Below are 121,896 nucleotides of genomic sequence, written 5' to 3'. Positions count from 1 at the left end.
TCACCCCCTGCTACTAGTTCAGTAGCATTCCTGATGGATTATTCCTTGTCTCACGTATATTCAGCTATCTTTTTCTGGTGGGCATCTCCCTGGGGTTCAAAAACACACTGAAGTTTCTCTTGTTGGAAAGCCCAAATCAAAACCCGCCCTGAGCCTCACACACTTCCTCCAGGTACCAGCCTTCTTTTTTCATCCCTTTATAGGAAATTCAAGAAACGCCCGCACTCGCTGCTACTCCACCTCCTCCTCTCTCTCAGTGTGGCTCCCCTTGCACCTCCACTTCAGCAAAATGGCTCTAGCCTCGACCAATGTCCTCCCCGCTGCTAATCCTTAATTTTCATGCCTCATCTTGCATCACTTTCCTGCTGCATTCAGTGCCTTTGACCACCCCCTTGAACATCTCTCCTCCCTTGACCTTCCTGTCCTATCCGCTCCTGTCTTCCTCCTATCACTCTTCCTGTCTGCCCCACTCGCTAATCCTCTTCTGCCCAACGGTTATTAATGGAGATGTTAGAGTCTTGGGTCAAGGCCACCTCCTGTTCTCCCTCTATGCGTCCTGTTCTACCCCGTCCCGAAACAATCTCATCCACTCCCAGATTTTCACTAATCTCCTACCCCAGAGACTCACAAATCCATCTGTGGTCCCGAATATTCCTTTGAGTCCCCGAGCCAGCATACGCAGAACGGCCTGTTTGCTGTTTTGGCTTTGGTTGCCTCAAAACCCCCTGAACTCAGCACACTCATGACTGATCTCATGACCTTCCCCGTGAACCTGGTCCAATGCCATCCAGTGCCCTCATCTCATGAAAATGGCCTTTGCCATCCATACAAGTGGCAAAGCCAGCTTAGTGGATTCCTCCATCCCAACAGCAATCCATGTCCAGGTCCTGTATTACATCAGCATCCCTCCATCTCCTCTCCTCGGTCCTGCACACCACGCCCCAGCAGGACTGCATTCACCTACCTGGTCCTCCTACTGTTTTGTTTCTCTACAATCCGCCATTCTCCCTGCAGCCAGAGGCCTCTGTTCAAATTACTCTCAACCCACATCACACACAGCCCTACCTACTGGAAGCGCTTGAATCCACTGCTCTAAACATAAAAGCTGAAAGCTTTACCTTGGCTCACAGGGCCCTGCACTGCATGGTCCAGCCCCGTCCACCTCCCCAGCCTAACACTGCCCGCTGCGCCCTTTTGCCCTTTCTGCTCCCGCCTTACCGGCTTTCTGTTCTTGCAGCTCCCGGGGTACCCTATTCATCTCCCCTCAGCTCACCCACCGCACCTCAGGGACGCCTTCCCTACCGTGCACTCATGGTCCGGAGTTACCTCCTTTATAGCACTTACCGTGGCTGTAGTTAAATCATACCCTCCGTCTGGGAGTGCAGGAGGAGAAAAGGATAGTAAGCTTTATGAAGCCACTAACCCTTTATTATTCTGCTAATCATTATATCCCTAGCACCTGGGCACAGAACTTTCCACGCAATAAATATTAGTGAGTAGTAAACATTCAACAAAAAGAAGCTACGATTATACTCCACTCAGTATCAGGCAGACGGCAAACTCTGGACTGGCCCCAGAGGACCTTTTGGAGGCAAACTCCATCGACCCTCACTCCACCCCTTGCCCAGGTGTCTTATTCGACTTGATGGGCATCGCCTGGGCCAGTTCTTGAACAAAAACCCAAGTGTGGGCGGATGCCTGGTAGCACAGTGGGGTTCCATGCTTTGGCTACATGAGCAGCATTTTTCACTCAAGTGGTCTGACTGCAGGGCTCGGGCTGGCAGTATTTCTCTCAGGACTACCTGGAGGTCAGCCCAGCAAAGTGGAAGCCAAGGCTCTAAGAAGTCAAACTGTCCCAGACAAAGAGAGACAACCACCAAGGTTTGGTTCTTGAATATGTATTTTTTACTGAAAAAATCATTCATAAATTAACATACAAAAATGTACAAACACATGAGTAAATAATGTAATGACAAAGGACTATTTTCTGTGAAAAGTGTTTTTTAAAACATCTTTAGATTTCAGTGCAAAAATGTACCCCTGGCACCTCTTAAAACATAACAGCAAGCTCAAAAAACTCGTAGTGATGGAAGTAAGCGAGCTACGTTCAATGTAATGGTCATTGGTGAGTGGATACAATCAGTACGTGTGCTGTTGCTTAGCTCTTAATGTCTGTGGTAGAGAGGCTCTCATAAGAGGCCCTGTAATGTCAGAATGAATAGTTTTGCTGATAACCCCCCCCAAAACAAAACAGCGTGAAAGGAAAACTTCTTCCTATATGCAGCAATCAAAAGACAAGACTGATTTAAGGGGTCATTCATTGGTAGCCTTAAAGAATTTCAGCTGTCAAAATATATGCAAGGTCACGTTTGGTTCTTATTGTTCTTTTTTTCTTAACATGAGAATTTCACACTATTAACAGCACACAGGCTTGGCTGTATTTTTAACTTTTACCTTTCCCCACACGATACTCAGGTTGGTGGATAAATGACTTAACAGTGCACAGCAAGAGATTTCACACGAATAAAACAAACTCACACATGACTGCAAGATGATTTAAATGACCCTACTTCGAGCAGTGGAAAGAGACTTTTCCTTTTGTCCTCAAATCACCATTTTCTTTTTCAAATCAGGTGTTAGCCTTTTGCCAACATTTTGTTCTTGATGGTAAATGTGTTAATGAAAGGCTTCAAACAATATCATTTTACAATGCTGCCGAGTGTACACGAGCCATTCTTGACCAAAAATCAGTCTGTCCTGGCAAATTCTTCCAAATGACATCATAATTTTGTCACACTGAAAGCAGCTCACAGCCCTCAGAGAGAGAAGAGGCCAGGCCAGCCCAGAGGCCTGGGGGTGCTCAAAGGAAGGGGGGAAAGATATCTTTATTGCTATATGCACCATACATCAAAGGAAAGCCAAAAGAACTTCTGTGTGTCATGCTCCTCGTGAAGGTCTCTTAAAGCAAGAAATGCTCAAAAAAAAAACAAAAAAACCCTCTTTTAAAACATTATGATACAACTTACCAGCGTGTTCAAGGGCAGGAGTCTGCTCTCTCATATGAGCCGGTAAGAGCTTTGCAATGCAGTTTATTTTCTAAATAGCATTCTCCTCTTCGAAAGAACAAAAACACAACAAAAAAACAAGGCCTGGCCAATCACTCCCACAGCTTGTGGGGATCATACGTCCATGGAACCAACACATGCAATGGAAGAAACCCCAAACCATGTGTATATACACAAATACAGCCTCTACACACATCCATGTAAACCATGAAAATTAAGGAAGTTGAAGGCAAACAAGGCAATTAAAAAAAACATGAAGTACTCTTCAGAAAGTACTCCTAATAATGATATATAAATATGTTTTACGGAAAAGGAGGGGGGAAACCTGGCATTTTTCAGAATTCTGCAGAAGCCAAAGGGGACCATGAGGTGAGGGATTCGGCTCAGGCGAAAACAGAAAGGCACAAAGTCAAATGTGATTGAGAATCTGACTTCAGAAAGCACGTGGGGGCGTGAACGGAGCACCTGGGCTCCTGCGGCCGTCCGGCAGCTTTGTTAGTCTAATCCCAAAGCCTGGATTTGGTCTAACCTGGATCTCAGCTGACCCATAGCACACGAGTGTCACCTGCTCCCTGGCTCAATTCTTCATAATTCAGTTGCTCATTATTCTATGCCCTAGTTAATAGTGTTAACAACAAAGCTTTCCAGAAACCAAAATGGGAAACATTCAAAGGAATAATCGTTGAAGCTGGTTGGTAATTTAGGCACAGACTTCAGAAACTGTGGCCAAGTTCCGTAAGAGCAAGCGAAAGAAAAAGAGAGAGAAAGAGAGAGAGAGAGACGGAAGTAGGGAGAACCAACACCCACACTCTCTCTTTATGATGATGGAAGGACAAGACAGGAAGTCCAGAGATCCAGGGGTGTGTGCACAGTGGGCCCACCTGACGGGTTTGCTTCAAGCAGGAGAGCAGTGTTCTAACACAGCAGCTTCTTGTTCAGCACAAGACTGGGATGAGAGTGGACGTGCCCAGCAGGGAAGAGGATCCAGAGCCAAAGTCGGGAGCAAGACTTCTGGAAAAGGGGACGGGAGGGCGGCACAAGAAGTTAGCTACCGCTGATAAAGACTGGACTGTTTTGCTCTTCTGTGACGTGCCCTATAACCACTCCCTTCCAGAGTGACAGCAATTTGGGAGATGATGTTATTCCACTTTAGCTGAGTTCCTGCATCTGCCAAACAAATACGGGATCTAATGTATAAACCCTTGGTTTGAATTGGAGCCAGCTAGAAAATTAAATTTAAAAAAGGCATTTTACATGGCTTATTTACAATTATACTTCTTCAAGAAGTGATTGTTATATGTCTATTTATCTTCCCCAATCCCTCCCCCACTCCCCCCTCAATCCCCACCCAAAGCAGGTAATTTTTTTTTTTTTTTTGTAAATGAAACCAAAGAGAACACCAGAGATGTAGAAGAATGGTTGTGTGGAGTTTCCTTTGCTCTTCCTAAAACACAGCTGCCCTGTGGTGGGTCTGCCTCTTTGCTCTGAAGGCCAAGAAGCTCCCAAGGCCATTCGTGGCGGGATGGTGGCGGATCACAGTTCCGGTTCTGGAGATTGTGGAGGAGAAGGGACGTCAGGGCAGAAGATGGGGGAGAAGAGCAGCAGGACAGACGTCTGTCTTGTGAAAAGAGAAAGTCGGTTCCCGGCTGACTCCCTCAAGCCCAGTGGGTCCGAACGGTGAAGGCGTTATGTGCGTGTGCTCTGTTCACATTTTTTCCTTGAACCCTGTGATCCCTCACAGATCCACACTGGATTTCTGTTTTCTTCCTCTGTGGAGCCCCGAGACATGTCGTCAGGCTGCTTTCTTGGGGGCGGTGGGTGAAGCAAACATATATTCTCCCCTCGTCTCAGTACTCGGTCACCTGAGCCAGCTCGGGTGTCAAATTGACAGTAATGTTTTTATACAAGGCGTCATATGTGATGTTTGCAAAGTAGTTCAAGTTGTTGAGGCCGTCCAGCCCTTGCCGTTCTTTGGACTTCCTCAGCAACGCATACCTGTTAAGCAGAGAACAGAGGGGTGGCTCTGAGCGAGGGTCCAAGCTCCTCACGACACGGACGGGGCAGGGCAGACCACAGGAGGCGGCACAACCCAAAGCGATGTTCCTGCCCCACGTGGTGGGTGACTGGCCATTCAGCTCCTCCAGGCTACACGTCATCATTAGAATTAGAAGCACGTCCTATTTCATGCGAGGTGTTTTACTTACAGCATTATTTCATTTAATGTGTCTGCCCCTTTGCAGATGAGGAAACCAAGGCTCTCAATATTAACTGGCTTTCCCCAAACCACAGAGTGGGGAAGTGGGAGGTAAGTTATTAAACACACGGGATGAGAAAGTTGAGTCTGTGTTCAGTGCCTGCTTACTCCCATGAGAACAGAGTTCACGCAGCCAGATTGACTGTCTAGAGAACAGTGCGCCCCACTACTAACAAAAGGCACAAAGAACCACTCCTGAGGACGCAGAGACGTACTCCGCCCACATGCCCCGCTCAGTCCGATCTGGAATTTCTTTATTGAACGTATAGAGGGTAATAAAGCAGCTGCAACCACACAAACAGAAGCCGAGGGACACCCTTCCAGAACCAGAGCTTGCAGAGAGGGTGCCAAACTTTTTGTCATGTGACTGTCAGTTACACAGAAACCTTTACCTGAATGGATTCTTCCCCAACTCCCTGAAGGCTATAGAGGAGACGAACAAAGCTTAAGACACAGAATGAGTGATTTCCTTAAAAGACCTTACGGTCAAAAATTTTCACCAATGGTATGATTTTGCCCCCAAACACCTGCCTCACACTTAAATTAAAATATATATAGGAACTCTAAAAGAGCTGTCCGAACAAGACCTTGGAGAGGGGTGGGGAGCAAGACAAGGGGCTGTAATGCTCGGGGACACCTGGAAATGCGAAGTATACAGGATATTTGTACAAGGAATAAATAAACTGCACCAACCTTCCAAGAAACTGGACTTCTCCTCGGTGGTGATGAGGAATGGACTTGTACTTCCCTGTGTCACCTTCTGGCCGACTCACAGAATAGCCTGCATTCTGTACTCTGTCCAAGACAAAGAGGGCGGGTTTTTGGGTAAAACGATCAAGTCCCATAGGTGACCAAACCTATCCCGAGGCTGAAGAACCCCAAGTTGAACAACAGAACTTCTGCATCTAAATATTCATATTGCTTCCCCTCTGGATAAGTTCACAGTTTTAGAAAAGAAGTCTACAATACAAAAACGTTTTGAAGAAGGAAAGAAATTTGAAATTCAAAAAGAAATTCAAAATTCTTGAGGTTTGACACAGGGTCTCAGTGACAGGTACAACCACACTCCCCCTGGGCCGGCTTGTTTGGGTCCCATCAAAAACATGTTCTCCCCGGTGGGCACACCTGTCTTCCATGACCTACCACAGAGCAAGTCAGCAAAGTCAGAGTCACCGTGTGTTCCCCCGAGAGAGACCTTATGTCTCCGCCCACCTCCCCCATCACCAGGGAGATGAACTAATTTATATGATGTCCTCCGATATAGATGTAAAACTTCACAATTTATGAAAAGTCACCATGAGGGAAGAAGAATTTAGAGGAGGTGTTCAGGACATTTATTCTTAATATGATAAATATAAGATTTCCCAGGCTGGGTTTACTGGAAACTTGATAGGACTCCAAGAAATACTCAATACATGGGGCAGACTTTGGATATCTATGCGATATTTATGATCATTTTCATATTTCAACATCCTCCTCAACTCCAAATTGTATTCTCATTTTGATATATAGTCAGCCCTCAGTCTCTGGGTGGGGGACTGGTTCCAGCACTGGGCCCACAGATATTAAAATCTGTGGATGCTTGAGTCCCTTATGTAAAATGGCATAGTATTTGCATAAAATCCACTCACATCCTCCAGGATACCTTAAACCAAATCTAGCTTACTTATAACACCTAATACAATGCTATGTAAATAGGTGCCAGCATGTGGCAAATCCAAGTTTTGCATTTTGGAACTTCCTGGAATTTTTTTTTTTTTTAATATTTGCATTTTGTAGTTGGTTGAATCCTCAACTTCAGAACCCATGGGTACGGAGGGCCGACTGTGTGAAGATGTGTTCTCACTCTCATTTGATAAATATATATGAAATGCCTACTGTGTATTTGGAATTGTGCAGGGCGCTGGGGAAAACCAGCTGTAGGTTCCTGCACTGAGGGGCTCCTTGCTGAGCTGAGGAAAGAGCAAGATGAGAGTTATGACAGATATCCTGGGGCAGCTCAACTGGATTCAAAAACCAGTCAAACTGAGTTAAATGTCTGGAAAAGCTGTTCATCCTCACTAGGTTCCTAAGAAACCCAAGTTAAAAGGATGAGATGCCACTTCTACCTAACAGACTGAGAAAGAACTGTCTGGAGCTGCTGTGCCTAACAGCAGCCACAAGCCACATGGAGCTACTACAGAGCTGAAACACAGCACACATTTAAAAGGTTGTTTACATCCAATGTTGCTGGTGGTGTAAGAAAATTTGTACGCTAATGCGCTGTTGGTCAGAATATTTTTGCAATCTTTTCTGGAGGAAAATGTGACAATAACTATCAAAATTTAAAAGTGCATTTACTTCTTGGGACTTCCCTGGTGGCACAGTGGTTAAGAATCTGCCTGCCAATGCAGTGGACATGGGTTCGAGCTCTGGTCCGGGAAGATCCCCCATGCCGCGGAGCAACTAAGCCCGTGTGCCACAACTACTGAGCCTGCGCTCTATAGCCCACAAGCCACAAGTACTGAGCCCGCATGCCACAACTACTGAAGCCCGTGTGCCTAGAGCCCGTGCTCTGCAACAAGAGAAGCCACCGCAGTGAGAAGTCCTCGCACCGTGTCAAAGAGTAGTTCCTGCTAAGCCCACGTGCAGCAACAAAGACCCAACGCAGCCAAAAATAAATTAATAAATAAAAAAATTTTTAATAAAAAAAAAAGTGCGTTTACTTCTTGACTGCAGTTCTGCAACTAGGAATTTAATCTAAAGATATATTCGCACATGTGAACAAAACATGTTCAAAATTAAACAATGTTCATCAACAAGAGAGGATTAAAATAAATTGTTGTCTATCTACATAAAGAAATACCATGCAATTGTTAAAAATAATGAAGTGGCTCTCTAACATGGTTGGAAGGGGAGAAGGGGTGTGTCTGGGTTGTTTATGTATGAATAGAAAGAAGTCTATAGAAAGAAACAGCTTGTTCAAATGGCTACTTCCTGGGAAGTAGGAAACAGGGTAACAATGGGGATTAAGATTTATACTCCCTGGCTTAGACACACCTGTATCATCTGAATTTTTACCAGCAAATATTATTTTGTATTAACAACCAACACACCCTTTCTTTTTTGAAAGCTGAGACAGAAAGTGGATACAAGGTAGAAATTCTTTTGGTTATTTGTTCCTTATTAGGTTACTATTTACTTACTCTGTAGAAATACTACTTTACACTACTCACACACAGGATTGTTCATACAAACTTACATAATACAAGCCTTATCTGACGGCATGGATAAATCTGTGTACACATAACTAACATTTGACCTCTGGTTTGGGGAGGTTTCACTAAAATGTGCTATGAGTGTAAAGTACACACCAGATTTCTATGATTTAGTTAGAAAAAAATGAATGTAAAATATCTCATTAATAGTTTATATTGATTACATGTTGAAGTGGTATTATCTTGGATATACTGTGATAAATATAATTGTTAAAATATTTTTATTAATATAATAAATTAATTTCACCTTTTTCTTTTTTAACCTTTTTAAATGTAGCTACTAGGACACTGAAAATTACATACATGGCTTAATACATCATATTCCTATTAGACAGTGATGGTCTGGAGAGTGTACGGTAGCATTTCTAGAAGACATCAGAAGAAGGGTAGTACCTGTTCCACAGGTCGTCATCTTCTCCACCCCAACCCCAGAAAGCATTAGGAAAGCCATTGATTTTCCGAAACTGTTCCACTGTTAAGCCGCTCACTCCGCCAAAGAACTCAGTATAAGGAAGCCTAAAAGGAGATGTATGGTATCAATCATCTGTGCATTAAAGGGTGATTTTTTTTCCCCTCGAACAGGCCATCTCACTGGAGAACTAAGTCTTAAGTAAAACAATACTCTCTGTGCTACTGCCCTGAACCACCTGAAACTGTTTCCTCAGGACGAGACGCATCAATCTGAGTAGCTAATTGAACTTATTTCTAATTGATTTTTTAAATAACAGCTTTACTGACGCAGAATTGACATACCATATAATTCACCCGTTAAAAGTGTATAATTTTTAAAAAGGTGTATAATTCAATGGTTTTTAGTATATTCATGGAGTTGCGCAACCATGGCCACCATCAATTTTAATTAATTTCATCACCCTCCTGAAAGAAGGCTTGTACCCACCATCAACAGTCACTCATTTCCCCCTATTCCCCTCAACCCTATGCAACCACTATTCTCCTTTCTGTCTCTACAGATTTGCCTATTCTGGACATTTCATATAAATGGAATCATATAACATGCAGTCTTTTGTAGTTAGCTTCTTTCACTGAGCATAATGTCTTCTAGGTTCATCATGTCGTCACATGTATCAGTACTTCATTCCTTCTAATTGCCAAATAGCATTCCATTGTATGGATGGATATACTACATTCTGTTTATCCACTCATCAGTTGATTGCCATTCAGGTTGGAGCTAACTGGAGTTTGCCATCTTTGCATCTCTCACCATCCTTTTAGATTTAACCTTTTTAATTAAAAGGAAATGATACTCACAGATACATATACTTATCCAGTTTAGTTGCAAAGTGCCTTGGCATCTGTCCACATCCATAATAGTTACGATCGCTTTCTGGTATATGATCCACATCATGAAAAATAAGACAGTCCCAGTCCAAGTCCTTCATTGCTTCTTGAAAACCCACATTAAAAAGCATGGCTCGATTAAAGGGCTGGGTGCCAACCTAAAAGACACACACACATATACATACATACATACATACATACATACATACATATATATATATATATTTTTTTTTGGCGGTACGCAGGCCTCTCACTGCTGTGGCCTCTCCCGTTACGGAGCACAGGCTCCGGACGCGCAGGCTCAGCGGCCATGGCTTACGGGCCCAGCCGCTCCGTGGCATGTGGGATCTTCCCGGACTGGGGCCCGAACCCGTGTCCCCTGCATCGGCAGGCGGACTCTCAACCACTGCGCCACCAGGGAAGCCCCCCAGACCTTTATTTTTAAAAGGACTCTTGAAGCACAATCTTTGCTGCCTCAGCCCTGCCTAAGGGAGAGCTTATTGAGAGATCACTGGGCCAGAAAGGAGGTGGGTCCTGCCCAGCTCATCACTGACTCACAATCACTTGACCTCTGGCCTTGACTTCCTCAGAAATAAAAAGGGGTGATTAAGATAAACCCAAGCTCCTCTCTCCCAAGGCTGCTGTAAAGGCAGACAGTCAGCCATGTAACAGCATTTAGAAGGGTACCCAGCCCCGTACACGGAAGGAAGAACAACACTGCCATTTCGACCTGTGGCTCCTTATCTTAAGGGGCATTTCCTGGGTCTGGAGCCTAAAGACAACACTTAAAGCAGCTCTAGCAAAACCAGCCCACAAGAGGCCTTTGTTCAAGGGTAAACAAAGTTCCAGGCTGCACTCAAATCTGCTGACATCGAGCAACATCTCAAACCAGGAGCAGGATCCTTCCTGCCGCAGGGCGACTCAGCCGTGAGCTTTCGGTTTTACTGGATCTTTACACCAAGGACGCACTAGCTTGAAGCCCCCTACACTGCTGTCTCAGAAGAGGAAGAAGAGAGAAGAAAGGACCACTTACTTGCTCCACCACATAAAATGCAAACTGTAGGCGCTGGCGCTGGAGCATGGGAATCAGGTGTCGGAGCAGGACCGGGAGGTGCTCGTGGCGGTTCCGGAAGGGGATAAGGATTGCCACCTGCAATGGGTCACAGCAAAAGAGGCCGCCCTGTTAGTCCCCTCATCTGTTGCTTTGCAGCAGGGCACTTCTTCAGAATCGGGGACCGGCTCTTGGGGAGTTCTGGGAGCTGTCTTATCCTCAGCTTCTCTAAATGAAGACCTGTGGTGGCAAGTCGACCCTTGGAAGTAAGTGGATCTCGTTCTTACATGGGCCATACCATGTACATGGTGGGCCTGCAAATGAATTCGAGACCACAACCCAGAGAAAGACATACATTCATATTCACTGTGACCCAGTACACAAATATAGAAACATACAACTAAAACACGCTTCACAAAACAGTACTTCCCCTTAAAACATGCAATGCACTTATATATATATATATATATATATATTTTTTTTTTTAAATGCTGGTCATTAAATCGATTTTATAACCCAGTGATGGGCTGGAAACACTGATCTGTTCCAGACATGCTTTGATCACTGCTGCACCACAGCATCTCATAGGGCTGGCGCAGAATAGGCACTTTACTAAATACTTGTTGAAAGAATGGACTTGAGCCAGTGTCATAAGCTTGATCCACACTACCGATGTCTCCTGATTAGAGTCACGCAGAAAAAAACTAAACAATTCTGTGTCAGGCTAGATAACTCCACTTTTTATTCCACTAGACTCATGGCAACAATGCCAAATAAGGCATGAAGCACTGAATTTGTGAAGATGCTTCTGCAAATGTGTCACAAGAGACCTACCACCCCCCACCCCCTGCTAAGCCAATATTCCTGTAAGGAAGAAAAAGGGTCCTGGCTCAGTCATCAGAACAATGTGAATTTCTGTGGCTACAGAAGAGTCCTCAGGGAAATCCATTCCTCCAGTATGTTCTCATCAAATGCAAATATTTTGCATTAAGTAGTAAGTAGGGTGCAAATTACAAAAGGTCAGAGTGAAACCCATGGTGATTCAGATGATGGCAGGTAGGCTTCCCAGCACTTGGGGTCTGACCTCACCCCCTACCTTCCATCGAGGAATGCAATCCGATGGCTTCCAGTGACCTCCGAGCTTGATGGTTGGGTCTTTAGAGAAGAGTTCATGGATGGCATCCATTCCAATTTCACTCATGTTTATGGCTATGGGGCCCTCTGAACAGAGGAGGGAAAAAAAAAATTTAAGAGGCCAGAAAATGGTAGAGTTTTATTCCTATGTTCAGGGTTGTAATCTCTGGAGCAGTTCAGTGCTTTTTCAGTAGGTTGTGTTTTTAACAGGGATGGGGGTCCCTTCCTCTGCTTTCCAACTCATTGCATTTCAGCAAATCACTATTACTATTACTGGGTAAAGCAGCAAATCAAGAAATTGAGCCTTTGAGTTCTGCTTCTGCCAAGGGTGTACAGCAGCTGAATTTCTCAAAATGGAAGGAGAAAAGTAGCTGAGCTTGGCACCGACGCCGTGTGCTCCTGAGGCACGTATAGACACACTGTCCCAATTCATTGATCAGTGACCCCGACTGGTCACGTCCACACTCAGGACTCTCATCATCTCGGACTCAAGTCAAGAAGAGGACTGTCCAAGAAGCCCCAAAGTACAGAAAAGGTGTAACAGTACATTGTCACTGCTTCAGATTATACATGAGATTCTAAGAAGGAAAGGAAAGGAAAGGGGAAGAGGAAGGGGACGGCAAGAAGAAAAAGGAAGAGAAAGAAAAGATCCAAGAATTTTCTAAACTAGCACTTTGTTAAGAAAATAACTTCCCTCATAGCGAACAAGTCATATAATCAGTGTGAGATTTATGCTAAAAGACAACGCTGGTTGTCTACACTTTCTCTAGGACATCTCAACAGGCCCCGAGTTACAAAGGAGGGGGGGCATGTGTAAAGCAAAGAGTGAAAAATGTGGTAGAAAACGGCACCAGGAACACAGGCCACCCTACAGAAGTGCTGAAGAGAGCCAGGGCACCAGTAACTTTCATAATCCTTGTTTCCAGCGGCCGGGAGGCATTTACAATCTCTGTATAAGTAGACATATTGACAGCTCAAGAACACTCTCCCTTTTAGTTTACTCAAATAAGAAGGCATCAGTTTTAAAAGCAGAGGAAGATAAGCTAGAGCTCTACTCACTCATGGAAGGGAGCCTTTTGGGGCAGGTATGGTTTGCAAAGTAGGTGAAGTCTTCAGGAAGAAAAGTTGTGGTTTGTAGGAAGGTTTCGCTGTGGTTCAAGTCAAGAGGATAATCTAGAGAGGTAAGAAAAAAAGGCAACTCAGACCGGTACATGCCATCCCTCCTGCAACTCTTCGATGCCTACCAAAGGAGTATTTTTCTTAGATGGCACCTTTTGGGGAGGCAAGCCGCTGGCCTAGCTCTTCAGCTAAAATCTGAACCTGTCAATAAAAATGTTAACCAGATGATACTAGTTTACCAGTGTTTCTATTCTTACTGTTGTTATAGCTTTATATGCAGGCAGTTCACAGTCAAATAACCTTACAACGTAATTAAAAAAGAAAACACAGGGCCCCCTCCCATGTCTTTCTCTAAAGGAACCGCTCTCACTGCCTCACCTACTACTCAGTATTTATCTCCATCAGCCTGCACACCCAATCTCGATGCTTCGGTTTTAGGTCCATCTGTTGACTTCTCACTGCGGGAGCTGAAGACTGCGCACCCCCCGCCCCCGCCACACGCATACGCTCTCCATCCTCCAGTCTCCCTCCAGTCAAATATGATAATTGTGGTTAGGACAACCTTCAGTATTTCTATTACGACGATTCGATAAATACTCATTGTAGCTGAGAAATGTGGGAAGTTATGATTACTTTTCCTTTCCTGCATAATTTTTTTTTCCTGGAGCGACTGTCTTGTTTTCCTGTTTGCTTAGTTTTATGTGAAATGATGACAACTTGACGTCATGCCCTTTGCCACTTCATTTCCCCTGAAGACACAGGCATCAGGTTTTCCCTCAATTTCCTCTTCCTTAAGAAGGTCCAGCACCTCCCGATCCACTCCAGTTTGGACAGGCTTTCCTGTGAGCCTGATGTGCACATGCTACTCTGGGATCTCCCTTCCTCAGTGTCCTGGGGAGTCCCTTCATCTTCCTATAGTATCGAACCTCAGTTTTCCTAAGTTCAGCTTCTCCCTTGTTCTCACTTGGTAGAGCACATTCTTCCAGTGGCTTCCTAAGAAGGGGGAAAGGGCAGTGATTTTGAAACCCTGTATAGCTGCTTATTTTCATTCTTCCTCACTTGATACACGGTTGGTTCGTTTTATAGAATTCAAGGCTGGAAATAATTGTAAAGGTGCTTTCCCACTGCCTTCTAGATTCCCCTGTGCCTGTTAAGTCCGAAGCCATTCCCATTCCTTATCTCTGTAAAAGGTGAAGTAATTTCTTTCTGGGAAGTGTAAAGAACTTTCTCTTTGTTCAGGAAATTTCATATTGGTGTGCCTAGCCCACCGTGTTGACCTTTTGGTGGGCTTTTAAAGTTTGGAAATTCATTTTCTGTTCTAAAATTTTGGGGTGAGGAGGAGGTATTATTGTGATGATGATTTCCTCCCTTCTGTATTGTGCTATCTTTCTGGAGAACAGAAAATAGGACTCAGATGTTGGACTTCCTGGCCCTATAATTTTCTCATCTTTTCTAACTGACTTTCCATCTTGCTATTTTTCTGCTCTACCTTGAGAGATTTCCTCAATTTTACCCAGTCCTTCTTTTAATTATCATTTTCTGCTGTTATAGTTTTTATTTCAAAGTGTCCCTTTAGGGCTTCCCTGGTGGTGCAGTGGTTGAGAGTCCGCCTGCCGATGCAGGGGACACGGGTTCGTGCCCCGGTCCGGGAAGATCCCACATGCCGCGGAGCGGCTGGGCCCGTGAGCCATGACCGCTGAGCCTGCGCGTCCGGAGCCTGTGCTCCGCGATTGGAGAGGCCACAACAGTGAGAGGCCCGCGTACCACAAAAAGAAAATAAAAATTAAAAAAAAAAAAGTGTCCCTTTAATTTTCTGAATGTTCATTTTTTTTTCAATATCTTGTTCCATGTTTGCAATCCTTTCCCTCTGACCCTTGAGAACGTATGTGATAGTTAAGTTTTCTCCTCCCAGCATATTCTGTTTCTTCCAATTTGCTGCTTCTTATTTGTTTTGATCTCTAGCACAGTGATCCTTGGCCATCTGCTAATATTTAAGAGTGAGGAACGAAAGCTAACTGGAAGGGTATGGACTGAGGTTCTTCACTGGAGGGTGTTCTGGCCAAAAGTTTGGTTTGAAAACCTCCAATGTCAATATCTTTGGGTCTTTCCTCTTGATCCAGTCAGGTTCCCCAGAGAAGTCTATTCTAATCTCCTGCCAGAATCATATGGTCTTTGCTGCAAGCACCCTAAAACTGAGGAAGAGGAAATGGCTAGGGCACCCTAAACCAAGCCAGGTCCCCCCAGTTGAAGGACCCTCTATTTTACCATCTCTGGAGGTTATCAAGTCTCTAGTACTTTGCCAGGATGGGGGAAGGAATCTGGGTATCTGACTGCTTTTTAAACAGCTTTCAACCAACCTTTATCTTAGTTGCCACCTTTATTCTTATCTTCCAAAGTACTTGATGTTGCTGATTCTTGAGCTTCTGAGGGATTCTGGGGTATAAACTGCAGTGGTTGTTGGCTTTCCTTGCTGCCACATTAGCAGCAGTCAGTTTTCTTGGGTCCATTAAGTCCTTTATCACTGGTCCATCTGCTTTCCAACTTCCAAAATTTTTTGCTATGGTCTCCTTTCTTGTTCTCATTTTCAGGGGTTTACGCCATTAAACACACACACACACACACACACACACACACAATCTACTGTCATTTTAGTGACGTGTTGAAGAGTAAAGCAGAGGCCTTTTTCCTAGGGGGAGGTATGAAGGGGTTCCTCCAACCTCTTTATCTTTTGACAGATAAAGAAAGTGAGGCACCGTATACACAACTCGTACAAGGAGACCTGGCTAGTGCATAAGAGAGACCCGACTGAACTCCGGGTTAGTGATCTTTCCATTACTCTGCACTATTTTTTCAGAGTATGAAAATCTCTTTCACCAGTCCTTTTGGATTCATGCTGATTCTATGAAAATTAAAACTTCCTATTCACATTCACTTTGCACCCTGGAATTCTAGAATCTTCAACATGGATATTTTTAAAAAAGCACTATGAAAGGGCTTCCAAGAATCAAATGGCTAATACAGTGAGTCCTTTTATACAGACACATGGCTGCCTATTCTACAAGTACTCAGAGGACGAAACTCAATGAGAGGCAACTTGAAGAGAATCTGAGGTCTCTTTTTTTAATATTATGAGTATTTATTATAAATACGGCTGAATACAAGGATTCATATATATATAATAGGTTTCATATCATCTCATGAATACAATAATATTTAAGTCTCTTAACAGGGGAGGAAAGGAACAGAATGCTTTCTGTCCTTTTTAGTTGCAACTTTCCTGAAAAACAATAAGCTTACATTTATATAAAGACATAAAACAAGTCACCATGAACACTAAAGGTAAAATTACATTTACACAGAAATTAGCCCAAAGTCCTCAGTTCACACATGCAAATCCATCCTAAGTAAGTCCAGCCCTTTCTGAAGGTATTAACACTTCAAAAAACTACATCAAGAACCTCCAATGCTAATCATTACTCTGGGTGATTCTCATTTTGCTTAATCATATACATATATACACACACACACATTTTTTTGTACATAAAATGATTCTTTTTAAGAAAAAAAATTAGGGGCTTCCCTGGTGGCGCAGTGGTTGAGAGTCCGTCTGCCTATGCAGGGGACACAGGTTCGTGCCCCGGTCTGGGAAGATCCCATGTGCCGTGGAGCAGCTAGGCCCGTGAGCCATGGCCGCTGAGCCTGCACGTCCGGAGCCTGTGCTCCGCAACGGGAGAGGCCACAACAGTGAGGCCTGCGTACCACAAAAAAAAAAAAAAAAAAAAAAAATTAGCAGTTTTCATGTGTTCTAGAAAACGTGTATGTCTGTGATGTGTGCATGTGTGGAGGGAGAAGCTGGTTAGAAACGGCATCACAAAAATTATAATCGTCCTCATCAGTTCACTCAATCCCATGTAAAATATACAAATCAATTTTCACTGCAAAGTAAAGGAGCTGTTACAGTGGAGGATTATTGGACTGAATGTCAATATTATGACATAGTATGAGTGTGTTTCGTGTTTGGTAATTGCAATCATTGTTGCTTTTGTTGTGGTCATCCATTTACAATGCTTGGTGTCAGTTTATCTCTTGTAAAAATAAAATACAGTGCGTGTGTGTGTGCGTGTGCGTGCGTGTGTGAAATAAATAAATAAATAAATACTTTTTAAGGGAAAAAAAAAAAAGAAATGGCATCACAGTAATTAGGCAAAGAAATTCCCTGAAGTATTACAATTGGCATTTTCATAAGCAAATCAACAAAAACAGAATAATAATTCTGGGCAAAGACAGAACCAAGCCTTAGAGCTACAACCTAAGGAGGGAACAAGAAGTTAAAAAAACACGTGGGAGAGGAGGCAAGACACCGTCTAACCTTAATGATCCTACTTTGGGGGTCTGTTTGAGGACACAGATAAATTCCTTTCTACTTCCTTCCAACACTGATATATATATATAATAGGCCTGGTAGTGAAACTGTACAACCCAGATTGGGACTTGAACCCACTGTCCTTTTTCTTTTTTTTTTGGCCACGCCTGTAGCATGTGGGATCTTAGTTCCCTGACCAGGGATCGAACCCGCATCCCCTGCATTGGAGGTGCCGAGTCTTAACCACTGGACCACCAGGAAGTCCCATGAACCTACTGTCTTTTAACTGAGATCACACACCTGGTCTCAGGACTTGCTGAAGCTCAGGTTATGTCTCAGCACAGAAATTCAAATTCAGTGACAGACAAAGTGATAGGTAAGAAGTGGATTTGTTTAGAGATACACATTCCATAGGCAGGATGCAGTCCATCGCAAAAGGCGAGAATGGCCTTGGAAGAAACACACACCACAGACAGAGTGTGGACCATCTCAGCGAGTCCTCGAATATGGGGTTGTTAGTCTTTCTGAGCTGGGTAACTTCATAGGCTAACTAGTGGGAGGATAATTCCAACTTTTGGGGGGAAGGGGCAGAATTTCCAGGAATTGGGCCACCGCCTAATTTTCGACCTTTTATGGTCAGCCTCGGAACTGTCGTGCGTCTGTGGGTGTGTCATTTAGCTAATGTATTACAGAGAGTATATCATGAGGCTCAAGGTCTACTGGAAGTCGAATCTTCCGCCATCTTGGACCTAGTTGGTTCTAACCAGTTTATGTCGTATCGCAAGGGCTATGTCATTCTTTTAAAGGTTGTGCCCTGCCCCCTTCCCTCCTGTTTCATTAGCAGCTAGCATGAAACAAAACGCCACTTATTCTTTTCTTCTGGTTACTAAATTAATAATGTCATTTTTAAAAAAGAAAACCTGAAACACACAACTCCTAAGTGAAAGTCCTCCATAACCTTGCCCGACACCGTGGAGAACACCCACCCCCAAAAAACACTAATTTCCTCATTTCTAATTTTAAATTCTTTACATTAAAATTTAAACAAAATCTACCTTTCCACTAGTAGTAGAAGCCTTTTAAACTGGAAGAGGCAGAGGAAATTAATTGCTCACGACCTGGTAAAACTGTGCCTGGTTATTGCGGAGTCCTAGCTCTCCTCCAGCCGCCTAGAGATGGGAGGACTATACTGCATACTCTCTTCAGGGGTTCCAAACACCCATTTCTTAGTCTTCTAAAGGACGACCCTACTGAATGAGGGAACTGCTGAGAGAAAAAGCCAGCCTGCTGAATTTCTATGGTCACGGTTTTTACTTTTTAATTTAAATCTAATCCATTTCGAATCAGGACATGTTCTTCCAGCAAGGGAGGTAGACGGCAAAGAAGGCAGCTGCTTTTACATTTATAACATGGGACCACAACAGACATCCTTCCTACCTGCAGATTCAAATGGCCTGCTCGGTCAACTTTGCTTTACATCAGTGGTTCAGCAGCCTTGGCTGCATATTAGAATCATCTAGGAAGCTTTTTAAAAATCCTTATGCCCAGGCTATACCCCAGACTAATTAAATAAGACTCTCTGGGGGTCGGGGCGGGGGGGCAGGCATCAGCATCTTGTAAAGCTGCCCAGCGGAGTCCAGTGTGCCTCCAGGTTGACATGGCTACCCCAGTACACAGTGGTGGGAGAATGCTGCTTTCTCCCTCAAATTATCAAATCCAGCTGAGCGGGGACTGAAAAGTGCTGACTAACAGATGCCAGGAGGAATCACTACTTTCTCCTCCCATTTGAGAAAAGGCCAAACCCTTGCCTCTCTGACTGAAAAAAAGTGGAAATATATATATATTAGAAAGATGTCATCAGGACAAGCATTTGTAAAATATAAAGAATTTGCATTCTTCAAGAGTTAGCACGCTTAAGGCTGACTACCTGCTGGGAGAGGAGACGTAAAGACAACTATGGACTGAGCAGCCAAAAACCAGAGAGAAAGAGGTTAAGAACATTGACCTCACTGAATAAAGTACGAAACGTACTGGCAGTGACTCTGTTCATTTTACTTGTCTACGACAACAGACCTGTTTTGAAGGATGTGGGCAAGAGAATACTTTCCTGAGTATGTGACCAGAAGGGGACTGAGGCCATCAGCGTGGGGAGGTTTGTGTGCACGTGCACGTGGATACAGAGGGAAGAAATCTCCCTCTGGGTAAAAGTGACTGCGTAGAACGACACCTGGAAATTTGTACTTAAGAATGAGAAACGCCAGGCCACCCAACCACTCACCTCAAATATACAACTAAGTGGCTGGACTGGATGAGCCCAGGGATTCTCTTTGATAACAATATTCTCTTGAGCGTCTCCCCCCCAGTGCTCTGAGTTAGTTTTACAGGACTCACAATCTCACATACCAACGGCTTTCAGTGACAAGAAGTTTCTCCAGGTCATTATTTCAGGCTTAATTCCAGGTCACAGTCCTGATCCCTCAAAGTACTTCCTTTTTAGGCAGTAGCCATTTTAGCTTTCAAGGATAAAGAAAGCTAGCATTACTTAAATGACACACTAGCTTTTTAGCTACCCTTGGCCTCCTGAAGGCCTTTGAACATGGGTGTGTGCCACAGCACTCTTTTTTCCAGAGCGGGGCAACACAGTTCAGGAACTACCTCAGTCCAGGCTACTCTTACCAAACCCACGATGCTCCTGGCGGGAGTGGCCGGGTCAGCGGGGGTGGTCATTTGGCTATCTCAGCAGCTTTAGGCCCCAAATGCTCTTTCTGACTGTGCTAGGCAGAAAATTACTTTGAAATGAATAAAAATAGTTGGTTTTTACTGGATAACTTCCAATGAAATGATGTTTCCTCTGCAACACTTACTCACCAAGGATGTGCCAATAAAATAGAAGCCAATCAAGATGGTAATCTCAGAACTAGGTTACAACACTTAAAATGTGTTTTCTTGTTAAATCTATCCACTCACACACTCAGAAATCATTTACTCTATGCCTCCTATGTGCTAGGCAGTGTACCAGGTACCAGGGGTAGTACAAAGGCAACACAGGCAATGAGGGGCGCTGCTGGGGTTCAGAGGTCAGCAAATCCCAACCCCACTGCTGCAGAGAGTCCTATAACTCCGACCCCTTCATCCCTGAAAGGGGGACACAGTCGTTATCTTACTGAGTTCTTGGGAGGAGCCTATGAGATAATGCAAGCAAATCATCTACCCCAGGGCGTTTATGCCGATGGAGCGGAGCCAGCAGTGCCAGGATGGTAGAACTAATGGTAGAACTAATAAACCCATTCCAAGGAAGGGTTCTGTGGAGGGCTTTGAGCCCTCAGACGACAAGTGTCCGTTAAGAGCTACTGATGGGAAAAGGAAGACCAGCACTGTGGTGAGCTCCGAAGAAGTGATTAAGTTTCAGATGGCTTATTCAAACCTACCGAGAGCTAACACGGATGGGCTGGAGAAGGGGGACAAAAAGGGCAAGAGTAGGAAGAGCAGAGCAGCGCAGGGAAGGGCACCAGATCTCCCATTTTGACCAGCTAACCACTGAACTGCTATTCTTCCTTTGGTTTTAACTTTGGGCCACAAAGCTGGGTTTCTGATTCCCCTACAATAACTGTTTTCATGTGAGATTAGGGTCATCTTTGGATGGACGAAGGGCTGTAGTATTTACAGGGTAGTTACAAGAAGCCAGTTTATTTTAGATCTGGCTAAGTGGTCTGTGTTGTATGGTTTTAAGTTTCTGGATAATAGTTTACAGTCTCTGTAGCTGTCTGTGAAGAGCCCTGTATCATTAAACCTGTATTTATCAGCACTGACCATCTTTTATTCCTTTTCCCACCCCATAAAAAGTTTCTGGCAATAGCCCCTCATTCTGGAATGATGTGACTATGAATAGGCTTTAGGCCCTGTCTTATGGGTTACTGGAATTGAAACCTGACAATTTTATAAAAAGTTGTGTTATTTCATGGGTATTTTTCCCAACTTGCTGTATAATTTTATCATCATAGTTCCTTTAGCAAATGTGAAAGAGTTCTCATAGCCAAATTAGAGTTTGCTTAACCAAACTAAGGATAAGCCTATTATAAAATCATCAAGAATAAAGATTGCAAGTTAAAAAAAAAAAAAAATCATCTACCTCATCATAAGCAGGCCCCGACAGCAAAGACTTCCGATTTATGAGGAAAAGAGGCACATTAAACACAAAATGGATGATTAATTAGTCCAACCAGAGGGATGCTGGGAAGAATTATTTTAGTGTATGATAATTTGAGGATAAACACCTGCAAATTCAAGTAACAGTGGGTTTCTGGATAGGCCTTCCAAGGGTGCAACTCTCTCTGCTCAACTTCCAGGGACAATAAACCCTCAGGGAATTAGCACGACCTGTGTTGCAAGACCAGCAGTGGTGCAGGGATGGAGACCTGCTGCGCACCCTCTAACTTTGAGAGAAAACAGGCTACCTCGCCAATGGCCCAGAGAGAAGCCCCAGCATCCTCTAACCTTGGAGAGGCGTGAACACTTGGACTGAGTAAAGGTCATGACAGCACACATGCTCCTTTATCTGGAGTGATACAGGGGAAAGAGCTCTGAATGGCAGTCAAAGTATTCCCGAGTTTTATCACCAAAGTAGAAGCAGGTTCGGGCGGGGTTTAGGGAAAAATCACATGACCAAGCCACTCCAACAACACCCCCAAGATTACTTGTACATGTGAAAAATGGAAGTAACAAAATCCTGCCTATCCGATGGAGCCATATCCGAGTCAAGTGAGACAATGTGTGTGGGATCATCTGTTAAAACCGAACACCACACAGGATGAATTAGGAAACAAAAATGTGCTTGGCCTTCTCCCTTGACTTCAGGAGCTGCAGGGACTCCTCTTCCAGGTACGGTACAGAGCTCAGGCAGTTTGTCCCGTGAGGCCACAATTTGGCTGAAAAGCTCTGAAAAGTTGATCGTTCGCTCTTTGAGAACAAGAAGGAAGTAAGTAAGTACCAAAGCTTATGGGTTTGCTAACTGTAGTGCTTGGTTGCTGCTAAACTGGCCAGCAGGACAGACTGATAAATTAGGACGTGGTCAGTTCTTCTCAGGATTTAACTTCCCTTTCAGAGGCAATGCTTTCTCTTGATATCACAACACCCCAGAATAATTCTCACTTGCAACCGTTGCAAAGCAATTTCACATTCTACGGTGAGCTCTGGACAATCATAGAACTTACTAGAGAAGAAAAAAGGATTGATTTGGAGGAAAGAATATTTTTTAAAATATACATATTTTATAATACTAGGCTTGAGTGAAATCAGTAAGAAGCCACAGGGAAAGCACATTAGTCCTCAGTTAAAGAAATAAGTGGCAAATCATGAATGTGAAGCAAAATGAAATCTCAGAATCTATTTTCTAAATAAAAACCATCCCTGGCTGGAGACTGGAGAGGCCTCACGACAGACCCATTTAACCATCTGGAAATACTTCCTCTGTTCAATTTTTGGAAGAGTTAAAAAGAGAGACATAAAAAAGACAGCCTCCTCTCAAAGGTGAAGAACTTGCTAGGTACAGTCTTTTGTAAAAGTAGTTAAAGTCAAAACCACGATTCAGGAACAAGTTCTTAGAATATAATGTTAGGCAAGCCATCTAACCTCGGTGTTCTTTTCCCCTCTTTATATACTTAGTGCTTATAAGATAATAAAAGTTACAGGTAAAAGTTCCAAAGACTGAGGCAGAAATGTTCACTCCTGGGTCCATCACTACCGCTTAGCTGAACTCCCGGGAGGAGGCCCTCTGAGCAGACCACCTCTTTACTAAAAATATACCTGAGTCATTCACGCTGCTGTTCCTCTTGGCGTAAGCGCTCCGAACCACCTGCTCGTAAACCTGAGCGCCGATCGTTCTCATGTTGTCCCGGATGAGAATGCCTTGAGCCTGCATCATGAAGAGGTAGGTGTTCACTGCAGGAAACAGACGGGGAGGGAAAAGAGGTTAATTCAAAAGTAATCAGTAACATAAAACACACAGAAAACCCCACATAACTTTGGGTTTCTTTCTTTTTTTTTTTTTTTTTTCTTTTTGTGGTATGCGGGCCTCTCACTGCTGTGGCCTCTCCCGTTGCGGAGCACAGGCTCCGGACGCGCAGGCCCAGCGGCCATGGCTCACGGGCCCAGCCGCTCCGCGGCATATGGGATCCTCCCAGACCGGGGCACGAACCCGTATCCCCTGCATCGGCAGGCGGACTCTCAACCACTGCGCCACCAGGGAGGCCCCTCTTTCTTTTTTTTTATCCCCTTTTCTTTTTGAAACCTCTTTCAGCTCTAAAACCCTACAAATGCTGTAACTTCTATTTTCCATACTGGGTTCTACGTTTTCAGGACACCAATATTCCTTGGGTAGCTAGTAGAACTTAGGGGTATTTCTGTCCATATTCAGCAGTTTTAGAAAAACCACAAATGAAAAAAAAAATTATATTCTACCTGGTCTTCAAATACCCAAGCTGTATTCTAGCACTGTTATGATCAGAAAGACCTTTATGGATCAGTTAAAACATTCTGAAAAAGATCTCTGCTCTCTCTAAGTTCACATTCTCAATACTCAATCGCTATCCTCAGAGAAAGGAAACCACCAATTGCCCTGCCTTCTGGAAACACTTAGATGTAGGTCTGGTCCTGGCTGTCTTTCAAAAGTGGTGATGAAGGTTCTAGCTATTTTTCTTTGCGCTATTTGGAGAGAAGAAGAAAATAACGAAAGAATGTTAGCAGTCCTCACTACCCACCCACCTCAGCCCCAAAGTTCAAAGCAATGGGAAAGGAGCAGGGGGCTTGGTTCAGGTGTCAGTTAAAACATATTCCCTTCATGATACATACAAATATCCAATCATTATGTTGTGCACCTGAAACTAAAATGATGTTATATGCAAGTTATATCTCAATAAAAACAAAGCAAAACAAGAAAAACCATATTCTTAACATATTAACTGCCCAATCATCGTCATCTTTGGAAAGCGATCTCAGGGGTGGCACATTTATAAGTCTAAACTCTGGCGTGTGCTAGGGATCATCTGAACACTTTGACTGACCTCTAACCAGGCCCCAGGCAGGTATGCAACAGAGAGGCTGGGCCACTCCTCCAGACTCAATACACACAGCCTTGGGCGGTCCTGGTGCTTCAGCAAGACCTATTTTGCGGACATGTCTCATCATTATTATCACAGTGTCCTGCACATAATGGGCAGTAAATAACGACTAAATGGATGAAGCTTAGAAGTCTATTTACTTTATTTCAAGCTATTGTGTGTGGTGCTTGTGATGGGGTGGGGACAGGGACAAATCAAATGGCACAACTCTCAATGTGGAAAACATCAGGTGGCCCACATTAAACGGGGACATAAACTCTTTCCAAAGATTTCTAATCATCTCTAAGATAAATCCAGAGCCGTAAAATAATTAACAGAAGAAATCAATGTTCAGAATGCTTTTAGAAATGAGGGAGCAGTTTCAGATTAGGCCCGGCTGTGACTGGAAGACAACTGCATGCTTAACTCCTGGCACTGGCTGAGAATAGATCAGATACAGTGTTTACTCTGTGTAGCAAGAAAAAGTTACAGGAAAAAAAATTAGCTTCAAATCCTTAAAGAAAGCACCATGCTGTGAAGCCTCTGAAAACAACAGTAGCATCTCATTTTCTATTTACAGCAGAGAGCACTGTGCCGGGTCATAGTAGGTAGGTAGGTAGGTAGGTAGTTAAGCTTAAGATTTAAACTTCTTCCAATATCGTATTTCTAATGTGGTTCGGTACTATTTTTTTTAATCACGTAGACTTATGTATATTATACATATCATATTAAACCTTCCTTCTATCCTCAACATACTATTAAACCAGATGTCTTCAATAATATAGAAACAAATATTTATTGAACATTGTGTGTAAAGCTGTCAGCACTGCAAAAAATACACCACCTCTTTTCTCCCGAATTTCATCTTCTCTGAGCTTTTTATCTTCTACACTGTAAAGGGCACTGTTGTTAGCCCCTCTTTTAAAAATTCCCTCCCTTTCTTAGTTCTGTAGGATTCCTCTAGGGCAGTTCTCAAACCTTTCCCGGCCTACTGCCTGGAGAGCTTTCTGAAGCCTGCTTCTACGCCTCCCACCCCCAGAGGCCCTGATTCAGTAAGTCTGGGTGGGGCCCATGAATTTGCACTTGTAACAAGCTCACAGATGATACCAGTGTGGCTGGTCAGAGGACCACATTTCCAGAGCCAAGGCTCTAGGGAGACTTCAGCTACCTAATAAATAATAGTGAGTAACATTTATTGAGCACTTAATTACCTAATTCTTTATCTCATTTAATCCTCATAACCTAAGAGGCAAGTAATACTATCCAACTTAGAGTCAACTTCTAGGCTTCAGTTTCTCCACCTTGCTTCACCAAGGTCACTGAGGGATGGATTTGAACTAGGTGTACCTATACTCTAACCACTGAGCTTAAGAACTTGCTCATCCATATTCTAGCCACAACCTGTCCCTCAAAGATTTCACACACCCACATGACTTAAATGATTGCTCTTAAGGAGACAGCTCTCAAGTCTATCTCCTACACAAAGCTGCCAGGTGGATCTTTCTGAATTACAGATTTAGCCATACTGCTCCTTCTCAAAAGTCTTCTACGTCTTTTGCCTGCATGCCTGGGCTTCTGTTGACCTGCAATGCTTCTGCTCTCCTTTCTGCCGTCCAAATCTCATTAATCCTTCAAACCCCAGTCTATATAATTCTCCAGTCTTCCCCTTCTAGAATTTCTGTGGTACTGTTAAAGACTGTCAAAATTTTGCCTTTTGTTTACATTTTGTCTTAGTTTGCTAACAACTGTCTCGTGTGTCAGTCTTGTCATTCAATTAACAAATTGGCACAAACCACGTATTACCAATGCTTTTTCTAATTACCCACAGGAATTAGCACAAGGCTGAAGACGCAAATTTTGCCAAACAAAAGAAAATAATCACAAATTCACAGACTCAGGGTTGGACGGGATTTTAAAGGACACTTTTCAATACCTCCTCATACACCACCCAAAAACTATGCCTTCCAAGAACACAGAGTCAGTAAGTGAAATAAAGCCATCTTCAAAGAAAATTCTATTTTGGGTTGGGTCCAAAATGTTTTCCAGCCACTTTTACCCACTGGTTCTCATCCTGCCCCTTGACAGAACAGTGAAGTCCCTTTCCCACACTTCAGATATTGGAAGACAGGCATTTTCAACCTCCCCCCACCCTCACCTCCTGCAACCCCATGCTAGACAGCCCCACTTCCTCTGTGAGCCCCCCTGCCCTTACCATCACCACACCTCCCCTCTCCATCCTGGCTGCTCTCCTCTGAATACCCGCCCAGTGGTCTACACTTTGACAAAGAGCGCTGCCCATGCTGACAGTGGTCCAGGTGCAGTGTGATGGGCCCGGAAACAAGCAGAACTACCAGCCCCCACATAATATAACTAGTAGCATCAAGTGATCCTCTGCAGAACTCACTTTGGGGAATTCTGTTTTGGGTATTTTTGTTAACAGAATTTAAAACTTCCATTACATGGTAGATGACCAATCGATAATTGCTGAGTGTTGTTGGTAAAGAGCAGTCACACCGTATTACTGATTCACACTAAGCTTGCTAGAGGCAAAATACTCAATCTTTTTAGCTGCTAAGCTACACTTCCTCTGTTCTGTGCTCATGCAGCTGGTTACAGAGACCAAACTGTAGGACCTTACAAGTGTCCCTATTAAAAGTCTTGTTACTAAATCTAGCCCATGGTTCTGGCCTAAACTAGGAAGTGTATATGTGCGCTGCTTTCAATCTAGATGATCTCATTTAAAACTCACATCTTTGTGAAGTAGATATCATCTTGATTTCCTATTTAAGATAAAGATGTCAAGTCCTCCAGAAGTCATTTACCCAAGGTCACATAGTTAGTGAAGTCAAAAACAGAGAGGTGAGGTTAGGCGTTCCATACCACTTTGATGAACATTTCTTTGGAAAATGGTACTTTCCAATAATGTGTTCCTGATCAACCGTAGCTGAATCATAGATATAAAAAAAATTTAAGGGGCTTCCCTGGTGGCGCAGTGGTTGAGAGTCTGCCTGCCGATGCAGGGGACACGGGTTCGTGCCCCGGTCCGGGAAGATCCCACATGCCGCGGAGCGGCTGGGCCCGTGAGCCATGGCCGCTGAGCCTGCGCGTCCGGAGCCTGTGCTCCGCAACGGGAGGGGCCACAGCAGTGAGAGGCCCGCATACCGCAAAAAAAAAAAAAAAAAAAAAAATTTAAATTGGCACATGGTTGTTAAATCCTTAATTGTGTCAACAAGTACCTACTGAGCCCCTACTTTCCTGTGTGCTTTTTTTTTTTTTTTTTTTGCGGTACACGGGCCTCTCACTGTTGTGGCCTCTCCCGCTGCGGAGCACAGGCTCCGGACACACAGGCTCCGCGGCCATGGCTCACGGGCCCAGCCGCTCCGAGGCATGTGGGATCTTCCCAGACTGGGGCACGAACCCGTGTCCCCTGCATTGGCAGGCGGACTCTCAACCACTGCGCCACCAGGGAAGCCCTCCTGTGTGTGCTTTTTATTTTTTTACACACAGTACTAGGCCACTGTGGGCCAAGGATGAGCAGGACAACACAGAATAAGGTACACAATTAAATAAGAAGGTATAACGCAGTGTGATAAATGCTAAAATAACATTTACTACAAATTCAGGCTTACCAGTAGCTTTTTTACACTTTCACGAGAAATGGTAATTATTATCCAGCCCCTGTTTCTAGATTGAGGCATCTCTTAGGATCATAACTTAGCTGAGAAAAATAAGCCCCATTCAGGTTTACATAATTGGAAATTTCCATCCCGATGCCAATATAAGCAGCCTTGGGCCATGGCTTTAACTGGAGAGTTTCCGGGAGCAACGCACCGGGCCTCCTAACAGGAAGGCATCCTCTCCTCTCTCCATCAGAATTCCAGTCAGCCTCCATATCCCTATGAATCAAGTAACACGATTTTCACTTGAACACACACATTAATAAATGACTCTCACTCATAAAAAATTCCTCACTAGATAATGAAATCTGACATTCCCGATTAGGAGTAGAATCATTTGACACAACTGAACCCAGGAGGAAATGACAATTAGAAGATTCTATATACTTAAGAGTTCACGATTTGTTTTAACCTAAACATGTGTATCCTTAATGTTTGTTCCATCTGGCTTGGTAAGCTAAAACAGCATTAAGAAGTAGAAAAAGAAAGCCATTCCTTTCCTGACCACTGTCTAAAATCTGTCTTAACACCAACACCCAGACACTCCCGGCTTTATTTTCCTATTACACCTTTTCTTATTTGTCTTGTTATCACCCTCTAGAATGTGAGCTCTGTGAGGGCAAGGATCTATGCCCCTGGTGGCTAGAACACTGTGTCTGGAACACACAAGATGCACAATGAACACTTGAATAAATCAGTATCTAAGTCAGGACAATGAACAGTGGAGACCTCTAAACTCAGCTGTGCCCAAGAAGGCGTGGATATGAGATTTCAAGCCTTTCTCTCCCCTTTATGAGAGGAACTCAAAATGCTTTGAGTTAACCAGCTTCATTGCACGAACCTGCTCTTAAGAAAAGTTCAGCAATTCCTTTTCACCAACTGAGCAGAGCTGCCAAATAGATTAGCTTTTCCCTAAAAATGTTCTCTGGTACTCTCACTCCTCATGAAGTTGTTTGGTTTTTTAATGTTCCTTAATATAACGCACAAGTTTATTCAAAACCTTGTGCAATATTATTTGTAATAGGAAAACACTGGGGAAAAAACTAAATGTCACCCAAAGGAGACTGGTTGAATAAATTACTGTACATCCACATGGATGGAGTACCATGAGGCTACACAAAAGAATGAGGAACCATTCATAATAGCCCCAACCTGGAAAGAACCCAACTATAGTAGAACAGATTAAAAATGTGTAGCCTGTTTGAATCTTGGAAAACTATACAGCAACCAGAAGAGACAAAGAGCAACTATATGCAACCACATGGATGAGTCTCAGACATCACATGGAACAAAGACACCAAAGGGCACAGATGGTGTAATTCAATGTACACAGGGCCCCAGAAGAGGCACGACTAATCTGTAGTGTCAGAAGCCAGGGAAGAGTTATCTGTGGGGCAGGGGAGGAGGGTTGGAAAGGGGGTTTCTGGTCAACTTTTATTTCTTGACCTGGATACTGGTCTCATAGGTATATTCATTTTGGAAAAAGCCATCAAGCTGCTCACTTACTTGTGCACATTCTAATATGTACGCTATACTTCCATAACGTTTACCAAAAAAAAAAAAAAAAAAAAAGAATGAGGAAAATCTATTAACTAATTTCCAGGATATATCGTTAACTGGAAAAAAGCAAAGAGCAATAGTGTGTGTATGTGTGTGTGTGTGTGTGCGCACGCACGTGTGTGTGTTATGCTGGCTGTTCAAGACATAAGGTGAAATTTTATACACATATTTTTAGAGGAAGAAACAGGGGAAAGGCAAACCAGGTAAACATTCATTATACACCTACTGTGTGCCAGGAACTGCCCCTCACTCTGTGAATAAAATGATAATTATAAATAAGATACAGTCCTTGTCACTATCTTCAGTCAAAGAGCCAGACAAGGAAACTGTAGCCAGTGCTGTCTGTAAGGGGGCACAGGAGAGCGGCTGTAACTCATATAGTGACGCGGGGGATCAGAAAATACTCTCAAGAAGAGGTGACTCTAGGATATGGTCTTGAAAGAAGAGCGCTGAAATAGGAAAGGGAAGAGCAAATGAAGGGGCACAAAGGGAGAAAATACATGTGAGGAACTAAAAGCAGTCGGGTATGGCTGGAATGAAGGGTATGTATGGCCAAAATGCGAGGACGCGGTGGGGTGGGGATGGAGTTAGAAAAGCAGAGGGGAGCAGGAACACAAAGGGCTTTATGTGCTATACTTAGGGGCGTGACATGGAAGAAACAGTCCAGGACCAGATTTCAGGTGGGCCAACTAGTAGCAATCAATCAAAACAAGTGAATACACCCCTACTCAAATTCAGGGCTCCAGATAAAAGTCTGAGCTTTTTAGTATCCAGACCTAAGTTCCTTAAAGGGAGAAATTTCTTTGGATGAACTGAGTAAGGTGCTGTACGTAGAATCCCATTTGCTTACTACAAGCTGGGTGCCAAATCTTACCAAAGACTGTATTTTCGCTCTACATGAAGCAGCAGGAGGAATGCCCTGTCTGCCAAATCTTGGAGCAAGCAGATGGAGTGAAAGGCATCAAGATATAAAGCCGGTACTACTGATACACAGCCGGGGAGAGCTGGGGCAGGGGAGGGCAAAGGCAGGCCTGGCCTTCAGTGGGCCCATCAGACTAGGTGTTCTTTCCCGGGATTGACTCACATCTGGTATCTTTGTTCTGAACACCCCCTACAGGCCAAACAATGTATGATTTCTAACAGGGTCAAGTACATTCCAGGAAAACAATGGAACAAATCGATGGACCAAGGATTATACCCCATTCACGTTCATATGATTTCAAAATAAAATAAAGGATGGGGAAAGGGAGAGCATATAAAGGAAACAGAAGTAGAAAAGGAATAAATAGAAGAAAACAGGAAGGCTGCTCACTCTCTCTTCCTGCCCCCATATATAAAATACACCAATGAGATATAATAAAAATCAAGGGGAAACAAAGAACAGAATATGTCAAAGGAATGTTGAAGTTTGATTTCTGCCATGCTAGAATATCTGCAAAACCTGCACGGCTTTTTTGGACCAATATTTTCGGAGCAATACCAGAACCTGAAAAATAACTGATCTCTACTCCCCAGATCAGAGATGATCAGTGTTCACTGCTCCGCACAATAGGTGTTCTGTAAAGAATGAATCCACTTATTCTGCTTATAAAGAGACAGATTCCTGTAAAAAGCAATGCATTTCTTGAGTCCCCTACGTGCCAGTGCCTTTCTAAATACCTTCTGCGTTATCCCATTTCATCCTCACAATAAACCGAGAGGTAGGTTATTACTCTCATTTTGTAGATGAGGGGACTGAGGTTTGGATAAGTAACTTGACTATTTGGAGCCAAGATTTCCCAACAGGTCTTTGTCTCCAGAGTCCAGGTTTTTAATAAATATGTCCTATCATCTCCCAGGTTCTGGATGCCCAGGAGTCCTGTGAACCCACAGCTGTCATCACCACGGAAGATCCCACATGCCGCGGAGCGGCTGGGCCCGTGAGCCATGGCCGCGGAGCCTGCGCGTCCGGAGCCTGTGCTCCGCAACGGGAGAGGCCACAACAGTGGGAGGCCCGCGTACCGCAAAAAAAAATAATAAAATAAAAAATGTTATCAGTTTGAAGCTTTAGTATGAATCACGAATTTTTGCATTTCAGATCTACTTAAAACGTTGGATACTCATACTATACAGAGAGAGATGAAGATCCAAGGTGTGCGTACACGGTGACAAACACTGAAGAAAAAAAGAAAGCTGTTTGGGTTCTTTTTTAAGACGCAAGGGATTTTTTGACAATAAATTTACACCCTTCGGCACATCTATTTTAACGTTCTGGAGCAACTGTGTGACAATTTTCACACTCCTCTGTACGAATGCTCTCTGGTGACACCTGTTTATACTAAGCTTTAATGGCTCTTTTCATGGCTTTTCCTGATATCATCCCACCCCCAAGATTAGAACTGTCTTGACTCTTTCCCAGCTGATACATAAACTCTTACCATGACCCCTATAAATGTGAGCCTATCTCTTCCAGCAGGCTGTAAACTTCACGAGTACAGACTGTCTTACTCTTTTTTCTCATCTACAATATCTGATAAACAGTAGACACTTAGCTACTTATTAAATTACTGAATTACAGCTCAGCACACAGCATGCTGTTATGGCCATTTGGTGGAGGTGAGCCTTGTTTTCTCAAATGAGAAGTAGACTGGTTTTTCTGCAACCATACAAGAAAGATTCTATAAGCCAGAAGACAGCATAGTGAAACTGATACTTGACTAACTTTTCTGGTGGAAGCGTAAAGTATAACCTTTTGGGAAAACTATTTGCAAATTCAACAAAGAGCCATAAAAATACTCGTATCCTCTGATCTAACAATTTCAAGGAAATTATCCTAAATATGAGGACATTCTATGCATGAAGTTTTTAATTAAATTATTCCGAAAAACAAAAACTTGGAAAACAACTCAAAAGCAACAATTAAAGAACAGATAGGTTAACAGTAATACATATTCCTGGTAGAATCTTATACAACTTTAAAAGCAAAAGCCATGAAACCTTATAAACAGAATAAGTGTGGAACACCTAGCATAGACTATCATACTCTTAACAATATGAAAAAAAGTTCTGTTATATTATGGTAATTGTTGCTAAAGAATAAGCACATGCATAAGGCAAAAAATGACTAGAAGCAAATTTACTAATATGCTTAGATGGTAGGGGGTAACAGTGATATGAATTGACTTTTTTCCTTCTTCTGTTTTTCCAATTTTCCCTGTAACAGCTTTCTGTTGTTGTTGTTAATATACAGTAGGGAAAAATAAAGGATTCCTCCAGCCAGACTGAATTTATCTAACATGACATTTATAAACAAGATATTCACAATTCCGTTCTTTGCTTGTCAGGCTAATGGGAGAGGGGGTAGGTGGGTGTATAAAGTGTGCAGCTGCCACACTTGAACTATCTCCACAGCCACATTCTGTTCAAGAAAGGTTGCCAATAATGGCTGCCACATGCTCCTGAAGTCCTCCCTACCTTGAAGGCCAGGAGAGCTTCTTAGACCAGAACTGCCTACAGAAACCAAGAATTTACGCATGGACAAGGTATTCTCGTTTTCTCTCTTGCAAGTAGAGTATCTACACTGCACAAACAACAGACATGAGGGGAAGGAGAAGAAACCCCTCATATTCTAAGGGAAAAAGGTAGAGGGTAAATTCCTAGACACAGTAGGCCGACGGTATTGGTTCGAGTCCCGTCCCTGGCTGGCTCCGTGGTCCTCTCCAGACCTCAACCACCCCATCTGTACGATGGCATTGCTGAAATGGATACAGTTTCCTTATCCTTTTCTACCAAGCCTGACCCTCATCACTGATATACATAGGAGATCTTCTGCAAATAAAAATGTTTATATTTACACTGAATATCTTCAAGACATAAACTTATATAATACTGAATGTGCTTTTGCAAATCACACAAACCCCTGTAAATTCTGATTCTTCTCCCTTCCCTTTGGATCTTGAGAATCACTAGACCGCAAAGTCTCTTTCAGCTCAAAATCCCACAATTATAAACTCACTGTCTTCTCCTCTCTTCATTTGGGAAAAACTGACTCACAAACACCTCAGACTTACATTGGTCTACCTTCTCGCTCCTTCTTTTCCATAGGGAGTAGGGCTTGGCTGTCCTGACACTGTCAGCCTTCCTTTCCGGAACAACGGCGCTTTAGCCCTCTTCATGATAAAGCTGGGAGTGGAGCCTGAATGAGATGGGAAAGCACATTCCCAGAGCCACTGCCTTCTCCATACACACTGGAGTGATCTAGAGGGAACATGGGTCCACACAGGGCTTCTAATTCCCTGTATTTCCTCTCTTCCTCTCTGACCATGTTGAAAAATTGCATTTTCATGATGATTTAAAAGAAAACAATTCTATAGTAAAGATCTGAATTTCTTTAACTCTGAAATGCTATCTGCCTACAACTCAGTTCCTTCTATCCCTTTGCAAACATATAACATAAGATTTTAGGATCAGGCTAAAAGTTGCTTGTCTAAAGGATTCAAAAGACTGACAATAATGAAAGTTGGTGAGGATGTGGCGGAATAGGTGTCTCCTACCTTGTTGAAGGGAACATAAATTGATATAACCCATAGAGAGCAACCTGGTGATGTACTATGTCACAGTGAAATGTTCACACTCTTTAAACCCACTTTCAGGTATTCATCCTAAAGAAATAACTTGACAAATACAAAGTATGTCCAAGGATGTTTATCTCAGTATTATTTATAGAAGCAAAACACAAACCTACCTAAATGAGCAACAAAAGGACTAGAGGAAAAAACTGTGGCAGAGTCATACCATAGAAAACTAAGCAATCATTACTTCATGAAAAGAAATCATATTGTGTAACAATGTACACAGGACATCACATTTGTGTTAAAGTAAAAGACACAGAGGAAAATACATGTATAAAACAATTTTGGAAATTGTACATCAAGAAGTTCACAGTGTCATTTCTGCTCAGTAGAATTATGGGTCTTCTGTAGTTCCTTTGTTGTTACAAGGCAGCATTTCCCTGACAGTCAGAAAAACCCTTGTATGATAAAGAGAGTCTCTGTTCCAGCAGTGGAAATTCTTGCAGTAACCAAATCTGATTGAGTTGATCCAAAATTTCAAAGTTTCCAGCATTACTAAGAATGCCTTTTTCACAGCACCTATTTAATATCTAGGAACAAACTCTAGGAATGCTGCCTTAGGACATGGTCTTTTTCTTTTCATTTTTTAAAATAATGATGGTTTCATTTTTTTAAACAATGATCATACATTTTTATATGGGGGAGGGACACAAAAACACAACCAAGCTTTTGCCTTCTTAAGGATTCCCCCCTCTTTACTGCTCCAGACCCAAATAATTTCCCCAACCCCAAACCATTATTCTACTTTCGCCTACCCCCAAATGATTCATAATTATCCTAAAACTTCTGGTGCTTCTAGTTATAACTTCATCAAGCACGTTTTTTCCATCCATCCCACGATCCCAAAGTCTTTTTCCATAGACAGCTCTTTGGTCTCTCCCTCCTGATCCTCTTTTGGAAAGGAGATTATTCTCCATGTCCTATGGGGATAATATATGATAATCATATTATTTTTACCCTAGAAGATTGTAACAGACTAATAGGGTTATCTACTCTTTAGGAACTTAAGTGTTTCCAGAAGGCATCATTCTAGCTGAAATTAGCAACCCAATTGTCAAACACATGAAATCAGAGCCATGATTTCTGCAGAAAGACAAAAATTACTGAAGAAAGCACTTGAAAATGTCTTGACTCTGAGGCATAAACACTCAGCAAAACAAGGTCTTCCCTTAACACCCTGTGGGTATGAAACCCTCCCTCCAGACCAGATGGCTTGTCTTTAGCAAACATCAAACTGTAGTCCTAGAAAGGGGTCTTCTGAGCCACTCATTTGCTGTCATCTATGATATCGCTTTGTCTTTCACTTGACCCAGAATCATCAGACGATAACTCTTCTTTCTTCAGCTAAGTGATGCTCACATGTTACAGCAATGCAAGGCCCACCAAGTCCACAGAAACAGAAGGGCCAACCTACTCTACAAGGGAATGCTGTAAAGTGTAAATCGTGTTCAAAACTTATAAGACTACTCTGGAACATTAAAAACAAATTCTTCCCACAGATTACTTGATTGCAAAGGGCAAAGTACACATTTACAATGGGGAGATCAGACAGGCATCCTTGACCAAGGGATCAAACTGGGCATTGCTAACATTAAAACAAGGTAACATTACCTTCAAGAGAATTCCTGCCAAAAAACTTTTAACCTACATCTAATCAAGATTTTAGATCTCTGGTTTACAAAAAATACAGGGGATTAAGGAAGACATCAAACTCAAACCAGGCAATTCCAGATTGTAGGACAGTCTATGAAACAATTGGCCTGGACTCTTCAGAAAGTTACTGGGGGGTTGGAGGACCGGGCAGGCAGCTACAGACTGAGACCAAAAAGACTTAATCAAATATAATGATATAATAATGTGAGTTGGGGGGAGGAAAGCTATAAGTAACATTTTCAGCACCACTGGGGAAATTTGGATATGGACTGGAAATTAGAAGATATTATGAAAGTACTGTTAATTTTATTAGTTGCAATAATAGTATTGTGGTTATACAGGAGAATATCCTTATTTTTTAAAGAGATGCCTGCTGAGGTATTTAGAGTTAAATATCTTGATGCTGGGAATTCCCTGGCAGTCCAATGGTTAGCATGCCACACTTTCACTGCCAAGGGCGCAGGTTCCATCCAGGAACTAAGATCCCGCAAGCCGCACGGCATGGCAAAACAAACAAGCAAACAAAAACTTGATGTCTACTTACAATTTAATTGTACATGGCTCAGAGGAAAAAGAAAAAAGAAAGCCAGAGTTAAAATAAATAAAGCGAAGTGGTAATAACTGTTGACTCTAGATGGAGGGTAATATGTTCACTGTGCTATTCCGTTAACTTTTCTGTATGTCTGCATTTTTTCATAATAAAAATTTGGGGGCGAAGTCTGATTTTGGATGTATCTCAACAGCCAACTAAATCTAAATTAAAGTATACTAATGCTATACTAAGAATTCTGTAAGTGGGTCAAAAATTATAATACAGGGAGTAAATACCCTTAGTGATGGTCACATAAAAACTTAAAGCATTCAGTGGCTATTCTTTTTTGAATTTAATTAATTAATTTATTTTTGGCTGAGTTGGATCTTCGTTGCTGCGCACGGGCTTTCTCTTTCTCACCGCAACTCTAGTTGCGGTGAGCGGGCTTCTCATTGCAGTGGCTTCTCTTGTTGCGGAGCACGGGCTCTAGGCGTGCGGGCTTCAGTAGTTGTGGCACGTGGGCTTAGCTGCTCTGCAGCATGTGGGATCTTCCCGGACCAGGGATCAAACCCGTGTCCCCTGCATTGGCAGGAGGATTCTTAACCACAGTGTCACCAGGGAAGCCCCTCAGTGGCTATTCTATGCCCCCGTCCCTAATTCTTTACTTTCTTTTTGGAAACAAAAGTTGCATTTACTCTTTTCCTCAGGAAAGCTGAAGAGAAATTATAAATAAATCTTCTTGCTCCCTCACTTAATCTTTGAATGGCTTTCTACCACCTTCAAGGTCAAGTTCAAATTCCTCGTGCTTAGCATGACTTTTGAGTCCATAAAACCTGTCCCCAGTCTCTGCAATTTCAGATCTTGCCACTCCCCAATGCCAGCCCACAATGGACATCAGCAGTTCTCCAGGACCCCAGACAACTCCGTTCCTACTGCCTGGACCTTAAAGGCACAAAAACAAGGAAAGCTTCCCAGAAGAAATCAACTATCACAGAAGAAGCATGTGCTTGGGATGAAAAGGGAGGGGAGGAGAAAAGATTCCAGCGAAGACCAAACCCCGCTGTGCCTCCCTCTCCCTTCACATATTCCTTAGGTTGGCCTGTTTGCAGATCTCTTCAATTACAGTTGTAGGTTGGCCAAAAGAAAAATGGCTAATTCCTGGGGTTGGATTTATTATCAGACAAAAGACAATTCCTAGGCCTGCACACCCCACAATCAAAAACACTACAGTATGTCCAAAGACCTTAGGACACTGACCCTCTGCTGGCAACCATACAGCACTGAAATGTCAAAAAATTAAATTACGGTCCTTTGTAATAGATTTAGCACTTTATTTTTAAGTATTAACAAGACTGCCAGAGGAAGTAAGTTTATCAAGGGATAAGAATCGTAGCAGAGGCCAATTCACATTTCTCACCACGCCCAGCAACTCTGCCCTCCAGGCGTTCCAAGTTGCTTACGACCCTGTGGGTTTGTCAGCAGGTGCCTCTGACCAATAACCGATTGCGATGAATGTACTAGGGGCTCAGTGTACAGGGAGGAAAACCTGAACTATAAGAAATAACTACCTGAGCAAATTTAGTATTGCCCAGATTTTGTTTTTTGTCTTTTGCTGACAATCCACAATCTAACGCGGCCATTTGATTTTTAGTCTCTCTTCTCACCTTGGTTTTCCCTTCTCACAGTTATTTTTAAAATCAGCAAATGCCGGGACTTCCTGATGGTCCAGTGGTTAAGAATCCGCCTTCCAATGCAGGGGACACGGGTTCGATCCCTGGTCGGGGAACTAAGATCCCACAGGCTGTGAGGCAACTAAGCCTGTGCACCACAACTAGAGAGAAGCCCGTGCGCCACAACAGAAGATCCCACGTGCCTCAACTAAGAACTAATGCAGCCAAATAAATAAATATTCAAAAATAAAATAAAATAAAATCAGCAAACGCGTAACATTCATAAACTGTCAGTGGCCATCTGTGCTTTTCACAATCAGATCACTATTAAAGAGAAGCAAAATTTTCAGCTCTAGACTTTACTTCGACGATCGAGCAAATCATTAAAGGGGTGGGTGAGTGACTCATCTTTAGAGTAGGGTTGCTGTACTCTGAGGCCACCCTAAAACAAACCTAGTTCTTGAACTCAACTGTAGGCCCGGAGTCTTCTGGGTGGAGTTTTATTACTGCCTCTCCCCCCCACCCCAACTCTAGCTCCCCAAACAAAGCCTGGCACTTTCTGGATCCCTGCTCATAAAATGACTCAGTCTACTGATGGGGTCACTGGCTAATTTTTAAGGAACTGAAAGATTATCAGGTTAAAAAGTGAGTTAAAAAAAAAAAACTGTTCTAGGAGAGCTGTGAAGTACATAAGAATAATAGAAAAATTCACCTAAAAGACAAAAAAAAAGAAAGATCAGGCAGCACCAACTGTAACCTTCTACCCACATGACCCCTCTAAGTGGATCCACAGAAGCCTGTCTTGAAGTGTCTTTTGCTAATTTGTGGTTAGAGCACAACACAAGAAAATGATGCTCACAGCAGGACACTAATACTAAGTAATTTTAGGAGATTATGCCTGCGTTTGTGCTAAATAATTTATGCTGGGAGCAGTAATGAAAGCGGAGATGAAGTTAAACTATTAATTGAAGACTGTGCCAACCTCATTCTTCACCCCAACCAAAAAGAGAGAGAAAGGGAAAGAAGGCTGAATGAGTCCCTTCAAGACCCAGTGCAAATGTACCTGCCAGTCGACCTCTTCCTGCTTTAAAGAGCCCTGCTGCTCTTATGGGCACACTTTTTGCACTTGGCAGTTGTGCAGTGGCTGTGAAGTCTGTGAAGGCCTCCTGGTACTAGGACTAGAGCTGGCACACATAAAACTAGTAGGAAGCCAGCTGAAGGCAGGGGAGGCACAAGGCACAGAAGACGGTGAACGGCCTGTCCTGGCCCATCTCTACACAACAATAGTTTTCACTCTTTAAAAGAATAAGGTTCAATGACATTCGTTCTCTGTGTTTAAGAGGACTAGCTGCTGCTGCTTTCTGGTGAGTAAGGAAGGGGAGTCCACCTGAGAAACAAAGAGTTACTTCTGTGTTCCTCTACAACATGAAAGCCATCATCATCCTAATTATGGGACTCGGGTATCCTAAAACCAGCCTATGAGGTGTGTGTGCCTAGCTCTTAAAAGGTGCTACAGTGTTGATGACTTCTTTGTTCCTGGAGGCATTTCTGCAATCTTTTCTAGAAGAACCTTAAAAGTATTAGCCAGAAAGCGCTACCGCTTTCTGATGTCAGTCAGGGAGCGTGGGCTAGAAAGGGAAGCACAAGGCTTCAAGGATGACCACAGCCTCACCACCTATCATGCAAAGATGATCCACACTCAAGTACAAGTTCACCCAGAGTATGAGAAGTCTCAAAGTAATCTCCCTCCCCAAAGTCTGGCCCTAAGATCACACCTTAGACCCTGGATAGGGTAAAATGCTCACCATCTCCTTCTACCGACCTCCCCCCACCCCCTCAGCACCACACCTCCACTCCAGTTTCCCCAAAGCAGCATTTCCAGGACAGCACGATTCTTTAATCCACTGAAACTTCAACACTGGCTAAAGTGTACTATTATTTCTATTTTTTTAAAATTCCCTTTTACACCATTTAGACTGTAAACACACAAATCTCTAATCCCAAATGCTAGGTGCAAACCCTTGGTTGATTATGTTAAAGTCAGGCTTTTTAAATTCTATTTGATCTTTATCTGATTTCTGAAGTGGAATTCTCTGCAGAGGAAAAGTGTTGAAACTGCTTTTTTTATGATGCAGCTGAACAGATAAAACAAAAATTAAATATAACCAGAACACAATACAAGAGTCATACTCTCCAAAATTACATATAGATTTGGCTAATGTGGTAGGTGAAATATCTTTTAAATCAAATGTTAGCATATGCTCTAAAGACATTTTCCATCTTAGGACTCAGAGTAAACAAATTTTATTTCTTCAGAGCAGAGAATGGCAAGGTAGAGAATCAGATGACACTGGAAGAGAGCCTAGATCTCACCCCTCCTCAGATGCCAATCAGATACAGCCTAGGGCTCCTGGGCTAAATTAGAAGATGAAGGTCAACTTGGTTACTAATTTCCCAGAGACAGCCCAAGGGAAGCAAGACAGAAAAGCAGAACCAACCCTGGGACTCAAATAGGATTAAATGCATATCATAGCATTATTTATAGCCCAGGACAGGTGGGTAATAATTTGGCTGGACAAGAGTTTAGGCCCTTTCCTGAGTTATTCACCTACTGTTCAAAGAATGCAAATGCCTTCCTATTGTAGCTACAAGCTAGACACCAGCCAGGAGTCCTTAAGTGGATACACCCTCTGGTATAGGCGGGCACTACCTCTGAAGGGCAAGACTTATAATCAGCTGGCCACGAGGTCTTGAAAAATGCCTACCAATGTATACTTGATAAGATACATAATCGCTGAGCCCTGGAAGCCATCCAGGAGCTCACCAGGTCTTTGGAAGGGCAAAGTGAGACAGATATAACAGTGTAACAAGGACACACTCCTCTCAAACTTCGTCCTAGCACAAGCCTTGATAGAGAAGAAAATTAAGAGACAAGGGGTTTCATTTAATTTTGATGAAGTAAGTATTATTATTTCCATTTTATAGAAAAACAGGGCTTCGCTCCACAACTACTGAGCCTGTGCTCTAGAGCCCGCGAGCCACAACTACTGAGCCCGCATGCCGCAACTACTGAAGCCTGCATGCCTAGAGCCCGTGCTCCACAACAAGAGAAGTCACTGCAATGAGAAGCCCTCGCACTGCAACGAAGAGTAGCCCCTGCTGGCCACAACTAGAGAAAGCCCACGTGCAGCAATGAAGACCCAACGCAGCCAAAAGTAATAAATAAGTAAATTAAATAAATATTTATTTTAAAAAAAAGAGAAAGAAAAACAACCTGGGAGTTAATCATTGCTCTGACCTGGCTTAAAAGCTCCCACTAAGCTTGCTACTAAGACCTTGGAAACCCTTGGCCTCCAAAAATACTTCAACACAGACACTGTTACTGCTAACAGGGGCAAAAATGGAAAGTTCTCAGGGTTCCTGGAACCCAAAGCAGAGTCCCCTCCAACCTCCCAGACACACTAATTTCATCCCTTGCCCACTAGGTGATGACATAAAAAAAGAAAAAAGAAAAAATTTAAAACCTAGGGGACTTCCCTGGTGGCGCAGTGATTAAGAATCTGCCCTGGTCCGGGAAGATCCCACATACCATGGAGCAACTAAGCCCATGCGCCACAACTACTGAGCCTGCACTGTAGAGCCCGTGAGCCACAACTACTGAGCTCGCATGCCACAACTACTGAAGCCCGCGCGCCTAGAACCCGTGCTCCACAACAAGAGAAGCCACCGCAATGAGAAGCCCGTGCACTGCAACAAAGGGTAGCCCCCAGCTCGCCGCAACTAGAGAAAGCCCATGCACAGCAACGAAGACCCAACGCAGCCAAAAATAAATAAATAAATAAATAAATTTATTTTTTAAGAAATAAAACCTAGGGCCAAGACCCAAAGCCAACCACAATTCAAAAGGAGAGAACAATGGATACTTTGATCTTCCTTTTCAACTCTCATCACAGCTGACTGTTTTCAGCACTGCTGGGATGGCTCAGTGAACTATGGGAAATGACCTGAAAGGTCCACTGGTAATGACTAAACGGGGACTGCGTCTTGAAAAAGACTTCTTGCCTCCAATTTTGTTAATTTATTATTTTTTTTAACTAACAAAGGTTTTTCTGCAATTGCCAGTCCCGAAGTGAAGCTGAACATTAATTTTCTTTCTATCCTTAGTAATTCTCTCACTCCAGGCAGGAACATCACTGAGTCTTGCCTATGAGACCGAATGTTGATTAAACAAACATCACCTTGTTCACATGTCAGCTAAGCTTGCAGCAGACTCAATCCCCAAGTCCAAAGGAGAGCCAGATTTTTCCTCAATGCACTCACTGCCATAAACACTGCTGCTATCAAGCAGAGTGAAGATGTTATTTAGGAGATATGGCAAATAACACTGTAATTGCTTTGAAGGGAGAGGCAAACTTACAGGACTTGCCCCCAAGCTCAGCAATTTGTCAAATGAGCCAGCTTAAAATTACACTCCCCCAAACACCTCTCCGCCCATTACCAGAAGGAATCTATTCTGACTTGGTCGCTGCCTTTAAGCTGCCACTTTTTCAGGTTTTCTATCTATTCCAAATGAGACAAGCTTATCCTTTGATTAAACATGCCATATAATATCAGAAAATCCATCAAGTCATGTAGGCCAGAGTGTAAGTCATCCGGGTCCTCAATCCTATCATCGCCATTGTTTCACTAGCTGCACAAGTAAGAAAGAAGGCTGCATGGGCTGAAGAGGCACTTCACAAACTCTTAAAGCTTTCCAGACACACAGACCATGAGTATTTGGGGACACGAGGCTGGGTTATTGAGGTTGCTCTGTAGCAAAGAACTCCTCTTAGAAATAAGACTCAGTATAAGAGATATTAATTATTCAAAGAAGTTTTAAAAAGTAATAAAAGCACTGACATGCTGTAACATGGATGAATCTTGAAAACATGCTAAATCAGACACAAAAGCACAAATATTGTATGATTCCACTCACATGCGGTACCTAGAACAGGAAAATTCATAGAAACAGAAAGTAGAAATGTGATGACCAAAGGCCAGGAGAAAGGGGAACTGGGGAGTTGTTGTTTCAGGAGTGTAGTTTCTGTTTGGGATGATGAAAAGGTTCTGGATATGGACAGTGGTGATGGTTGCACAATATTGTGAAGGTACTTAATGCCACTAGATTGTATACTTAAAGTGGTTACAATGGGAAATTTTAAGTTTGCTTATGTTACCACCATTTTTAAAAAGCTGTATGTAAAAACTAGAATTATAACGATAAAATTACAGGTGATAAATAATAATAAACCTAACCAAAGGGGCATATAAGTTCTGTATTTAAAATCCATTTAAGATAACCAACAAGGACCTACTGTATACCACAGGGAACTATACTCAATATTATACAAGAAAAGAATTTCAAAAAGTATATACATACATGTATAAATGAATCACTGTGCTGTACACCTGATACCTACATGATATTTGTAAATCAACTACACCTCACCAAAAAAAATCTTTTTATTAAAATTAAAATAAATAAATAAAATCCACTTAAGAGTCAAAAGGATCAACACTCCCAAAGTGCCAAAACAGTGCAGACGAAGCTACCGCTGCTCTCCTGCTTCTCTCATCCAGTCTCGGGACTTTACGTACCACATCTATGCTGACGACGACCCCCAGGTTTGTAAGTCCAGCTTGGACCTCTCCCCAGACACCCTGTCTGTATACCAACTGCATCCTCCACATCTCCACTTGGATGTCCAACAGTCCTCCCAAACTTGACTGGTCAAAAGCCAAATCATGGTCCTTCCTGCCCACAAACCTGCTCCACCTGTAGTCGTCCTGTCCTGGTTAGTGGTAACTCCACTTTCACCCTCACTCCCTTCACGGTCATTCTCAACCAGGCAGCCAGCAGCATCCTTTTAAAACAGAAGTCAAATGGTCTCACTCCTCCCTCTTCAAAACCCTCCAACGAATTCTCATCTCTCTCAGAGTAAACTCTGGACAACGGCTTACAAGGCTCTAAATCAGGAGTCAGCAAACGTTGGAGGCCAGATCCTGTCCACTGCCTGTTTTTGTAAACAAAGTATTACTGGAACACTGCCGCTCCCACGGGTTTATGTATTGTCTATGGCTGCTTCAGCGCTACAAGCTACAGGGCGGGCGGAGCTGAGTGGTTGCTATAGAGACTGTGAGGCCTAAAACATTTACAGCGTCAGTCTGTCCTCCCCTGCTCGCAATGATTTGCACCTCTCCTCGCCCCTTTGCCGGCATCTCCTTCCACTGTCTGCCTCACTCACTCTGCGCTGGCCACCGCAGCTTCCTTGCTGTTCCGCGGGTCCCCCAGGCAAGCTAGCACCTCAAGGCCACCGCCCACGCAGCTCGGCGGGGCTGCTCTTCCGCAGACAACCGCAGGGCTTTGCTTGTGCAACTAGAGCAAGACCTTCCCTAACTCAACTATATTTCAAACTGCAGCCCTTGCCCCACCCTCCAAAAAACCCACGTAGCCACACCTTTCCCCCTCTCAGTTTATCTTCCTCCATAGCACCAATCACCTATTATGGTACGTAATTTTCTTTTTTGTCTGACTTGACCTCAATACATTAGAATATTAGCTCCATGAGGGCAGAGATTTCTGTATGTTTTGTTCATGTATCCCAGTGCCTAGAACAGTGCCTGGCATACTGTAACAGCCCAATAAATATTTGTTTAATATAGTTCAAAGAGTATGCATGGTATAGTTTGTGAGCCTAAGGCTAAATTCAAGATTTCTATTCTAATCGTAGGGGGTAAAAATCAAATGATTAACAAAAGAGATGGGAAAAACTAGGATCCGTACTTTAAATAAAAGAATCTGAAAACACAATTTTGGCTTCTAACACATCCAAATACAGACAAATACTTCCAAAGTTAAATTTCTCAATTAAAAAATCAAACACCAGTCTAGAGTTGCAATTAAGTAATAAATATGTGCTCACAATGCGAAACCTGTTTTAAGCTGTAATCTCCAATTCATTCATATCCTTCTGAACTTTATTTTTAATCTTCAAAAATCGACATTTTAATTAATATTCGATACATTTCCTATTATTCTATTCCAATATCCCATTAATACTGCTTTTCATATTACCCTCTTAGCTAAAAAGACCAGAACTAGTAAAAAAAACTCCTGCTTTGATGAAGTAGGTTAAAGAAATGATATGTCTGCAAAATAAAACCAACCATGTGCTAACAAAATTGGCAACTCTAGTTTTTATAAGCAATATTTTAAAGAAGAAAAATGTATCATGCAAGTAAAGTCAAGGATGTTAGAATGATAGTAAATTGTTTGCCCCACTTCAAGAATACCAAGGAAACCTGAAAGGAAGTCTGTAAGAACTCCAGGTTTTGAATTTACCAAGTAACAAACCAGCCCTATGGCAGAGGGTTTAACAAATACAATTTTGACATTTAACAACACTAGTATACCTGAAATGACTCAGAAACTAGTAACACATTAGTTTTTGTTTAGAAAAAAGCTTAGAAGAACATGCAGCAGGCTGTTTAAATAGTGGTTACCTGGAACAACAGGTGGGATTACACAGAATTTTTGACTTTTTAAGATTATATATTTCTATAATGTTTGCATTTTATGTAACCTTATGTTCCTTTGTAAGAGTAAAATACAGATATAGAGAAATGATATAGAAATAAGTTTGTATACAGCAGATAAAAACTCTCAACTGAAAATGATTAATGAAGCAGTTATCTTAGAAATAAATTGTTTTCATCTCACAAATAGCTAACGTTCAGATGAGAAGGTGCAAACCACATACAAATGTGTTTTGTTTGGCCTATCAGGTGTCTTCCGGTTTTCCTTTCACTTTCAAACTGTGAATTAACTGCCAGAGAGTTTAGGGGTTAAAACCATCAATTTTGCAGCAGAACTACCTAGAGATAAATCCTAGTCAGCTGAATGACCTTGGGCACATTACTTAACCATTCTGTGCCTCAGTTTCTTCATCCATAAAATGGGGATATCAATATCCCTACCTCATTTAGGATTAAATGAGTTAATATTTGTCACATACTAAGAATAAAGCCTAGAACATAATAAGCACTATGTTTACTTAAATATTTGCCATTATTATTCACATAAAAGTCCAGATTTCTAGATTTTCTTGAAATATTGGAAGATCTAGCAAAAATGGGCATGCAATTCCCAACTTAATGCAATCATCAGGTGCTGAGTAGCCTAGTGGCTCTCTCCTTTTAACAGAATACACCTTTTTAGTTGACTCTAATCCTCACCAGGGCCTGTCTAGTGCTTACCAACACCAGCATTTGAGTTTATACCCTCTGATCTAAACTGAAAAAGGAAAATACTTTATAAAATCAGAATTTCATTGTTTCTACCCTCCAAGGAGTTGTTGGGTTTTTTTTGGCGGTATGCGGGCTTCTCACTGTTGTGGCCTCTCCTGTTGCGGGCTCCGGACGCGCAGGCTCAGCGGCCATGGCTCACAGGCCCAGCCGCTCCGCGGCACGTGGGATCTTCCCAGACCGGGGCACGAACCCGTGTCCCCTGCATTGGCAGGCGGACTCTCAACCACTGCGCCACCAGGGAAGCCCAGGAGTTGCTTTTATATTCATTAATTTATTAATCTAACCACCCGTCGACATTTAAGTGTCTACTACAAAGCAATGGGGATCCAAAGACATTAAAATGGGACTACAGCTTAGTGTTTGAGAGCCTGGCCTCCAGAATAAGACTACCTGGGCTTGAGTGCTGGCTTCATCACATGGTAACTGAAGAACCTTGGTCAGGTTACTTAGACTCTCTGTACCTCAATTTCCTCACCTATAAAATGAGGGAAATAACAACACCTACCTCATCGGGTAAGGAAAATGAGTAACAAATGCAAAGCTCTAAGACCAGGACCTTGTGTATGGCTAGCACTCACATGTTAGCTTAGAATTAATTTTAATTAGAAAAGAAAAAAAGAAAAAGTTGGTTCCTGAACTGATGGAGGCCACATACCAAGAACATGAGCATGCAAATCAATTATGTGCCACGCAATATTAATGGCACTATAACAAAAAGAAATCAAGGCTTATGTGTAGACTTAAATGACGCACTGAAGAGCCACTTGTTCAAATAATTCTATCCTCATTCCCTGGTAAACAGAGAGGAAGTGAAATGGGATAGGATCAGTCTTTCATTCATATAAGACCAAGGTCTGAGTCCGGACCCCGTGTAGCAGTGTGGTCTTAAGATCAAGACTGAACTTCTCACAGTCTTGTGAAGGTTGGATATAACAAATGTCAGACCCAAAAGTTAGTGATTAGAACAGAGTGGCCCTTTGCTGAGTCACAGTTATTATTATTTTCACGAGCCTTTTATTTTAGAGTAATTTTACAGAAAAATTGTGATGATATTACAAAGAGTTCCCATACAATTATTCTTTTTTACCCATATTGTTATTCTGATCGTGAAGAGAGGTAAATAACTTCTAGGCTACCTTTAAAACCCATGGCAAAGGGCTTCCCTGGTGGCGCAGTGGTTGAGAGTCCGCCTGCTGATGCAGGGGACACGGGTTCGTGCCCAGGTCTGGGAAGATCCCACGTGCCGCGGAGCGGCTGGGCCCGTGAGCCATGGCCGCTGAGCCTGCGTGTCCGGAGCCTGTGCTCCGCAACGGGAGAGGCCACAACAGTGAGAGGCCCGCATACAGCAAAAAACAACAACAACAACATCAACAACAAAACCCATGGCAACAATGAGGACTAGCACTCTGGGAAAATCCCAATTTAAGCACTCAAAGCACCACAGCACATCAATAAACTGATTTAACAAGTTTGTTAAGATGTGTCATGGTTTAAAGGCTGACCTGAGTAAGAGGCTATGATGCTCACCACAGACCTTGCTACAATACACCTTCTCCACGTGACCACCTCCAACAGGAGCTTCAGCAGGTGTGCGGGGTATCCCCTCAACCCATACCACAAACCCAATGGCTTCAAAAACTCCTTTTTTCTCCAGGGCCCATCCTAACATAGTTACTTCCTAACCAACCAGAAATAAAACTCTGTGGCCCAAACAGACCTGCATTTGAAAACAGCAGGGACAGCAGCGGCTGGGCTCTTGAAGGTCAGACTCTGAGTGGCCATCCAGAAGGCTGTGGGCTGGCAAAGGCAGCGGAGAAAAATGTTGGCTCCAAGCCTGGACCCTAGTCCTCATGGAGCAATTAATTACTTGTTCTATTCTCTTATATCTGACTCCTAGCAGCTGCCTATCATAAAGGTAATGCGAAAAGTATCATTTTAAATTTTACAAAATAGAAATTAGGGAACTCAGAAGAGACATATCCAGACAATAGCTAGAAAAGTGGAAAAACAACAGCTATTGTCCCAGAAATTGAATGCAGTTCACACTAACATTCAGACCAATTTTTTTTTTCTTTTTTCAGACCCACTTTTAAGAGCTCTCAAAAACCTTATGTCATAGACGTTTCTGGATAGTTTTTAAAGCCTTTAAGAGTAAGAAAAAAGCATCCTCTAAATTGAAGCTTTAGAGTAATTAAGGTGGAAAAGCTGCTGCTACAAGATATGCGCGCATGAAAGATGGCAGCATTTGAGCCCTGCAGCGGGGTTTCTCCTCTTCACCGGTGCTGAGCTGCTGCTGTAACAATCTTCTCTGACTCAGCACCTAAGAGGCAAGATGGGAGTACCATAAAAAAGCCATGCATTATTAATAAGAGCCTTGGCATCAAAGCAGAATGATTTGGAAAACAGGGAAATGTCTGCAGAGAAAGAGTAGCAAACAGCTTAAATCATTTTTGCCAGTGTCAGAAATGTCCACTCCAACTCTCTTTTCTTCTAAGCTGTCTTTTCCACTTTTTTTTTTTTTTTTTGCAGTACGCGGGCCTCTCACTGTTGTGGCCTCTCCTGTTGCGGAGCACAGGCTCTGGACACGCAGGCTCAGCGGCCATGGCTCACGGGCCTAGCCGCTCCGTGGCATGTGGGATCTTCCCGGACCGGGGCATGAACCCGTGTCCCCTGCATCGGCAGGTGGACTCTCAACCACTGCGCCACCAGGGAAGCCCTGTCTTTTCCACTTTTAACCCTTAGTTTTAGCCCTAATTCTGATCTCTTTATGCCCTGTGTCCCTTAAATTCCCAATGGTTATTTACATTCTGAGTGGACTTCTCTGTGTTAATTTGCTCCTGTCAAGAATAGACTGTACATGTGTTAGATCACCGTGAAACCAGAGGGCAACAGTACTGCTCTGTAGAAGCCCAAGGAGACACCACACACGGGCTGGACAGTTACCATCACCTGAAAACCAAGTCTGTCTTCTCACGTGACCTAAGCTCCAAATTCACAGCAGGCAAGCTAACGGTGACAAAATCTATTTACTCTTATAACGGTTTTAGGGCCCCAGTGTCTACCATCAAATGAGCAGGCAAGAATGAAGCTGGAAATTAGTCCAGTGGTGAAAGACAATAACGGGTAACTCAAAATTCAATTCCACTTCTCTGGTAATATATCAAATTAGGAAAACTAATCCCTCCTCTTTGACCAGTGGCTCTCAACCAGGGGTGATTCTGCTCCCCAGGGGACAGCTGGCAGTATCTGGAGACATTTTTGGTTGTCACAGCTGAGGGAGGGGGGTGCTACAGGATCTCGTGGGTAAAAGGCCAGAGATACTGCTAAACACTCCACACTGCACAGGACAGCCCCCAGCGACAAAGAATTACCCAACCCAATATGTCACTAGTGCTGGTATTGAGAAACTCTGCCTTAGACAAATCATTTAACTTGTTTGTGCCTAACACTTACTTTTAAATTAACCATTAATATTTTTAGACAAAAAGCATAGTAGTAATGTACAAGTAAGGTTATTAATGTCTGGTTCGCTCTTAGATTTTTTTAATTAATTAATTTATTTATTTTATATTTGTTTGGCTGCGTTGGGTCTTCATTGCTGTGCACGGGCTTTCTCTAGTTGTGGTGAGCGGGGGCTACTCTTCGTTGCGGTGCACAGGCTTCTCATTGCGGTGGCTTCTCTTGTTGCGGAGCACGGGCTGTAGGCACGCAGGCTTCAGTAGTTGTGGCTCATGGGCTCTAGAGCGCAGGCTCAGTAGTTGTGGCGCACGGGCTTAGTTGCTCCGCGGCACGTGGGATCTTCCAGCACCAGAGCTCAAACCCGTATCCCCTGCACTGGCAGGCGGATTCTTAACCACTGCGCCACCAGGGAAGCCCCCACTTTTAGATTAATAAGCAGATATTTCTTTTCAATTCCCTTTGAACTGAACATGTCTTCCTTTATAAATGAAGCAAAGACTAATACCATCTTTTCTACAACATAAGGAAAAAACGCATGAGCAAGATTTTTATAAAGTAGTGTCTGCTTCTGACTATTACTGAGTAGCTTGCTGTAGACCAGGGATTCCTCAGAGAACAACTAGAAAAGCCAAATAAAATACAAAAAAAAAAAAAAGTTTGAAGACTTTGGAGAGTTGCTGAGGCAACCAGGACTTGAGGAGACAAAATCCTGGAGAAGGGAGAATCCCTTGGCAGTGAGCCACACACTGCAGTTGGTTTGTTCCTCCAGGTATTTGCCAATTCTGGGTACCAAGAACAAGGCTGAAGAAGCAGGCAAACAGTCTGGGCACAGGACTGAAGCCACTACTAAGAGGCAGAGAAACCAGGAGAGCTTTTGGCAGTTATCTCAGGTCTAAGAAACAAAAATAGAGACTTAAGGGGCCAGTATCCTAATGAAAAGAACTGAGCCAGTTTTCCCTTTATGAGATTTTGTAGAATCCCAACGCTGCATAGGTCAGGGGGCTAAGAAACCAAGCCGAAAGCCTCTGAAGAGCACAGCTGGGTTTTTTATCCATCCCATGTGCTGAGGAGACAAAGATTAAAGTTCAGGACACACCATGGAGGAAGGGTCATGGTAAACAGCCCAGGTTCTCAGCTGGAACTCCTGCAGGGCTACTCCCTAAGAGCAGGCAAAGCAGAAGTAAATGGAGCCTTACAAAAACCACACCCTAGCTTTGGTCCACCCAACAGGATAAATGGGATCAGCTCTCATCCTATTTGCATAGCAAGTGAAGTGAGCCTTCTCTAGAAAAGAATAAAATCATGTAAGGCCAACTACAATTTTTTATACACAACATCCAGTTTTCAATCAAAATTACCAAGCATGCCAAGTGACAGGACACCAGATGACTGAATATCAAAAGAAGAAACAGACAATAGGAAAAGACCCACAGGTGATCCAGGTATTGAAGTTATCACTCACGGGCTTTAAAAATAAATACATTCGAGAAAAGAGAGGAAAAAAATTAAGAAAAAAGATGGGGAGAAAAAAGAAGAATTTCACCATAAATGGAATCTATAAAAAAATATTGGGACTTCCCTGGTGGTGCAGTGGTTAAGAATCTGCCTGCCAACGCAGGGGACACGGGTTCGAGCCCTGGTATGGGAAGGTCCCACATGCCGCGGAGCAACTAAGCCCGTGCGCCACAACTACTGAGCCTGCACTCTAGAGCCTGTGAGCCACAACTACTGAAGCCCGTGCGCTGAGAAGCCCACGCACCGCAACGAAGCGTGGCCCCTACTCACCGCAGCTAGAGAAAGCCCGCACGCAGCACTGAATACCCAACGCAGCCAAAAAAATTTTTTTTAAAGTATCAAATAAAAATTCAAGAGCTAAGAAATTAAGAATTTAGTAGACAGGTTTAATATTGGATTAGACATAGCAAAAAAAAAAGGAGAATTAGTGAACTAGAAGTCAGGACAATAGAAAACATCCAGATTGGGGCTTCCCTGATGGCGCAGTGGTTGGGAGTCCGCCTGCCGATGCAGGGGACGCGGGTTCTTGCCCCGGTCGGGGAAGATCCCACATGCCGCGGAGCGGCTGGGCCCGTGAGCCATGGCTGCTGGGCCTGCGCATCTGGAGCCTGTGCTCCGCAACGGGAGAGGCCACAACAGTGAGAGGCCCGCATACCGCAAAAAAAAAAAAAAAAAAAAAAGAAAACATCCAGATTGACGTTTGTAGAGTAGGGGAGGAGAATAGAAAAATACAGGTTTGTACTGAGCACTAACCTTAGAAAGTGCCTTGGCAAAGTAGTGTTTATGTACCCACTGGATATTGTATGTAGAAACGAACACAGGTGCTACCTTTGACAATTATACAGGATTTATGTTACTTGGTCACATCCAAGATAGTACAATAATCAGAAAAATAATCTTCGGACTTAATGAGAAAGACTGTGAGAGCCTTAACACAGTAAAGATGGAGAATCTAACAATTCTTAGCTTGCTCTCTAGCAGTCTCAAAGTTAAAATGATCAAGTCAGTGGTCAGATTCAAATGGCTCCATTTCTGCCCTATGGTAACTAGAACCTTAAAGATACTAATTTATGGGACTTCCCTGGAGGTCCAGTGGTTAAGACCCTGCCTTCCAATGCAGGGGGCACAGGTTCGATCCCTGGTTGGGGAACTAAGATCCCACATGCACAGCAGTGCATCCAAAAAAAAAAAAAAAAAAAAAGATACTAATTTATAACATTTTTAACGAATATTTTACTATGAAAAATTTCAAACATATAGCAAAGTTGAAAGAATTTTACAGTGAACACCCATATACTCACCATCTTGATTCAACTCAACTTTTTTTTTTAATTGAAGTATAGTTGATTTACAATGTTGTGTTAGTTTCTGGTATACAGCAAAGTGATTCAGTAATACATATTACTTTTCATATTCTTTTCCATTATGGTTTATTATAGGATACTGAACATAGTTCTCTGTGCTCTACAATAGGACCTTGTTGTTTATCCATTCCATATATAATAGTTTGCATCTGCTAATCCCAAACACCCAATCCAACCCTCTCCTGCCCCCCCTTACTCTTAACTTTCTCATCAAAAATACATCCATCTATCTATCCATCAATTCATCTTATTTTTTCATGCATTTCCAAGCAAATTGCAGAGATCAGTATATTGCCTTCTAAATACTTCAACATACATATCATTAATAAGAGATCGATATCCATATAAATACTCCCCTTTTGGTGTAAAATTCCATAAAATGAACAAGTATACATATGCTGAGTTTTGACGAATGCACACACCTGTGTAACCCAAATCCCTATCAAGATATGAAATACAACCATCACCCCTGAAAGTTTCTCAAGCCCCCTCCTAGTCAATCCCCATGACCACTTCCCCCTCCCAGAACAAGTGTTACTTTTAACCCACTATGTTACAGAACTGCATTTTAAACATTTTCAAGTCTCTGGTGTAAAGAGTCAATCTTAGAAAAGTAATGTTTAAAAAGGACAAGCATTTTCATTGTAAAATATTAAATGGAAGCCCATTCCTGAAGTTAAATTTAATGTATCTATACATGTAAAGTAGGAAAGAAAGTGACATCTTTCAATTCCTATAAACCAACTTAAAGTGTGGTATTAGTGATAGCTAATTTACTGCCAGTATCTTTCAATGTGATAATATTTAGCTCCAAAGAAGGCACATTGATTGGTATGTCCAACATATGTAGCCATTATTTAACAACTGTTCTTGTTTTCTGAAATTCTACTTTTATGAATTCATGGAAGCACAAAATATTCTAGGGAAGAATCCTTACTTTCAGACTTCCATTTTATCTGTAATTTATATTCCTTGAATATTTGGCTTTCCTTTCTGCATATGACCAAAGTGAATCTTTCTTGGCAAGAATGGATTGCTCTCTCTGCTGTGAACGGTAGTTACCTGGCGTTATCTAGCAACCAGTTAATTTAACATAAGTTAACAGATTGTGCCTGTACTCTGGTCCTAGAATATTATTAGACAGATAGCAGATAAGACCTAAGTAAGTAAGCGATCAAATGGTGCTGGTTGAACCAAGCAAAACTTCCTTGAGAATTAATTACTATTCTTTTCATTTCTGAGACTTCCTATAGGTGGGGAAATATGAGTCATTCTGATAAAAGTGAAGGTGCATCACAATCAGCCCGCTTTAGGCATTACTACTACATGAAACACACACGAAAGACCGTTCTTCTATGGCATATGGTAAAGTCCAGATTTTCGTACAGGACTCAAAACGTGACAGTCACTTTGCCTCTAGATTGTTTTAACACTTTAAGTATATAAAACTGTACATAATGTGAGCTCAATTATATTTTTGAAAAATTACACACATAACAAAAAAAAGAAAGAGAGAAAGAGAGAAGAAAGAAAGAGCACCAAAATGTTAATAGCAAATTATCTTTGGGTTGAGATTTTAAGCTGTCTTTATTTTCTTTATGCTTTGCTGTATTTTCCAAATTTAAACAGTGAATGTATTAGTTTTATAATCCAAAATACATACTTAAAAAAATAAAAAATAATACAAAAACCCTAGCAGCAACTGACCTGTAATGATCCCCATCTCACTCTGAGTACAGACTTACAATGCCCTTTGTACCTGTTTTATCTTTCTGCTCACCCCAAAGATGCATATAACCTGGTTCTCCCAGCAGCAAAGCACCTTGACATCCCACTTACCCCGTGTTTGTAAGGACAACAAATGGTAATTCGATGTTTTAAACCTATGCCCCCTACAATCATGCTTTCTCACTATCTTTGGTGTATTCCCACCTGCCAAGTTTTTTTTTTAAACTTATTCGCTGTAGTCTGCATTATAAAAACAATAGGTATGTTGAGTGTGCTTTTTCTATTTATACACAAATGTCTCTCTGCCTTATCCCCAACCAAAAAAAAAAAATCCTGGTATCATCATATCATCACCATTCAATGCCAACTTTATAAGAATCCCTGATAAGACTGGTGAAAATCCCTGGTATTACAATCAGACTGGGAGTCAGCTCTAGTCTTGGTATTGCCTGGGAGACTGAGTAAATCCTGTAACATCTCTCAGATTCCATCTCCCCACCTGTACAATACAGAGTTTGTTCCAGTAACCCTGAATATCCTCTTCTTCTCTTAAGTTGTGATCCTATATGTGTGACTTAGTCCTGAAAACACATCTAAGATTACAATCTCCCAATAGGCAGGCTATCAATCATAGTAGCAGCTAACATTTATTGGGCATGCTCACCATTGCCAGGGACCTTGCTAAGCACTTCACTATGAGGTAGGAACTGATATTGTCCCATGAGGAAACTGAAGTAGGTACAGAACGGTTCAGTAAACTTGCATGAAGTCACAAAACCAGCAAACTGCAGAGGTGGGACATGAGCTCAGAAGGTGTGACTCCAGAACTCATTGCGGGTTTACATCTCCCAGGGGCAGGTGAATTCCCCTTGTCCTAAATAGAGCGCAACGGCCGGCCAGTACAACATAACTTGTGTTTCTAAAAGGCCTGCAAGCCAGATGATTGATTGACGATAGAGAAAGAGACAGGGAGGCAGGGAGGGAGGAAGGAAAGGGGGAGAGAGAGAGATAAAAGTAAAGAAAGAATTCTATACCTCTGATTTTTAGGACTCTAGGAATTCTAAGTATAAACATCCTTACTATTCTCATGGTTATACATCATCAAGAAACAAGTTTACTTTCCTCACCAGTTTCAAAAAGCCTGACTGACTTGACTGTGTTTATGCTCAGATATCATTAGCTCAGCTCCATGGTTAGAGAGCAGTGCAAATGCAGTCCTGCAGCTTTGCTTAGAGAACAACTCTTTGCATAAGGAGTAGCCTGGGGGGAAGTTCCCCAATTCCTGACAGCTACCTCATAAATACCTAACAACAGTCACAAGGGAGAGCTGATGCAAAGGGGGACAAAAGCACAGAACAATTTGTCTCTGTACCTGGAAAATAACGCAAAACCACATGATGGAAACCCACTTTCAACATAACAATTAGGACTTCCCTAATGGCACAGTGGTTAAGAATCTGCCTGCCGATGCTAGGGGACACGGGTTTGATCCCTGGTCCGGGAAGATCCCACATGCCAGGGAGCAGCTAAGCCCGTGTGCCACAACTACTGAGCCTGCGCTCTAGAGCCCACGAGCCACAACTACTGAAGCCCGTGCACCTAGAGCCCGTGCTCCACAACAAGAGAAGCCACCGCAATGAGAAGCCCGCGCACCGCAACGAAGAATAGCCCCCCGCTCCTGCAACTAGAGAAAGCCCGCGCGTAGCAACAAAGACCCAACGCAGCCAAAAATAAATAAATAAATAATTTTTAAAAAGAAAAAAAAAGAATGAGAGGGACAAAAGGACAGATGCCAGGGCAAAGGGGTTCCCATTGGCCTAATAAGGACAGTTGGGCATGAAGATGATGATAGTAAACAGATTAAAACCACAAGCCCATGCTGGTAATAATAAACTCTTTAAACTAAAAAGCATGGGTATAAATAAATAAATACACTGAAAAGTCCGATGAAGAAAGATATTTGTATAGTTTTAAAGTACCTCTCCACAAAATACATACTGATTACAGAAGGGAAAAGAGTCACTTTATGGTGGAAACACTAGGCAGATACCTCCTCAGTCAAGTGATCAGAGCAAACATCACCCGCAATGGGACAAATCACAATCCTGTGTCACCTGACATGCATTGGAAGGATGTAATACACTTCTGTGATTGTGCTGCCAAAGATGCATAACCTGAATCGAACTGTAAGGAAACATCTGACAAACTCAAAGTAAGCGACATGCTACAAAGGAGCTAGCCTGTCATCCTCAAAAGTGTCAAGGTCATGAAATTCAAAGAGAGACTGAGGAACTTTTCCAAATTTTCCTGAAGGAGACTAAAGAAACATTACAACAAACACAATGGGCGATTCTGAACTGGATCCTTTTGACATAAAGTACATTACCGGGGCAACTGGCAAAACTTGAACGGAGGTCAGAGGATTAGATGGCCATAAAGGTGAAGTATCAATGTTAACATTAATGGTTGTATTGTCCTTGGTTGCAATATCCTTCTTTGTTGAAAAACACACTCTAATATTTGGGGGTGAGGGGCATAATGTCACCAAATGGTTCAAGAAAAAGTCACGGTACTACACGTGCAACTTTTCTGTAAGCTTGAGATTTCAAAACTTTTTTTAATCATTTTTTTTAAGTTTCACATGTTTATACAAATTACACCATATTTTGTCTCACAGTCAGTTCCGCTATAACGCTTATTTTGAAGCGTTTGAAGCGAACACATTTGTTCCAACACAACTGACATATTTGGGAACAATCTGAGCCTAAGTGGATTTGCATCTGCTTATGTGCAATTCCACCCACGAGTGACACCCAGAAAACTACAACTCGCTGAACTGACACACACCTATGCACACACTTCAAACGTCTACCAGCGACCTCAGTTCACCAAGTGAGTATCCCATACACATCTGGATGTCACAACATCCAGTACTATTTTAGAACAACTCTCCTTCCTCCACTTCACAATAACTCACAAGTTGCAATCCTTCTGATGCCCACTTCCACAAGCAAACTTCAGGTCTTTATCAACATTAAGTGCCCTACTTATGGTGTTTCTTAACCATGTAACATGTGTCAAACTGTACTGGTTTCATTAGGTTCCTTTTTTTTTTCTTTTTTAATAGGACACTAATTTAGTTTTTAAGTGTTATGTGCTTAACCCCATTTTTCCCATAAGCTCTAGGTTTTCATTCAACAGTTTTGTACAGCACAGCGATCTTTAGAAACACTTAAGTCATGTCAGAGCAGAGCTAATTGCATTTGATATTATCACCTTTACAGAAAAGAATAAATTGCATGACATCAATGGTGTCCCCCTTCTGTACATATAGGTATGGGGATCTCCCAGGTGGGATCTTCCAAAGGGCTAAAGGAAGCCCAGGTCAACCTAGAGAAGGCCACACAAATTAACTTTACATATTTAATTCCTTTAACTACAGATATAGAGGGCAAGCTGTGTCACACAGTTTACACTTGAAAAACAAAGAAAATAATGGCAATAACGTATATGATTATAGTGTGGCCGGGGCAGTCCAACCTACCCACTTTGGTTTCTGCTCAGTTGACCTGATCCGTCTTTGGATAGTTTCTTATTCAAAGTTTAGTTACTCTTGACAAACTGGAGAAAAAAATACCAGACTGGAGAAAAATAACCACTAAGTACAAATAGGTTTCTGAGAAAGACTTTATTTCTACTTTGTGGAATCCCATCAAGGGAGGAGACAGATCAAATACTACACTCTCACATTAGATTAGCCACACTGTTATAACATTTAATAAAATTTAAGGTTCTTCTAGTTAACTTTATTAATAGTATTTAAGAATGAGATTAAACTGACTTGACGCCACAAGGGCTAGAAATTTCCCATCAAGTTTTCCACATATTGGTAAAGAAAGCAAGTAGGTTTTCTTTAGAGCTTTCATTTCAAGAGTCCCTTGCCAGAAATAATCTTATATCAAGACACTACGTTTAGACTCCCTCTTGCAAGAACACCAGAATCATAACTAACTGCTGAACAATCATCAACAGGAAGACACTGGAACTCACCAAAAAATATACCCCATATCCAAAGACAAAGGAGAAGGTGCAATGAGATGGTATGAGGGGTGAAATCACAATAAAATCAAAACCCAGAACCTCTGGGTGGGTGACTCACAAACTGGAGAACACTAATACCACAGAAGTCCACCCACTGGAGTGAAGGTTCTGAGCCCCGCATCAGGCTTCCCAACCTGGGGTGCCGGCAACAGGAAGAGGAATTCCTACAGACTCAGACTTTGAAGGCTAGTAGGATTTGACTGCAGGACTTCGATAGGACTGGGGGAAACAGGGACTCCACTCTTGGAGGGCACACACAAAGTAGTGTGTGCATCAGGACCCAGGGCAAGGAGCAGTGACCTCATAGGTGAATGAACCAGACCTACCTGCTAGTGTTGGAGGGTCCCTGCAGAGGTGCCATTAGCCCCACCAAAGAGCCAAGTAAGCTCTAGTGCTGGGTCGCCTCAGGCCAAACAACCAATAGGCAGGGAACCCAGCCCCACCCATCAGCAGACAAGCAGATTAAAGTTTTACTGAGCTCTGCCCACCAGAGCAACACCCAACTCTACCCACCACCAGTCCCTACAATCAGGAAGCTTGCACCAGACTCTCAGATAGCCTCATCCACCAGAGGGCAGACAGCAGAAGCAAGAAGAACTACAATTCTGCAGCCTGTGTAACAAAAACCACGTTCACAGAAAGACACACAAAATGAAAAGGCAGAGGACTATGCTCCAGAAGAAGGAACAACATAAAACCTCAGAAAAACAACTAAATTAAGTGGACATAGGCAACCTTCCAGAAAAAGAATTCAGAATAATGATAACGAAGATGATCCAGGACCTCGGAAAAAGAATGGAGGCAAAGATCGAGAAGATGCAAGAAATGTTTAACAAACACCTAGAAGAATTAAAGAACAACAAACAGAGATGAACAATACAATAACTGAAATGAAAAATACACTAGAAGGAATCAATAGCAGAATAACTGAGGCAGAAGAATGGATAAGTGACCTGGAAGACAGAATGGTGGAATTCACTGCCGCAGAACAGAATAAAGAAAAAAGAATGAAAAGAAATGAAGACAGCCTAAGAGACCTCTGGGACAACATTAAATGCAACAACATTCATATCATAGGGGTCCCAGAAGGAGAAGAGAGAGAGAGAGGGGACCCGAGAAAATATTTGAAGAGATTATAGTTGAAAACTTCCCTAACATGGGAAAGGAAATAGCCACCCAAGTCCAGGAAGCACAGAGAGTCCCAGGCAGGATAAACCCAAGGAGAAACACCCCCAAGACACACAATAATCAAATTGACAAAAATTCAAGACAAAGAAAAATTATTGAAAGCAACAAGGGGAAAATGACAAATAACGTACAAGGGAACTCTCATTAGGTTAGCAGCTGATTTCTCAGCAGAAACACTACAAGCCAGAAGGGAGTGGCATGATATATTTAAAGTGATGAAAGGGAAGAACCTACAACCAAGATTACTCTACCGGGCAAGGATCTCATTCAGATTCGACGGAGAAATCAAAAGCTTTACAGACAAATAAAAGCTAAGAGAATTCAGCACCACAAAACCAGCTCTACAACAAATGCTAAAGGAACTTCTCTAAGTGGGAAACACAAGAAAAGAAAAGGACCTACAAAAACAAACCCATAACAATTAAGAAAATGGTAATAGGAACATACATAGCGATAATTACCTTAGACGTTAATGGATTAAATGCTCCAACCAAAAGACACAGGCTCGCTGAATGAACAAAAACAAGACCCATATATACACTGTCTACAAGAGATCCCATTCAGACCTAGGGACACATACAGACTGAAAGTGAGGGGATGGAAAGGGATATTCCATGCAAACGGAAATCAAAAGAAAGCTGGAGCAGCAATACTCATATCAGATAAAATAGACTTTAAAATAAAGAATGTTACAAGAGACAAGGACACTACATAACCATCAAGGGATCAATCCAAGAAGAAGACATAACAATTATAAATATATATGCACCGAAAATAGGAGCACCTCAATACATAAGGCAACTGCTAACAGCTATAAAAGAAGAAATCAACAGTAACACAATAATAGTGGGGGACTTTAACACCTCACACCAATGGACAGATCATCCAGACAGATAATTAATAAGGAAACACAAGCTTTAAGTGACACAATAGACCAGATATGTTTAATTGATATTTATAGGACATTCCATCCAAAAACAGCAGATTACACTTTCTTCTCAAGTGCACACAGAACATTCTCCAGGATAGATCACATCTTGAGTCACAAATCAAGCCTCGGTAAATTTAAGAAAACTGAAATCATATCAAGCATCTTTTCCAACCACAACACTATGAGATTAGAAATCAATTACAAAGAAAAAAACGTAAAAAACACAAACACATGAGGCTAAACAATACATTACTAAATAACCAAGAGATACCTGAAGAAATCAAAGAGGAAATCAAAACATACCTAGAGACAAATGACAATAAAAACACGACAATCCAAAACCTATGGGATGCAGCAAAAGCAGTTCGGGGCTTCCCTGGTGGCGCGGTGGTTGAGAATCTCTCTGCCAATGCAGGGGACACAGGTTCCAGCCCTGGTCTGGGAAGATCCCACATGCTGCGGAGCAACTGGGCCCGTGAGCCACAATTACTGAGCCTGCGCGTCTGGAGCCTGTGCTCCGCAACAAGAGAGGCCGCGATAGTGAGAGGCCCGCGCAACACGATGAAGAGTGGCCCCCACTTGCCACAACTAGAGAAAGCCCTCACACAGAAACGAAGACCCAACACAGCCATAAATAAATAAATAAATAAAGCAAACTGTCAACAAGTAAAAGTAAACACTATTATTAAAAAAAAAACAAAAAAAGCAGTTCTAAGAGGGAAGTTTATAGCAATACAATCCTACCTCAAGAAACAAGAAAAATCTCAAATAAACAATCTAAACTTACACCTAAAGGAAGTAGAGAAAGAAGAACAAAACAAAACCCAAAGTTAGTAGAAGGAAAGAAATCATAAAGATCAGAGCAGAAATAAATGAAATAGAAATGAAGAGAACAATAGCAAAGATTAATAAAACTAAAAGCTGGTTCTTTGAGAAGATAAATGAAATTGATAAACCTTTAGCCAGACTCATTAAGAAAAAGAGGGAGAGGACTCAAATCAATAAAATTGTAAGTGAAAAAGGAGAAGTTACAACGGACACCACAGAAATACAAAGCATCCTAAGAGACTACTACAAGCAACTCTGCCAATAAAATGGACAACCTGGAAGAAATGGACAAATTCTTAGAAAGGTATAACCTTCTAAGACTGAACCAGGAAGAAATAGAAAATATGAACAGAGGAATCACAAGTAATGAAACTGAAATTAAAAATCTTCCAACAAACAAAAGTCCAGGACCAGATGGCTTCACAGGTGACTTCTATCAAACATTTAGAGAAGAGCTAACACCCATCCTTCTCAAACTCTTCCAAAAAATTGCAGAGGAAGGAACACTCCCAAACTCATTCTATGAGGCCACCATCACCCTGATACCAAAACCAGACAGAGATACTACAAAAAAGAGAAAAACAGACCAATTATCGCAGATGAATATACATGCAAAAATCCTCAACAAAATACTAGCAAACAGAATCCAACAACACGTTAAAAGGATCATACACCATGATCCAGTGGGATTTATCCCAGGGATGCAAGGATTCTTCAATATACGCAAATCAATCAATGTGATACACCATATTAACAAATTGAAGAAGAAAAACCATACAATCATCTCAATAGATGCAGAAAAAGCTTTTGACAAAATTCAACACCCATTTATGATAAAAACTCTCCAGAAAGTGGGCATAGAGGGAAATTACCTCAACATAATAAAGACCATATACAACAAACCCACAGCAAACATCATTCTCAATGGTGAAAAACTGAAAGCATTTCCTCTAAGATCAGGAACAAGACAAGGATGTCCACTCTCGCCACTATTATTCAACATAGTTTTGGAAGTTCTAGCCATGGCAATCAGAGAAGAAAAAGAAATAAAAGGAATACAAATTGGAAAAGAAGTAAAACTGTCACTGTTTGCAGATGACATGATACTATACATAGAGAATCCTAAAGATGCCACCAGAAAACTACTAGAGCTAATCAATGAATCTGGTAAAGTTGTAGGATACAAAATTAATGCACAGAAATCTCTTACATTCCTATACACTAATAACAAAAGATCAGATAGAGAAATTAAGGAAACAATCCCATTCACCACTGCAACAAAAAGAATAAAATACCTAGGAATAAACCTACCTAAGGTGGTAAAAGACCTGTACTCAGAAAACTATAAGGCACTGATGAAAGAAATCAAAGATGACACAAACAGATGGAGAGATATACCATGTTCTTGGATTGGAAGAATCAATATTGTGAAAATGACTATACCACCCAAAGCAATCGACAGATTCAATGCAATCCCTATCAAATTACCAATGGCATTTTTTACAGAACTAGAACAAACAACCCATCCAAAATGGGCAGAAGGGGGGCTTCCCTGGTGGCGCAGTGGTTGAGAGTCCGCCTGCCGATGCAGGGGACACGGGTTCGTGCCCCGGTCTGGGAAGATCCCACATGCTGCGGAGCGGCTGGGCCCGTGAGCCATGGCCGCTGGGCCTGCGCGTCTGGAGCCTGTGCTCCGCAACGGGAGAGGCCACAACAGTGAGAGGCCCGCGAACCGCAAAAAAAACCCAAAAAAACCCAAAATGGGCAAAAGACCTAAATAGACATTTCTCCAAAGAAGACATATAGATGGCCAAGAAGCATGTGAAAAGCTGCTCAACATCACTAATTATTAGAGAAATGCAAATCAAAACTACAGTGAGGTCTCACCTCATACCGGTTAGAATGGGCATTATCAAAAAATCTACAAACAACAAATGCTGGAGAGGGTGTGGAGAAAAGGGAACCCTCTTGCACTGCTGGTGGGAGTGTAAATTGATACAGCCACTATGGAGAGCAGTATGGAGGTTCCTTAAAAAACTAAAAATAGAATTACCATATGCCCCAGCAATCCCACTACTGGGCATATACCCAGAGAAAACCATAATTCAAAAAGACACATGCACCCCAATGTTCACTGCAGCACTATTTACAATAGTCAGGTCACGGAAGCAACCTAAATGCCCATCGACAGACGAATGGATAAAGAAGATGTGGCACATATATAAAATGGAATATTACTCAGCCATAAAAGGGAACGAAATTGATGGATCTAGAGACTGTCATATAGAGTGAAGTCAGAAAGAGAAAAACAAATATCGTATATTAACATATATGTGGAATCTAGAAAAATGGTACAGATGAACCAGTTTGCAAGGAAGAAACAGAGACACAGATGTAGAGAACAAACGTATGGACACCGAGAGGGGAAGGTGGTGGTGGGGGTGGCAGTGGGATGAATTGGGAGATTGGGATTGACATGTATACACTGATGTGTATAAAACAGATAACTAATAAGAACCTGCTGTATAAAAATAAATAAAATAAAATTCAAAAATTCAAAAAAAAAAAAAGACACATGTTTAGTTATAGTGAGGAGAACAGAACTAACCAGGAAAAGATGTTACAGCAAAGAGACTGTACAAGATTATTCTAAATCAAACACTCATAGCGTTTACTAAATTGGTGCCACCCTTATAACATCAATTCTCTCAGCCTAGCAATTTCTAAGGTACAAAATTTTCAAATATCTGTGTGTGTATACAAAGATGAGACGGAAACAATGAAATGAAAACACCTGTGAGGAAAAGACGATTGTGAATAAATTACTGTAATTTCCTTTATTATCCTTAAAGTTGATTTAATAGTTTAAAAATATTGCTTAACAGAACAATGGTGGTAACATTTGTTAGATCCTAACTAAACATGATTCATTCTGGAATGCTTCTGATGACACAAGCTTACATAAATAATCTACCGGTAAGTTTGTTCAAAATTCACAATGAAAAGAGTCAGTTTTTCACACATACAACCCGAAACTATAGCTTCAATCTATACAGACTGTTTTACTTTTTTAATTATAGAACTAATAAATTAATATAACTAATAATACTAAAATTAAATCAGTGGTGTTGTTCACTTGTTACTAAACACAAAGCACAAAATCTGTGCCAACACAGATCCTAAAAGAGGTATTTTTGCCATTCTTTCACTTGCAAGCTTGGCACTTGGCTTTGGTCAAAGCTGATGTAAATAGCAACAGAATTCAGCAATGTATTCTCAGAAAAATAGGCCAAGAGAAGCAAAAGAACACAGGTGTTAAACACTCGAGCAGTAATCATCTGTTCCCAGGGCACCTCGGAGACTTCAGCATCCTCAGCCAGAGCACCTGCTCCTCAAGCTAAGGAGTGCCTTCGAGGTACCACCACAGTACAGAAAGGTTTATTCTTGGCAAACATCTGACCCTTGTTTTTCCAGCTCTAAACTTCAAGGGTTCAAATGAAGGACGGGGTAAGAGAAAAAATAAATAAATCCTCTGGAAACTTCGCCGTAATCAACTCTCTACCGTGTACCAGTGCATCCACGTGTCCCTTCCCCTCTCCACTCCAGTTGAGCACTGTGACTGAGGAACTGTGAAAGGGCAAGGAGACATTTAACTGTTGAGCATCTAACTGGTACCAAGCCATGGAAACATCTGACAAATACTCTCCTTTAATCCTCACAATAAGCCTACGTTTATATACTTTTAGTCTTCCCTTTTTACATATTAAGAAACTCTCATTGAGGTAAATGGATCAGCAAAACATGTGAACAAAAATGAAATCCAATTATCCAAAGGTTTTAAAAATACAGGTTATTAATTAGCCTAAGCTTGTACTTTTGTTTTGTTTTGTTGGGGGAATGGGGGCCTGTCTTTGTGCCCTTTCACATTTATATTTTTCACGAATATAAAGGTCATATCAAAATACCTTTGTTCATGGGAGTCCAGTATACTATTCACTCTACTTTTGTATGTGTTTGAAATTTTCTATAATAAAATAAAATAATTAAGGGAAAAAATTATCTTTAACATAAAGCCAACCCAAAAAGTAGCTCTTACCTAAAGTTAACTTCCCATAGTGCCAAATGAAATTCAAATAAATCCAAATCTTCTAATTCACACATATCTTAAGATTTCTGAATACTTAAGAGCAGAATGAAAAAGCCAGGCATGCCAAGTCAACAATGAAACAGAAAAATCAAGCCAATACCAAAACCAAACATTTCACTTCCTCCCACTCACATTCACACACACATACACAAAATGAAGGATTCCAGTTGTCCCTTCCACACAAAGCAATTGATGGGTGCCAGCCTAGCACGAGTCAGCTCAAAAATAATCTCAGCAACAGAGGCAAGGTTATTTCCACCTTCCATCCAACAGCGTAGAGCACAAGAGACTGTTTATGAATAACAGACTTACTTTCCATACCATCCATATGGACTTCCAATTCCAGAAATTGTTTCTTCCTCATTGCTCCTTGGAAGAAGTAAAATATACAACAATTTCTCATTTCCTAGGCAAAGAGTATCTCTCAAATTAAAGACTGACAAGCATATTCAAGACATAAAAGTATAGCTTTTATCATAAATTTGAAAACACCAAAACCATTAACCTAAATATCTAATTAAAAATCAGAAACAACGTTCCTAGCAATATATAAGAATTATTGTACCTACTTCTTCCTAAATCAGGACTGTTTTCCTGTTTATTAATTTTTATTTTATTTTTATTTATTTATTTGTTTGGCCACCCCACGCAGCTTGCAGTATCTTAGTTCCCCAACCAGGTATTGAACCTGGGCCCAGAGCAAGTGAAAGCCCCGAGTCCTAACCACTGAACTGCCAGGGAATTCCTTGTTTATCAATTTTTTCATCTAGATTTCAAGTTGAGGAACCAGACTAACCATTAATACATTCATTTGTGATCTGCAATTTCAAAGCATTATCATACACATACTATGTAAGATACAAAAAGCACTTAAAAGGGTTAAAATCCGTGTTGAGTCTTAAATGGGTAAAACTTTAAAATTCCTACTTGTCATCTGCCCACCAAACCAGGCCCCCACAAAACCAAACATCTGACTGGACTGGACATAATTAATCTGAGACTGAGCTAGGAATCATACTTTCAGTTACAATTAATATTTTTACAAATCCATTGTGTTTTTATTTGATCCTTTTTAGTTCTTCACCTTGAAGTCCTAGCAGTTAGCACAGCAACCTTCAACATACCCAAATGAGCAGCGAATTGGCTACTTGTACTTTTCAGGACCTCAGATCTGTCCACCTCCACCTTACTTCCCTGATTTAACAAAGAAATATTCATTGAGCACCTACAGTGTGCCAGACCAGCGTTCCAGGCAGGGATACAACCATGAACAAGAAATGAGGCCCTTGGGGCTTCCCTGGTGGCGCAGTGGTTGAGAGTCCGCCTGCCAGTAGAGGGGACACGGGTTTGTGCCCCGGTCTGGGAGGATCCCATATGCCGCGGAGCGGCTGGGCCCGTGAGCCATGGCTGCTGAGCCTGCGCGTCCGGAGCCTGTGCTCCGCAACGGGACAGGCCACAACAGTGAGAGGCCCGCGTACCAAAAAAAAAAAAAGAGAGAGAAATGAGGCCCATGCATTTGCCACTGATTTAGAGGCCTGAGGATGGGCAGGAATATTTGAGTTAGCTAGTGAAAAGCTTAAGGAAAGAGCCTATGCTGGAAACCAGGGGGGAGGCCCATGTGTCTGGAGGGAGAGAAGTGGCATAAATGAAGCTGGAGAGGGAGGTAGAGGTCAGATCACAAAAATTCTTATAAACTACAATAAGGAATCTGAACTTTATCCTAAAAGCAATGAAAGCCACTGAAGGGTAGAAGACAGACTGATCCTGTCTGACAAATGCTCTCTGAGCACCTGCTCAGTGCCAGACCTCTATTCTAAGACTGACACTCTTCCAGGTGGAAGGGAAGAGGCCTCAGCATATAAATGCATCCTTCCGCCACTGGTCCAGAGAGCATCTATGTTACTAAGAAACTTCAGGTCACTGTTCACCACCATTGCCATGACTCTGTCCAGGAGATAAACAGCAAAAACATTCATGTAAATATGAATACCACCAAGAACATGTACAGCCAATGGGCCCAGTGAGGTAAAAAATTAAACTAAATGCCTCTTCAAGAATTTCTTTAAAATTTTTTTGCTGTCTTAAATGTCTACAATTAAACTACATTCACTGTTATTCCTGGCAATTAAGGTACGTTAACATCAACTGAACTGACCCTCAATTAAACACATCTTCTGGGAATATAAAATCACTCAAAATTCTGAAAATTTTTTACTAAAATGAAGCCATGCTCCCTTGCTAAAGACTTAAAAAATAACAGAGGTACGGTGTCCACGTCATTCATCAATGTACCCCCAAGCCTAGCACACTCTAAGGGTTTAACACATAAAGATTAAGTTAGCTCTAAGAAAACAGCCAAATCAGGCAAATGCAAAGGCAAGTCTGTAAATTTTTTCTTTTATCACAGGCCCCAAAACACAAAAATTTTCTAAGTACCCACCTGTCTTTAATCACTACCATTATCACTCACGTTTAGATAAATACATTTGAAATCCAGCTGATACCAGGAAAAAAAAAATCAAAGTGCCAAATTTTACCATGTCACAGATGTAGAAGTCCAGCAGGTTTTACACGTTAGACTTTTCTGTTTCCTCATTCTTTAACACTCTCTTTACTTTCTGATCATGTTATAAAGGGAAAATGTTATAAAATAATTTAAAAAAATAAAAAAATGTTATAAAGGGAAAAAACAAATCCTGTGTTCACATCACACACCTCTTAGTCAGCCAGGCACCATCATCTTAGCAAGCTGTTCCTCATCACTACCTGCCATCCTGTGCCTATGTGGTGGCCTGGGGAGGTATGGGGAAACAGAGTGCTGTTTCAAACAATCAGAAGGAAAAAAATCATACCTAACACCAAACTCAAAGTCATGCATCCGGGTCTACATTCTAAGTATCACCACTTATTATTAAACAGCAAAACATAAAAGGTGCTGGTTAATGGAGATTTGAGGCTAACAAAATGCCAAGTGATATTTACTTTTCCCTATCTTCAAAATCATCGTATACTTTCATTTCTGTATGGAAAAAAAAAAATAAGCCCAGTGTTTCATGGACTATATTCATCAATCTATAATATTTTCTGAATTTCTCTTCTATATCATATGTTTAATCAGTAAACTGTATTGTCCCCAACACCAAAAATTTGGTGTGCCAACTTCTGGCCCTGTCTTACGTGGACTTTCAGAGAACTGCAATTAGAAACAGAAAACATTTAAATTTAAGTTACATTTCAGTCCTACTGAACAAAATAATCAACAAAGACATCAATAAGATACGGATCCCTCCCTTCATCGGAAGAGTCACAGGACTCTTCAAACACTTGAAATATTTAATGGAATCTGCAGAGCATGTCAAGTTTGGCAAAGAGAGTAACCATTTTAAAGACCAAGAATCAGGGTTTCGCCGGTGGCTCAGTGGTTAAGAATCCGCCTGCCAACGCACGGGACACGGGTTCGAGCCCTGGTCCAGGAAGATCCCACATGCCGCGGAGCAACTAAGCCCGTGCGCCACAACTACTGAGCCTGCGCTCTAGAGCCTGTGAGCCACAACTGCTGAGCTCACAAGCCACAACTACTGAAGCCCGCGAGCCACAACGAAGAGTAGCCCCCACTCCCCGCAACTAGAGAAAGCCGGTGCACAGCAACGAAGACCCAATGCAGCCATAAATTAAGTAATTAATTAAAAAAAAAAGAAATCAAGAAACCAGCATCAAACTTAAACAAGTAAGAGAAAGATAAACCAAGAAACCTTGCCTCCTGCTTTCTCAGAAATCAGCTCAATAATAGCTTGTGTAAGATATGCCTATCAGTAACTTAGGGAAACCTTTCACGGGCAGAAAAAGTAAACGACTACAATGTAGGGAGCAAAAGTTCAGTCATAAAACTTACCAAGTAGTATATTTTTTAAAGTACAAACAAAAGAAAAATATAAATAAACTGAACCTCGTTAAAGTCAAAAGCTTTTGTGCATCAAAGGACCCTACCAAGAGAGTGAAAAGACAACCCATAGGATGGGAGAAAATACTTGCAAATCATATATCTGGTAATGGTTTAATATTCAAAAAATATAAAGATCTCTTAACAACAGACAATCCAATTTAAAAACGGCAAAGGAACCTGAATAGACAGTTCTCTAAACAAGATACACAAACAGCCAATAAACATATGAAAATATGCTCAACCTCATTAGTCATTAAGGAAATGCAAACCAAAACCACAATGAGGTACCATTTCACACCTACAAGGATGCCTGCACTTTAAAAATAAAAAAATACACACTCAGAAAATAAGTGTTGGCTGCAAGGATGTGGAATATATTGTTGGTGGGAATGTAAAATGGTGCAGCCACTGTGGAAAGTCTGGCAATTCCTCAAAAAATTAAACAGAATTACCATATGACCTAGCAATTCCACTCCCAGGTAAATACCCAAAGAATTGAAAGCAGGGACTCAAACAGATACTTGTATGCCAACATTCACAGCAGCACTATTTGCAACAGCCAAAAGGTAGAAGCAACTCAAGTGTTCATCAACAGGTGAGAAAAAATGTGGTATATAGAAGATAGAATATTATTCATCCACAAAAAGAATACAGTTCTGACACATGCTATGACATGAATGAACACTGGAAACATTTTGCTAAGTGAAATAGAGCAAACACAAAAGGACGAACATTGTATGATTACACTTATATGAGGTACCTAGAGCAGTCAAACTTACAGGATGGAAAGTAGATTAGCAGTTGAGGGGGTGGATGGGGAGTTATTGCTTAGTGGGAAGAGACTTTCTGTTTGGGGCAACAGAAATTTTTGGAAATAGCTGTAGTGGTTGCAAAACATTGTGAATGTAATGAATGCCACTGAATTGCACATTTAAATTATCAAAATACATGGCAAAGTTCATGCTATAAATATTTTACCACAAAGAAATAGAAAGGGAAAAAAAGACAAAGTAATTTTGGTCAAAATGAATTCAAAATCACTTCAAAATCAGGATTAACAGAAGAAGCAATCCTTCCCCCAGATTAAATGCAATCCAACAACAAAGAGGCTAGCTTGACCAGGCAATAGTTTCTTCATTCATTTCAATAAATATTTCAGTGCATATAATGTGCTAGGCACAAGGACACTACAACCCAGAGAACTTCCCTATCATTACTCTATAGATTATGATGATATGGATAAAATGAGTTTTTCTTTAAAAGTTAAACGATTAAATGGTTTTATTTAAAATATAAAGGGCCTCCCTGGTGGCGCAGTGGTTGAGAGTCCGCCTGCCGATGCAGGGGACACGGGTTCGTGCCCTGGTCCGGGAGGATCCCATATGCCGCGGAGCGGCTGGGCCCGTGAGCCGTGGCCGCTGAGCCTGCGCGTCCGGAGCCTGTGCTCTGCAACGGGAGAGGCCACAGCAGTGAGAGGCCCGCATACCGCAAAAAAAAAAATAATAATAAAATAAAATAAAATAAAATAAAATGAAATAAAATATAAAGATTCATAATAAATACATCAAGAATCCTAAAGTCAGTCTACTATCATCTCTGATCCATCTGGTTTAACTTCCCTAAGTTGGCAATGTTTTCATTTTTCTGCAATGGAAGAGAGGATTTTTTTTTTTAACTACACAAACATGACCCCAACACAGCATTTAGGAAAATACTATTTTCTGACCTTCAAAAGCCAATGGCCTACCAATCTGAAAACGCATACATTACAATCATGAGTATAATTTAGGCTTAGTGCCTAAAAGCACAAGTCCTCAAAATGGGGTAACTAGTTCTATGAGTAAAAAAAATACTCCTGCTTTTCCATTTTTCCAAGCATACAGTTGTTCAACACATGAGAATTAAGCAAAGATGTTAAATGACTATTAATCACACTTTTAGATGGTGAAAAAAGTTCCCTCTTTACTGGTATTTAAATGTTTTACAGCTCTTTAATAAAAATAATAAACAGCTGTGCTCACTAGCACACCTCTAATTTAAGTTTTAAAACACAACACTGAGCTTTCCTACAATCTACATTTCCCTGTACGTGACACTCCACAACATTTTTCATAATCATAATTATGCCACTAATAAGCCTCAGAGAACTGTTCATAATTGATGATGGTTAACTAAGGTACCTCAGAAACAATGCCCAGCTTCCCTTCTAGTCATTGCAAAGTACCTGGCTATCTTTGTAACCTGGGAAGGAGGCGGAACCATACTTATAGTCTAATAAGTACTCAAACTAACAAAAGGGGTCGGGGGGGGGGGAGGGAATCTAAGAAGAGACAGCATGTTAAATTATTCAGTGTGACTCCCAGGCTTGGGAAAACACTGGATTCACGGGATCAGTAGAGGAGGTATGAATGCTCTTCTATATAAGCCACAATATTAAAAAGAATTACTGTACCGTGAGAAAACCGTAATTCAAAAAGAGTCATGTACCACAGTGTTCACTGCAGCTCTATTTACAACAGCCAGGACATGGAAGCAACCTAAGTGTCCATCGACAGATGAACGGATAAAGAAGATGTGGCACATATATACAGTGGAATATTACTCAGCCATAAAAAGTAACGATATTGGGTTATTTGTAGTGAGGTGGATGGACCTAGAGTCTGTCATACAGAGTGAAGTAAGTCAGAAAGAGAAAAATAAATACCGTACGCTAACACATATGTATGGAATCAAAAAAAAAAAAGGTTCTGAAGAACCTAGGGGCAGGACAGGAATAAAGATGCAGACGTAGAGAATGGACTTGAGGACACGGGGAGGGGGAAGGGTAAGCTGCAATGAAGTGAGAGAGTGGCATGGACACATATACATACTACCAAATGTAAAATAGCTAGTGAGAAGCAGCCGCATAGCACAGGGAGATCAGCTCCATGCTTTGTGACCACCTAGATGGGTGGGTTAGGGAGGGTGGGAGGGAGAGGCAAGAGGGAGGAGATATGGGGCTATGTGTACATGTATAGCTGATTCACTTTGTTATAAAACAGAAACTAACACACCATTGTAAAGCAATTATACTCCAATAAAGATGTTTAAAAAAAAAAGAATTATTGGGTCAAAATGTAATATTCATTTCTCATTTAACGTCCAATTACCTAGAGGAATGAAGATGGGGCAGGAGCTAATGAGTCTAGGGCTCTATTTCATGCTTAAAAGCAAAAGTGTGAGGCTAGAGGAAAAGACTGATTTAGCAGATTAAAACCTAAAAGGATTACCCAGGGGACAAAAAGCAGAGAAAAAAAGAGGAAAAAAAAAAAAGTCTTAACATCCCAAAGATATTTCTGTAAAATTCTTTTAGTTTTTTTCCTTTGACCAAGACAACACAAATTTCTTTTTTGTTGTTGCTTCTTTGCCACAATGATTTCAAAGATAGACTTCAGTGCAGACATTCTACGTCTGTCTCATTTTTAGGGCAAATGTCCTCAAACAATAGCATTGCACAGTTTGAATTTCTCCATTCACCCTACAGAGTGAAACTGTTAAGTCTGAGGGTTATACACCGACACTTCACAGAATCCATGGCTCAGTATTTCACTAAAGGTGGGAAACTAAGTGAATGGGAGATCTGAATTTTTTTAAATGGGGTGTCTTTACTTGACAGAACTCATTATTCCTTCTTCTCCTTCAAGGTTCAACTCACACTTGCTCAGAATCATGGAACTTCAGATCTGAGAGGGACCCTAGAATCTGTACTTTAGTCCATTGCTTCATTTTACAGATGAGAAAACTGAAGTAAAGGTTTCCATCTAGTTATTGGTAAAGCTGGACTGGAGCTCAATCCTCCCCTCAGTTTAGTACTAGCATTAGGCCAAGAGGACATCTCCTATGGTTATAAATAATAATTATTAACATACGGAGCTTCGTGTCAAGCTCTGTGCTAAGCCCTCTTACAAGCACATTCCACTCAGTTCTCACAACGACCCTGAGAAAGATGGTATCCTCCACTGGGCAGATAAGAAAATTGAAAATAGTGTGCCCACTCAGTCAGAGTTGATTCAAACCCAGATCGGGCTGATTTCTAAGTTAATGTTCACTCCTATCCTACAGCCCTTACCATGGCCTATAGGGTCCTAAATGGCCTGACCCCTACCATCTTTCTAAGCTCATTTCCTACCATTTCTCACTTACAAAAATCCAGTCAACCTGCCCTCAAGCGCATTTCTGCCTCCAGACCTTCACATATGCTTGACACGCCCATCACCATCCCAATCCCCAGACCTGTGACCTGTTCTACCCCTGCAAGTCAAATATCACCTCATTAATGAAGCTTTCCCTAACCACCCTATCTAAAACAGACCCTCAGGGACTACGCTGGTGGCGCAGTGGTTGAGAATCCGCCTGCCAATGCAGGGGACACAGGTTCGAGCCCTGGTCTGGGAAGGTCCCACGTGCCATGGAACAACTAAGCCCATGAGAGCCACAACTACTGAGCCTGCACACCACAACTACTGAAGCTCATGTGCTCTAGGGCCTGCGTGCCACAACTACTGAGCCCATGCACCACAACTACTGAAGCCCGTGCGCCTAGAGCCCGTGCTCCACAACAAGAGAAGCCACCACAATGAGAAGCCCGCACATCGCAACGAAGAGTAGCCCCCGCTCGCCAGAACTAGAGAAAGCCAGTGCGCGGCCACAAAGACCCAACACAGCCAAAAATAAATAAATTAAATAATATAAATAAATAATAAAATAGACCCTCGGTCACTCCTACCACTATCCGAAATTATATTGTGTATTGGCTGTCTCCCCATCAGAATAAAAGCACCACAAAGGGCAAAAACGCCCCACTAGAATGAAATCACCAGGATGGCAGAAACGTTCTGCCTTACTCATTTCTAGACTGTCCGATACCCAAAAGAGTATCTGACAAGAGAAGGCACTCCAAAAAAACTACGTATTGAATAAAGGAATGAGTGCCTGTGTCTGAATCTCCCACCTCATTAAGGACCAGTATCATACAAGTCAGCAATTGACTACATACTATTTTCTATTTTCTCTAGTTATTTCTTATGATTAATCTTGTATTTTCAACCATAGAGTATGTGCTGCAGAGGTATTTTATCTTATTTATTTATTTATTTATTTTTACAGCTATTTTATAATTCTCAACTTTGGGCAAGTTAATGACTCAACCTGGGTTTATACAATCATCTGTAAAATGAAAGAAGCAGTCAAAAGTCTAGAATCCAAATATCTCCCATAGCTGGTAACATGATAGGAAGATATTCAAATACTGGATTATTATTGACCCACAGATCTTAAATTCCTTTAATTTTCTCACAGCTTTCTACAAAAATACACACAGTGTGCAAAGGAAGGCATACTCTTATTTAGCTAGTATTAGAAACTAAAGAATAACTGTCCTTTCACTAATAGTACACACAGGCCTGCCTCTTCTCACGATAACTCCTTTAACTTCTTTTAAGCCAACACCCAATCTGTTTGCTTCTGATTAACCTTTATCTTGACCAATGTTAACCACTAGTTTTCTCTAGTTCTTTGACAGGCCTTTGCAGCATCACATTGCCTACTTCTTGCTTACTGAAGTTCTGTTTGCTTATATAGTTGGATTGGATGTGTACAATGTATCTTCCACGATCTAAAACGCTGCAGAATTAGGGAAGCAAGTAAGTCAGTAGCACTTCGGCTTCTACGGCTTTCTACCCTCTTAAAGAGCTCTAAAGAGTCATGGCAACACAAGAAGACCCTCCTTCCTGGCGTTGTTACACGATGTTATACGCTGCTCTCACTGGCCTGTCAAGCTCTGGGGGGAAATGTCAGGGTTGGGAGCAGAATTATCTACTGGCTAGAGTAGCGATGCCCTGGAACAGCAACTGATACCGGCCGAACGGCTGCTTCCAAAGACTGTCCAAGACTAGCATATTTTCACTGTTCAAGAGACTTCAATTCCAAACCCAAGACTTTGTTTCCAGACATAGCAAACTGATGCAGAAAGGACATAAAACATCACCAAAATCCTGGTCAAAAGTGGTGCTGTTTAGTTTTATAACTTCAATCTGTTCTCCAAATATGGTTTCCTTCTAAGAAGACTGACACGATGCAATACTCAAAGGAAACATCTGAGTGAGTGAGTGAGTCCGTAAAGGCACACGTGGGGAGAAGGGGGTCCTTAAACAGGGTAAGGCTTTTTAATTTTCTAAAATAAAATAACCCACATTCACAATATGACGTATTTCACTCCAGAAAAGCTCAGAAACTAAGTGCACTGCAGCATTTAGAGGACACTTTCATGTGAGGAACAACAACAAAAAGGCTATTTTCATACTACACTTAACAAGGGGGTGGGGGATGGGACTTCCCTGGTGGCCCAGTGGTTAAGAATCCGCCTGCCAAATGCAGCGGACACGGGTTTGAGCCCTGGTCTGGGAAGATCTCACATGCCGCGGAGCAACTAAGCCCGTGAGCCACAACTACCGAGCCTGCGTGCCTAGAGCCCGTGCTCCGCAATAAGAGAAGCCACCACAATGAGAAGCCCGCGCACCGCAACGAAGAGTAGCCCCCGCTCGCCGCAACTAGAGAAAGCCCGCGCGCAGCAACAAAGACCCAACGCAGCCAAAAAAATATATATATATATATATTTTTTTTTTTAAACAAGGGGGGGAATCTGAAATTTTCCTGGGGTTATTAGAAAAAGTTACATTCAGTTACATAAAACATGTATGTTATCTAAAATCTTAGGTCCAAAATTTGCATAGGACATGAATGAATTATCAACCTTCTATACAAAAAAACTTCTCACTAAAAGTTTGGCTAAGATGCAGTTCTAGTTTTTCAAACAGCTTTGTTTTCTGGCCAAGTATAAGATCAGAGAATCAAGTGACTTGCTCAAGGTCATTTGGTCAAATCAGGTGGGATTAGAATTACTGATTCCTGTCTTCCAAAAGCCAGCCATGAATCAAACTTTTCTTGGAACCAAGCAGGCCAAAAGGGAAAAATCATTCCCCATTTCCTTTCCTCAATAATCAAGACAAAAGAAAAATTAATTTAAATAGTGGAACTTTAATAAAATTTCATCAGTATATAGACTACTGCCTCTAACCACGCACAGGCATCTCTCTCAAAATCAGTAACTAAACAACTTGCAAAGGTCAGTGCTATACAACCTGGCCACGTGACAGCACCGTACAGTTAATAAGATTGTTTTAAATCAGCCCTTCAAATGTACGTCCATCCGTAAAGAGTTCACTTCTCTTATCTTCTAAAAGACCGGGTCAGACTGGAATATGGAGGTACTCCGAGCTCTTAGATTTTTTTTTTTTTTAAGTTAAAGGATCATAAATAAGTTCAAAGTTCTCTTCGGAACCCTGAAAGGAATAGGGATATTTCAACAGTGCAGGTAAAACAAGTGATGAAATAAATGATAATCACTCAGGCTGTGGAGGGCAAGGGGCTACAGAGAAGAGGCACGTATGCTTTTTTTTTTTTTTTTTTTTTTTTTGCGGTACGCGGGCCTCACTGTTGTGGCCTCTCCCGTCGCGGAGCACAGGCTCCGGACGCATAGGCTCGGCGGCCATGGCTCACGGGCTCAGCCGCTCCGCGGCATGTGGGATCTTCCCGGACAGGGGCACGAACCCGTGTCCCCTGCATCGGCAGGTGGACTCTCAACCACTGAGCCACCAGGGAAGCCCATGTATGCATTTTTATAACCATATTCCCTTCCTCTTCCTTTTTCAAATCCACCACCTCCCTCACACTTTCTGCCCCATCCTTTTCTTTTCTACTTTTAAACTGCTGATATAAAACACTACTTTTGATTTAATAACAAAAACATAACGGCCAATGAAGTCATATTTTTAAATTACTTAACTGGATTGGCAGGGGTTTATTAAAGTAGCTAAGCGCACTTTGTATTTGTTACAAACACATTATAGTCATATTTAGTAATATTCCTCACATCCAATTTTCTAAGCCAAATGGTACCACTACCTCCATTTCGGATGACCCTCAAGTCCAAGAAAATTTCCCTTTGCCGTTAGACTATGGGACACTAACATTAAGAGCTAGCATTAGATCTCAAAAATACCAACAATAGTTAGGTTGAAATTGTAGCTGGGCTATATTACACATGAGCAACTTTAAAACATTTATAACTAACATGGTTTTTCTCATATCTCAAATTCAAGTCTACCTAATTCCAAATATAGCTGTAACACACTCTCGGGTTGATGATTTCTCTTTAGCCCTAGAGCACAGTGTGGCCACAGGGTATACAAAGTAAATCAAAAGCAGGACTGGAAAAATATTAAACCTGGAAGGAAATACAAGTCTGACACTTCCCGTTATGCCAGAAAACAGGATTGTCATTATTTGGAAATGTATTAGGTTGAGCTATATCAAACTGCCAATATACAACTGGTTTTGACCTGCAAAAAATGGAAATTTCATGTGGTTCAACCCAGTATTATTTTCTAAGCTCATTTTAACAACTGTCTAAAATAAGGTCTTCATAATCCAAGGCATATAAAACCTTCTATTTCTCTAGACTGTCTTAACCTTTTGAAAAGATTTGCCACCCTCTGTCCAAAGCTGATTATTTAAAAAATTAAGCTCATAAACAGGAAAGCCAAGATAAATAAAATCACCAAACTGCTCAATGTACCCTTCTAAAACCACTTCACATCCTTCCCACCACTCCCCTTTCCAACTAACAGAAGTGAATCTTAAGTAGATCTGCCCTTTCTTTAGAAGACCCACATTTAAGAAGAAATTAGTGAATATTTAAGTGCTTTGCATCTTCCTCAGTTATCAGTGATGTAGGAATCTAAGTGTGGTAGAAGCCCATTGCTTTTTTTTTTTTTAATTTACTTATTTTATTTATTTATTTTTGGCTGCGTTGGGTCTTCCTTGCTGCGCGCGGGCTTTCTCTAGTTGCAGGAGCGGGGGCTACTCTTTGTAGAGATGCGAGGGCTTCTCATTGCGGTGGCTTCTCTTATTGCAGAGCACAGGCTCTAGGCGCGCAGGCTTCAGTAGTTGTGGCTTGCAGGCTCTACAGTGCAGGCTCAGTAGTTGTGGCACACGGGCTTAGCTGCTCCGCGGCATGTGGGATCTTCCCAGACCAGGGATCAAACCTGTGTCCCCTGCATTGACAGGCGGATTCTTAACCACTGCGCCACCAGGGAAGCCCCAAGCCCATTGCCTTACACTGGGGTTCCACTGACCTAAATATCTACTGCTGAAGACTTTTAATTAAGTTGTTACGTTCCATTTCTGTTTTAGAATCTGGCTTCTAATCTTTCTAATCAAGAGGGTGATTACTATCCTAGTGGGATATATTTTTGCATTTCAACATAGCTGGTTTATGCACCCACACCAAAAAAAACCCATCACTTTCACAAAAGGGGTTATGGCTTCAAGACTGCCTCTAGGTTCAAATCCATCATTTCACACCCATTTTTATTAGTCTAATATCCAATATGCTAATAAACTCTTTTCTCAATTAATTCCACTAATTACTCACCTGTTCTTATTCTGCCCAGACTCCTATCCCCTCATCCGATCCATCAGGCCACATACAACACCTTCCCAGAGGGATGCTTTTCCTAAGACATTTCATAAAATGTTACGGCAGTAGGATATTACCTGTTCTATCTTTGTAGTACAAACTAGATCTAGTTTGTACTACAAATCATCAATATTAACCATCAAATGAAATATGCTCTTAAAAAAAAAAACAATCAGGAGAGGACTTCCCTAGTGGTGCAGTGGTTAAGAATCCGCCTGCCAATGCAGAGGACATGGGTTCAAGCCCTGGTCCAGGAAGATCCCACATGCCGCAGAGCAACTAAGCCCATGTACCACAACTACTGAGCCTGTGCTCTGCAGCCCACGAGACACAACTACTGAGCCCGCATGCCACAACTACTGAAGCCCACACGCCAAGAGCCCGTGCTCTGCAGCAAGAGAAGCCACCGCAGTGAGAAGCCCGCTCGCCGCAATTAGAGAAAGCCCGAGAGCAGCAATGAAGACCCAACGCAGCCAAAAATAAATAAATTTATTTTTTAAAAAAATCAGGAGACAATCTCCGGCTCTATCTGGAAATTTCTCTATTCAGCTAGTTCAGTGTTGACAGGTCAACAGAGAATGGCACTAATCATTACTACAATCCTAAAGGGTATTTCCCTAGAGTTAAACCATCAACCCTTTCCTAACATCCAAATGATCCAGACTTTTTACAGCAAAATTTACTCTCCTTGCCGCACCCCCAACAGCATTTTCTGATCATTTTTCACCTTAAGCTGAGGTTTTCTCTAGGGCCTCATGGTGATGCCAAGTCAGGCAAATACATACCTTAAACCTTCCATCTACTCCCTTCTTTCCTGAAAGCTACATATAATAGCTTTTTTTTTTTTTTTGGAAAACTCTCTAAGCATCAGGTACAATGATAAGTGCTTTAAAAGGGAATTTATCTACTTCCATCCTTAAAACCCTATGAGGTTAGGATGAGTACCCCCATTTTACAGAGGAGAAAAGGTGAGGCTTAGTAACTTGTTCAAGGTATAAAGGGCAGGGATTAGAATCCAAATCTGACCTCCATGTCCTCTGACCTTAACCCTCATGCTGTTATTTCCTTCTAATCTTTCTTCACGTCCTAAATGTCTGCTCTGTGCTCTTAGACAGCCTATGCTCGGTCAGGGTTCAGTTTCTCCAGGGCTGTCTTTCCTTTAAAGGACATGCCTCTGAGAAGAATGAGTCCCCATTCCACCTTTTCTCCATGCTCCTTCCCACCTGCACCATTTCCCCAAGGCCCTTGTCATATCTCCTTCTCTAAGACCAATTTAAATGTACCCCCCCCCGGCCCCATAGGATATTGAAAGGCCACCTTCTACCCTCAAGGCTAGGAGAGGGCAGAAGTGAAAGAAAGCGGAGAAAGGAAGAGCCCAGACAGCACCCCTTCCCCAAGTCTTCAATCAGAAAGAAACTGTGGCTGAGGGCCAGAGCGGGCTGGTGAGGATTCGGGGAAGGATAGGAGATAAGGGAGCGGAGATGACAGGGAGTGCCCTTGGGGGTAGGCGGGGCAGGGGGAGGGGATGAGAGGAGGCGTGGCACGCTCAGGGGTTCTTAGGCTGAATGGGGGGGGGACCTCCCTGGGGGGTGGGGGATGCCACCCTGCTAGGAAAGGGATCTGGCCACTTGGAAGAGGAGAATGTGTGTGCTGGGGAGGAGGACCTGAAGGTGGATGTAACAAGGGAAAGTCGAGGGAAGAAAGGGTAGGAGGGAGAGCAGGAAACGGTGGAGTCACCGGGGAGGAGAGAGGGGAAGGATGGATGGGGAACCGGGAAGGTGGGACTCCTGGAGACCCCAGCACAGGGGCTCCGCGAGGAGGGGAGGGCGGGCCGCGGAGGTCCGGGGGCCGCGGAATGCCCGGAACCGGGGCTGGAGGAGACCCCGGAGGAGGGGGAGCGGGAGTTCTCGAGCCGAGGAGCGTTAAGTGGGGGTTCTAGGGAGGCCAGGGCAAGAAAGGGGGCGTCCCAGCACGTGTGTACGTGTGTGTGTGTGTGTGTATGTGTGTGTGTGTGAAGGCATAGTCGGGTTCCCGCGGGGAAGGGGTTAAAGGAGGGCAAGGGGTGGGCGGGAGGCTGGCGGGGGAGGGGGGTTCTGGAGCCCGTCGGGGTGCGGGGCACTGGAATGTCCTGGAGCCCCCCGAGGGCCAGGCGTGGGGTCTCCCGAGGGTCGGGCCGGAGTCCCCGTAGTCTTCTAAGGGCCAGGCTCGGGGTCGCCTCCCAGCCGGGTGTCTTCTGAAAGCCGGGGTCCCCTCAGGGCGGGGCGGGGGTTCCCGGGGTCCCCTCGAGGCCAGAGCGGCACCCCCGGCGTCCCAGGCCCCCTTCCTACCTATGCCGGGCGCCACATAGACGAAGTAGAGCAGCGAGGACGAGAACGAGAAGAAGAAGAGCGCGGCGAGCAGCGAGCGGCGCGGCAGCCGCAGCAGCCCCCGGCGGACGCGCATGCTGCAGCCAGGCGGCCGCTCGAGGGCCGGGCCGGGCCTGCTCCCGCCGCTCTCCGTGCGCCGCCTCCTGGGCCGCCGCCGCCGCCGCCTGGGCCTCGGCCACCTCCCGGGCCTCGCCGGCCGCCGCTCGCCGCCGCCTCGCCGCTCCCAGCCGCCGGCCGCCGCTGGCCGGGCCACATGAAGCGGGCGGGGGCCTGAGCGGCCCGGTAGAGAGCGCAGCGGCGGGGGCGGGGCGGGGCGGGCCGCGGGGGCGAGCCGGGGGCGGGCCGGGGGCGGGCCGGGGGCGGGCCGGGGGCGGGGCTAGCGCCGCCGGGCACCGTCGCAAAAGACCTGCGCGCGCGCGCTCACAGAGCGATCGCCTGTTTGGCCCCCGCGGCGGCTCAGTGGCCCGCAGGGAAAGTCGCCAAATGGCGACAGTCCCTCTACTGGCGCGGCCACCGCCCTGGCTTTTGGGGAATGTCGCTCAAGTGCCCGTCGGTCCGCTCTTGGACGCCCCCAACCTGGGAGCCAAGGGACCGTATGCAATGTCTGACTCGGCTGGCCACCCACTGCGACAGAAGAGCAGGGATTGTAGGCATGAGGGCTCGGTATACACCTCCATTCATTCATTCATTCAGTTCACCATTTATTGAAAGCCAGACATATGCCAGACACCGTTCTTGGCGCTGGGGATGCTACATAGAACAAAACAGACAAAATCTCTGTCTTCTTGAACCTAACACTCAAATGGGAGGAGAAAAAGAAACAAATCAGTTCATAATGTCAGGTACTGATAAGTGATATGAATACAATAAAACAGGAGAATATGTTTGAGGCAGACTAATGTGGTCAGGGAAGGCCTCACTGAGGGGTGACATAAAACAGTGAACAGCAGATGCAAAGGTCCTGAGGTTAAAAAGCCTGATCTGGGGCCTCCCTGGTGGAGCAGTGGTTGAGAGTCCGCCTGCCGATGCAGGGGATACGGGTTCGTGCCCCGGTCCGGGAGGATCCCATATGCCGCGGAGCGGCTGGGCCCGTGAGCCATGGCCGCTGAGCCTGCGCATCCGGAGCCTGTACTCCGCAACGGGAGAGGCCACAACAGTGAGAGGCCCGCATACCGCAAAAAAAAAAAAAATAAAAAAATAAAAAAATAAAAAGCCTGATCTGACCCCAGCTTAACTCAAGGCCAGCATGGATACAATCCAGTGGGGCAGGGAGAGCGACAGGGATGAGGTTGTAGCTCTGAGCAGGTTCCATATCCCAAAGATTCCTAAGGAGCTTAATGATAACAGTTATCAATATGAAGACTTGCCCTTGAGAGACACTGGGCTTTACCTACCTCATTAAATCACCCCAACAGGCCTGAGATGTGTGCTCTTATTATTCCTATTGTACAGATGAGGAAACTGAGGCTCCTAGATGGAAAAGTAATCCACCCGGGCTTCCCTGGTGGCACAGTGGTTGAGAGTCTGCCTGCCGATGCAGGGGACACGGGTTCGTGCCCCGGTCCGGGAAGATCCCACATGCCGCGGAGCGGCTGGGCCCGTGAGCCATGGCCGCTGAGCCTGCGCGTCCAGAGCCTGTGCTCCACAATGGGAAAGGCCGCAACAGTGAGAGGCCCGCGTACCGCAAAAAAAAAAAAATTAATCCACCCAAGCCTTGCAATAAGGGCTTAAATAAAAAATGACCTGTCTCCCAAGGCACCCTTGACTACTAGGTTGTCAGTGCCTCAGCATTCCATCTGAACCTTAATTTCCATCCTGCAGACAAATCGGTACCCTGCTCTGTAGGATAGTGTGCGGCCATATCCAAAACAATGCTTTAAGATCAGCCCCAGGCCAGAAGACCTCTGATGGCAGTAGGTAGTAACTAGAGACACAGGTGAGGGCAAATAGAACCTGCCTCAGCCTCAACTCAAGAAGTTGCCAGCTGAACTGGGGAGGCAAGTGTCCCCTTGGAATGCCATAGCAGTCAGGAGAAGAAAGGACTTTGCAGGGATTCTGTGAGAACCAGCAATAATCCTGCTTTGTATTCCTGAAGTGATTTATCTTTTTATGGTGTTTCTTTGACTCTTTAAATTTGGGCTCTAGAGCCAGACTGTCCTGGTTCCTTGTTCCTGTTCCTTGTTCCCTGTTCCTGTCTCTTTCATTCTTAGCTGAGTGACCTTAAGCAAGTTACTTAACCTCTCGGCCTCTCAGTAAAATGGCATGTATTATCAGTAATGACTGCATCGGGTTGTTGTGAGAATTTGAGTAATACATGCATACAGGCTCTCAGCTGACCAACACCCCTGGGAAATGGAATGGGAGAGAAGAGGCTTAAACAACAAAAAAGAAAAGCAAATAATTTTGACTCAGACAGATATGAGTTCAAATCTTAGCTTGGTCTCAACTGGCTGTGTGACCTTGGGCAAGTCACTTCACCCTCTGAGCTTGTATTCATTACCTGTGAAATGGGCCCAGTGTTGTCTACCCCATAGGGACGTGATGCAGAGTAATTGAGATAGCAGAGGTGAGGCCTTAGACCAGAAATCTCAAACTAGCTGGAATAATCTGACCTGCCACTACCTTTGTTTGGACCATACAATGGCCCCCGCCTCCCGCCCAGCTCTGTCTTTAACAAATATTTTCAAACATACAGAAAAGTTCAAAGACTAGTACAAGGAGCACCTGTACACTCTCCACTTGGATTGTTATTTTTCCAGCTTTTTAAATGTTTTATACAATTTTTAAATGTTACTTTCCATTTACAGTTATTACAAAATATAAGCTATATTCCCTATGTCAGATGATACATCCTTGAGCCTATCTTACATCTAATAGGTTGTACCTCTAACTCCCTCATCCCTATATTGCCCCTCCCCCTATTTTTTCAAATTTATCTATCTATATTCATATGTACAGTTTTTTTCTGAATTATTTAAATTAGTTGCTGCCTTATTGGTACTTCATGCTTCAATACTTCCACAGAAATCCTAAGAAAAAGTACATCCTCCTACATAACCACAATAACATTATCACACCTAAGAAAATGAACAATCACACCACAATGACCTGTAATATCCAGTCCATTCCCAAATTTACCCTTTGCTTTAAAAAATGTCTTTTATAGCTTTTTTTAAACAGTATCAAATCAGGGTTTACACATTGCATTTGAAATTATTTCCATAGTATTCGTTTATCTACCATAGTCCCTCTACCCTTTTTTTATCATCCCTCCCCCAACATGTTATTTAAAACACTTTTAAACCCATTGGGAAGTTGAAAGAATGGTACCATAAACACCCGTACACCACCATTCAATGTTTTGTTTAATTGAAACAAAACAATTGGTGCTGGGTCAATTGGACTTCCATATGGGGAAAAAAAAAAAGACATCACTCCTACCTCACACTATCCACGAAATCAGTTTAAGATGGATTGTAAATCTAAATACAAACGATAAAACAAAAAAACAAAAGCTTTTAGACGAAAACATAGAAGAATATCTTCCTGTCCTTGGGGTAGGCAAAGATTCATCAAACACCAGCCAAAAAGGAAAATTTTGATAAGTTGGGCTACATTAAAATAAGAATTTCTCTTCATCCAAAGACACCTTTAAGGGAAAGCATAGGCTGCACAGTAGAAGAAATAGAAATATGTAGCTGACAAAGAATTCATATCCAGGGCTTCCCTGGTGGCGCAGTGGTTGAGAGTCTGCCTGCCGATACAGGGGACACGGGTTCGTGCCCTGGTCCGGGAGGATCCCACATGCCGCGGAGCGGCTGGGCCCGTGAGCCATGCCCGCTGGGCCTGCGCATCCGGAGCCTGTGCTCCGCAACGGGAGAGGCTACAGCGGTGAGAGGCCTGCGTACGACAAAAAAAAAAAAAAAAAAAAGAATTTATATCCAAAATATTGTTTAAAACACACAGATTTATAAAGACCAGCAAACCAATAAGGAAAAAAAAGGAAAGACTTGAACAGGCATTTCACAGAAGAAGATATGCAAGTGGCCAATAAGCACATGTAAAGGTGCTTGCGTTCATTTGTCTTCTGAAAAATGCAAATTAAAACCACACCTCAATACCATCTTTGGGCTGCTGATTCAGAGGATATCAGGGAGTGCCTAGAGCCAAGCCTGGAGGAAGTCCACCTTGAATGGCAGAGCTAAAAATTAGGACTCTGCCAAGGAAACAGAGGGCTCTGGAGACTGAGGGAAGAGGCACCTCTGCCTTTGTGCATGAGACCAAGGTCACTTTTCATTCCCGACATCATGTTATACATGTATGTGTTTATTTGTTCCTTTTCTGTCTCCTGTATCGAACATAAGCTCCATGCAGTCAGGGATTTTGTTTCATTCTCTGCTGAATCCTTGCATCTAGCACAGTGCCTGGCACACAGCAGGTGCTCAATAATTATTGAAGGAATGCTGAATGAATAGCAGATGTGCATTGAGCACATCTGGGCATGACAAATGCAGAGGTGACCGAGAGGAGGTGCCTGCAGCCCACTGGCAGGACTGATAGGAAAGTGGGTAACTGTGGTACAGCGCGACGGGGGCAAGACTCATATGAGCAGCAGTCTGGGGAAGTGTCCTGTGAGATTCTAGGTGGCCTTTGAAAGGGAGTTGAGACATGCTTGCTCGAGGGGCAGTGAGAGGAGGCCAGCCTGCCTGGAGCAGCTGGTGCCTCCAAGGAAAAGGAAAAGGGATGGAGTGAGATCAGAGGGGCCTTAACCCTATAGCTCAGTAGGGGCCCCAGAGTCAGAAAGATCTCATGACCAACCAGTCCTGCCTCTTCCTCACTCTCGCTCTGTGACCTTGGCAAGCCATTTCACCTCTTTGAGCCTCCAATTCCACATCTGTAAAATGTGGATCATAGTTTTTCCTCCTGGAGTTGCTGTGAGGACTAGAGATAGTACCTATAAAGTGTCTGGCATGTAGCAGGCGCTCAATCAATGGGAGCTGTCCTATTCTTACACTTTTTCCTGTGGGCCATAGGGAACCCTTGAAGGCTTTAGAGGAGAGGAGTGGCCTAAAGAAAGGTGGTGGGGGGTGGTCCCTTGAGAAATTCCAGGATAGCATGAATTGGGCCTCACATGCTTGTCAACACTCAATTACAGACTAGCCCAAGTAAAACACATGAAGAAAAGGATCCAGAGCCTGAAGTAAGTCAGAAATAACACTATGCCCTCCCCAACCCCTCAAACTCTCCTGTTCCAGGCACCTGCCCCGAGGAAGCCATTGCACAATCCATAAATGCCAATCACCAGTGTTGTGATAATATTACAAAGCAGTGACTATCTGAGTTCAAACTCCCAGAGGCAGTGAGTAGATAAAGGTAGTTGACATGTCATAACTGCTTTCCAGGCCCCAGGAGACTTGGCATTGATTACTTCTGGTGCCAGAAACTCCTGTTGACTGAATATTGACTGTGAGGTTCACCCTGGTAAACTCCAGCCAGGCAGTCCTTAATCAACCCTTTCAGAGGAAACTGAGGCTCAGAGCAGAAGTGACAGACACCATTTCCTGCCAGCAGCTTTAAGAGCCGGTGTGTCCTCTTACCCCTCTACCACAGTGACCATCAATGTTCCACAGAGCAGCTGCCCCACCAGCTGAGTCCCAAAGGCAGGAGAAAATTCCCCTGAACCCATCAGGCCAGTGATGAACATATAACATGAGCAAGAAATAAAACTTGGTTTTAAGCATCTGAGATACAGGTGCTGTTTATTTTACTACAACATAACCTGACTTATCCTAACTGATCACAAATATACTCTTGGGCAGCATCATGGGCAGCATCTCAACATATTTTTATAAGGTATAGCCGCAATGAAACATGTAACTGAGGTTTATTCATTTCTTGATGATGTTAATTTGTTTCCTTTTTTTTTTTTTTTTTTTTTTTTGTGGTACGCGGGCCTCTCACTGTTGTGGCCTCTCCCGTTGCGGAGCACAGGCTCCAGACGCGCGGGCTCAGCGGCCATGGCTCACGGGCCTAGCCCCTCTGCGGCATGTGGGATCCTCCCGGACCGGGGCACAAACCCGTGTCCCCTGCATCGGCAGGTGGACTCTCAACCACTGCGCCACCAGGGAAGCCCTCCTTTTTTTTTTTTTTTTTTTTGCTATTACTGGTCCATAGATCCTTAGCCACAATTCAAATCTAAAAATCTGAAACCTAAACGTTTTTTCATAATTTATTTGGCAGTAAGACCTGAGCTGAGCTGAACTTCTTTGGTGGCAAAACTTGACCTCAATAGACAGAAAGCTATCTATAATCTTTATCACACTTAATATGAATAATCATATGTTCCAGTGAGAAAATATTTAGATTTTTACGTACAGGGTGACCCATTCCTCTCAAGGGGTGTTATATAAATATTCAGTGTATGTACCATGTTACCTTTCAAAATTCTGAGTTTTTTTTTTAATTTCAAAACATATCCGGCCCCAAAGGGGTTTGGATGAGGGATGGTGGCCCAGTACAAACGCTGCTGCAACGAACATCTCTTGCAGAATGTCATTTACAAAGATGGCCTCAACAATATTTCCCATTCCCATGTTCTTCTGGAACTTACTTTAATTCCTCTCCCTTTGAACCTGGGTGGGATTGTGAATCACTTATAGCCAATAAAAAGTAGTGGAAATGCCAATGCACAACTTCTGAGGAAATGCAGCTTCTGACTCGTTGGTTGGACCATCCACCTTAAGAGCCTTTAGCCACCACACTGTGAGGAAGCCCAGGCCACATGGAGAGGCCACGTCCAGGTGCTCTGGTCAAGGCCCCAGCAGAGGTCCCAGCTGACAGCCAGCATCAATCACCAGACACGTGAGACAGCAAACCTTTAGACAGTCTAGCCCCCAGCTGTCAAGTCATCCTCCACCTTCAAGCCTTCCTAGCTGAAGCCCCAGGCAAGCAGTCCTCACTGTGCCCTTTCCAAATCCATGAGCATAATAAAATGTTTCTTGTTTACACCACTAGGTCTGGGGTGGTTTGCTACGCAGCAACAGTACCTACAACAGTGCTCTTCTGTATGTCTCCTGCGCACCAGGGCAAAAGTTTCTCCATAGCACAAACATACAAGAGTGCATTTGCTGAGCAGTAGGATATGCACATCCTCTGTTTAACTGACTGTTTCCCAATTGTTCTCTGAAATGGGTGTGCCAATTTACACTCTCTGCAGCAGTGAACAAGGACTTCCTGCCTCAACCATGGCTGCTATGATGAGACTTTTCCAGGGCTCTGTCCCTCTGCCACAAAGGCCCTCTGAAGAAAGAGAGTAAGATATGAGGAACTGGCATAAAAAGTTAGCAAAAGTCTTCAAGAGCATTAATTCTATAGAGACCTATGGCTTTGCAGTCAAAAGACTGATATATATCCCTTTTCTAAATTCTGACACTATCTTTTCTATCCTGGACAGGAAGACCTAGGACATGACCAGGTGACTCCTAGGGAATATCAAGCGATGGAAGTGATTCTCTCATTCAGCAAGTATTTGTATCTACCAAAGTGGATGCCAGGCATTTTTCAAAATGCTAAGAAAAGAAAGAAGAGGAGGAGGAGAAGAAGTATAGGTACCAGATATTTATTGAACATTTTTAGATATTTAACTTCCATTCACTTCTGCAATAGTTCCAATTTCCTCCTCCTCCGCTTTCAGTCTGTGGGGTTCTCTGAGGTTGTTGACTCCATTTCTGCCTCCAGACTTGTTAGGTGAGCCAGCCTGGCGAGTCAGAACATCGTATTCCTCTGGTAATAGTAATTGGTTCAGGGTTGGGTAGACCAGTCAGAGCCAATGAGACTCAATTCCCAAACATTTAAAGTTGTGCTTTTGGAGAAGCCAACCTTCTCTTCCATGCTAGATATAAATATGAAAGGTTGTGAGGCTGATGCAATGGCAGCCATTTTATCCACATGTGGAGCCTGGGGATGAAGTCGGCATATGGAGAGAAACTGATGCAAGTAACAAAGAGAAATCGAGTCCTGATGACATAATTTGAGTCCTGAATCCATCTAGTCCTAGCCTGCCATTCTTTCCGCCACCCCCACACACACACACACACCAGGTTTTCTACCTGCTGAACTTTTTGTTTTGTTTTGTTTTATATTTAATTTAAGTATACATACAGAGACATACACATATCACAAGTGTATAGCTCACTGAATATTTAAAACTGAATATACCCATTTAACAAGCACTCACATCAAGAAGAAGAAGAACATCACTGGAACTCAATTTGTACAAATAGAATCATAGAGTGTATTCTTTTTTTTTTTTTTTTTTTTGCGGTACGCGGGCCTCTCACTGCTGTGGCCTCTCCCGTTGCGAAGCACAGGCTCCGGACGCGCAGGCCCAGCGGCCATGGCTCACGGGCCCAGCCGCTCCACGGCATGTGGGTTCTCCCGGACCAGGGCACGAACCCGCGTCCCCCGCATTGGCAGGCAGACTCTCAACCACTGCGCCACCAGGGAAGCCCAAGTATATTCTTTTATGTCTGACTTCTTTTGTTCAGCATTATGTTTGTGAGATTCAGTCGTATTGAGGAGTGAAGTTGTAAGTCACTCATTTTAATTGCTGAATAGTATTCCATTGTGTGACTATCCCACATTTTATTTTCCAGTCAACTGTTATCAGGCATTTGTGCAGTTTTTAGCTGGAGGCTGCTATGAATAATGCTGCTGTAAAGTCTTTAGTGTAGTAGCTCTTGTACTAGTAAACTACTCTCTTGACATAATGCATTAGTCAGGACTTTCAACTCAAACTGGCTTAAACAAAAAAGAAATTTATTGCCTTAAATGACTATAATGGCCTGAAGCAAGGTTACATGGCTTCAGGCATAGCTGAATCCCAAGGGCTCATGTAATATCAGCACACAATTTCTCTCCATATCTTATCTCTGCTTTCCTTTGGGTTGGCTTCATCAGATTCACCTGTTCCCCCGAGGAGGTGGTCCCCACAGCTAAGGAATCCCTGACAAAAAAACAGTGTTTATGATCAAGTCTCATTGGCTTGGTTTCAGTCACATGGCCATCCCTGAACCAATCAGGGACTAAGGGAATGGAGTGTGCTGATTGGCTGGACCTGGTCACATGCCTACACCCAGAGCCAGGAGGCAAGAGGAGCTTCATATGAACTACCTGACTGATAGTGGGAAGGGTGACTTCCCAGAGGGAGACCAAGGTGCAGTTACTCCAGTGGAATAGATGCTGGGTAGGCAAAAACAATAGACGTTTGTGGACCATACCAAGCTTTTTTTATGCTTTCATGACTTTACATACTCTGTTTCTGCTACCTGGAAACCCTGGGTTCTCATTTCTCTTCATCCTTTAAGACCCAGCTCAAATATTTTTCCCCAGTGTGATATCTCCCAGAATTCTTGGTCTGGATACTCAGATGGGTGCTCTTGACCTCCATTTCACTCTCCTTCTACTGAAAGAGGCTCAAAAGCTTAAAATGACATTCCCCAGGCTCCCTTGCAGCAAGGAGGCCAGTGGTAAATTAAGTTCTGTCAACTAGATGCATTTGCATGAGATCTGAAGGGTGGGAGGGAGGCAGTGGTCCTCTTCCTGTGGCTGTGGCCCCTGACCAGCCAGTCCTGGAAGATGGGAGGAGCATGGGCAGTGGAGTCCTCCATCTCGTCCCCAGTTTGAAGGGTGTGAGGCAGGAGGATGTGGCAGTGGTGATGGCAGGAGCAGCAGCAGTTTGGTGACTTCTGAAGCACGGCCAGAAGGAACCTTAAAGTGGAGGAAGCTTAAAATCAAAAGTCCAGGGCTTCCCTGGTGGCACAGTGGTTGAGAGTCCGCCTGCCGATGCAGGGGACACGGGTTCGTGCCCCGGTCCGGGAAGATCCCACATGCCACGGAGCGGCTGGGCCCGTGAGCCATGGCCGCTGAGCCTGCGCGTCCAGAGCCTGTGCTCCGCAAAGGGAGAGGCTGCAACAGTGAGAGGCCCGTGTACCACACACACACACAAAAAATCAAAAGTCCAAAATGGGGACTTCCCTGGCAGTCCAATGGTTAGGACTCTGCACTTCCACTGCAGGGGGGCTCGGTTTTGATCCCTGATCAGGGAACTAAGATCCCACATGCTGCGCAGCATGGCCAAAAAAAAAAAAGAGAGAGAGAGAAGTCCAGAATGGTCACCCCGATCACTCCTCCACCCCTTCTGGTGACTTTGCAAGCACCTAAGTCCTGTATCAAATCCTGTTTTGACTAAGGACCTGGAGTGGTTTCTATTTCCTGAACTACATCCTGACATAAAATTCTCTGATGTAGAATAGTCATAGACACCTCTGTGAGAGCACCAATTACACTGCTTTATGTGTACCTACATACATGTGGGTGTATTTTCACATGTGTACATAATAAAACAAGCAATTAAATAGCATTTATGCTGCATCAGGCTCTGTTCTAAGCACTTTACTTAAGCCTTACAGCAACGTCTTGAGGGAGGTATTATCACCACCCTCACTCACAGATGAAGAAACTGAAGTGTAGAAGGTTTAAGGAACTTGCCCAAAGTCACACAGCTGGGTTTTTTTTTTTTATACATATAAGTTATGTGACAGTTATGGCTAGATTATACATTTCCTTGAGGGCAAGAAAATGTCTCTTTTTCATCTTTGCACCCTTTGTGCCTAAACCAAGGCCTGGCACATGGTAGCTATTTGGCAAATATTGGTTAAACTAATGCATGAATAAAATGTTTATGAATTCATCTGAGTCTGCTGTAAGAAAACAAAAAAATTCCCCCTCAAAATCCAATTATTACAAAATGTGTCAAGGTATTTCTTTTCCCACTAGAGCATGGGTAAGTAAACTTCTTTTGTAAAGGGCCAGATAGCAACTATTTTTAGTTTTGCAGGCCATACAATCTCTGTCACAACCACCTAATTCTGCTAGTGTAACACAAAAACAGCCATAGACATGCAGCTGTGTTCCAATAAAACTTTATTTTCAAAGATAGGCAGTAGGCCAGATTTGGCCCATGAGTTGTAGTTTGCTAACCCCTGCACTAGAGAATGAGTCTCTAGTGTATCAAAGTATTTACTACAGATTATTGCACTTAGTAAAATCCATCAGTACCTTAATTGTTACTTTGTTTTGAAAAATTATTTTTTAAGCCTTCACCGTTCAGCTTATCCCATTTACTTCCTTTAGTATATTAAACTTCCTGGCACATAATTTTCATCATGTCACTCTTCTTATCAAAAACTTTGGTGGCTCTCTATAGCTTATAGAAGAAAACATAATTTTCATTTGACCTTCAAGACCCTCCATGACCTGGTCGTAACCCTTTGTATCTCTTACTTCTCTCCAACATGCAAGTGGGGATGGAGAATAAGTATTTCAGGTTCTATACTGAGGAGTGTGCTTAGTAACATTCCATGATCCTACACCATACAGGGCTCAGTCAACATTCCATGACTCTACACAGAAGGAGGGGGTTCAGGGCTTCCCTGGTGGCGCAGTGGTTAAGAATCCGCCTGACAATGCAGGGGACACAGTTTCAATCCCTGGTCCAGGAAGATCCCACGTGCCACAGAGCAACTAAGCCCGTGCACCACAACTACTGAGCCTGCACTCTAGAGGCCATGAGCCACAACTACTGAAGACCGCGCGCCGCAACTACTGAGCCCACGCACTGCAACTACTGAAGCCCATGCACTCTAGGGCCCACTTGCTACAACTACTGAGCCCACGTGCTGCAACTACTGAAGCCCGCATGCCTAGAGCCCACGCTCCACAGCAAGAGAAGCCTCCACAATGAGAAACCCGCGCACCACAACGAAGACGCAACACAGCCAAAAAAAAAAGAAGTGGGTTCAGCTAACATTCCTTGGGTCTATACGGACCAGGAAGCTCTGTAGACATTCCATAATGATAAGCAAAGAGGCTCTGCAAACATTCAATGATTTTATAGAAGCAAGTGTTCTGCAAACAGCACAAGATTTAAGCCACAAAAAGGGGTTCTGCAAACATTCCATGATTCTGTATATATAAGAGTGTTCCTCAAAAATAGTTCATAATTCTATATACAGGAAGGAAAAGTTGATCAAACACCCTAAAATTCTATACTCAGGGAGTGTTCTGTAAACATTTTATGATTTTATACCTAGGAAGAGACTTACAAGTATTACATAATTCTATAGATAGAAAAGGGCTGTGTGAGTCTTCCTTGATTTTCCAAGGTGTTTTGCAAACAGTTGGTGATCCTGGAGAGGGATCTGCAAACAATTAATGATTCTACTTGGAAGAGGGTGTTCATTTCCCTGATTCTACTGAGAACAGGAATGCTCTGTAAAGATTCCATGGTACCAAACATAGGAAACTCTGTGTGCAGTTAATGATACTACAGATAGGAGGGTATTCTGTAAATATTCCTTGATTTCACACAGAGGAGGGGCAGTCTACAAATATCTCATGATTTTATATGTAGGAGAGGGTTCAGAACACATTCCAAGATTTTACACAGATGAAGGGAGTCCAGCAAACACTCCTTGATTCTGCTGAGAAGACAAAGAATCCTCACAAATGTCCCTCGATGTTACATACAGGAAGAGGATTTGGAAGCAGTTCATTATTTAATACGCAGGAGAGCGCTTGGCAAGTGCTTGGGAATTCTGTGGGCTGTAGTGGGCTTGGCAAATCTGATCTTACAAAGGAAAGCTGGGGGATGGGCAGTTCCATCAATGGACCCCAAAGGCCAGAGCCCCGAGTCTCTAAGTGTTTCAAGTGCACATAAAGATGTCTGAGACCAATACTGACTCCAAAATATAAAATGGAAACCGCAAAAATTGAAATTAGTCTAGGTTTAATAAAAATGTCTATAAAATATAATGTTAGGTCAGCTAGTCATCTACCTCTGAACTCACACGATTGCATCTAATTGTATCTACTGAGCCATGGGGATGAATTTTGTTATGCTTAATATGATGTGGATGCGGCCTTACAAAGTAACAATGCCAGAGGCCCAGGAATATCCTAAAATGACCCTAGATGGGGAAGTTGCTGGAAAGTTCCCGTGGGAAGGTCAGAGGACTCTCATCTCCAAGCCACTTGCTGCCCCTACCAGCCCAGCTCCTGAGCAGAACGCTGACATTCCAGAGCTGGGCTCAGTTCATCCTCTGCTGGGGTGATAAAATATCCCAACTCCCAAGAGACGGACAGGGCTCCAAATATCACCCACTGATTGGAGGAAAGGCTGCCCATGTCCACAACAGGGAAAGCCAGTGAGCCAAGGACATTATGTTGTGGCATGTGTCTGGAGCAATCAGATATTGTCATGGTATCAGGAAGGAAAAACAGCTGTGTCTGCTTCTCCCCACCCCCCATCCTCTGAGCCCGCAGCATGACTCCGAGCAGAGTAATGGGGGTCAGAGGAAGGAGCTGTGGCAGCAGCTAAGCCCCAGGGTCACAGGCAGGAATCAGGAATGTTGACCAAAGGCAGTGAGAGAACGTCTGAGTCTAGGGTCTAAACATCCCAGAGCCCGGCCATAATCAGTCAGCCCGTACGACAGCAAATGTGATATTGCCCTTAGCTAGAGGCCACAGGATGGGCAGAGGTTAGAGCTCTGTTCTTCCATTTTCTTAACCCATACCCCGCCTTCAATGAACATAAAAGCACCTCAGTCTCCTTTGGCATCATTTCGATTTCAAAAGAAAATTTTTCCCTCTAACTCTAAAATGATTAAAGAACGTACAGAAGAATATCTTTATGACCTTGGAGAGAAAAGGATTTCCTAAACCAAGCACGAAAAGCACAAAGTATAAAGGAAAAGATTAACCAATTGGACTACATCAAAATTGAATATCCCTCAATGACAAAAGACCTCACAAAGGGAAAAGACAAGCCAGAGAAGATACCCACAACCAGTATAACAAAGAGATTATATCCAGAATTTATAAAGAACTCTTTCATATCAATAAGAAAAAAGACAATCACCCCAGTGAAAAAGGACTAGAGAGTTTTAAAAGGCATTTCTGTGAGAAGAGGTAACCCGTAAACATATGAAAAGGTGCCCAGTGTCAGGATTAATCAGGGAAATACAAACTAAAACCAGAATCAGATACTGTTTTACATCCAGAGATTGACAGAAATTCTACTTCTAGATATGTACTCCAAAGAAATTCTGGCAAGTGAGCATAAGGGGGTATATACAAGGGTGTTCATTGCAGCATAGAGTGTAACAGTGAAAATTTACAGGCAACCTAAAGCCATTATTAGGGGAACGGGGGAAAAAGTGGTTTTATTTGTCACACGATGGCATACCATGCAACAGTTAAAATGAATGAACTAAAGTTTCTCTATATATCAATAATGTGAGAGAACAGCAAGCTACAAAATGAGACATACACGGGGATAACATTTGGCTGAATTTAAAACATATAAACAATGAAACTATAAATACTAAAAGAAAATATGAAAGAGGGCTTTCTAATTATGATTCAATGACCAGAAGCCATAAAGGACTGATAAATCTGACTATGTTAAAAAAAAAACTTACGGCAAAAAGAGAGAGAGAGAGAGAGAGAAAAAACACACAAATGATGGGACATCCCTGGTGGTGCAGTGGTTAAGAATCCCCCTGCCAATGCAGGGGACACAGGTTTGATCCCTAGTCCGGGAAGATCCCACATACCAAGGAGCAACTAAGCCCGTGCACCACAACTACTGAGCCTGCGCTCTAGAGCCCGCAAGCCACAACTACTGAGCCCGCGTGCCACAACTACTGAAGCCCACACGCCTAGAGCCTGAGCTCTGCAACAAGAGAAGCCACCGCAATGAGAGGTCTGTGCACCACAATGATGAGTAGCCCCCCACGCTCGCCTCAACTAGAGAAAGCCTGTGCGCAGCAATGAAGACCCAAAGTGGCCAACAAAAAACAAACAAGCAAACAAAAAAACCCACACAAATGACAAGCCAGAGAAAAATTCTTGCAACTCATCCCACAAAGAGCTACTCTTCCTCATGTAAGAAGAGCTCATAGAGACAGATAAGAAAAATGGACAAAACCCAATAGAAGAATAAACAAAGGATATAAACATACAGTTCATAGAAAAGGAAATTCAAATGGCTGTTAAACATATGAAAAGCTGCTTAGCTTCTCTCATTCTAAGAAATGCAAATTAAAACTAGTTCCATCTATCACTTTGGCAAAGTTCCAGAAGCTTGATAACATGCTGAGTGATAAGAGTTTGAGGCAACAGGAACCTTCTATTCCTGGTGGGGTATAAATTGGCCCAACCTCTCTGAAGGGCAATTTGGCAAAATCTATCAAAATGATAAATGCATATACATTTTGATCCAGCAAGTTCATTTCTAGGAAGTTGTCCTACAAATAACCCTGCATATGTGTAAGATGACATTTGTATGAAATTATTTAACAAAAACATGGGCCATAATAACAAAACAAAAAAAAAAGAAAGAAAACAAAAACCCATTGTCCATTGAGAGGAGACTGGTAAAGTAAACTGTGATCGAATAGTTATGATAGAATACAATGCAGCAGTTAAAAAAAAAAAAGAATGATGAAGCTCTCTATGTACTGATATGGAAAAGTCTCTAAAATATATTGTTATGGGAAAAAATAAGTGTGATGATACCTACCTTGTACAAAAACTGTAGTAAAACAAGACTGTATGTTTGTATTTGCACATGTATTCAAAAAATACTCTAAATGAACACATACAAAAATAAAACAGTAATTACCTGTTGCAGGGGGAGGGAACTATATGAATCATTCATTACCCATTTAGGGATTAAATGTTGAAACAATGAAAGTGCACATACATATACACACACATACAAATCAGTTTATGCTTCTTCCCTGCTTAAAAACTTCCAAGAGCCATGTCCTGAAATAATAATAAAAGTCAACACCTCACTGAGGCCTAAGGACCCAGAAGGATCAGGTACCAACCAGCCACCTCTCTAACCATCCTCTCTAACCCGCTCTGGTCACCCTATCCTCACCTTTCTTCACCTCTTTCTCTATATGTTCATATGGTTGTATGACTGAAAAAAACAAAAAGTATAAAAAGGTATCAAAAAAGTGGAACCCTCATACACTGCTGGTGGGAATGCAGAATGGCGCAGCCACTTTGGAAAACAATCTGGTAGTTCCTCAAGCAGTTAAACATAGAGTTACCACATAACCCAGAAGTTTTACTCTGAGGTATACACAAAAAAATATATGAAAATATGCGTCCACACAAAAATCTGTACATGAGTGGTCATAGCAGCATTAGTCACAAAAGCCCAAAAGCAGAAACCTTAAATGCATATTACTAAGTGAAAGAAACAAATTTGAAAAGACTGCAAACTGTATGATATCAGTTATATGACATTCTGGAAAAGGCAAAACTATGGAGACAAAATAAGGATCAGTAGTTGTCAGGGATGGGGGCAGGGGGGAAAGATGAATAGGCGGAGTACAGAGGAGTTTTAGAGCAGTGAAAATAATCTTTATGATATTATAATGGTGTATATACATCATTACATATTTCTCCAAAGTCATGGAATGTACAAGAGTGAACATACAAGCCTAAGGTAAACTGTAGACTTTGGGTGATTATGATGCGTCCATGTAGGTTCATCTTTTTTTTTTTTTTTTTGCGGTACGCGAGCCTCTCACTGTTGTGGCCTCTCCCGTTGCGGAGCACAGGCTCCGGAGGCGCAGGCTCAGCGGCCATGGCTCACGGGCCCAGCCGCTCCGCGGCTCGTGGGATCTTCCCGGACCGGGGCACGAACCTGCGTCCCCTGCATCTGCAGGCGGACTCTCAACCACTGCGCCACCAGGGAAGCCCTAGGTTCATCTTTGATTAAAAAAAAATGTACCATTCTGGTGAGTGATATTGACAATGGGCAAGGTTATGCACGGTGGAGGGGGGAGGTTATGTGGAAATCTCTGTACCTCCCTTTCAATTTTGTTGTAAACCTCAAACTGCACTAAAAAAATAAAATAAACAATTAACACGCACACAAACACATTCCTCAAGGGGGAAAAAGACACAATTTTAAAATATATATATTGTTTGAGTTACTGATCGAGGTGAAACTGAGGGTCACCTGTAGCCAACCATGAGCAACAACGTGCCCCCAGGAAGGACTGAGTGAACTGGGGAAAAGCAAATTCAAATGTGTCCTTCCTCTGCTCAAACCCTTTTCCATAGCTCCCCATTGCCCTCAAGAGAGAATCCAAATACTCTTAACATTTGCTCAGACCTGCATGAACTGATCTCTGGGCACCTGTCATCCCTCCTCCACCTTTTCCACTCAGTCTCTTTTCTCAGGAGCATGGACCTCACTGGTTTTCTTTATGTCCCTTGCATGAGCCCTGCCCCCTCTCTCCCCCTACACACACCCCTTTTCCCTGAAAACCTCCCCTCCCTTTCCCACTCTCTGAGGCTAAATACACCTACACACCCTGACATGTGGAACAGCAGGGAGGCAGCCGGTGTGGCTGGAGTGGGCTGGCGGGGGTGGGGGTGGGCGGGCAGGAGGACCGAGGTCAGAGGTAACGTGGGTGGGGGCCATCACAGAAGGCCTTGCTGATCAAAGAAAGGCTTTTACTCTGAACGAGCTGGGAGCCGTGGGAGATTTTGTGCAGAGGGACAGGATCTGACTTAAGATTCCTTTAGGGTTTCCCTGGTGGCGCAGTGGTTGAGAATCCGCCTGCCAATGTAGGGGACACGGGTTCGAGCCCTGGTCTGGGAGGATTCCACATGCCGCGGAGCAACTGGGCCCATGAGCCACAATTACTGAGCCTGCGCGTCTGGAGCCTGTGCTCCGCAACAAGAGAGGCCGCGATGGTGAGAGGCCCGCGCACCGCGATGAAGAGCGGCCCCCGCTTGCCACAACTAGAGAAAGCCCACGCACAAAAACGAAGATGCAACACAGCCATAAATATAAATAGATAGATAGATAAATAAATTAATTAATTAATTTTAAAAAAGATTCCTTTAGCTTTTGGGGAGTGGCTAGCAAGGGCAGAAGCAAGAAGACCCAACACCCTCAATCAGAATTAATCCCCATTTGGTCTATGCCCCCAGAACACATGCATGGACTGCTTTCAACAAGCAAAAGCCTTTACTTCTCTTTCACGTTCTAGTTGACTATAAGCCACAGGCGCTGAAGCACGGTGGATAAGACCTCTGGGTTGAAGTCCATCCCTCTCCACCTAACCATCAGGTGTTATTTAGTTTGTTGGAACCTCAGGTTTTTCATCTGTAAAATGCGGTTGATAAATTGTACTGACCTCCATAGAGCTGTAGTGAGGTTTAAAGGAGTTAATCCACGTAAAGTGTGCCTGCAGCATGATCAATCTCAATAACCATTAGCTATGATTATAAAGTGTCTGTCTGCACTACTATAATAAGAACTCTGCGTTAATTTAACCTGGCTATGCAGAAGCAGCTCTCAGGCTGAGTTTGCTGGAATTCCAAGCCTCTGCTGACGGCAGGAGGTCTCCCCCGCTTTCCTGTCTCTCCCCCCCGCCCCCCATCCCATCCTCCTCCTCTTCTCTGTCCTTTCCCTCCTTGGTTTGTTATGATTCTTGCAACAGGTTCGTGCAGAGTCTTTACATGTTAACACTTCCAAAGGACTCCAGTGATCCATGGGCTTCCTGGACAGATGAAGAGACTCGTGCAAACATCCAACCACAGGATGGAGGGGCCGGTGGGGCCTCAGAGCCCTCATCTAATGCACATCAAGATACAGAACTGGGGGACCAGAAAGCTGAAGCCACTAGGCACAGGGCGCAAGGGTTAGGGACAGACCTGGAGCAGGAATCCAGGTTTCCTCTCTCCAGGGCTGAGGTACTTTTGTTTCCTTTTATCAGTTTTTAATTACACAAGTAAGGCAGTCTCCTCCTTTTTAAAAAATGCAGGTGAATGTAAAACATGTCTTTAATGACCACCCTGTGCCACCTGCCAACATTCTTTATCACCAAAGCACCAGTTTCCACTTGACATACCACACACTGGAATGAAAACTCCAAGAGGGCAGGGAGTTCAGTGATTTACTCATAGCCATGGTCCCTGTGTAAGGACCACTCTGTGCCTGGCACAGAGTTAGTGCTCAATAAATACCTGTTAAAAGAATAAATGAGACCCTGCCATCCTTGCCCCCTCCATGCCAAGTTAACCGTTATTATCAGTTTGGCTTTTTCAACCATTTAGACCAATACCATCCAATAGAACGTTCTACAGTAATGGAGGTAGGCTGTATCTGCACTCTCCAATACACTAGCCACTAGCCGCATGTGTCTACTGAGCACTTGAAGTGTGACTGATGCCACTGAGAAACTGAATTGTTTATTTAATTTTAAATAAACTTTTACATTTAAATAAATAAGTAAAATAAAATTCAAAAATAAATAACTAAGTAAACTTTTACCTTGAAATGTAAATAGCTATGTGAGGCTAGTGGCAACCATATCAGACGGTGCTGTCCCAGACATAGTTCCCTGTGCATTTACATATATATATATTACTCACACACTGTTTTGCATTTTTGTGTTTTACATCCGTGTTCAAGTCTGTAAATCCTTCAGCTTCTTGCTTTTTGTCACTGAGTGCTATATTTTGGAAGTGAAAACACCTCAGGCCATATTAATCTGCCCCTTTCTTCTGAACTGCTGCACAGAAATCCATAGTGTGGGTGTACCATGATTTGTTTAGCCATTCCCTACTGAGAGGTATTTAGATGGCTTTCAGTTTACCATTATTAAAAACAGTGCTTCAATAAATGTTACTGTTCATACCTCCTTGGGCACAAATATGACCTTTTCTCTCTGGTGAATAGCAATAATTATTATTATTGTAATTATAGTAAAATCACTTACATTTATTGAGCCTTTATTATGTGCAAGGCATAGTACTAAGTCCTTTACATGTATTAACTGATTCAATTCTTATTACAGTCTAATAAGGGAGGTTTTATTATTATCTCCATAGTACAGATACAGCAACTGAGGCACAGAGAAGCTCAGTAATTTGCCCAAAGTCACACAGCCAATGAGTGGCAGAGCTAGAATCTGTACTTGGGCAGTTGCCTCTGGGGTTGCGTGTTCAACCTGGAGTTTTCTAAGCTCCTGGCACATTACCATGCAGAGGGTAGAGGGGCTATATCAGTGTACACACAGACATGGGTTCTTCACCTGCAGGGCTGAGCTGCCACCTCAGGGATCTCTTCTCAGGGCTGAGAGCCTGGGCTCCTCTGTCTAGGGTAAGACATGCATCCCTGGAAACGTTGGGGCTCGGCCAAGCTGCCATTTGGGTCTATCTGGGCAGCAATAAACTCCTGCTGAGGCACCCTGCATCTTGTCCCCTCCCCTTATAGGCCCCAGGTCTTCCTCCCTGACCGGCAGTGAGCTCAGAGTGGCATAAATAAAGATGACAGCAAGAGAGAGAGAGTGAGAGCGGCAGGCGGACTTATGCAACCCAGTGGAAAGTGATACAGGCCGACTTGCTGATTGGAAACAAACAGAAAAGGAGTCGGGCAGAACTTCCTGGAATCCAGGTCTAGGAGCTGCCAAAAATGGGCCTCCTCCCCTAGGAACAATTGAATGTCACTGGGGTAACTGCACACAGCTGGCAAGAGAGGTCTCCTGACCACAGCCTCACAGAGCAGCCTGTGTGAGCTAGGCCGGGCTCCAGAGGGAAAAAGGGCTTGGCGAGGTGCCCCATGAGGCCATATGAGGAGACACTGCAGTCTCTCATGCTGGACCAGCCTCTGCTGTAACCAGGATGATGGGCCACAGGCTGGGGGTTCCCCAGGGTGAGTCTCAGGCACAGCTAACGAGGAGGATTCTAGGCTAGTGGGCAGGCCCAGAACTCAGAAGCCAGGATATCTGGGTTCCAAGACGAGCTTTTCCTGCTGCATAACCCTGGGCATGGCATAACCTCTCGTTCTTCTCCTTAATAGAAAGGGAATAAAAATGGGATAGTAGATTAAAATGGGATTAGTACAAAGGGGATAAAAACATTATAAGACTCAGATAAGACAGAGGTCCACAAAACTTTTAGGTAAAAGTCACTTAGTAAATATCTTAAGCTCTGAGGGCCATATAGTCTCTGCTACAACTGCTCAACTCTGCCATCAGAGGCCAAAGCATCCATAGACAACAAGAAAACAAATGGGTACGGCTGTGTGCCAACAAAACTTTATTTTTGTACACTGAAGTTTGAATTTCATATAATTTTCATGTGGCACCAAATATTGTTCAGCTTTTGATTTTTTGTTTGTTTGTTTTTTGGTCTCACCAAGTGGCTTGAAGGATCTCAGTTAACCAACCAGGGATTGAACCTGGGCCACAGCAGTGAAAGTCTGGAATCCTAACCACTAGGACACCAGGGAACTCCCAGTTTTTGATTTTTTTAAACCATTAAAAAATGTAAAAAACAAATCTGAGCTCTATGGGCATACAAAAACAGGTGAGGTCCACCCAGAGGACCTGGCTTTGGTGGGCAAGGAAGCCTTAATTTATATTCAACTATAAATATGTCACTGGAGAAACAAAATATGAATTGCCCATCTAGGAAAACAAACAAACAAACAGGCAGTGGGCTCAGGACAGAGTTTAACACAGTATCTGGCACATATAAGTGCTCCAGAACATTAGCAATTATCATACTGAGAGTAACACATAGAATTTGTAAAAAGTAGATACAGGTGACTCTATAAGGCTTTAACAGGTAAAATAATAATAGCTAACATTTATTTTTTATTTATTTTTAATTTATTTTTATTTTTTTTGCGGTACGCGGGCCTCTCACTGTTGTGGCCTCTCCCGTTGCAGAGCACAGGCTCTGGACGTGCAGGCTCAGCAGGCATGGCTCACGGGCCTAGCCACTCCGCGGCATGTGGGATCTTCCCGGACTGGGGCACAAACCCGTGTCCCCTGCATCGGTAGGCGGGCTCTCAACCACTGCGCCACCAGGGAAGCCCCTAACATTTATTTTTAAAAAAAAATTTTTTTGGAGCAGAGAAAGGTTTATTGCAAGGGCCATGCGAGGAGTACAGGTGGCTTGTGCTCAGAAGACCTGAACTCCTCAATGGTTTCTCAGGGAAGAGTGTTTATAGGCAAAATCTGAGGGGAGGTCTGCAGGGTGTGTGACCTTCTTCTGATTGGTTGGTGGTGAAGTAATGGGGCGGTGTTCCAGGAATCTCAATCATCAGCCTTCTGGTTCCAACCAATCTGGGGTCCAGGGCTTGTGCTCAGCCTGAAGCTACCATCCTCCACCTGGGTGGGGGTCTTAGTTCCTGTAGAACTCAGAGATATGTACCAGACTGTTATGTATATCCCTTGAGGAGGAGCCAGGACACTGCCCCACCGGACAGCTAACATTTATTAAGTCCTTGCTATACGCCAGGCCTTGTCCAAAGCACTTTACTTATATGTATGTGTTCACTTTTCACAATAATCCTATTCTTAGGCCCATTTTACAGATGGGGAAAGAAGAGAGGTTAAGTAAACAGCAGGGCTAGAACCCTCACCCAGAGAGTCTAGTTCCAGAGCCCACATTTACTTACGCTCAGTGATATTTCTAGGCAGTCTCTGTTTTAACTCAGTTAATCTTTCCTGAGAATGCTCTGTGGTGGGGACAATTATTATACCTATTTTATAGAAGAGGAAAGTGAAGCTCATGGTGATCAAGTAAATTAACTAAGAGTGCATGGTTAGTAAACAGCAGAGTTAGGATCTGAACTCAAGAAAGTCTGATTCCAGAGCCTATGACCTTAACCTATAACCCTGTAATATATGTAAATATAGCTTTTCCTAGCATAATTTATTATATCATACTTGATCGAATCCCCATTCGGGGACATTTAGGTTGTCTCCAGTTTTGACTGACAACTCTCAGTTGTGAAGCACATCTTCAGTTCTTAAAATAAAACTTTGACCTGGGACTTGCAGGTCAAAGAGCATAAACCTGGAGACTTTCCATGTATATAATGTTGGCAGGTGGTGGTACATGGGTGTGTTCTTGTTGCTGAGCAGCAAACAGGTGGTGGTTAAAGGCCAGGCTTTGAAGTCATATAGATCAGGGTTCAAATCCCAGATCAGCTATTTACTACGTGGCTAATTTGGGGCAAGTCGCTTCAGCTTCCTCATCTGTACAGCCCTGCCTTCATTGATCCTCAGCTCACTTCTGGCTGATTACAATCCCTTCTTCAGAGTTACCATTAAAATTGTAATCATTTGATGAACGGGCGTTCCCACTTCTCTTTTTCCCAGGCAGGTTCTCAAAAGAGAAAGGAAAAAGAACCAACAGAGTCACTGGGAAAGGAGTAGAAACATGGTCATCAGAATAGAAACTCAACCCTAATCCTAGTCCAACATCTTTAGATCGTAAGTAACAGAACCCACTCAAACTACCTCAAGTGAAAAGGAGGAGCTTACTGTGTGGGGTATTAGTAAGGAGCATTTCCTTTGTAAGCGACAGAAGAAACCAACCAAAATTGGGTTAAACAAAAAGAGAAGTCATTTGGCTCACTTAATTTAAAAGACCAGGATGAGTGCCAGCTTCAGGCACAGCTGGACCTAAGGCTTAAATGACGCTCCAGGTACATTCTCTCCATCTCAGCAGTGAGCCTCTCCTCCTGGGAACAATATGGCACCAGTGGCTCCAGCCCTCTCACCAACTACAGGGCCAATAGAGTCTGTCTTCTCACTGTCTTCTCACTCCCAGAATGGAGTCCTCATCGGTTCTAACTGGGTCATGTGTCCATTTCTGAACCACTTATCACCCTCAGGGGATAAAATGCTATGACTGGGCCAGCTTAGAGTCAGGTGAAGATGGAATCAGCTTTGCTGAACACCATGGACAGGAATTAAAAGGGGGGTAGTTCCCCTGGGAAAATCAAGGTGCTATTTCTGGAAGAAGGGGGAATATCAAGACCTGAAAAGCTAAGACAATAGGTGTCCATTACATCACCCAGCTATCCTTCTGTGAGAACCACTGTTATCATATCGAACACAAGGGCAGGAAGAGCAGTGGCTTCAGACATTTCTGGAAATAGCGTCTGAAAAACCACCAGGAATTGTGGGAGCAATATTCTGCATCCCTTTATTACCCTGCCCACAGATTCCTTGACCTCTGTTTCCCTTTGCCCCTTCTCTCTCTCTCCTCCTCTTCCCCAAGCCCATGACCAAACATGGCTGCCTCACAGCACCTGAGTGCATGACCCCTTCCTTTAAACACTACCCACAAAAATCACTAGGTCATAATCCCAGATTCACAGGAGAGAGGATCTGATTGGCTCATGTAATCAGGCACCCATCTTTATCCAGTCAACTCTGGCTGGAGGACAGGGTCATGTAGTTGTTGTAAGCATGGCTTCCTGGGGTGCCCACACCTGTTTCAAAGAGAGAGGTCACCAATGGACTGGGAAGGTACCACATAATGTGTCCATGACACTCTGTATCCCGATGAGGTGATCTACAAAGAGATTGAAGCCAAGTTGCAGAAGCAGTGCGGAAACCAAGAATGTGTTTCCTTAGGACAGGACAAATTCTTGCCTCTGGGGAATGGATGAAGCTGCCTGGATGGACAAGTGGACCCAGGTTTTGGGGTGGAGCTCCACAGGGTCCCCAGAGAAGCATCCAATCAGAACAGGACCAAGAGAGCCTGATCCCACCCGGAAGTCACAAGAACACCTGCAGGAAATAATAATCATGACAACAATACAAAATAGTGCTACTAGTAATCCTTCTTCAGCACCACTACCAGGCATCACTCTAGGTACTTTAAATGCCTAACTATTTTTTTTAAAGATTTTTTTGATGTGGACCATTTTTTAAGTCTTTGTTGAATTTGTTACAATATTGCTTCTATTTTATGTTTTGGTTTTTTGGCCACGAGGCATGTGGGATCTTAACTCCCCGACCAGGGATCGAACCCACACCCCCTGCATTAGAAGGCAAAGTCTTACCCACTGAACCAGTAGGGAAGTCCCATGCAAAACGTTGTCAATCCTCACAGTGATACAATGAGGTAGATACTTATTTTCCTCATTTACAGAACATTTGTTGACTGAATTAGCATTAACAGATCATTTGCCTCATTTATTCGTTTAGTCATTTACTCACTCTCTGAACAAATATTTAATGAATGCCGACCATATGCCAAATACGTGTGTCCTGAGTGTTGGGGCCACAGTGGAGGGCAAAAATGATCCTGCCCTCAAGAAGGTTATGGTCAAATGTTGGAGGATCTGAAGGACAAATAGCCATTAATTAGGCAAAAAGGAAAGGGAAAAGCGTTCCAGGCAGAGGGAACAGCATGTGCTAAGGCCCCGTAGGGGAAGGGAGTGGGTGAGGCAGGAGTGATGTAGGTGGACTAATGGTGACCCAGGTAGGCGGAGAACCATACAATTTATGATACATCTGCTGACTAGTGAACCCTTACAACAATCCTATGAGGTAGCTACTATTTTCAGTGTCATTTTGCAGATGAGGAAACTGAGGCACAAAGAAGATAAGTAACTTGCCCAAGGACACAGAGCTCCACCAGCAGTGGTAGAACGGATGTTCGACCTCTCCAACCAGAATCCCAAGCAGCTCTAATCCTTAAGTAAAGGAAGGCAGGAGAAATTCATCCATTTGGGGAAGGTGTGTAGTCTGGGGGCCTTCTAGGATTACTTTCACTTGCATCTGCAGCCACAGGCTTTGTGGTTTCCATAAAAGAGGGGAGGAGAGAGCACAAAGCCTTTCCTGGTCACAGACAGGAATCCTTTCAGGCAGTCAGTTACTGATGTTCAACCACAGGAGGTGCCATAGTGAGACATACAAAGGAGCCAGCCCTGGGAGAGGCAGGTGAGAAGACCAGCGTGTGTCCTGAAGTTACTCACTTCCGTTTCCATTAAGAGTGAGTCTGGACTTCCCTGGCGGTCCAGTGGTTAAGCCTCCGTGCTTCCACTGCAGGGGACGCAGGTTCGATCCCTGGTAGTGGAACTAAGATCCCACATGCCATGAGCCATGGCCAAAAAAGAAGAGTGAGTCTGTCGGCATAGAAAGAGCTTGGACTCCAGGGACAGGCCAAGCTCATTTCAAATGGCAGCTCTGTCACCCACTTGCTGTGAGACCTCAGGCAAGTTACATCTGAGCCTCCATTACCTTGTTCAAGCGGGAGAAGTAAGCCTGTCAGCTCTCTCCCATACCCATCCTGCTGCTCCCAGCTTCCCCATCCCCAGAATGCATGCACCGTGACTACGTTCATATAACACCTTCCAGGTAAATTGAGAGAGAGAGAGAGAAAGAAATAGATTGATGTATATGTATATTTAGATGTATATATGTATACCTATACCTAATATACATATACACACACATATATATGCATATATTGTATCTGCTGGGATGCTTTTGGCTGCAAGTACAAAATAATAACCTATAAATGTATGACTTACTTATCAAGAAGTCTGGAGATAATAAAGGCCTGTCACATGTGTGCAACTGTTACTTATTGATGTCTAACAGAAATTTCAAACATTATATGGTCAAAATGGAACTTTTGATTTCTGACCCTCCAAAACCTACTTCTCCCTTACTGAACATCTGGCTGCTCAAGCTAAGAAGCTCATTAGAATCACAATCAAACTTTTGCCTTTCATTCACTTTTTACATCCAATCTATCACTCAGTCCTGTCTGGCTTTCCTGTAAATCTAGAGGTAGCTCTACCATGAAGAGAATGAAGGGAAAGTTCAGGGTCCCTCAGCCACACAGCCCTTTCAATGTGTCCACAGGGTCATGTGGGTCTGTAACACCTGCAAAGTAAGGAATTTTAACTGTAACCATCAAGACTGCTGTCTCTCCACCTCCCCCCATTTCCTGCCCTGGCATCAGGTGGCACTGGGGAAGCACAGGCACTGGGGGGACCAGCTAAAGAAAAGCTGAACTGGGGATACATTCAGTCTGGGTTCAGTGGATGTGATCACGGAGCTCACAAGCTCTTCCATGCATAGTGAAAATACTGCCTGCTGTCCTGGCATAGGAGTAGCTTCCAGAATATTCTGGCTGCCAACACTCTGACTCACCCAGTATCAAGACTCAAAGGTGCAGGGCCAGAGGTCATACTGCCAAGGCCCGAGCAGTAAGAAGGAAAGAACCTGGACCCTTGATGATATCATTGGTCCCTTAAATGAACCAACTTTAAAACGTTTCTACCTCCAGACGTCTTATAAGTAAATCGTATGTTTGTAGGTTGAGTGTTTTGCAGCCCAAAGCATCTCAATAGATACAACAATATATGCTTGTTTACCTGGAAGGAGATACGTAAAAGTGGTGGCAGTGAATGGCTCTGGGGAAGGGGGCAGGAGGCAGTGGGAAGAGGATGAGAGGAAGACTTACTTTTTCTGGATATTTTCATTCTGCTTAAATTTTGTTTCTCTCGGGTCAGCTTTTTACCATTTCAAAAACTAGAAAATAAAACTTCAAAAGCCAGTGGAGGGTCTTCCCTGGTGGCGCAGTGGTTGAGAATCCGCCTGCCGACGCAGGGGATATGGGTTCGTGCCCCGGTCTGGGAAGATCCCACATGCCGCGGAGCGGCTAGGCCCGTGAGCCGTGGCCACTGAGCCTGCACGTCCGGAGCCTGTGCTGCGCGACGGGAGAGGCCACAACAGTGAGAGGCCCGCGTACCGCCAAAAAAAAAAAAAAAAAAAAAAAGCCAGTGGAACAACTGAGTTTTACCTTTCTTTTAAAGGCATGAAATAAATAAATTTAATCTGGCAAGCCTGGTCCTTACCGATATAATCTGAGAGAGGCTGGTAGGACAGCCAAAACAGAAATGTTGACAAATTCAGTTGTGAAGGGGTTGGAAGGTGATCTGGGACTCAGCACTGCAGAGCTCGAGGGACGCTCGGAATTTCTCCTGCCTGCTTTCCGGCCACTGAGCAGTTCAACCAGCCCCGCCTAGTGTTTCAGAGGATTTCCAGGAGGCTGGCATGAGCTGCACCTCCTTGAAGTTCTTTCTGAATGTATACTTCAGACGCATTAGTCAGCCTCTTCTCCTTCAAAGACTGGACAAAACCCTCATCTGTTTTACAAGTCAGGAAGTAGGATTTTTTTTCAAGGTCACACACAGTCAATTGGTGACAGGGTGGGAGTTGCCAAGAATTCCCCTGCTTGCCCATGTTCACTTGCTTTGGCCCCTTGATGATCCTGGTCAGCCCAGGTTCCTTATCTGCTCCGAGGGGACTCCCTCGTTCTCAGTGTTAGCACTGGGAAATCCGCTGTGAAAAAGTGACCTTGACGTCTATAAGTTTGGGGATTGCCACTTTCTGTAGGCCCCTCCTGGAGATTTATAGAGCATGTTAGCAGATTAAAGCCTCTGGAAAGTCTTGCAGTAAAGGAAACTATTAAAAAAATTTCCCCCAAACAGAAGCTCTGGACTCAGTCTGTCTGTGTTCAAATCTCACGGTTTCACCTACTAGCCAAGTGGGTTGGGCAACACACATAATGACCCTGACCCTCAGCTTCCTCGTCTGTATAATGAGGATATTGGGACTTCCCTGGTGGTCCAGTGGTTAGGACTCCACGCTTCCACTGCAGGGGGCACGGGTTCGATCCCTGGTCAGGGAACTAAGATCCCGTAAGCCATGCTGCGCACACACACCCCAAAGAATAAATAAATAAAAATAAAATAAAATAAAACGAGGATATTACTAGTACCCACCTCACAGAGTTGTCACGAGGATTGATAGCACAAGTCTACAATCCATTATCAGAAATCAGTGTTTCAAAATTTAGAAATTTTTACATTTCAGAAAAGTAATCAAACTCATTGATATGAAACACATGAAAACTCACGCTAAGTGGGTTCAACAAGCCTATACATAACCTCAGATCAGGTCAGGGTTTGTTCCCAGATGAGCTTTGGCACTAGACTTTTGGGAAACTGTTGGTTTTCATAACTTAAAAAAATTCAGAATTGTGGATAAAAGAATGAGGACTTGTAATGAAAATAATAGCTAATATTTATTGAGCATTTTTTGAGCCAGGTCATGTTCCAAGCACTTCACCTGGATTAACTTCATTGAATCCACAGAACAACCCCATGTGGTTGATATTTTCATATATCCCCATTAGGCAGATGAGCACACTGAGGCATAGAGGGGCTAAGCAACTCACTCAAGCAGCAGAGTTGGGATTAAATGAAGTGATGAATATGAATTGTTTATCACAGCACCTGGCACATAATCCTCACTCCATAAATGTTAGCTATTAGTATCTTATTAATATCATCCCCATCAATGGTGCAAGAATTACGACTGATTTTTGTCTTCTTTGTGCATATGTGCAATTTCTAATTTTACTATAATGAAAATAGCCTATGTGTGGGAAAAAATGTTTTTCTAAAAATGAAATTCAATTTCTGAATTGAGCCTAATCTCTCAATTGTTCTCACTTCTTCTGTAAAGGCAGATGCTGATCTGGGCAGAAATAGATTTGTCACCTCAAAGTTGACTTCCTTGGACACAGCCAGGCCAGATGCTGGGTGGGGCAGGACAACAGTCCTGGAGGGGCACAGCTTCAAGAAAGAACTTGCTATTCTCCTGTGAAGAGTGCAGTTAGCTGACAGCCTCCAGCTGCAGCATCTTTGGGATCTGTCTAAACTTCAAGCCAAGGCCAGCCTCTTCCTGAGTAGCCCCCAGGCAATGACTGAGTATAGTGGGGAACTTGGGCCAGCCATTTCCGCCCAACATGGGGCTCCTCTAACCAATGGCCTTTGCTCTGGAGCTCCCCACATTGTTGATGAAGACTTTGTCAGGTCTGTATTGAAGTCTGAAGCTCCTTCAATCAATTCTGCTTTCCCCCATATTTTATCTTTCATAAGTATAACACTCCTCCCACCCACTATAAACCTCTTGTATTCCTAACTCCACTTTAGCATCTGCTTCACAGAGCACCCAAACGGACAAACGACCCTTTGCTACCCCGCAGGCATTCCCATTCCACTTCCACATCTTCCCTCACCAAAGAACCTTGATTGGGGGCTCAGCTAAGAGGCAGAAATCCCTTGATCTCTGAAAGATAGGTTGCTCTCCAGCCCCAGCTGATAAATCATGATCCATCTTGAGTAAGAGCAATAATCCTATTCCCCTGCAGCACTGATTGGTCCAGGATGGTCACATGATCCAGCTCTTCGCCCCAATGGAAGGTCAGGGGAAATCTGGGGATTAACTTCATTAATAACATAGAACTTCGGGAGGTGAGAGCCTTTTGCCCCTGCCCCTTCCTTCCTGCTTTGATCAGTGTCTTGTGATCACATGATGTGGGGCACTGGAAGCAGCTGTCATGGGTGATGAGTCTGAGAACTAAAGCCAACTGCTGGAGATGACAGAGAAGAAAGGTGAGAGGAGCCTGGGTCCTTGAGAACACGATCAAGCCGCTGCAACATCTTTGGAGCTGCCAACCTCCAGACGTTTTGTTATAAAAGGTAACATTTTTTCGTTGCTTAAGCCACTATGAGTCAGGCATGCTGTCACTTACAGTTGAAAATATCATAATCAGTGCAGTCACCTTCCCAACGCCCTATTGCAGCGGTCCTCAACCTTTTTGGCGCCAGGGACCGGTTTGGTGGAAGACAATTGTTCCACGGACCAGGGAGGGGCGGGGTGGGGAGATGGTTTCGGGATGATTCAAGCTCATTACATTTAATGTGCACTTACATTTAAATGCAAATTACATTTATTGTGCATTTCTATTATTATTACATTGTAATATATAGTGAATAATTATACAACTCACCATTATGTAGAATCAGTGGAACGCTGAGCTTGTTTTCCTTGCCACTCACTGATAGGTTTTTATTTTTATTTTTTTTAATTTTATTTATTTATTTTTGGCTGTGTTGGGTCTTCGTTGCTGCGCGTGGGCTTTCTCTAGTTGTGGCGAGCGGGTGCTACTGTTCGTTGCGGTGCACAGGCTTCTCGTTGCGGTGGCTTCTCTCGTTGTGGAGCACGGGCTCTAGGCGCGCAGGCTTTAGTAGCTGCGGCACACAGGTTCAGTAGCTGTGGCTCACGGACTCTAAAGCACAGGCTCAGTAGTTGTGGCGCACGGGGTTAGTTGCTCTATGGCATGTGGGATCTTCCCGGACCAGGGATTGAATCCATGTCCCCTGCATTAGCAGGCAGATTCTCAACCACTGCACCACCAGGGAAGTCCCGCAGATAGGGTTTAGATGAGTCTGCAAGCAGTTGATTAATTATGGTCTCGGTGCAATCAAACCTCTCTGCTAATGATGATCTGTATTTGCAGCCGCTCCCCAGCGCTAGCAGCACCGCCTCAGCTCCACCTCAGATCGTCAGGCATTAGATTCTCATAAAGAGCACGTAACCTAGATCCCTCGCATGGCATGGGCACTTCACAGTAGGGTTCGTGCTCCTATGAGAATCTAATGCCGCCACTGATCTGACTGGAGGCAGACCTCAAATACAGATGAAGCTTCACTCGCCTGCCGCTCACCTCCTGCTGTGCGGCCCTGTTCCTAACAGGCCACCAACCGGTACTGGTCTATGGCCTGCTGGTTGGGGACCCCTGCCCTATTGCCCAAATTGCAAGGAAGGAAATCAAAGCTAGCAAACCCTTGAAGGTACAGAACTCAGAGTTCCAGCCGAGGTATTTGCACTTTTCCTGGAAAGATGTTTAGAAAATCCTCCCATCTCCAAATTGCCAACGCCTAAATATGACACTTACTTCTCCCTTGCTTCAAATCCTCCCATGACTCACCATTGCTCTTAGGAGTTCAAACTCCTCATTGTAAGGACCTGCAATCTGGCCCCTGCTGGCCTCCTGGCATCACCCCTGACCCTCCTCACTTCATATTTAGGCCCCAGCCAGACTAAATTACTTTTAGTTCTTTAATATCCTATCTTGGCTCTAGACTTTTGCATGTGCTAATTCCTCTACTTTCCCCCATTTCATCTGGCCCTCTCTTCATTCTTCATGTCTCAGCTCAAAATGCTTCAAATCTCTTCCAGGAAGACTTCCTTGATTTCTAGACAGGATTCAGTAAACCCTTAGGGTTCCATTGCACCTTATGCTTTCCTCTGTTAAAACACTTATCAAACTAGATTGTAATTGTCTGTTTTCATGACTGGTGGACTTGTTCTTGTTCTCCACTATGCCACTTCCAGCTCTTTTTCCTAACTGCTGGCCCTGCTGACCAAAAGCTGCCTTAGTCTCTCAATTTGACGGATGACTGTTATTTGATCCGCTGAGTCCTCTTCCAAGCCTTCACTTCCCCACTCCTCCCACAATTGTAGGGGACCTATTTCCTATAATAAATCCCTTATCCTGTGGGAGAGTCACTGACAGTGACTCTGCCCTGCTCTGCTGATTGATACACAGTCCAGGGCAGACACCATCTTCTGGCTTTTGGGTGGAGACATGATCCAGGCCCCCATCCAGATAATTCTACTTTCCCATCCACAGTGATTGGTTCAGGCATGGGCACCTGACCCAATCCTCGCCAGTGACAGCCCGCCCCAGGATTTATGCTAGAAGAACGGGAAAGCAGAAGCAACGTTTCCACTACTGCTACTGAGCTGGTTGTTTGCAAGCCTGGAGCTGCTGGTGAGCAGGAGACGGCCTGCCAGAGAATGAAGTCAACAGAAAAGAGAGCAGGATGAAGAAAGGGAGAGGCCCAGATGCCGTGTGACATCACTTGATCACCTGTACCCACCTTTATCTGAAGCTAAACCTTCCTCTGGGCTTCTTCTGTTTGTAGTTCAAGCCAGTATGAGTTAAGTTTCTGTACCTTCCAGTTGAAAGAGTCCTGGTCAATATGGGTGAACAGTAAATATCTATTGAGTGAATGAATCCCAAATTGTCAGTGGCTATATACTTCTCTTATCAATTCATTTTTTTCCTTTTAGAAGAAAAGAAGGAAAGAATTTACAGGGTTGGTGTCATGTGAAAAATTATAGTAGAATCCTAGGAGGGGGTTCTAATCAACTCTTTTTTATTACATTTAGGGGAACTGAGGCTCAAAGAGGAGGTATAACTTGCTTAGGATCATATGGCCAGATTTTATTAGAATCAAAATTAAAGGCCAGGTTGAGAATGCATAATCTGAGTCTGATCATGAGGAAGTATTGGACAAATCCAAAATGAGACACATTGTTTAAAAAAGAAAAAGACGGAAGTATTACTCAAAAATGTCAATGTCACAAAAGACAAAGGCTGTGAAGTGTTCCAGATTAAAGGAGACTAAATAGACATGACAACTAAATGCAATATGACACCCTAAACTGGACCCTCCCTATACTGGAAGAGAAAAAAAACTTAAGGACATTATTGGATCAATTAATTAACAAAATTGGAACACAAATTAAAACGTTATCAATGTTAAAGGTACTGAGGTTGATAACTACACTGGGTTTATGTAAGGTAATATTCCTACTCTTAGGAAATACTTAGTGGTGAGGGGCCATGACATATGTAACATACAATCAAAAGGTTCAAAAAATTATGTAAACACAGAGACAGAAAGACAGAGAACACAAATGATAAAGATATTATAGAAATATTAACAATAAGGGCTTCCCTGGTGGCGCAGTGGTTGAGAGTCCGCCTGCTGATGCAGGGGACATGCGTTCGTGCTCCGGTCCGGGGGGATCCCAGATGCCTCGGAGCGGCTGGGCCCGTGAGCCATGGCCGCTGAGCCTGCGCATCCGGAGCCTGTGCTCCGCGACAGGAGAGACCACAGCAGTGAGAGGCCTGCATACCGCAAAAAAATAATAATAATAATAAGAAGAAGAAATATTAACAATAAGTGCATTGGGGTAAAGGGTATATAGATATACTTTATTCTATTTTTATTCATCTAACTTTCCTGTAGGTTTGATATTATTAACAAATTTAAAAATTAGAAACGGGCCTCCCTGGTGGCGCAGTGGTTGAGAGTCCGCCTGCCGATGTAGGGGATACGGGTTCGTGCCCCGGTCTGGGAGGATCCCATATGCCGCGGAGCGGCTGGGCCCGTGAGCCATGGCCGCTGGGCCTGCGCATCCGGAGCCTGTGCTCCGCAACGGGAGAGGCCACAACAGTGAGAGGCCCGCATACCGCAAAAAAAAAAAAAAAAAAAAATTAGAAACAAAAATTAAAATGTTAGAGACCAGACTCCTAGGCCAGCCCACACTTACTCTCTGTGTTGTGAATGCTTGTAAAGAGCTTCAGGCAACTTTGAGACTTACAAGGAAGGTACAAAACTCAGTCCATGGTGGTAGGGTCCTGATGAATTAGTAATGTGTTTTTTTTTAATATATGTATTTATTCATTTACTTCTGGCTGCATTGGGTCTTTGTTGCTGCGTGCGGGCTTTCTCTAGTTGCAGCGAGCGGGGGCTACTCTTCATTGTGGTATGCAGGCTTCTCATTGCAGTGGCTTCTCTTGTTGCGGAGCACGGGCTCTAGGCCCGTGGGCTTCGGTAGTTGTGGCACGTGGGCTCAGTAGTTGTGGTTCACAGGCTGTAGAGCACAGGCTCAGTAGTTGTGGTGCGTGGGCTTTGTTGCTCCGCAGCAACAAAGTGCGGATCTTCCCGGACCAGGGCTTTAATCCATGTCCCCTGCATTGGCAGGCAGATTCTTAACCACTGAGCCACGAGGGAAGCCTGAATTATTAATGTTTATCACGTGCAAGAGCTTCATAATAGAACATTCAGAGAGCAAAGTAGGAGAGGCCTGACCAGCTTTAGAACCAAATAATCTCTGAGGAGTGGCAGCCTCCTTGCCTTAAAATTTATAGGCTGAAGGTAAATCCACTGGGGTGCTTTGGGCTGAAGATAACTGTATACTCAGTTAAGAGGGCCTTAAATGCTGAGGACATTTTTAATCTCAGGTAACAATAAACCAACAGGTGGAATGTTTCAGGGTTGGATAGTTCAGCATCTCAGTATTAGGGCAGTGAGTCAGCTTCTGGAGGATTCCCTTGGTCTTTCCCTCATGGTCTCAGAATGACTGCTACAGCTCCCAATGTCACAACAACATCCAAAGGCTATAAGAAGACGTCTGTGAAAGAAAAGGGGTTGGGGGAGAAAACTTCTCTTTCTTTTAACAAGAAGGGAAATCCTTCCCAGAAGCCCTCAGCAGACTTTCCCAGCTGCCTCATTGGCCAGGACTGGGTCCCAAGCTTACCCCAAGACTAAGACAAAGGGAGACAGGATTGCTATGGCTGGCTTAGACCAATCAGAATTCATTCTCTGGACCTGGCATGTTGCTCTTCAGCAACAAAATTAGGTTCTGTTGGCAAGGAAGAAGGGGAATAAAGCAATCCACAAAGTCTGCTTCGTGGTGTTGATGGTCTCCTAAGTCAGTGCCTTAGTTCTCCTTTCTTGATCTGGACAAAAGGGCAGCTTGGACCCACAAGAGTGCCAAGAAGTCCAGAGCCCCTGAGCACGTAGGGGAGATGTATGGCCTAGAACAGGAATTCTACACAGAAAACAATTCCCCTTGCCTGTCCAGCATTCATCCGCTTATCGTTTGCTCACAGCACCCAGTTATTTCTTTGGGGAACTTCCCCTCCCCCATGTCTCGTCCCTGAGGTTCAGGTGAGACCGTCCCTACCCCAAGAGACAAGTGACCAGACCTGGACAATCAAAGCATTGCCTCCCTTGAGTGACAGTGATTGGTTCTGAGATAGGCCATGACCTAAATGAGTCCAATCAGAGTGAATGCTGGAACTTCAGCAGAGTTTGTGCATGTCACTTTTGTTCACATCCCATTGGCCAGGACATAGTCACACAGACATTCCTATCTGCAAGGGGTTCTGGGAAATTCAGTCTTTGGCCACCCAGCTAAAATTCAGGGATTTTGCTACTAAAAGAAAGAGAACGTCCAAACGTCCTGTCCTGGCAAGGCTTTGTCTTTATTTTCCGGAAGGAAAGCCTTCCCAGTGGACTTCAGCTTACTTCTGGTTGGCCTGAACTGTGTCTCATGGTCTCCGCTGGCCAGAGGTGGCTAGGAAAATGAAATATTTAGCTTCCTGGCTTCTCTAGTAGAGGAAGGCGGACTGGGAATGGGAAGTTTGAGCAGGGTGCCCAACTGTCCCAGTTTGCCTAGGACTAAGGGGGTTCTGGGGACACAGTGTTAAAACCCACTTCAGGAACTGCAGCCACCCCTATGTGACTTGAGACCTTAACTCCAGGTCGAGAGGTGTATCCTCTGCACCGTCTCCTCCCCCTGACAACCTTCTCTTTCCCTTCATCACTTCCTCTCTGGCTAAAAGGTGGCTAGGCCTCTGCCCTGCCCTGCATCTGCTTACACTAAGTCCTTACTATTGGACCTCCTTGGCCCTCAACTGTGTCCTGTGTCCTGGGAACCCCAGTGGTGCCAGTCCTGCTCCCAAGTTCCCCGTGTCCCCGCCATCTTGTTTCCCTATCATCTCAGCCCCTGAGAGTCCAGGGCTTGCAGAGCTCGACAGGAGAGAGGCTCTTGCTGGCCTCACTGAAACAAAGTCAGGACCTGAACTCCCAGCCCAGGGCCCTTCCTTCTGTACCCTCAAAATCCTTAGTGCCTGTCATTCAACTGACCAGACATTTCTCCAGAGCTGAGATGAACTCTCTCTAAGATGTCCTTGTGGTCAGCAGAGGGCAGAGGACATGGCATGTAAAAGAAACACTCAAGAAGCAGTCTGTGAAATACCCCCTAGGGTCCCCCTCTGGCTCCCAAATGATCTCAGGAACTACCTAACCTGTCCAAACAGAATTTATCATTTCCACTCCATCAAACCTGCCCTCCCCCATCCTCTGACAGCTGGGGTGGCTTTTAGACTGCAATACACAATAACAAAAACATCCTGATATAACCCAGGGTTTCTCAATATCCACACTATTGACATATGGGGCCAAATAATTCTTTGCAGGGAGGAAGGGACTGTCCTCTGTGCTGCAGGATGTTTAGCAGCATCGCTGGCTTCTGCCCACTACATGCCAGCAGCCTCCTCCACTGTTGTGACAATCAGAATTGTCTCCAGACATTGCCAAAGGCCCCCAGGAGACAAAAATCACTCCCGGTTGAGAACCACTGATATGGACCATTGATATTTTCTTATTATTATATAAAATGTAACAACAAGCAACTTCAGAAAACAGAGTCACTTTCATTGAGCTGTAGATACCATCTATGTAAAAACCTCAAACTTGCCACACAATGCAGCTTGGAGTAAAGGCCCTGGCAACCCCTGGCAGCCAGTTGGCTTCTCCCAGTGGGTCACACACAGAGATTCTGGCACCGCTGCCACTCTCCCCACCACAGCTCACACAGAACAATGGAGCTCTCTCTGGCTTTCCAACCTTATCTGCACCCCGCACTTAACTCTGCTTTACCGGACTGGGGGGAGGCCTTTATGTTATGGGCAGCTTTGTTTGTTCTAAGGCAATTAAAAAAATCTTCTTGGCCTACACCCTCTGTAGGCCCATTAACACACTTAACCTGGAGCTTCTCAGCCTCAGCACTGTTGACATTTGGGACCAGATAATTATCTGTGGTGGATGCTATACTGTGCACTGTAGGACGTTTAGCAGCATCCCTGGCCTCTACTCACTAGATGCCAGGGGCACCCTCCTTCCACCAATCCAGTTATGACAACCAAAAATGTCTCTAGACAGCCACATGTCCTCTGGGGGACAAAATCATCCCCAGCTGGGAACCACTGTTAACTCTTACTACAAACCACTGAGGTTGGTTATATCATTACCATTTTACAGATGAGGAATCCAGGGCTTATGGAAATAGGATGACTTGCCCAGATGGTAAAGGGCAAAATCAGGGATTAGAATGAATCTCTAAAACCATGGTTTCCCAAATTCTTCAACTGATAAAATTCTTGTTAACAGAGGCCCCACTGCACCTGGACCTGTAGAGAAGGGGCCAGCATTCCATATTTCTCACAGGATGGCTTTCCAGACATCAGCAATTTCCAGACACAAGTAAATCTCCATATTTCACTGCCTACATCCTCTGTCCTTAGAGATTTCTCCTCATACGCACCCCCAATGTTATGAAATCACCTTGCTCATTGAACAAAATGAGCCTTTAACCTAATAATTCATACATATTCCAAGTAGGACTAGCAAATGGAGTTACTAAAGACATCGTCACTAGCTGTCACCTATGAAAAGAACAAAAAGTCCTCAAATGGGGAATTAAGCTAACAGTGTTTGTCTAAGAACTGTTAACTCTAACTCCTGCTAGACGTTTGGCCCTTTAGCTGGCTTAATTTTAAGGCCCACAACAAACATTGGAAAGTAAGAACTCTTCCCACTTTAAAGAAGAAAGTGAGGCACAAAGAGAATAAGTGACCTGTCCAAAACCACACGGAAGGTGTTATGACATGCTAAACCCATTACAAGCTAGCAAGTGGATGTTACGGCCTTAAAATGATTTGCTTGGACTATTTAAGATTCGTGTGTGTGCGCGTGTGTGTGTGTGTGTACACGAAGATACACGTGTGTGTGCACACTCACTTGGACACAGAAACATTGGGCATTGGGGACGAGGAGAGGCCCAACCTTCCCCTTAAACACATGGCAATCCAGTCCCTTCCCCCACCGCCCGCACTGAGGGTCTGTGAGCAGGAAAGAAGGCGCAGGACTGTTACCAGCTAGGCAGCCACCAGTGTCCACCGCATACCTCCCTCACTTCATGGACGGGAAAGGTCCCACCACAAGTCAGCTGGCAGCACTGGACCTCGAGCCCACTGTCTGGGCCGTCAGTCTCTCTGCACAGCCTGTTACAACTGGGGACTGTCTACTGGGGGCTGTTTCCTAGGGAACAGCACTCAGCACTGGTCACACAGTTACTCAGGAACCCCCGGTCCTTCACCAACCCAGTCCCTGGGAAGTCTACTCAGAACCCACCTGCTTGAAGAATAGAGGTGACCCTCTGGTCACTAGGGAACTCCGTCCACAAAAAACCCTGTGAGTCATTCTACAAGGCTCCAGGGAAAAAGGACTCCCAGACAGGGGCCCAGTCCAGAAAGAATTAAAACCTTGGCCCAAGGCCCAGACTTTCAGGGAAACCAGCTGGCCTCATAGGGGCTGGGCGGGGGGCGGCGACAGGGAGGTCACCTTGAATGGAGGTCTCTCTGGACGGAACTGTTTTCTTATTTAATCATTCATTCATCAACTATTTATAGTTGTGACATTTATTCCTGCATTCAACAAATATTAATTGGGAGACGCTAGGTAACTTTCACTTTTAACTATACAGTTTTGAATTGTTTGCATTCGTTATTACAAAGAGCCTGTGCCGCTTTTGTTTGTTAAGCTTCGTTTTTAGTTAATTTTTAATAATGAGTGATACATAAGTACATTCTCCCTGTGACCACAATGATGCGAGGAAACTTACACCATGATGCATGGGTGGTAGCTTTCCAAACTTTTTTTTGTGCACTTCCATACAGGCCCATAGAAAATTATAGAATCATTTTGTGTATGTGTATATATGCTACTCTGAATTAGTGTGTAATTTTTAAAAAAGGAATGAAAATTGAATCTATTGAGGTGCTGTTATGTGCTGGGTGTGGCTAGGCGCTAGAGATACTGCAGTAAACAAGGCACAACTGCTCCCTGAGTCTCGTGGGGGATACAACCGAACAAAGAGATCATTATAATACAATCTATTAAATGCAATGAAAATGGAGGAAATGGAGCTGTGGGAGAGCCCAGAAAGGGTATCCATCCCAGCTCAAGGGTGTATATGGAATCAGGGAGTATTAGTCAGGTGTATTTATGTTGCAAGTGAAAGAATACCCACCAAACCAGTGAAATAAAAGTGGGAGAGGATGACTTACTGAGTTATAAGAAATCAAGATGTAAAACTGCCTTGAGGCATGACTCCAGGGACTCGAACAATGTCAAAAAATATGTCTCTGTCTCTTCTTTCATCTCTCTCTCCACCTTTCAGCTCTGCTTTCCTCTGTTTTGGATTTGCTTTCAGACAGGCTTTCTGCACTTGGTGCCAAAGATGCCCAGAAGCAACTCCAAGCTTGCTTAATTCTTGTAACTGGCAACCCCAGTGGGAA

At 43.3% G+C, this 121,896-nt stretch overlaps 1 protein-coding gene across 1 annotated transcript; it reads right to left on the bottom strand.

The window, feature by feature from the left end:
- Nucleotides 1-1,882: 1,882 nt before the first annotated feature.
- Nucleotides 1,883-82,072, bottom strand: B4GALT5 (beta-1,4-galactosyltransferase 5). Its single transcript, XM_081257332.1, has 9 exons — nucleotides 81,793-82,072; nucleotides 23,345-23,479; nucleotides 13,120-13,233; nucleotides 12,023-12,147; nucleotides 10,909-11,025; nucleotides 9,846-10,033; nucleotides 8,970-9,092; nucleotides 6,013-6,114; nucleotides 1,883-5,060 (listed from the first exon to the last, which is right to left on the bottom strand). Exons 1-9 carry the CDS (start codon nucleotides 81,905-81,907, stop codon nucleotides 4,913-4,915), a joined length of 1,167 nt encoding a protein of 388 aa, XP_081113458.1. The 5' UTR covers nucleotides 81,908-82,072; the 3' UTR covers nucleotides 1,883-4,912.
- Between the last annotated feature and the right edge of the window lie 39,824 nt (nucleotides 82,073-121,896).

The sequence above is a fragment of the Mesoplodon bidens genome, assembly GCF_964165515.1.
Source record: "Mesoplodon bidens genome assembly, chromosome: 15".
Taxonomy (NCBI): domain Eukaryota; kingdom Metazoa; phylum Chordata; class Mammalia; order Artiodactyla; family Ziphiidae; genus Mesoplodon; species Mesoplodon bidens.
The sequence above is the reverse complement of the archived record's forward strand: the minus strand, read 5'-3'. Positions and strand labels throughout refer to the sequence as shown.

Bases quoted from the DNA above. Each gene is read 5' to 3' on its own strand.
- B4GALT5 (XM_081257332.1), bottom strand. From the start codon at position 81,907: ATGCGCGTCCGCCGGGGGCTGCTGCGGCTGCCGCGCCGCTCGCTGCTC. The intron at 6,115-8,969 runs GTACTACCCTTC...TGTCTTGGACAG, and splicing joins GATGACGACCTGTGGAACAG to AGTACAGAATGCAGGCTATT. The intron at 5,061-6,012 runs GTTGGTGCAGTT...TCTGCTTAACAG, and splicing joins GAAGTCCAGTTTCTTGGAAG to GTATGCGTTGCTGAGGAAGT.